Consider the following 110,845-nt stretch of genomic DNA (forward strand, 5'->3'; position numbering starts at 1 on the left):
CTTCAGTTTGGTAGTCAGTCTAATAGCTCTTCTCTCCTACACTTTCCTTTGGAGCCTCCCAAACAGTGAGCTAGCTCTGGCAATGCGTGCGTCAACCTCATTATCAATGTGTACATCCCTGGAAAGTACATTACCAAGGTAAGTGAACTTATTCACAGCATTCAGAATTTCTCCATTTGCTGTAACTTCTGGTTCAGTGGATGCATGATGTGGTGGTGGCTGATGGAGCATCTGTGTTTTTTTGGTGTTAATTATTAGGCCGAAATTAGCACAAGCAGCAGAGAAGTGACCCATACTTTGTTGCATCTCAGCTTCAGGGACTGCACTGAGTGCACAATCATCTGCAAACAGAAAATCATGCACCAACATTCCCTCCACTTTGGTCTTGGCTCATAGCCTTTTCAAGTTGAAGAATTTACCATCAGTGCGGTAGCTGACCTTGAAGCCGTGTTCATCCTCATTGAAAGCATTTGACAACATGGCTGAAAACATCATGCTAAAAAGCATGGGAGCAAGCACACAGACTTGTTTCACTCTACTGGTGACTGGGAGAGCATGAGAACATTGTCCATTATCCATTGTCCATTAACCCAGGCAAACATAACGTCATGAAACTGATGGACAATGCTGATGAACTTCTCTGGGCAACCAAATTTTGACATAATTTTCCATAAGCCCTCATGACTGATAGTATCAAAGGCCTTGGTCAGATCTACAAACGTTGTTTACAGACTTCCGTTCTGCTCCTGGCATTTCTCCTGGAATTGTCAGGTAACAAATATCATATTGACTGTTCCTTGGCCCTTTCTGAAGTCACACTGGCTCTTGGGTAGATGACCATCTTCCAGGTGAAGGATCAGCGTATTAAGGAGGACGCTGGCAAGAATCTTTTCAGCAATGACTAAGAGAGAGACCCCCCTATGATTGTCAGAGGACAATCTATTTCCTTTACCTTTATAGAGATGGATAATGGAGGCATCCTTGAACTCCTGGGGGTAACTGGGGGATAACTCCTTGTGGTATGTTGTGGTATTTGAATGTAGTGGAATACTGTCGTACTATAAGAAATAATGAGCAGGTGGACCTCAGAAAAACCTGGAAAGACTTATATGAACTGATGCTGAGTGAAGTGAGCAGAACCAGGAGAACATTGTACACAGTAATAGCCACAGTGTGTGAAGACTGATTTTGATAGACTTAGCCCTTCTCAGCAATGCAAGGACTTATAACTTTTCCAAAGGGCTCATGATGGAAAATGACATCCACATCCAGAGAAAGAACTATGGAGTCAGAATGCAGAGTGAAGCAGACTCTTTTCTCTTTTGTTTTGTTTTGTTTTTTTTTTCTCATGGTTTCTCCCATTTGTTATAATTCTTCTGTGCAACATGACTAATGTGAAAGTGTGCTTAATAGGAATGTATGTGTAGAGCCCATATCAGACTGCATGCCGTCTTGGGGATGGAAGGGGGAGGGACAGGGAGAAAATTTAAAACTTAAGGAAATGAATGTTGAAAACTGAACATAAATAAATTAAATATAAAAAGAAAAAAAGAAGAGAAATTAAATATAGATGAACAAATTTGGAATACAAAAATAATGGACTGGAGGAAAATCTAGCAAGAGGAAAGCAAATAGCGAAAGAGCACATATAGGCTAAGCTGATTGACCTTGAAGATAAGGGTTACACAAAGATAACTTAAGGATCATATTGCTCCCAGAAGAACGCGACAAATGAAAAACAAAACTGAACACCTCCATGCAGGAAATAATACAAAAAGACTGCCCAGAAATTTTGAATATAGAAAAGAAAGAACCCATAAATGAATTCCAAAGTGAGAGGAAAGGGGCAGCTAGGCCCTGGAGTCAGGAAGACCTGAGTTCAAATGTGGCCTCAGACATTTACTAGCTGTGTGATCCTGAACAACTCACTTTACCCTGTCTGCCTCAGTTTCCTCATCTGTAAAATGAGCTGGAGAAGGAAATGGAAAACCACTCCAGTATCTCTGCCAAGAAAACCCCAAATGGGGTCATAGTCAGACACAACTAAAATGACTGAACGACAAACAGTATGTTCCAAAAATCAAAGAAGCTCAAGGTGCATCACAAAATGACATACCTTACATACCTGAGCCAAATTATCAATGAAAAAATATCAATATTCAACAGAAAGAGAGGTATCTGAAGCATTTTGGCAAAAATAAAATCAGACATATATTTGGCTTGTAAATACCCCAAACGATATCATCACAGGAAAAGGAAATAAGTACAACTGCCAAGGAAATAATAAATAACAAATTCTTTTATCACATAACTTACCCTGTGTTTTGGCCTCAAAAGAGAAGAAAAGGGAATCAATCAAAGTCTTAATAACACAAAATGGGACAAAGATGCAAGTGGAGCTTAAAAGAAATAGGAAGGTAGAAGAGCAGCACTCAATTACTGTGGATGAAAGTGGGTGGCAGAGGAGGACGAGTGATGCCGTCCTGCCAAGTTGATGATTTAAAAAATTAAGAGAGGACATTTCCTTTTGTTGTTGTTGAGTCACGTCTGACTTTTTGTGACCCCATTTGGGGTTTTCTTGGCAAAGCTACTGGAGTGGTTTGCAATTTCCTTCTCCAGTTCATTCCACATTTCAGGAAACTGAGGCAAACAGAGTTAAGTGACTTGCCCTGGGTCACACAATTATTAAGTGTCTGAGGCCAGATTTCAATCAGGGAGACGAGTCTTCCTGACTCCAGACCTTGTGTTGTGTCCATTGGCCCACCTATAGACTCTCAATACAAAGTGGGGCTATAGGAATATAGTATAGACAAGTATATCAAGACAGTATAATAGAGGGAAGTCTGAGGGAATGAAACAGGGAGTCTCAACTCAGTGGGGAGGTTCAACTGAAGATTTGAAGATTACTTTCATGACTGAAGAGGTGTGTGCCTGTAGTGAGAGATAGGGACATCACAATGGGCTTAATCTTGGGTGAATTCTTATATTAGGAAGTCACTTTCTTTGAGAGTTTTGGGCCTCCATGGACAACGTCCTGAACCAGAAAAAAAAGGATATATGAGCTCTCTGACAGAAAATTCTTTATTGTGCTCTGCATTATTAGCACAAGTCTTCCAGAAACAGTTTTTATTAACTTAAAATTATTCTAATCTAAGCATTTTCTGCTTAGAGAAAGAAATGTCCAAATTGACAGAATTCCCTCATGCCCTTGAATAGCTCTCTGCAAGAAGTCATTCTGAAGTTACAATTTATTGGAATCTTGGATAAGGGACATTTTTCAGTATGATAAGACACAGTTACAAGAGTTCAGTGAAAGGTTCATTTTACAGTTTGCTTCATCACTAAACTCAACCCACCCTTAGGGAGTTATTTTCCTACAACCATTCCATCTCTCTTTGTCAATGCCTTTCAAGGATCTCCTGTCCAGCTGGCCAAAGAGGAACTTAAATGATCAAAGAGATTTTGTCCTTCTGATCATTACCCTAATCCCTTCAGGCCTAGAGGAAAGGCAATGACTTTAAATAGACAGAAAGCATCTCCCATTCTAAAACTGGTTGCCAACATGAATTCATTTCTTAAAGAAATGATTTTAGGGCTGTTACTGGTTAACCCTGAGCTCTGGTATTAAAGAAACCTGATGTAGGCAGAACTAAAGGAGGAAGAGAAAAACTAAAACAGGACAATAATAAGAAAAAAACCATATGACATTTAAAATAATAACTGCTAAAGGGGCAGCTAGGTGGCACAGTGGATAAAGTACTGGTGTTGGAGTCAGGAAGATCAGAGTTCAAATCTGGCCTCAGACACTAGCTATGTGGCCTTGGGCAAGTCATTTAACCCCAATTGCCACCAAAAAAATAGCTACTATATCAATTCAGGAAGTCTCTGGATAGAATCAAGATAGAGTAAATAAATACTGGAAAGAAAATATTAGTAATAATAAATGATGGGTAGATAAAGGAATAGCTTTTATACTTGTGTAGGAATTGAAGGTTGCACAGCCTGAAAACATAAAGCAAGCATATCTGCAAAAACTAAAGAAGCAGTTTCGTGGTGATCACTCAATAAGCATTTATGAAGTGCCCACTATGTGCTCAGTACATTGGACTCGGTGCTGGAGATACAAAGAAAGATAAGAGAGTCCTTGCTCTCAAGGAGCTCACAGTCTAACGTGAGAGACAGTATGAAAACAACTATATACACACACAAGATAAATGAGAGAGAATCAGCAGAGAGAAGGCACTAGCATTGAAAGGGATCAGAAAAGGCTCCTCATAGAAGATGAGATTTTAGCTGGAACTTGAAGGAAGCCTAGAGACAGAGATGAAGAGGGAGGTATTTTAGGCATGAGAAACAGCCAGGAAAACTGTCACAGGATGAAGAAGGGGAGGGGAAGGGCAGAGAGTAAGGTGTAAGAAGACCAGAAAGGTAGAGGCCAGGTTGTGAAGGACTTTGCCTCTTTCATGGGAGGCAGGGGTAAAAGGAGACAGTGGCAGAAGGCATCTGGGTAACATAAGATCAGGAGTGGGGAAGAAGGAGCTCTCAGTGTGTGAAACAACAATGTTACTTGCAGCTGCTGTGGCTGTGTAAGGCCAATAACACCAGCACACAGGAGGGCTGCTAGCACAGGTTCTTTGATCTGCTTTTCTAAGGAAAGCAACTTTAAGCGGTTAACAATCTTACTTTAATTAAACAAACATATATCATTCACTTAGTTCAGGGGAAAAAGTCAGCCCCTGAACTTTCAGAGAAAATACAGAAATTATAAACAGAGCAAAATGACACAAATCAACAGACAGGCTTCTATCTGTCTGACCAAATCACAATATATAGTTACCAAAGAAAGAAGCACCAACATCTGGGTTTTCAAAGCTGTCTGGCCAAACCACTCGACCACTCTTCCAATGAGTGAAAACCCAAAACAAAATGCCAACCTCAGATCATACATACACTTCTCAGGGCCCTGGGGCTTAGAACCTACGTAGCAAAAGGATATGGGGCCTGGGGCCTGGTGCTTTCTTGTTTCTTAAGCAGGTCATCAAAGACTCTTGATTCAATCAAAGACTCCTGATTGAAACAAAGGCAAGACTCCTCAAAGGCACTTGATTACCTCAGTGCTGAGAAACATTCCAGAACAAAAGACAACAAAAAGTCCCACTTTGCTTGCCATTACATTTGAAAGGCAAGACTCAACAAAGGTATTTGATTGCCTTAGTACTCACAAGCACTCCTAAAGAAAAAACAAAGGCAAAAAGTCCCACCCTGCTTGACATCACAGTGCATAGCCTCAATCTGTCAGTAAGTATGAGGAAAGCTTTTCAGCTAAAAGGGTAGGGGGTGGGGAAGCCAAGAAAAATTTGAGGAGAGATGAAAAAGTTTGGAAGAGCTGTATTGGCTAATGGTATAATTAGTTAATTAGAGACAAGTAAAAGGATTGCCTTGCAGTAGTGAGGGCCCAGTGAATATCAGGCCACTGGACCCAGATGGCTCTGGAGGAGAAAGTGAGGCTGGTGACCTTGCACAGCCCTCCCTCACTCAAATCAAAGTCATATCATCATTTCCCTGATGACATGGTCCTCTTCGAGAATGAAGGACAAACACAACCTGTGAATAGCCTCTTCCTTTCTCTCTTTCCCCTCCCCTTCCCCTCTCCCTTCCCCCCTCTCCTTCCTCTCCCTCTCTCTCTCTCTTTTCTCTTTCCTCTCCCTCCTCTGCCCAAAGGAAGGTACATAGGCACAAGTACCTTTAGAATGAGATACTTGTGGGAACGAGTTGAGATATGTACATACACACAGAAGGCAGCTAGGTGACCCAATGGATAAAGGGTTGGACATGGAGTCAGGAAGACCTGAGTTCAAATCCAGCCTCAGATACTTACTAGCTGTATGACTCTGGGAAAATCACTTAAACTCTGCCTCAGTTTCCTTAACTGTAAAATGACAATAATAACAGCACCTGTTGTTCAGTGACGTCCGGCTCTTAGCAGATATGCTTCTCTGTTCAAAGTGGCTTGTAGAGGTTCCTAGCTAATTCTGCTAAAATCTGCCAAGTACAAGACAATACGATTTAGTGGTTATTCAGTTGTATCTTACTCTTCCTGACCCCATGGACCATAGCTCACCAGGCCCTTTGACCCTCCACTGTCTCTCAAAGTCTGTCCAAGTTCATGTCCATTGTTTCCGTGATATACCATCTCTCCATCTCACCCTTGACCATCTGCTTTCCCTTTTGCCTTCAATCTTTCCCAGCATCAAAGTCTTTTCCAATGAGTCCCATCTTGTCATTATGTGGCCAAAGTACTTGAGCTTCAGCTTCAGTATTCAACCTACCAGGGAATAGCCTGATTTAATTGCTTTAAGTATTGACTGATTTGATCTCCTTGCTGTCCAAGGGACTCTCAAAAGTTTCCTCCAGCACCTACCTTCCAGCATTGTTGTGAGGTTCAAATGAGATACTCTTTGAGAAGTGCTTAGCACATAATAAGTGCTATATATAGGCTAGTTATCATCATCATTATTATGAAAATGGGAATAAGGGATAAGTCAGTGAGGGGATGGAGAATGGGGTTTGAATGATGATAACTAGGGGTTCAGAATCACGGGGATGGGGAGGGCATCATGAGGGGGGCATGTTAATCATTGAGTAATGAGTCCAGATAGGTTTTCATCATCTATAGGCTTTGGACTCAGGGTGGATTTCTCTTGGGATCTTAGGCAGTTCAGTGGTGAGACTCCCCAGGAAACGTATGATATATTATCCATCCTTTTACTCAGTACAAAGGACAGAAGCCCTCTGATTTTTTAATTCACGTGAATGCTCAGCCACACAATCTGATAGAAAAATGGGCAATACCACCTGATAATGTAAATATAGTTAGACTGGAGCAATCACATGAAGGTATAACATACAGTCATGATCTGCCATTGTCCCTCTTGGGTCTTTGGTCATGACAGAAGCTACCAAATCTCAGGCGCTTGCTGGACAGAGTAATAGAGATGTATGGCAGGCTTCCAGTTGCAAAGTGGGATTTAACCTGAGAAGCCCCAACTTTGCCTAGGTCTGTAATGTCCTCTCACTTGTGGATCACAAAGTATGGGGCAGAGGGATATTGAATAAGGCTAGAAAGATGGGTTGGGACTAGGTTGTGAAGGAATTTAAAAACTAAACAGAGGAGTTTGTATTTAATGAAGGTCTGGTGTATGCACAAACCCCATCAGCGTGCTCTACTGATGCAACCTTTCCACATGGAAGAGCCTAAGGGAATGATGATAATGTGTAAAAGAAGTATTTTGGAGAGACTGTGGAGCACAAAGAGACCTGATTTGTTCTGGTCAACTAACCACATAGTGAAAGGGAGGTTCTCTGATTGGTTTTGGAGCATCCAAAAAGGCCTATTGGCAGGCATCAGCCAACTTCTTTTCTCCCTTTTGCTTCAAACCCTCTTGAAAGATTTTGGTGACTCTTGCTCATGGAGTACAGTGAGATATACCACAAAATATGGACGCCCCAAGGAGCAAAGATGGAACTCTTTATTTTTATTTTTTGGAATAGTATTTTATTTTTTTCCAATTACATATATAGTTTTCAAATTCATTTTTTATAAGAGTTTGAGTTCCAAAATTTTCTCCCTCCCTCCCTTCCCTCTCCCCTCTGCAAGACAGCAAGCAATCTGATATAGGTTATACATATTCAATCATGTTAAACATATTTCCACATTACTCATATTGTGAAAGAAAAAAAAAACAGAACAAAAGAGAAAAGGCAGGGGAAAGAAAAAGACAACAAAAGTGAAAATAGTATATTTCTATCTGTGTTCAGACTCCATAGTTCTTTCTCTGGATGTGGATAGTATTTTCCATCATGAGTCTTTTGGAGTTGTCTTGGATCATTGTATTGCTGAAAAGATCTAAGTCAATCATAGTGGATCATCGAACAATGTGGTTACTGTGTGCAATGTTGTCCTGGTCCTGCTCACTTCACTCAGCATCAGTTCATTTAAGTCTTTCCAGGTTTTTCTGAAATTTGCTTGCTCATCATTTCTTATGGAACAATAATATTGCATCACATTCATATGCCACGACTTGTTCAGTCATTCCCCAATTGATGGGCATTCCCTCAATTTCCAATTCTTTTCCACCAAAAAGAGCTGCTATAAATATTTTTGCATATGTGGGTCTTTTCCCCTTTTTTATGATCTCTTTGGGATGCAGACCTAGTAGTGGTATTGCTGCATTAAAGGGTATGCACAGTTTGATTGTCCTTTGGATATAGTAAGAATGGAACTCTTGCATACCAGTCCAGACGTAGGCAGTCAGATGATTGGCTAAGTGGAAGAGAATGCCCCTAGAGGTAGTGGGGAAAATGCTTGTGCTTTTCTTCTTGTTATATCTTTAAAAGTGGTTAGGAGGCACAGTGGAAAACCTGAGTTCAAATCTGGCCTCAGATACTTGTTGTAACCCTGGGTAAGTCACTTCACCCTATTTGCCTCAGTTTCCTTATCTGTAAAATGAACTGGAAAAGGAAATGGCAAATCACTCCAGTATCTTCGCCAAGAAATGCCCAAATGGGGTCGTGAAGAGTCAGACACAACTGAAAAAATGACTGAGATATATTTGAAGGAAATATCCCTTTGTGAAAACTAACTGATGTTAAAGTGGTTAAATGGAACTGGGACATTAATAACTGGCCCTTAACATTAGATGGGGCAGAATATAGTCACTGAGAAGAAAAACATCTCATCTCTCAGGGTACCCCATGGCACCCTGATGAATAGAGGTAGCAGGTCTGGCTCTAGGAGACAGAGCCAGAACAATGTGCTACATATATTTTATCCTATAGCTAATAGGGAGCCACTGGAGTTAATTAAGTAGAGGGGTGACATGGTCTGGGTTAAGGTAAATCACTCTGGCAGCAGTGTGTAGGATGGAATGGAGTGGGGAGAAACTTGAGGCAGGGAGCCCAATAAGAATGCTCCTGCAATAATCCAGGTAAGAGGGAATGAGGAGGACCTGAAGTAAGGTAGTATCAGTGTTAGTAGAAAGAAGGGATGAGAGGATTTTATTATCAGGTAGATATATGGAGTGAGGGAGAATGAAGAGTTGAGGATGTCAACCTGAAAGTTTGGTTAAAAGAGGCAAACAGGCTAGGTGGTATAAAAATTCATATTGTCTGTTACCTTAAAGCTAGCAGAATATAGGTACATAGAGCCAGAATTTAAATTCTGATTGACTGATAAAAGAATGAGAAGTTTTTTATACATTTTAGAACAACTGCAACTCAGGATGTCTATGTCACTCAAATTTATGATCTCCATATGTGTTTAACCATGGCATGAGAAAGGAATTTTCTTAATTGAATAGGTTGTAAATACAATAAGATAAGAGAGTTGATGAAGCGTCAATTGAAAATACAACCCAAGATATCTGTGTTTCTTTTACCACTAACATGACATAACATAATATATATCAAAGATAAGAAAAGTCTCATTATTCAAGATAGTATCATCCTTAATGGCCATAAACACAGGATGCTCTTAGCTTCATCTGGCCTTGTAGCTGTTGACACAGTAAGAGGCATTCTCTGGGTTTACCTAGAGAACAAAGAAGGGCATGTCTGTTAGGCTCTGGGGTGCTTATTCTGGTTGATTAGTTCAGGCTTTGGCCCTTATTGGGTTTCAAACGATCTTAAATGATTATCAAGGATAATGCTGAGATTGCAAACCTGGGAGGCTAGGAGGAGGGTGATGCCTTTGGCAGAAATAGTGAAGTTTGGAAACAAGGAGGATTTGGGAGAAATAAGTTCAGTTTTGGACATGATCAGTTTGAAGTGTCTCCAAGGATATCCAGTTTGAAATGTCCAACAGGCAACTGGTGATTCAGGACTGAAGCCAAGGGGAGAGAGTCATCTCTAGGCCAAACAGACCAATTAAGAGGTATATTATCAGTGAGAAATTCAAACACAGTCCACGGTACCCTTCTTCTCTTCCTCCATCCTTGGCAGAGGAAGCCACCTACTTACCTGTCCAGCCATTAATTTTCTGTTTTCCCTCAGACCTGGTGGGAGGAAAGATATCCATTGGATTCCAGTTGTAGCTAATACAACCAATATTTGTAAACTTTGTTTAATTTTTTATTCATGTTACTATACTATTTGAAGCAGCTATTAAAACTATGTGACCATATACCCTTAGTTTTTCCAGAATGGTCAGAACAATTCATGGCTCTACCAGCATTGCCTTTCCCATATGTGTGCCTTTCTATTAATGTACTCAATGTGTGTGCCCACTCTTCCCAGCAATTTTGTGTATATTGTGAGACAGTGCACCCAAGATTTATGAGTAAGAATGTTGTGCTTGTCTTTCTGCAACTGGAGCAAGGTATGTTTCACCTCAAATCTCTGGTTGTTGCACGGACCATGGGTTCTGATGGCTTTCAATGTTGTTTTCCTTTATGTTATAGTATTTATTATGTAAATTGTTCTCTTTCTTCAGGACTTTGCTACCAGGGGGTGGAATGTGATAGGAATAGTATTTTTACATAGAGTTGATATGGTTTCTCTTTAAATCTTCAGGATTTGGTTAGTCTGGATGACTAGAGTCATCAGAAGTCTAGCCTGTGTATAGTTAGTATTCTTGAGGTTTGGTGGAATTCCCATTGCTTTCATCCAGCATTGTTGTCCTGGAGAATGAAGATGCAGAGGACAGCGGCATCTGATTTTGGCAAATTGTATACTTTTAATTTTATTGCATTTAAATTTATTTTTATTGCATTTTAAGGGACACAATACTGCATTCCAGTCCCAAGCTTGAATCACTCACTGGGCTGAACTAAGTTAAGGCTGACCCTGAAGAGGTGACATTTATTTAAAACACTGTTCTTCGATGTGTTTATATATATGTTATATCTAAGGGGTTGTGGACAACCATTCAGTCTGTAATGACACTCTGGTTCCACTACAGTTTATCTATTGATCTCTCAAGGATATTTCTTTTGGTAGCAGGGAATTTGTTCTCAGTTAGTTTTACAAGAACAAGTTTCTGGTACATAATTCTAGCCATTTGCTTATGTCTTTCTGGCTATCCAGAAAATGAATGAAAGAATCCATGAATGAAAAAGCATTTATTAAGCATTTACTATGTGCCAGGAATTGTGCCAAATGCTAAAGGTTCAATGAAACAAGATGATTCCTGCCCTCAAGGACCTGCTGTAAGAATTTTCAGTGGGCTTCCCAGCCACTTGAGGACTAAGCCAGCACAGTTTACAGACAGGTACACTGCAGTTTTTTTATCTACTCCACAATGTGACATAGTCCCTCAGTAGGTGATGGACATGTGCTTCTCACAATTCCACAGATGACATATATATATTATATGTGTGTGTGTATGTATACACACACACACACACACATACACACACACACACAGTATATGATATTAACTGTCGACCTGAAAATTTGGTTAAGGAAGGCAAACAGGCTAGGTGATATGTAAATTCATATTATTTATTCCCTTAAAGCAAGCAGAATACATACACGTATGGAGTATGACTCTCTGAAGAAAAGAATGAGAAGGCTTAAATACATTTTAGAACAGTCCTAACTCAGCATGTCTGTGTTACTCAAATTTATGTTCTCCATGTATGTTTAATCATGGTATTGATGAGGTCAAGGAAACCATGTTTTTAGGGGTCCTCGAGGCTCCAAAATACCAACACATCAGGTCCTGCTCAAATGAATTCGACTCAAGCCTTCTCAGCCAAAGAGAAAAACAAAGTTTGTTACAGATTCACCATAATGGGTAGTCTTAAGAAATCTCACCATTTGTGATGTGCTCATTTTGACACAGCCTGGCAGATTCAATCTACTGAACTCTACTGAACTAGATTGAATCTGAGCACTTTCATGGAGGCAGGATGGATCTTATATACAGAAAGGTTGTGGGAGGGGTCTAGGGTGGTTCTGGAGTGATGGGAGGAAGGGTTTAGGGAGGGTCTTGAGGAGGAGTCTAAGGAGGATCTTGATGGGACTGGGGTGAGGTTTGACTTTAGGAACCAAGGGAATAGGATTAAGGGTGGGAAGTAGCTGAAGGCTACCTGGAGATAACTGACAATATAGGTCTAAGCTAGTTTAAGGGTAACAGATTTGGGTGTAGACTCTAATTGAATCAAGGGTGGGAAGCAGTGGGACAGTGGAGGGCTAGGCTAGGTTAAGAGTAACCTAGAGATTTGGGCCTGGTGATAATGAAAGGCTTATGGCCTCAGGTAAACACCTCTTCAAGTGGGGAGATTCAAGGAGAGTTCAAGGGGGCTCCCACAGTCTGTACCCCATCAGTATGAGAAAGGAATTTTCTTAATTGAATAGGTGGTAATGAAGAGATTAAAAGAAAAATTATGATAGGTAAGGGAACCATAGGTTTTTAGGGGTGCTCGAGACCCCAAAATACCGACACACCGGGTCCTGCTGAAAGAATTCGACTCAAGCCTTCTTAGCCAAAGAAAAAGACAAAGTTTATTAGGGATTCACCATAATAGGTTGTCTTAAGAAATCCCACCCTTCATAATGCCTGTTTTCACAAGCGGGCCAGATTCAATCTGAGTGCCTTCATGGAGGCAAGATGGAGATTATATACATAAAGATTGTAGGAGGGATTGAGGGGTGATCTGGGATGACTAGAGGAAGGGTTTAGGGAGGGTCTTGAGGAGGAGTCTAAGGAGGACCAAGATGAGGTCAGACTCCAGGATGGGGAACTAGCTGAAGGCTACCTGGAGAGGAAAGACAACAGAAGGCTAGGGTAATAGGGCTAGGGTATAGATATTTTGATGAGGATTAAGGGCAGGAAGTGGCTGGACAATAGAGGGCTAGGCTAGATGGAGATTTGGGCCTAATGATAATGTAAGGCTTATGGCCTTAGGGGAAGGCCAGATCCAGTTGGAAGATTCAAGGAGAGTTCAAGGAGTTTCCCAGAGACTGTACTCCAGGTTCAAGGGGGTTCCCAGAGACCATGCCCTCATCAGTAAATATAATAAGATAAGAAAGTTGACAAAGTGTTAACTGAAATTACAATCCAGGATATCTGTATTTTGTTTACCATTAACATACCATAACATATTATATGTCCATAAGATATTAAGATAAGAAAAGGTCCCATTATTCAAGATAGTGTCTTGGTTTAAGGGTCCCATCCTTAATGGCCAGGAACAGAGGAAAGAAGGCTCTTAAAGCCCACCCCATCTGGCCTTGTTGACATAGGAAGAGGTATTCTCTGAGTTTACTCAGAGAATAAAGAAGCTGTTAGGTCCAGGCTCTCCTTCTGGTTGATTAGTTGAGGCTCTGGCCCTTATTGAGGTTATTAAACTGATATTAAATGATTATCAATACACACATAATATATGATATATTGTACTGACAGTGAGCAAGACACGTCACAGAGTATAAGTTTTAATTGGAGAATTTATTAGCCAGCAACCGTCCGGGGCACAAGCAACCCAAATTAGAACAGCCCCGAACAGAGCTCAAGGGGAGACATTTATACTGAACTTATTAACAATACAGAAGCCAAGGTGCAGTGGTTAATTATTTCTTGAAATCTATGGGCCATGTCACAAGGTACAGGGGAACAGGAACAAAGACCCCGACAGGTTATGTTTGGTGGGATAATTCTATCTATTGACATTCCTTGGAGCAGCCACGGGATGCCAGGGACATTTGCTAAATGTTAACTGGCAAGGTCTAAGTCCATTCTCCCTTCTGAAAACTGGGGGGTTTTATCAGGAGCTGAGGGGCAGGGGTCTTCTGTCAAGGGCTAGTAGTCAGCGATAACTGGTTTCTCAAGTATCACAATATACATACATTATATAGACATATGCGTGTGTGTGTGTGTGTGTGTGTGTGTGTGTGTGTGTGTGGTGTGTGTTGTTAAACCTGAATTTGGTTGAAGGGAACAACAGGCTAGGTGATAGAAAAATTCATATTGCTTATTTATTCATTCCCTTTAAACTTAGGGGATACATGCACGCATGGGGGCCAGACTAAGTCTGACTCCCCGAGCAAAGAAATGAGAAAACTTAAATACATTGTTTTGGTTCCAACACAGCAGCCTGCATTACATCACTTTTATGACCCCCATGTATGTTAATTATAATACAAGACAAGGATTTTCCTTAATGGAATAGATTGCAAATACAACAAATCAGATAGTTGTCAAGGTGCCAATTGAAATTACAACCCAGTATCTCTGTGTTTAATTTGCCATTAACATTCCACAACATAGTATATGCCCATAAATATTTAGATAAGGAAAAGTCACATAATTCAAGATGTGTGTGTGTGTGTGTGTGTGTGTGTGTGTGTGTGTATCTTCCTGATTTATGGAAAACACCTGGTAGTTCCCAAAGACAGAAAATAGAATGCTTTTTAGCAAAAGAAAACAATGTTTAAATTGTTACAAAGGCCACTTACACTAGTCCAAAGAAAACAGCACCTTCTTTATCAGTCAATTAATTAACATTTGTTAAGCTCCCACTATCACAACTCATTAATTATCTAGGATAAAGAGAAGTGGGTGAGTTCTGGGAGAACTGTTCAAAGTCGCATGAACTTTCTTTTGTAACTGTAAGGTGATTGGCAGAAGGGAGGTACTGAGGGAGACATTTTGTGCATTCAGTGTCACACGGAAAAATTTAAAAAATATATTACAAATATAACATAAAATGAAGTCACTTACATGCTCCAAAAAAGAATCCACTTTTGACAAAGCCCATATACTAATAGAGGAAGACAACGTTCTCTGCGCACTAGGAGCTTACTTTCTAACATAGGAAATAATGACAAATAAAGTAATATATAAAGTAATTTGGGGGTGGGGCATTAGCACCTACAGATATTCAGGAAAAGCCTCTGATAGGAAGCAGAAAGTCGAGCTTTGAAGGGAGCTGGGGATGCAGAGGTAAGGAATCAGTGTATCATATCTGTGGAGGAACAGCCAGGACACATCATCATAAGATGATAGAGTCAAAGCTGGAAGCCACCTTAGAGGTGGTTGGGTCCATTCCCCTCATACTGCACATGAGGAAACTGAGGACCGGAGAGGCAGGAGAGGACCCCACAATCCTCCTTATTCCAGGACCAGGAATCTACCTACTCTGCTAAAGCACAGAAGCAGGAGGAGGTCTGTTTAGCTGGACCAAAGCTTTGGTGAAAGAGAATTCTGAATCCTTCTGAGAAGATAAAATCAGTGGGTGACTGCCGCGTGATGTAACCACAAAGCTTGGCGTGCCAGTACTTTATGCTAGAACGAGGATTCTTAATCTGGGATCAGTAAACTTGGTTTAAAAAATATTTCGATAACTGCATTTCAACATAGTTGGTTTCCTTTGTAATCCTATGTATTTCACGCTTTTAAAACCTCTCTTCTGAGGAGTCCACGGGCTTCATCGGTGCTCCAAGTGTCCAGGTCGCACGCAAAAGGTTAAGAGAACTCTTTCTTCAACCCCACCCCATTCCTTGGCAGGAAAGTAAAGTCCTCGAGTGTGGTGCATAACATACGCTTTATGACTTTTTCAATGTATTGATTTTGCTTTTATTTTTGGGGGGAGGGGGCGGGGTAGGTAGTCTCATTTTTTTCTTTAAAAATATTATTTTATATGGATCCCTGGGGGTAGGGAAGGGGACAACCAATGGTTGAAATTCTGGTGATGTAAAAAATAATTTTTAAAAAACCCTGTTCTAGAAGAAACAAGGAACAACTTGAGATTTTTGGGCACGGGAGATGACAGAGTTTCCTCCCTAGGCCTCTCTTCTCGGGACTCAAAACTCCCAGTCCCTTCAAGCAGCCCTTCTAAACCAAGAACTCTAGGCCCTTCACCATTTTGGTGCTCCGGAAGTTCAACAGCTCCTTAAGTCAAGGGCGAGGCCGGAGCATTGCATGCTGGGAATTGTAGTTTTCAGACTTGTTTGTTATGAAACTCCTTACAAGCAGAGAAAGTCTAGGGGTAGAGGAAAGCAACAGAGGGCGGAAGAAGGGGGGAGGGGGAAAGAAACGAGAAGCAAGCGAGTTCACGTGACTCGAGGGTCAGGTGGTTGTTCTCCCCCCTTCCCCCACATACACACCCCGTGATTGGCTGGACCTTAATTCCAAACGACGACACGCGGGGCTGGGCCCAGAGCGCAGGCGCAGTATTCTCAGGGCTCTGGAGCTGGGCGTCTGTGCGGCACGGCCATGGCGCTCAACAGGAACCACTCGGAGAGCGGAGTGATTGTCAACAACACCGAGAAGTGAGCAGCGCCGCGAAGGGATCCGTCGGGGATTCTTGGAGGGCCGGAGGAGGGGGGAAGGTTGGGGTGGGGGCGAGTCGTCGAGGGTGGGGGTAAAGAGGAGGAAGAAAAATGAACACCCGGGAGGGGCGGGGAGAGTAACGGCGAGGGAAGGAGGAAGGGAGGGGGGGGCGGGAAATCCTAGGGCCCCTCCCCAACACATACCCCTCAGGGAGCTGCGAGAGGGACCCAGGACTGCCACAGCTCAGGAGAGGGGGAGGGAACTGAGCTTTCTGGGTGGGTGTTGTTGGGGAGGGATTAGGCACCAAGGACAGCATCAGGTTGGGGGGGAGGGTAGCCCCGAAGGAGATTGGGGTAGAAAGTTGGGCTGGGTCTTGTAGCCTCACGACCCTTAGGGTAGGACTTTCCGCATCTGGTGCTGTAATCCCCTTTAATCCTCACCTGCGGGCCCAGCTGAGCCAGCCTCCCGAGCTTCCCCACCCCCAAAGCCCGGTTGATGTAGCCGAGGGAGAGTGACGTTTGAGCTGAGAGCGATATTGGGGGTCATCTGGTCCAACTCCTTCAGTTTTTCAGATGGAGGATTATGAAGGCCAGAAAAGGGAACTTGATGAGAAAGAGAGACTGAGCCCTGGATTCCTACCTACCATCCTATTTAACACACACACACCCCTTTCTGCTCTAAAACCCACAACTTTTTGCGCTGCCAGGGAGAGGTAGCTAAGGCTTTACACCTCCCGCCCCCCCCCCCCCCCAATTCACCACGTTGATGGAGGCTCATTAAATTCATCGAGTACTCCCTCTTGTTTGGAGGAGGCTAGGGTGGTCAGGCAATAAATGATAGTGCAGTGCTCCCCCCCCCCCCATCAACCCCAGTACTATTTCTCCCCCTCCCCTCAACATAGGAAAGGATGCTACCCCTCGAGTACGTCTTGCTGCTCCTGCCTTTTACTAAGCCTCACGATCCCCACAAAGTCAAAAGGACCACTGTGCCAGTTAAGAGGGACCAGAACTCTTGGGAAGCAAATTTGCTCAAGTCTGAGCTTAGACCTCAAAAATAAGACCTCTTCAACTTCTTCCCTACACAGTACCTAACAGGCTCATCCTGTTTCTAGTCATTAATCTGTTTTCTCCACCTGCATTTGCTTCATGTTCTGTTCCACCCATCCTCTTTCAAGTTGAAAGGTTTTATTGATGTTTCTCATGCAGGACACTCCTTCTGTCTGCATGCTCCTGCGAAATCTGCCCCCCATGTCTAGAATTTCTCTTAGGATCATTTGTTTCCCTCAAAATAAAGTCTTCTGCATGAAACCTTTCCTGATTACGCTTTCCCCCATCTGTTCGTGTTCAAATTAGCTCAATGATTTTGTGAATGTACATGCATATATAAATACCTTGAGGGCAAGGACTTTCCCCCCCTTTTTGTCTGTATATACCTTGCATCTAGCACAGTGCCTGGCACTTAGTAAGTGCTTAATAAATGCATGTTGGGTGATTAATTAGTTGGAGTAGAAGGAAGACAGACCCTGCTGTGAATGTTGTTTGATTTTTATCTTGTAATCAGAGATATCCCATGATGCTCATTGGTTTGTGACCTTTTTGTGTCCAAACAGGCTCTTGGAACAAGGAAACACTGTTGCTGTCATTCAGTATCATCTCTTGTGACTATTTTTCATTCTTTCTCAGTGGGAGTTTCTGGGACAAGGACTGTCTCTAGCTTTGCCTCCCACACTTCTAAATGCTTTGTGACTGTTAAATAAGGATATGCCTTGCTTTACATAAATTCTTTAGCTTCATTCCAGGAAATTAGTGTATAAATTGAAGTTAAAATTTGAACCTCTTTTGTACTTTTCTCAGTTAAAGGACTCTTTAGTGAGTCCTTTAAGCATCATTTCATAATTTATGTGTTTTACATTTTCTTTTAGTGGTCATACCTGCAACTAGGCATTTCATAGAATTAGAGTTGGAAAGGACTTCATGTATCATCTAGTCCAGTGGTGAGGAACCTGTGGCCTCTGAGGCCACATGTGGCCCTCTAGGTCCTCAAATGTGGCCCTTTGACTGAATCCAAACTTCACAGAACAAATCCCCTTAATAAAAGGATTTGTTTCATAAAACTTGGACTCAGTCAAAAGCCCACACCCAAGGACCTAGAAGGCCACATGTGGCCTCAAGGCCACAGGTTCCCTACCCCTGGTCTAGTCCTATCCTTATTCTTACAAGCATGTTATAGTAAACGCAATAAGTTGCCATCCAGCCTGCCTTTGAAGATGAGGGTGAAAGAGTTGACTGTGAAGACATCAGCTTTAGCCTTGCAAACTGGAATTTCACTTCCTCATCTGGCACTTACTCTAGATGAAGCTGGTTGCAGTGTATTGGGGATTCTGTCGACCACTGCTTGTTGAGGGGTGGGGTGAAGGTGGGGGGAGTGGATGGAGAAGAGGAATATGAGAGACTGTGAAAATTACACAGCTTTCTATTCAGACTTCAAGCCAGATCTCCAGTCTCCCTTATCATAACATTTTTTCTCCCTTCCCATTGTAGCATTCTAATGACCTACGATCATGTGGAGCTCTCCTTCAGTGACATGGATCACATGACAGATGCCTTCAAAGGAACCAAGAAAGGCAGCCTCTATTTGACTCCTTACAGAGTAAGTCTTGGAGTCCTTACCTGTCATTTTGAGGCCTGACATTTTAGGAGAGTGACTCAGGTTTCTAGCAACACACACAGGTCAGTGAGTTGGTTGGCCCCTGAAACATTAATGACTTTTATTTTCCCATCTCCCATCTTCTTTTGTCACAAGCTCCTCCCAGGACTCTGGGAGTCTACAGTGTTTCCAGGTTGCTGACCTGACAGCTGTTGAGTAAGTTTCTACAAACTCGAACGCTGCCACCTTCCATTAGTATAGAGGTGACTAGAGCTGCTGGATTGACATAGACCTAGAATAGGCTGAGTATTTTTCATTACGATTTCAACAAAAGCAACTGTCAGCCTGAAGCTTCTCTGCAAAATGTACAAAATGATGAATATGGTGACAAAGCAGCCCCAGCCAGGAAAATAGGCCAGCAGTGCCTTGTAGAGTGAGAAATACCAGATTGCAAAAACAGGGCTTGCTTATTTCCCAAAGGCTTAATAAACTGGGCTTTATTAGCTCCAGAGAACAAAAGGTTTTCCCTGGAAAAGACTCCTTCCCTTTAGTTGCCAAAGGGCATATTTGTGTTGTCTCTTGGAAGGGACATCCTGTTATTCTTAATTGTTGTGGCTTAAAGGAGGAGGGAAGATTTCATATAAACTGGCCCTGTATCCATAGGTCAAAGTCACCATCTTGAATTTCGTCCAAACAAACAGGTAAATCAAGACAGAAGGATTTTAGACACATTTTGAAAACTGGCCTTCCCAAGTCATTTGCTCGGTTGCCCCAGAACAGTATGGAAGGGAGACTGTTGAGCTTGCAGCGGTTTGCCTCACTTTCAGGAGCTTAGGAAGTTCACCTCGGCCCCTAAGTGGCCCTTGTTCTTCCCCTTGCCTATAACATGCAAGATTTACTTCAGTTGTTCCTAAGAAGCCTTTTTCCATACCTACCCTATGCTGTTCCCCAAACACTTAGGTGCCACGGCATCATCATAACCTGGAAACTTACCTTAATTTCTACTTTTTACATGATTCATGTTGTCTTGTATTTATATCTGGTCTTCCACAGGCCCCTTCTCAGGATATGTTGCTTTGTTGTTTCATATATAACTGGCCCTCTTGCCTAAAGTTTCTCACTTTGTTACGTGGTCCTGAAGCACAGGTCTGACCATGTCACTCCCGTGCACAAGAATAACTCTTATTCCATGTTTGTCTTCCTTTACACGCTTGGTTTGGGCCAAACTGTGTTCCTTCTGTTCTTCACATATCATGTGCATGACCTTCCATCTCCTGTCCCTGGGCTTTTGCAGAGGCTGCTCCTAAGACCTGGCATGGCCTTTCCTCTCAGCTCCTACTCCTAGACCCCCTCGATTCCTTCAAAGCTCAGCCCAAGTGCCACATCCTGTGTGAGGCCTGTTGCCTTGCACATATTCACACAATTTCATCACATGTATTTTGCGTATATGTTTGTTTATATGATCATACATCTATCTACCTGTCTATGCTTTGTGTGTCCTCGGGTGTTCTGCCACAGAATATAAGCTCCTTGAAAACAGAGACTGTTGCATGGCTAGTTTTGGGTCCTTGTTGCTTAGTATAGTTTTTGCCTTATAGCAAGTATTTAAGAAATTCTTGTGAATTTAGCCTCCTCAGATAAGAATTCCTCGTCCTATGCATACATACACAGAACCACCACCACCACTGTCCTCCAGTGGCTCTACTATAGTACGGTGGAGATGACACTGTTTGGTTACTCTAGTATGATGGAGACCCTTTGAAACTGGGGGTACGTTTGCTGAACAAGAGAAAATCTTTGGAAAATTAGGAAATTCTAGTGAAACAGCCTCAGGTTTTCTCCAGCGATGCCAATCATTGTCTGTTCCCACAGGTTATTTTTCTGACCAAGGGAAGGGACTCCATGCAGTCATTCATGATGCCATTTTACCTAATGAAGGACTATGAGATCAAGCAGCCTGTGTTTGGTGCAAATTACATCAGAGGAACAGTGAAGGCTGAAGCAGGAGGTATGTGAGACTGAGAGAAGGCATGGACAAGGAAGGCTACCAGAGAGGAACTTTTAGTTACAATTGGCTGTTGCCTTGGGGACATATGTCTTGCCTGAGTATTGGGTCCTTCCTTCTACCTTCTCCTACTTAACCCCAGTGCATTTCCCAATTCTGTATTTAATTCCCAAATCAAAACTTGAGAAGTTAGCTGATCAATTAAGAGGTCTGTGGGCTAGAGAGGGATATTTGTTTTCTAGGACCTGTAAAATGTTAGTATTTTAAATGACAGCTTGGGTCTTTTTATGCCAGTGAAAACAACATTATCTTTGAAATTTCAGCTGTGAAAAGGAACTTTAAATACTCTTGGGAGAAGGGACCTTGTGTTCTAGCCTGGGTGCAAAGAGGAACCCTTTTTAGATGCAGAGATGTCTTCTGGGGGAGAGGGCTTTAAAGATCTCTCTCTTCTGCCTCTAGAGAACTGTGCTTTCATTTGGTCTTCCTCACCTAAGCAGGTCCTGCCACTCAGGAGCCTGTGGTTAGCCTCAGGGCACCTTGTGGCCTTCACTCAGGGTCTCTTTGGCTTGTAGAATACATTACTATTGACAGCTTTGCCCCGTACCTGAAGATTCCTGGCCTCATGGAGTCGCTGCTATTGTTGGCTTTGTTGAAGCTTAGACCTGAGGTGAGAGACCCCTTCTCTCGGCGTCAAAGCCAAAAGAGAGCTGTGTCCATTGTTGTTGGATCTTGGCATCTTGCCTCTCTCCACATTCCTCTGACCCGGCCTAGTGACAATGCATCCCCCATCTGCAAGGCCTGGTGGGCTCCAGTAAGGATCTTCGCACCTGGGGCTCTGCTGGTGCAGGAGAAGCTCTTTGTTCTGATGACAAGGAGGCAACCATGCAGCTAAGCCAGGGCCTGGCGTGGGCCAGAGTCCGGGCGCAGTCTTGGCAATGAGGGAGAGGCAAATGCTGATCAGATTGCACAGCTAAGCCAAAACCTTTCCCTGCAGGCTTCCAGGGAAGTTGGACAGGGTCCCAGAGAGGACAAAAAACCATCTCTTCAGATACAGCTCAGCTTTCTTTCCACCTAGTTATTTGTTCATAGTTTCTCCCCCTTTTCTTTCCCCAGGTGGCTGGGAAGGATCAGCTGTATACAGATTGACCTTTGCAGCAGGGGGTGCCATTGAGTTTGGACAGCGGATGCTACAGGTGGCTGCCCAAGGTATGAAGACTGTAAAAGCTGGGTACCAAAAAAAGAGTGCGTTTTAGGTCTGGCTGGGTTTGTATCGGCACCCCGGGCTGGGTCAGGTCTCAGAACCTCAAACATGGGAAACAGGTGCTCTGAACTACATTCTGAGAGGGAAGGAAAGAAAAGAATTGATTGAAAACTGTAAATTCTTAGGATGACATTTACCCCCTTCATCTGAACCTCAGGTCAACCTCTAGCCCTCACTGTCCTCCAATAGAGTAAGACTTCTATCCCTTTTATTCTGTGATTGCAGCCTCCAGAGGTGAAGTGCCCAATGGAGCCTATGGGTACTCTTACATGCCCAATGGAGCCTATGCTTTTCCTATGCCAGCTGCCAATGGAATGTACCCAAATCCTCCAAACTATCCCTATGCACCACCTCCACCTGGTGAGTCTATTTTGCTTCTGCTGGTCACTGAGTAAAAGGGAAGGGGGTCAGTGTGTGTATAAATGTGAAATTTGTTTAAGGCTTAACAGTGAAACTTCAAGTATATCTGGGTGTGTTGACATGATAGTTGAATTGTATTTGTGACTCAGTGGTCAGGTGTTTTACCATAGAGAGCCATCTGTCCAGAGTGGTTATTTGGCTCTTGTTTTGCCAAGCAGAGTTTTATCCAGGACCTCCCATGATGGATGGGGCCATAGGGTACATGCAGCCGCCACCACCTCCATATCCTGGACCCATGGAGCCACCTGTTGGTGGTCCTGATGTACCATCTACTCCTGCAGGTAAGGGACCTTTTGTGCCCTAGAAGCAGTTCATTCATGCTAGCATTGTTCAGGCATCTTTAGAGAACCCTAGAAAGTGGGAAGGAACCTGACAAAGTAAAAGTAGATGTTCGCCTCCCCTCTCTCTGTGATTGAGTGCAGCCTCTAGAGGATCAGTGGATTTCTCGAGTCAGTGATTCCCAGTGTCTCCAGCTTCAGCTTCAATGAGTCAGTTCAAGCTGGGTGGAGTGGAAGGGATACCAGCAGCTGCTTCCACGTTAGGATCAGTGAAGCTAGAGGAACTATTGGTTCCACTGTTTTAGGATCTCCTGTCACAGAAGGGAGAGGATGATAACCCAGTCATGCTTGGGATGTGTGTGTGTTTCTTTTTAGCTGAAGCAAAAGCTGCTGAAGCTGCTGCCAGCGCCTACTACAACCCTGTCAATCCCCATAATGTCTACATGCCCACGGTGAGTGTGCCAGGGGTGGGTTGGAGGGCAGCAGCCTAGCCGAGTAAACCACTAGCTAGAAATCATTGTGGGAGGGTTAGGGGAAGGAAATCATTTGGAAATTTCTTGTTTACCCTTGGAGTGGTGCCATTTCTTTTTTTCTTCTCTTTAGGACCAGCCTCCACCACCTCCGTACTACCCCCCAGAAGACAAGAAGACCCAGTAGATGCACCTGCAGTCTTCTCATCACTCAGGTGCTCCCTTGTTCCCCCAGAGCTGAGTTTGGAGTTGATGGGGAGGCTCTTGTCAGACCTGGCCTTTCCTCTAGGCCTGTGTGTAGATAGCAGTAACAGGCATGGAGAGAAGGGGAGTAGCCTGGGAGAGTTCCAGCTGGCCTAGAGACCTTGACATCTCTGCTTCACCTTCATGAGTGGGACTTTCCACTTGAGCCGCCATTTCCATTTTACTCCTATTGCATTAACACTGCTTCCCCATAAACGAGGGGACTGTTCCTGATCAGCTCCTACCCAGCACTCTTACTTTTTAATTCATTTTGGACTACACTTGTGGCTCTTCCCAGCCCAGATTAACAGAGGTGTCTGTCTCCCAGAGCTGGGAAGATGGCTTGAACTCGTCCCCCAAGGGTCCCTTTCTAGCCCCTACCCACATTCCGTCACCACCCTAATCTCTCTCCAGCTGTGAAGTCTAGTGTGGGTTTCCAGTGTGACCATAAGTTTGGGTGGTGGCATGCCCTCGAGAACCCCATCTTTTCCATTCCCATCCCTTTTGGAGCATCACACCTGTTCAAACTCCTATCTTTCCTTTTATATCCCCACCACTTTGTTGTGGTCTTTGATCGTGAGCCTGCAATGCCTAGGACTGGTGGAGGGAGAATAAAGGGAAGACTGTTCAGCTGGGGAGGAATCATAGAAGTGATTGCTTGGCTTTGCTCCCCTGTATTCCTAACTCATGCTTGTAGAAGGCCTTGAGGTTCCATCCTGTGCGCGGAGGGGCTGCCTAGGTCTGGAGCTGAAGATTGCACGTCTTATCTCCCGCTCCTTAGGGCTCCTCGATAGGCAGAAATCAGGTGTACCTGGGGCCAATGAACTTTGGGGCCTGGCTTAGTCCCGAGTAAAAAGGTGTCCATTGTCAGTCCCAAATCAGTTCTCATCCCTTCCTTTAAGCTTCATGCCCGATTGGTGACTCTCCCCTGGATGCACTAATTTCCTTTGATTTTCTCTTGGACTGGCCAGAGAGTGAGAAGATCATTATTTAAAAGAGAACTCCCTATTTATTTGAACAAAAATCCAGTTAATATATTAATGTGAAATAAAGCCTGTTGCACCTTGATTTGTTTGCCAAAACTTTGAAGTAGTAAAGATGAAGTAGCTTGACTTTTCTGTCTCCCTGTGTGTGTGATGCCTGAGCAAGGCTCCCTGACCTGCCTGGGGCCGTGTATTGGGGGCTCCAAGGAGTCTGGGTTGAATCTGGGTAGTCCTCAGTGGGAAGTACCAGTTCTCACTAGGCTTCATGCTCTCACCTTGAGCCCTACTTTTGATCCCAATATGCCCCAGCTCAGAAACTGCACCATGTGGAAGTCTGCCAGAGCCACGGGCTGAAGAATTTTGGGGTTGTTGCTGCTTTCTTTCTTTTGCAATCTAGTCCTAGGCTGAAAGCTGTTGATGAAAAAATGTTGAATGCAGTTGTGGGTGTGGTTTGGACTGGAAAAGACATTTTGCTTTTTCCTCATCTAATGTACCCTGGGGTTTATTAGTTACAGAGGGCTGTGCACTATAGCAGGACCATGGGGCTCTGGGCTGTTATGTGGCCACTTCAAATCTCTGTTGACCCATCTTAATGTCCAGCTCTCTGTGGACTGTAACTTTCCTACTCCCAGAGACTTAATTCCTTCTCTTTCAGCATAGGCCATGTCAAAAGTCTTGGACCAGAGTTGGACCCTAGCTGCCAGGTCTATGCTGCCCATGGTAACATCCCTGGGACATGGGGAATGGGGGGAAGGTAAACAGACTTGTAGTGCCCTCCTTCTGGATTCGCTAGTGCTTCCATTATCTTGTGGGTGGATATCTGGAAGGCTCTATCCCCCCAATTTGGATTAGAAGCCCAGCCTGGGGATTTGTGCCATGGGAGATGGTCCAGATTAGTCAGGACTGAGGAAAGAGCTGCCCTCCCCTGTGTTAAACAGGCCTGTCATTCTCCTGAATACACCATACCTCATCAGCCTTTTTTTTGTTTGTTTTTTTGGCAGGGTAATTGGGGTTAAGTGACTTGCCCAAGGTCACACAGCTAGTACGTGTCAAGTGTCTGAGGTTGCATTTGAACTCAGGTTCCCCTGACTCCGGGGCTGGTGCTCTACGCACTGCGCCACCTAGCTGCCCCCCTCACCAGCCTAATGAGACTAATGACCCCTGACACCTAGGGCCAGAAGGAGGAACTAGCACACTCCTTGCCACTTTCAGACCTCTGTCACCGTCATCAAGAATCCCTTCAATTTGTATGAACAGGCAGTTAGAAGAAATCAAAGCTACAAATAGTCATATGAAAAAGTGCTCTAAATCACTATTGCTTAAAGAAGTGCAGACTAAGGCAACAGGTACCCCCTCACACCTAGTAAACTTGGCTAATGTGACAGAAGGAAAATGACAAATGCTGGAGAGGATGTGGAAAAACAGGGACATGAAGTACACTGTCAGAGTTGTGAACTGATCCAGCCATTCTGGATGAGCAGTGCCCATCAACTGAATGGCTAAACAAATTGTATATGAATATAGTGGAATACTATTTTTTTATAAGAAATGATAAGTAGGCAAATTTCAGAAAAACTTGGAAAGACTTAAATGAACTTAGGCTGAGTGAAGTGAGCAGAACCAGGAGAATGTTGTACCCAGTAGCATTGTGTGATGATCACCTATGATAGACTTAGCTCTTCTCAGCAGTGCAGTGATCTAAGACAATTCCAAATGCCTCATGATGGAAAATGCTATCCACATGCATTAGAAAGAGCTACGGAGTCTGAATGCAGATTGAAGCAGACTATTTTCACTTTTTTCTTCTTTCTCATGGTTTTTCCCTTTTGTTCTGATACTTTCACAATGTGATTCATGTGGAAATATGTTTAACGTGATTGCACGTGTATACCCTATACCAGATTGCTGTCTTGGGGAGGGGGAGAGAGAAAAATTTGGAACTCAAAATCTTACAAAAATGAATATTGAAAACTATCTTTACATGTAATTAGAAAAAAAATACTATTAAGTGAAAAAAATAAAATGAACTACAAAAAGAAATGACAGAAAAGCTGATGCGAAGTGAAGTGAGCAGAACCGGGAGAACATTGTACACAGTAACAGCAACATTGTAACAATGATCAACTGTAAAAGACTAATCAATACGAAGATCCAAGACAATTCCAAAGGACTCATGAAAAATGCTGTCCAATGAGAGAGAGAGAACTGATGAACCGGGGGCTTTTTTCCCACTTTCTTCATTTGTTTTTTTGTTTGTTTTTGGGGAGGGTTGTTTGCTTTTTTGTAACATGCTAACATGGAAATATATTTTGCATGACTTCACATGTTAAAACCAAAAACCCTCCATCCTGTGCAAAGCCTTTGCAGCAGTTATCTATGGACCTCATGAACATCAGTGGCTAGTTCACTATTGGCTTCCCCGAAGCAATCACTATCCCCTCAAAATACTTAGGCTTCCCAATTCCTCTAACCCACCAACCCTTATGACCTGTCATCAGTTTACCTTACTCTCACAAACACATGGTCACATAAGCCTCCGTCAGCTCCAATCTATCTCCATACTAGACTTGGTTCTCGTATCTAGAAAGCTGGAAGAGGCAGACTGGGAGACACCCACTAGTGCATTTGAGAGGAGAAAGTTGGCTTTGGGTGAAACTGGGTTAAGAACAAAGAAGGTATCTCTCTGCTTTTCTGGGTGGAGCCAGGTATATCATCAGTGGAATGTCAACATTCCAGCTAGGCTAGGTATAAACCTCCCAGGTATGCTGTGCACGTGGTTGTTAGTAGAGGGAGACTTACCTATTCTGGTAAGGTGCAGAAGCTTAGCCCTCTCTCCTCCTGCAGTCCTGGGTCTTCTTGGAGCCTATGAGGCACTAGCTCCCAGAACACCGGAAGGTCAGATCTCTAGACCATCCTCCCCGGATGGTATGTCTGATGTCTAGGGAAAGAAGACAGGCTGGCCCAACACACCCAGACACCTACACTGTAGGGCAGTGGTGCTAGACCTTCCCAGTGTGCCTTGCAGCAGAGTACCTCCTACAAGGCCCAGCTTCTGACTCTCAGAAGGGGGAGGGACAGTCCAGAGGGAGGGATCCAGACAGGAGGAAGAAGAAAGGGACCTGGGGGCCCAACCTCTAGACCCCTGCATGGTGAAACCCAGTAAGGCCCTTTGACTTCCTTTCTTCTCTTCCCCCTTTCCCCGCCTCCCTCTCACTAAACACATCCAGCCTTACCTCACTGGGGTGGCTGTACCCTGAGCAGTTTTGCACAACCCAGTGGCTGGTCTTCCCTATCAGAGGGAAAGAGACGAACTGGCCACCATGGCGACACCCCTCTCTCAACCCTTAAGGCGTCTTCCTCTCTTGCGCCAGGCCATCAAGATAAGGCGCCAGAAGGCCAAAGGTCTTTTGCTTGAAACCCTCCCTCAAACTAACCAAGAGGTACGAAAAACTGTCGGGGGAGGAGGCTAGGCAGGGTTGAGAGGGAGGTGGGGCCTTGTGTTGGACTAGGGTGCTGTGCTCAGAAGTGGATGAAGCCCTGATATCAAAAACCATTAGCCGGCTCCACCCCCATGGGCTCAGGTTGAGGAGCCGAGGTCAGGGGATGAGAGGGGAGCCAGAGGAAGGGAAAGGTGGTCTGTGGTCCCAGTCCCCATCCCTCCCCGCCCTTGCCCCACAGGCTCCAGGAAATAGTACTGGGTAACGGCTGAGTTCTCTTTCAAGGTGACGGCCCATTAGCAGAAGGGGAGCTTTCTCCGGGACCCCTTAGTGAGGAAAGTTGGGAGAGAAAGGGCAGTGTTAGGAGCAGAGCTCTGCTCACGGGTTCTCTAGTGCTTGCTGGTGTTTTCTAAAACCTAGGACCCTAATTTCCCTAACTCGTGGCTGGAAGGGAGCCCTACAGTTCTGTAGCTGGACCAAGCAAAACCTGAGTAAATAGCCAGAGACTCCAACCTACTCCCTGCCCCATTTGAGAATGCCCTCCCTCCCCAGCACTTTCCACTGCCTCAGCTGAAGAGTGGGCAGTGCCCTGGAGAGGAAGACACTCAGGGGCCCCAGCTGGCTCATTCCCTCCCTCAGGACATCTATCTCCCCAACCTCCTCCCACCTAAGCTCCTGACAACTCCCATGTCTTACATTGTCCTCAGAAGGAGGCCTCACACTTCCGCTGCTGATGTATTAGTAGGGGAGTGCTTGAGGTTAGATAAGCAGTGTGGTTTCCTCTAGGGGTAGGCTGGGGATGGGGGGGGGGCGGGGTGGAGAAAGGGGACCCAAGCGGAACAAAGCAGGCATATATCTCTAGCTTCTATAGAGGAGAGCTGAGGGCAGGCACCCCTGAAGCCCCATGGACCCTCACAGTGAGCCTTCCAAAGGCCTCAGGCATGGCCAGGCTGGTGAAGAGGTAGCTGGGCTCCTCTACCCTGACCTAGGCTTTTGCCCCTTCCTGGGAGGGGAGGAGATGGTACCATTCAGGGAGGGTGGGGGAAGAAAAATCCGCAGTTGAGTTGGCGGATGAGTAGCACTAGGACCTCACGCTCCCTTTGAAAGGTTCTCACAGCCACTGCCTGGCAGGCTGTACTCTGGGCCAACCACTTCTCAGGGTGTATGGGAGGTGCTGACATCCTTCGGATAGCACTGTCTGATCCTTGTTATATCCAGCTCTGGCCCTAGCACAGAGCTCACATGGTGGGTCTTTCTGTCCCTCTTCCCTAGATGGAGACTCCATCTCATCACTTCTCCCCAGAGGAGGTAAGAGTCAGGGAGGGGGTGGAGAAAGAGGGGAGACCTGGAGGGGAGCCCCCACCTGCTATGGGTGTCTCAGGTAGAGTTGGACGGTACAGGTGGCATCGGGGAAAAGTCCATTTTGGGTGCTTAGCCCCTGGCTCCTGAACCCTTCCACTTTGCCTATGGGCACCCCATCCATGCTCTGGGCTATGGCTTCAGAGAGCTGGGACTCGGGGATGGGTTGGAGAAGCTAAGCTGGAAGTAATGCCCTGGGCTAGTTGGATTGGGGTCCTCGGGAACTGTAAGGGGCCACCAGGGACCTCAGCCCCTGGGGGAGGATCTGAACTAGATTTACCTGGTACTTTATAGCAGGCTCTCCTTTATGAGGAAGCCCTCTATACGGTCCTGCACCGGCTAGGCCAACCTGAGCCTAAACATGTAGCAGAAGCGTCTGAGCTATTGAGCTATCTACAGGAGGTAAGACACAGGACCCATTGTCCTTCCTTCTTCCCAGCTTCTCCCTCCATCACTCCTCCCACTTCCCACCCCGACCTTGGAGCTTGTACATCACATCACCATGCTGAAGTGATACAGACTCAAGGCCCTTCTTCCTCCTACTCTCCTAATTCCCCTGCCCCCACTATCCTCCTCCTCTCCCTCTCTCCATCTCCTCATCTCCCCTGGCCCCCTTCCCCTGACTCCCTAGGCCTTTCACATGAAGCCTGAGGTACATCAACAGCTGCTCCAAAAGGTTCAGGATCTTGAGGTAAGGGAGGCAAGGGGGTGGGAGAGGTGAAGCCTCTGGGGGTATGGGGGTGTTGCAGTTGGGTGACTCCAGCCATTTCATGGTCTCAGCGCCTCCCCCTCTGATTCCCTCCTTCCAGAAGCCCCTGTTTTGCCTGAAAGTGACGGTAAAGCGGGCCAAAGGCATTCTTGGAAAGGATGTCAGTGGTGAGTAGAGAAGTGGGGGTCCTTCCTATTTCTTTCTATAAGGTCTAGGATCCTCTCCAAATGAGACAGGAGGGGATTCTGTCCAAGCCCTTCTCCCAAAAGTGTGCAACCCCAAATTGGTTGCTTCTCCTTACCAGTTGCCAGGCCCCTATACGCCTGGTTTTCATCTCTCACTCCTTTTTGGCCCCCTTGGGTTTCCCCGCTCCCCACCCCCACCCCAGAAAGAAGCAGAGGGACCAGATGTGCCCTCCCTGGACAGATCTCTGTGACTTTAAATTAGGGTGAGGAAGGACTGAGATTGACTTTCTCTCCCTTCCTCCTCCTCCTCCTCCTCCTCTTCCTCCTCCTCCTCCTCCTCCTCCTCCTCCTCCTCCTCCTTTCTCCTTACCTGGTATCAGGGTACAGTGACCCCTACTGCCTTCTGGGCATTATCGAGCAGGGGGTGAACGTGTCAGAGGACAGCCCAGGGCATCGGCGACGGCAGAAGGCAGTCGTGAAGAACACAATCCCTGAAGACCAGACCCATCGGACTCAGGTCATCAGCCAGACCCTCAACCCTGAGTGGGATGAGACTTTTTTCCTGTAAGTCCCTCTCTGCCCCTTTCCAAATTCCCATGTTTGCCCTATCCTGCTATAAGCCTAGCTGGGGGCTTCATCTCTCCCCTCACCTTATTACTTACTGAGTGGGATGAAAGCAGCCTGGGGCTATACTTCAGAGGAAGCTAGGCAGACAGCAAGCTTGCACAGAGTCCACCAAGGGGACCAGTATTGTACTGAATGTTCCAAGTACACAGTCAAGGAAAAACCTAATCCCTGCCCCCAAGGAGCCTACGGTCTTACATGGGCAATAAATATTCAGACGAAGGACACGAATACCAAGTGCCTTAATGGGGGTGGGGGTGGGTGGGCAGTTCTTATCTAGGCGTCATGAGTGAAAATTGTGAAAGTAGATTTAGGTTCTATATAAGAAAAGAATTCCTAAGGTGGAGTAGGAGATCTCAGGAGATAGCGGGTCAGCCCTCACGGGAGCTCTTCAAGCAAAGCCTGCATTGTTAGGATTCATGCAGTCTTGTGTACTACCCACCCGGCTAGATGGCCTCTGAGATCTTATTTCAGCTGAAAGCCTATGATTCTGGGTCAGCAAAGTGAAGAATAGGTTGAGTGAATCCAGGAAGGCTTCCCACAGGGGGTAGACTTGAGCTTCAATTTTAGAGGAGGTGAAGGAGTTACAGCTTGGGCAAAGACTCAGAGATGGGAGAAAGAGAAGTGGGCTTTGGGGAATGGGCAAGAAGGCAGTTTTGCTTTGTTTTGTTTTCTTCTCAGAAAAAAAGGATATGAATTAGAGGAGGAAGAGAGATCAGAGAAGACAGGCAGAATGGGATCTATCACCCCACCTCCCCTTCAAACACAAAACTACCCTTTCTGTCTCACAGGGAATTTGAGGATATAACCACTGCCAGTTTCCATTTGGACATGTGGTACGTATGTGAGGGCTGAGCCATATTCTCATGGTTGCAAAGGGAGAGTTAATCTACCCCCAAATACTGTGGGTAGTATCTCAGATTTGGAAGGGACCTCAGAGGTCACCTGATCTAACCCACATCTGGCCAAGAATTCCTTCCATGACACGACTGACAAATTGGCATTTTTGTTGTTGCTGGTGAGTCGTTTTTCAGTCGTGTCCAACCCTTTGTGACCCCATTTGGGGTTTTCTTGGCAAAGATACCAGAGTGGTTTGCCATTTCCTTCTCCAACTCATTTTACAGATGAGGAAACTGAGGCAAATAGGGTTAAATGTCTTGCCCATAGTCACACAGCTACTAAATGTCTGAGGCTAGATAGATTTGAACTCAGGAAGAGGAGTCTTCCTAACTCCGTGCCTGGCGCTCTATCTACTACACCACCTAGCTGCCCCAAATTTAAAAAAAATCCTGTTTGGTTTTCAAGGCCTTTCCTAATTTCCCCCTCGCCCCTTCCAGGATTGTTACACCTCACACCCTCCCACATACTCTTCTATCCAAGGACACTGGCTTACTTGTTTCTCATATAAGACAATCCATTTCCCTACTCTGGGCATTTTCCCTGGCTGTCCCCCTCCCTGGAAAGTTCTCCCTCCTCATCTCTGCTTCCTGGCTTCCCTGGTTTCCTTCTAGCCCCAGCTAACACCCCACCTTCTACAAGAAGCCTTTCCTGATCCCCCCTTAATTCTAGGGCCTTCCCTTTGTGGATTATTTCCAGCTTATCCTGTATATATCCTCTTTGTACATGGTCGTTTGCATGCTGTCTCTTCCATTAGACTTAAGAACAAAGACTCTGTTACCTTTCTTTGTATCCCCAGCACTTGGTGCAATGCCTAGTATATAGTAGGCACTTAATAAATGCTTACGGACCAGTCGAAGATTCTATGAAAGGGAAACCCTTTCCCACAGAAGACAGCCCATTCTACTTTGGATAGCTTTAATTGTCAGGGAGACTTTCCTTAAATCAAGACAAAATCTTCCTGCGCAGCTTTTGTCTCTGGGTCTTAATTTCTTCATTTGTAAAATAAGGAGTTGGCCTCAATGACTTCTGAGTTTCGTTTCAGCTCTAGATCAACGATCTAGATTCCCCCTGGTTTCCCTCTTCTGGATGGTCTCCAACTTGTGCTTAAAATGCAGTGTACAGATTCAAACCTAGTACTTGAGACATGGGCAGGCAACTACTATCTCTCTAGTCATGGATACCTGAGTTTTGGGGGCTGCCGTATGTTTACTCTTACCAAGCTCGTAAGCCACTAAAATCCCCAGATCTTTTTCACAAGGACTGTTGTCTAACCGTGCCTTCCGCATCTTGTACTTGGGAGGTTGTTTTAAATTCTATTGTAGGACTTCATCTCTACCTTTAAACTTTAATCTTCACAGACGCAGACTGCTGTTCTTATCCATTGGGGTCTTTCTGAATGCTGACCCTGTCATTCACTGCTGCACCTATCCCTCACAGTTTCATGGCATCTGCAAATAAAGATAGGATGCTTTCACAAGAGAGGCCTCTCTGACCCCCACTCCCCACCCCAGCATAGCTGAGGTCCTTCCCAGCTCTCCACTGATTCTATGATCTTCCTCTTCCCATAAGGGATGCAGACCAGGTGGAGTCTGTGAGGCAGAAATTGGGGGAGCTGACGGATTTGCACGGCCTCCGGAGGTAAGGACCCCATGATATGTAAGAAGGAACGTAGGCAAGGTGCATGGGCATGGGGAACAGGGGCAGAGGCCTCTCAGGGCCGGGGGGGGGAACTGTCCGCCCCATCCTGGCACCAGGCTCAGCTAAGGACCTGTGAAGTGGCCACACTTGGGGTATCAGAGCCCAGCTTGAATGCCGCCTCACTCTCTTCTGGGCCTTCCTGGCCCAGCCTACCCAGCCCCCTCCTCACTGGGCCCCTCTCTCTGACTCAGGATCTTCAAGGAAGCACGAAAGGACAAGGGACAGGATGATTTCTTGGGGAATGTGGTCCTGAGGCTGCAGGTGAGGTAGAAAAGGGGGAGATGGATGGGGAGGTGGGGAAGAAGGGGATTGAAAGATCAGAGTGGTCCAGGTCTAGTCTGAAGGGTGGAGAAGATTCTGATACTTGAGGATGGGTGTGGGTAGCTAGTGGGAACCAGGAGAGATTCCCTCAGTGACTCAGCTTCCTCTAGAGGTTCAGAGACTTGGTCACATATCTGTACTTACATCCATGTCCCCTTTTCCACATGTATATCTTTGGGTCATCTGGCACCAGGTATCCATGCCAGGGTATTATTTATGTCCTAAGGGATAGGGTATGTGTTCACGTTCTCAGTATTCCAGTGCCTGTGTGCCATGTAGCTATCAGAATTCACACCTGTCCATATATTCCCACGTTCACCTGTGGAGTCATAACTAGGGTGGGACAACTGGAGATTTGCCTTAGGTTGCTGATATCCACACGTGTAATCCTTTCCCTAAGTCAATTCTCCAGCCAGTCATCCCAGAGTCACTTGTTTTCTGGGTTCCATCTACCCCCATTACCATATTCCCTGCCTGCTACTATCCCTTACTCCCCCCATCCCCAAGTGAATTTACCTTGGACACCAGCATTCCTAGTTAGCCATTTATCCATTTATGTTTCTTCATGTCTATCTATGTGCCCTTGCACAGGACCTACGCTGCCGGGAGGATCAATGGTACCCACTGGAACCACGAACAGAGACCTACCCGGATCGAGGGCAGTGCCACCTGCAATTTCTGCTCATTCATAAGCGGGTAAATGGGACAGAAGGGTAGGCATCCGAGGCCAGAGGTTGTTGGAGCCTGACCCAACACCTATCTTCCTTTCTCTCTCTGGTGACTCACCTACAATGACCCAATGGGGAGGATAAAGGCTTGGTCAGGGGAAGGTGCCCAGGCCCATGGGGCAGACCTCTCTGATGTCCATGGACCGTTCTGTATTGTAGAGAGCCACCACTACCAGCCGTACCCATCCCAGCTACACCGTGCACCGCCACCTTCTTCAGCAGTTGGTGTCTCACGAAGTCACTCAGCACCAGGTAACCATATAAGGGGAGAGGGAGGTGTTCAGGGACAGGGGAGGGAGCTGGGAAGCCAGGGGCGGAGAGGAACAGGTCTGAGGCATCCCGGGACATCCTTGTCTGCTGTCAAACATTCCCCAAGCAGCCTCAGAACCGGGTGCCTCAATGTACCTAAGCACAGAGCTCCCTCCTTCTTCCTTTACAGGCTGGTAGCACTTCTTGGGATGGAGAGCTGAGCCCCCAGGCCTCCACCATTCTCTTCCTCCATGCCACGCAGAAAGACCTATCTGAATTCCACCAGTCTATGGCGTGAGTATTCTAAGAGGACTGTTCCCCAATGCCACAGAAGTCTAGGCTGAGGTCACCCCTATCCGAGAGCCTAAAAGAAGGCACTGTCCCTTTGTACCCTGTACCTGGGCCTCTGGTTTTTGGGGAGGAGGGCAGGGGACATTAATGAAGACCAACATACCTGAGGACCAGTGCCCAGCTTTACGCAAGGCTGATGCTGGCCATACCCGATGTAGGCAGTGGCTGGCCTATAGCCGACTCTACCAGAGTCTGGAGTTTCCGGGGAGCTGCCTGCTACACCCCATCACTGCTATGGAGTATCAGTGGATACAGGGAAGGCTAAAACCAGAGCAGGTAGGACTCATGAGGGAGGAGGGGAGGAAGGAATATTGAGAAGACAAGGATCCCTTTGTAGTCATGCGGAAGAGGAGGTTCTTGGGCCTCCCAAATTGTGATGTCATATACTAGTGTCTCCCTCCCTTGGATTAACTCTTTCACCTCTCCACCCACCACAGCGGGAGGAACTGGCTGCCTCTTTCAACTCCCTATTGACCTATGGACTCTCCTTGATCCGGAGGTTCCGATCTGTATTCCCCCTCTCAGCCTCTGGCTCCCCGGCTCGTCTGCAGTCTGTCCTCAGGTAAAATGCCTCCCCATCTTTCTTATGCCCACTCTGGTCTCCAGGACCCAAAGCTCTGTGTCCCTAGATTTGGAGTGGGCAAGGGGATCCTCTTCTTGGGTTGAAGAGAGAGGTAGTGGATGGAGAACAAGAAGGAGTGAGATTGGGGGTGTTCTAAGTTAGCGAGAAAGGTAAGGACTTGAAGCACAAGTATCGTGCATAAAGATCTGGGCTAAGGGCCAGGTAGGAGGATGAGTCATTTGGGCGCAGGGTGGATGGGCATTTTGGACATAGGTCCTTCTCCTTCCCACGCCCAGGGTCCTGATACAAATGTGTAAGATGAAGGCATTTGCGGAGCTGTGCCCTAATGGGGCACCCTTGTCTTCTCTGGTGACTGAGGTGCTGCGGGTATGTCTCCTACTCTGTCCCCCATCTCCTGATAGTGAGGGTGGGATGCCCATGGCTATCCAGTCGCCGACCACTGGCCATGCTCCTACTTGGGCAGGCTGACTCCTGTGGCCCGACGAGTTTTGGGGTCCTCCTTCCAACTCCTAGCTTTCCCAGCTCACCCTTAGCACTTTGGCTTCTTTCTCTGGTGGGCTTCAGGGCTTGGTTTCCCAGGCTCCTGAGACAGATACTGATGAGTCCACCCCCCACAGACAGGCACCCTCGAGTGGTTCCATCTGAAGCAGCAGCACCATCAACCCATGGTCCAGGTGAAAGGCGGGGCGTGGGATCAGACGCTTGGGAGGGATGGATTGGAATGAAGAGGCTTCAGGTTTTTTCCCCATTAGTGATTTGCTCATTTTTCTTCTCTCAATCCACACTCCCTTCTAGGACATGCAAGAAATGTCTAAGTCTGTATTGAGCCTGGTTCTAGATGTCAGCGGGGATCTGCATCAGTGCCAGAGAACCTGGAACAAAATCTTTAACAAGTGAGAGATGGCCAGAAAGGGACCTTGGGGCCTGGGCTGAGAGAGACCTAGCTTCAGAGGATCTGAGCTGAGGGAGGGAGGCAGAAGGAGGGAAGGGGCACCTGGACTGAACAGACTGGGAGCTGGGGGCATTGGCTGTGAGAACTGGGAGCTAGAAGATGGGGTTCTGGACTATGAGCTGAGAAGTGGAAGCTAGAAATCTGGAGGTCCAGGGTGGGTCCAGGAATAGGGATCTGGGAGCCAGAGCCATCACTAGGGCAAGAAGGGATTTGACCCAGGACCCCGAAACTTAGAAAGTCTATGGCATTTCTGCAGTAGCCACAGTCCAAGTGAGTTGGTCTCATGCTGGCCTAACTCTGTTCCTTCTTTCCACAACCCACCTCAACCCTATCAACCCTATAGCGACTGTTTCCCAGAAACTTCCTGGGAGAAGGGACCAAGATTTCTGTGTCTTCCTCACCAGTGTTCTAGAATCCAACCCCGCCCTCCCTGCTGCCCACCATGAATTTGTCTTTGAAAATTGATTTGAGTCTGAATTTCCTGCTGCCCTCCCTCCTTCCTCTTCCCCATTCCCACGTATTTTGCAAAGCTTGCCCATGAACCTAAATTGCTAGTTATGGCTCTGTGGGGAGCCCAGGTTTGGGGGAAGTAGGAAGAATTGATCCTAGAACCCAGGCTTGGGACAGGGGAAAGAACATGGAGTAAGTGCACCTGGCCTAACCTTCTCCTCTTCTCATTCCTTCTCTCTAGCACACTGAAGATTGACTTTTTCTCCATGGCTTTCTTGGAGCTGCAGAAGCTTGTGAGGCCCTTCTTCTTTTCTCCCTTTTCCCTTCCAAAAGGGACTCTGGAGAAGGGGAACAAACGTTTATAAAGCGCTTACTGTATGCCAGGCACCGTGCTGAGCATTCAGTCCTCACAGCAACCCTGGGGGACAGGTGCTATGGCTATCCCCATTTTACAGTTGGGAAACTGAGCAGATGGAGGTTAGGTGACTTGCCCGAGACCACACAGGTCTGAGGTCACATTTGAACTCAGGTCTTCCTGACTCCAGGCCCAGTGTTCCGTCCACTGCACCAACTAGCTGCCTGGGGCCAGAGAGAGCATTATCACCCTGGGATGCTATTGCTGCCTGGTCTAACCCTGCACTGGGCACTGCCCCTGGGCGTTCCTGACCAACGGCTCTTTCTGTCTGCAGGTGGCCCAGAGGGTAAAGGAACACATGGCGATGGTGGGTAGCGTCGTGTCCCCAGAGATGGGGGAGAGCTTATTCCAGCTCTATCTTAGCCTCAAGGAGCTCTATCAGCTGGTCCCCCCTCCTTCTGAGAGGTACCTGTGCTGAGAGGGAAGAGGGGATAGAGGGAGGGATGTACTTAAAAGAGGTTACCCTGGGATAGCAGCTGGCATGCGTGAGGGGCACTAAGCTACTCAGCTGTCCAGGGTAGCCCGTTCTCCCCTGGACCTGCACCCACCTGTCACTTCTCACAGGGATGGGGCCCTGGATCTGGACGGCTTCCACAAATGGTTCCTCCCGGCCATTCCTGCCTGGCTGCTGAAGACCTACAGCGTGGCGTTGGCTCGGCTCCAGCGGGCAGTGCAGATGGACCAGGTAGGGTCTGAGAATGGGGACGGGTCACAGACAGCCTCCTCCTACAGTGACTCTCCTGCAATGAGGACAGTCTAAATGCTTACCCCCTGTCGCCAGCAGAGAAGAACTTTCAGACATGATTCCCATTTCTGTGCCAGATGTCACACCCATGGTAAATTTGGCGTCGACTGAGGCATCTCTCCCTAGACTGCATTCATAAATAATGCTGGCTCGTACTTACATGGCACTTGAATATATTATTTATTTTGATCTTCACAACAACCCTTTGAAGGAGGTGCTATTATACGCATTTAATAGATAGGGAAACTGAGATTTGTAGAGGCCTTGCTGAGGAGCCCACATCTAGTTTTCTGGAGAGGAATTTGAACCCAGGCCTCCCTGGTGCTACATTCATTTTCTCATACCATCTCCTTTCTTCTCTTTCTCCTCCCCAAGCTGGTCCCTCTGGGTGAGCTGATCAAACACAGCACGTCCGCTGTGGATCTGTCCACGTGCTTTGCCCAAATTAGCCACACTGCCCAACAGCTAGACTGGCCGGACCCCGAGGTGGCCTTCATGATCACAGTCAAGTTTGTCGAGGTATGTAGTGAGGGAGGGCCTCGTGCCATTGTTCCACTGCCCCGATGCCCACATAGTCCCCCAATATTCCTGACCCTCCCATCTCTTTTACATTACTCTCTGAGTATTCTCTTCAATACCTTCATTCCTTGAGCAAATCTTCAGAGATTCTTCTACTCCTCATAACATTCCGTCCCTGCTGTTCCTCCTAAGCATCCTCCCTCTGCTCCAAAGTCTCCAATGGCCTCTTGAGCCCCTTGGAATCAATCCCTCCTCCCATCCACTCCCCCATGGGACTGTCACGTTTCTTTATTCCCTTTCCCTTTCCCAATGACCATGATCCATCCCTAGGACACCTGTAAGCTGGCTCTGGTGTACTGTAGCCTAATCAAAGCTCGAGCCAAGGAACTCTCTGCCAACCAGAAAGACCAGGAACAGGCAGCTAATATGGTAAGAACCTGGCTTTGATGGGATGGTGCTGGGGAAATATGTGGGAGCTGAGGAAGGTGTCTAGAGGAGGAGGCAAGTGGAAGAATATCTGGCTTGCATGATCAGTTTGTTCCTGGGCATTACCACGGGGGCAGGGACAGGGCAGGGGGTAAGGGTGAGTGTCTTGGAACAAACTGAGTCAAGGCCTTGCCCTAGCTGTGCGTGGTGGTGAATAACATGGAACAGCTTCGGCTGGTGGTACTGAAACTCCCGACCCAACTGGCATGGAAAGACCTGGAACAGTGGGCAGGGGCCATCTTAGAGCCAGAACAGCTACAGCATACACTACACGCCCAGCTGCAGGGTGCCCTGGCTGGACTGGACCATGAGATCCGAAGTGGTGTTCGGACGCTGGCTGAGCAGGTACCTGCGACATCCACCCCGACACGGTCCCTTTAAACCTTCCCTTGCTCTTGACCTCGTTTTGACCGTGATCCTCAACCTGACTTGGTAACCTCATCCTTGATGACTCCTAACATGTTCCTGCCCTGCCTGGATCTCAGCCAACAACTCTGTCCCACCTATCTATCCCCTGTTCCCCTTACTGACTTCCTGATCTCTTTGTGGTTGGCAGTTGGAGGCTGGCATTTCTAGACACATTCAGAAAATTGTGGGTACCAGTAAAACCACCGTGCCTGAAGATGTGAGTGAGCCCTTTGGGCCAGGGCGTTTTTAAGGGAGCGTGGGGCATTGATAGAGTCTTTATAGGTATGTGAGTTTCAAAGAGTTATAGGATTGAAAACTAGAGGAGACCTTAGCGATCTAGTCCACCCCCTTCTCATTGTACAAGTAAGGGAACTAAGACCCAGAGAAGTTTAAATAACTTGCCCAGGGACAGTTAGGTGGCTCAGTGGATAGAGCACTGGCCCTAGAGTCAGGAAGACCTGAGTTCTAATCCGGCCTCAGACACTAGCTGTGCAACCCTGGGCAAGTCACTTAACCCTGATTGCCTCAAAAAACCCCAACCAAACTTGCCCAAAGTCACCTAGTAGCAAAGACCAGACTGAAACTCAGTTTGTCTTTTTTACTCCAAACCTAGTATGCTCAATAACCTTACTCAGGTTGTTGGGAGCGGGGATGTCTTCAACCATTCATCCATGCATGAATGACTTTCCCTTCCCTTCAGTCAAAGGAGAGAGTTGGTCTTGATGACCTCTGAGGTCCTGTCTAGCTGATATTCTGTGGCTTTGGGAAGATCAGGCCAGGGGCCGGGGGTAGATCTCAGCAGGGAAACAACTCTCTTATTTTTTTTTTCTCCCTAGGCCATCCTACCTCTGATGAAGTTCTTAGAGTCGGAGCTTCATTACATGAACAGGAACTTGGTGCAGGAAAACTTTAACAGGTTTGGATTTGTCCCCCAATCCCCACAGCAGCACTGAATGGACCTTATCCCTCTCTGACATGACAGGCCTTCAGATACCTGAGGATGTCCCCTCTCCCGAGTCTTACCCTCTCCAGGTTAAACTTTGCCAGTCTCCTCAACCGATCCTCCTAGGATGGGTCTTCGGAGCCCTCTCTGCCCTTCACAGGCACAAGCTTGTCAATATTCTTCCTGAAATGTGCCCTCTCTCCCCCGCAGCTAGCCCAGACAGAGAACCATGGAAAACATCCTGAGTCTGGCTGCTGTGTCTCTATTAATGTAGCTTAAGATGGCATGAGGGTTTTTGTTTGTTTTGTTTAGCTACCAGCTTGCTCTGTGGGCTTCTATCAAGCTTTTGGTCGGTGTGTATGGTTTCACATGTATTTCTGCCAAGACAGGAATTGCCACCCTATATTTATTCAACTGAGTTTTGGGACTTTCCATTCACCTTCATCAAATATCCCCTTATTAGTTTGGTTCATTGTTATCAGCTATCCAGCTCTCTGTCATCTGCAATTAAATTAACCTATCTTCTATGCCTTCATCCAAGGCACCGACAAAAATATTAAGTGAAGCCAGTCCCTAGGTTCCCTTCTGTTCTCCACCACCCCCCATCATATGGGCCTTCTTACCCACCCTAATATTAAACTATTTCCCAAGGGAATCCTATTCTCAGTCTCACACTTAAAGTAGGTGAGGGTTAAGGGAACAGAGAGCAGAAATAGGGATTGGGGTTGGAATTCATTCATTGAAAAGACAGTACCTACTATGTGTGCCCTGCTCTCAAGGAGCTTATGTTCTATTGAGGGAAACACACAAAAGACAAAATTGATTCAAAGTAGTTTAGTGAGGGTGGGGAGGGCACTGGCAACTCCGGGGATCAGAACAGGCTTCCTGTAGGAAGCAGCTCTTGAATTTCGAGGGAAGCTAGGGCTTCTAAGGGGAGCAGGGTGAGCATCCCAGGTAAAGCGCTGTTCAAAGGCCCTGAAAGAAGTGAATCGTTGTGTACAGAGAGTAGCAAGGGGGCTAACTTGGCTGAAATTAGGTGGTACCTGTAAAGGAGGTTAATGTTCAGTAAGCCTGGAAAGATAGGCAGGAACCAAACTGTGGAGGGCTCTAAATGCCAGCTGAGTTTGTATTTTATCTCCTAGGCAAGAGAGAACCACTGGGGTTTCTTGAGCAGAGGAGTGACATACTGAGACCTGTACTTATGTACCTCTATGTAGAGGATGGATTGGAGAGGGGATGGAGGTGGGGAGACCCATTAGGAGGCTCTTGCAATAGTCTAGGCAAGAGGCAACGTGTAGACCTGAACTAGGCAGAAGCAGTGTGACTAGAGACAAATGTGATACGAGAGATATCAGGGAGCAGCTGGGTGACGCAGTGGATAGAGTCAGGAGTTCAAATCCGACCTCAGACACTTACTAGCTATGTGACCCTAGGCAAGTCACTTAACCTTGATTGCCTCCAGAGAGAGAAACAGAGAGAGAGATTGTGATCCTTGGAAACTGACTGGAGGTGAGGGATGAAGGAGAAGGTAGAGTTGAAAATTGCTCTGAGGTTAAGAACCTGGAAGACTGGAAAGATGGTAACACCCTGAACAGAAATAGGGAAATTTGGAAGAAGAAATGTTTTTGGAGGAAAAATGGGTTCTGTTTTGGACATCTCTGTCTCTGTCTTTTGCTGTTCTCCGGGTGTCCAGTCTCCTGTCACTGCTCTGGACTCACACCCTCAGCGTGCTCACCCAGACAGCGGCGGCCCAGAAGAGTTCACTGCTTACCTCCCAGAAGCTGAAGACTGCCCTGCAGGTATGAGCTGTGGCTGAACAATATTATCATCGATGGGAAGGGAATTGGAGGGAAGGGAGGGAGGGAGAAAGGAGATTCTCAGGGGGTAATCATGGTTGTCTCAATGCCTAGAACCTAGAGCTATGTTTCTACGGTGAGGGTTGTGGCCTGTCCTCAGAAGCCCTTCACACACCTTCCTTGCAGGTAAGGGTCCCAGAGATTGAGGTGGTTGGGGCAGGTATCTGTGTCTGTGACTCTGTCTCTGATTTTACCCCTATTGACATCCCCTTTCTTACTGTGGCGCCCACCTGACCATGGCTGGTCTGCATCGCCTTCTGACTGTCCCAGCCTCCTGTGACTGTGCCCTCTGACTCTGCTCTGCTGTCATTTCCATTCCCCTCCTCTCTGACCAACAATATTTCTCTCTTCTCATGTCCTTCTCGCCTGTCAGATGAGGCCTTAGATGGCCTTTAAACTCTCTTCATTTCATGGTCTATTGTGACCTCCAGGATCTTCAGAGGAAGTTGGAACTGCAGGCATCCACCAGTCAGGAACTCATTCAAAGATATTTCAACAACCGCATCCAGCAACAGGTGAGGCTGTTTCTTTCTGCCTGCTTCAACCTTGTCTTCCCAGGAGAGGGAGCAGGGGCTGGTCAGGATGCAAGACTGTCCCATCTATTTTGAATGCATGGTCTTGGGGAGTACATGTGTTTGTTAGCATAAAATATCCCCCTCTTCCAAAATCCTAGTGCCTCTTCATCTCTCTCCAAAGGGAGCAGGTTTCTCTACCTTCCTCCTTGTGGAGTGCCACAGTGTACCCCCTAGCCATGCCCATTGGCCTGTTTGTACTCACATAACCCAGGATTGAGCCCCTGGAGTGGCCCATCTTCTTTATCACCTGTTCTGAACTTTCACCTGCTGCTGCTGCTCATACCCCCTCCCTCCCAAAGGTGGATACCACATCAGAGGAGTTTGGGGCCATCACCATCAAGGCCTCCTACAGACTCTCAGAACAGAAGCTCCGGATTGAGGTGCTCAGCGCCTCCAACCTGCTACCCCTGGATTCCAACGGTGAGCAGGGAGACAAGGCCAGGCACAGGGAGGGCAGCATGTTTCTTTGGGCCTCTCAAACAATAATGACAAAGATTTATTAAGTATTTGCTGTATTCAGAGATCTGTGCTAGTGCCTGGAAAAGATACAAAATTTCGATAAGACACAGCCTCCAACCATAGTAGGAAGATAAAATAAAAACATACTTCATAATGTCAAGGATCCATGGTTTCATCGGTATCAGTTTCATCAGCAAAAAAAAGAAATTTATTAAGGGTAAATGCAAAGTCTCATACTTCACATTTAAAAAAAAAATCAACTTTGTAAGGACCAAATAGATCATAGAATCCATAGATTCAGAGCTGGAAAGGACCTGGGTGGGGTAGAGAGGACATTGGGGAGGGCTCCTCCCCCCAAATGTCCAACCTCTTCATTTTACATACAAGGAAATTAAGGCCCACAGATAAACTCCATAATCAAGGTCACATAAGTGGTATTTGAACTCAGTTCCTGGATTAGCTATCAACTTGTCCAAAAAAGATAGGGAAATTTTAGTGGACTCCAAGCTCAGAGCCAGTATGATGTGGCAGCCAAAAAAATTAAAAGTAATCTCGAGCTAGGTTAATAAGGAAGGCATTTTGTGGTTGTTGGGTTATTTCAGTCATGTCCACCCTTCATGACCCGACTCTTCAAGAACCCCTGGAGTCTTCTTTAGCACAGGCAGATGTAATCTATAGAATTATATTCTATAGTTGCGTTAGAGAACTACAAACCAAAGTGCTATGTGGAGTCTGAGGAGAGAAGTCATTACTGCTCAGAGGGGAAAGGAGAAGGGGTGAAAATCAGGGGAGGCTTCTCAGGGGGGTGGCATTTGAATTGACCTTTAAAGGATAGTTTGAAGAGGAGGAAGGAGGACAGACAATTGAGGCATAGGGGATGTAGGACACAGAAGTGCAGAATTGTTTAATTTTTTAGCAGAGGAGGGGTTTCTCCTCCCTGGAGGGCCCAGGAATTCTGCTATGTGTGGAAGACAAGAGGGTACAATAAATTTAGGGTGGCCAGCTTTGGACACAATTCTCCATGGTCACTGGGGGAAGTCAGGCCTGCCCCAGGTAAATGAGGACAAGTGGGGGCAGCTAGGTGGGGGAGTGAGTAGAGCACCGGCTCTGGAGTCAAGAGGACCTGAGTTCAAATGTTATCTCAGATACTTGACACACTTACTAGCTGTGTGACCTTGGGCAAGTCACTTAACCCCAACTGCCTTGCCTTTCCCCCTCCAAAAGAAAAAAAAAGCCCAAAACAAATAAATGGTGGGGGCAGGGGGGAGTGTGCTGGGGTTGTGACAGGTTAGGGGAGATGGCAGAGGAGATCCTTTCCCAATCCCCTGCTTCCTTTCCCCCCAGGCACCAGTGATCCCTTTGTTCAGCTGACCCTGGAGCCACGACATGAGTTTGCAGAAGTGGCCCCTCGGGAGACACAGAAATTCAAAAAGGATCTGCACCCTCTGTTTGATGAAGCCTTTGAGTTGTGAGTCATGGCCCTTCTTTCACACTTTGAATCCCACCTGTGCTTCGGTGGGATCTCCCTCCTCAGGCCTAGATCAGCTCTCCAGCCTTCCTATCCTTCCCTAAGCCTAGTCCAGAGCCCAACCTGCTTTGGGATCCCTCTACTATTGGCCTCTCCCCAGGGAAACAAGCCCAAGGCTCCTGTCTCAGATGATTGGTAAGGACTTAGGAGGGAGGAGTGAAAAGAGAGAGAACTTGGGACAGGGTATGTGAGTCAAGTTTGTAGCCCTGTTTCAGCCCATTGCTGAAAGGAAAAAAAAATCTCACACCTTGAATTCGCTACAGCAAAGTCTACTGAATGAAGAGAATGGGAATCTCTGGCTTAAAAGTCTTGGAGATAAAGGGTCAAAACTTCTGCTAAACCCCCAGATGTCCTATTGATCCCATGACAAGCATCCCAGGTACACACACACCCTCTAGAGGTCCTTTTTCAGGCTTCAGGTTTCATTTGCATGAAAGGGCTGAACCCGTATTTCTCTGGTCCATGTGAGGAGAGAGAGGGTTTAGGGGTTCACTCACATGTGGCCGGTCTTCAGCTTGGTGTCTCCAGAGTCATGCCAGAAGGAAGGAAGTTGCCTCTTGTTCACTGTGCTAGACCATGACCGGCTGGGGACTGATGACCTGGAGGGAGAGGCCTTCCTCCCTCTCAACACTGTCCTGGGGCTCTCTGGGGACCATAATCCTGGCCAGGTGCCTCAGACACGTTTGCCTCTCACCTACCCTGCCTCTAATGGTATGCTATCTGCTGGGGAAAAGAGCTGGGGCTCCTGGTTAGTGGGGGTCTGTGGAGGATGGATAGGAGGAAGGCTGTGAGGAGGCGGGAGGGTATATGTGCTGCAGGATGGTCAGTACCTTAGCAGGGGGCAGTGAGGCCCTGACAGGAAATAAGAACAGGAAGCTTAGATTCTCCAGGTTTCTAACTCCTCCTATTTTTCCATCTTCTTTCCCAGGAGACCCTATCCTGCAGCTGCTGGACATCAGGAAGGGTGATCGGGAAGCTCAGGCTTTTGTTAAACTCCGAAGGCAGCGTGCCAAACAGGCTGAGCGTTTGGGGCAGTAAAAGTGGAAGGGATCTGCATGGGCCCAGGGGATGAATTAGGTCTGGGATCTTCCCTTCATCTCCTACCAGAACAAATACTCCTAACCTGCCCAGCCCAGCACCCCTAAGCTCCTCAGTGATTAAGGGTTGACCCTTTAAGGGTTCAGAATGGCACAGTCTAGAGTCCACTGTGGTAACGACTACAAGGGGTATGTATGTGTAGAACAAAAACCCCGCTGGGGATCCTCAGTCAGACCATTATGCCCCTACTACATCCTGGTTTTTTCCTCTAGGGTCCCTAGGAGGAAGGAGTAACAACTGTCCTCTGCTCTCCAGCTCAGACACATTCTTCAAAACCAGGGAAACACTCTGGGATGGACATGGGGAGGGGAAAGACACAAGTCTGTACTAGCTTCTTCCTTCTCACAGAAAATATCATTCTGTTTGAACAGTTCCAACAGTCATGGTCAGAGTCAAGGAATGTCAGAGCCAGGAGGTGCCTCAGGAACCCATCTAATCCAATCTCTTCATTTTATAGAGAAGGAAGCAGGCTCAGAAAAAGGTGACTGGCCCATAGTAAATGGCAGAGACCAAGCCTCCTCCTACCTGCTCAGTCCCTGAAGTACAGGAGACAGAGGCCTCATCAGTCTCAGGTTCCCTGGACCTCTGCTCCCTTGTGCCCAGTGGATTTGGAAGGGGGATTGACAGTTGGGGGGAGTAGGATGCTGCTTTGGTGACACACTGGGACCAACCCTGAGCAACAGAACAGGGAAGAGAGGGCTGGGACCCAAGCCCTATCTCTTGGGTTCAGTGAGTGGACGGGTCTCTGGTTGTGATGAGCTACCAGGGATTCCTAATCTCCTGAAAGCTCCTGAACCCTACAGCCAGAGTCAGGAGAGTAATGGGAACTCAGGAGCTGATTGACAGGCCATCAACTTAGGAGTCAAAGCCCTCCTTCCCTCCCCCAGCACTGATTTTTCTTTCTTAGTGAAACAATAGAAATATATTGTTCTCCTAGAAAATCCATTGTGTTCTCTGTAGTTTGACCCATTTGGCCACAGTTGGGCTCAGGCCACATGGTAAGGAGCCCAGCCTGGCCACCCACCTACCCTCCTCTGAGTTCATCACAAAGCTATTCTTCCCTCCCCACTGCTATGGTGGGCCTGTGGCTGGTTAGAGAATGGAGGTGGAGAAGAGTAGTTCTGTAGTCTCACTGTATTTGTCTGGGTAGGGCATTGTTTCTGTGATCATTTGCTTTTAGAAAAAACAAACTTTATCAGGTAATTTAATAGAAACATCTGTCTTACTGCTCCGGGATTTCTAGATGGAAACACTGTGCTTTGGGATGTCTGCCTTTATAGGCATGGGCTTAAAATTGTGGTCACTGGGTTTGAAGGCTGTGAGTGTGTTCAACATAAGTGGAGCGGGGCCTACTGCCCAGCTGGGTGTCTCTTGGCAGAGCTATGCCTCAGATTACCCAAGCGTAGGGCCCTTGCCACAAGAAAGCGTCCACATAAGTACTCCCATTAATAGCCACATGAAACCCAGGAGAGTCGTCCTGGCCTCAGCTGGGTTATTGGGTCTCAAAGATGTCTATGTCTAGTTGGGAGAAGGGAGGAAACGTGTCCCTTGCTCTGCTCTAACTCTAATCCCATGGAGTGCTGCATGCTGGACGCTGATGAACATGTGGCTCAAAGCTGAAGCAGTCATTGGCTGTGTTAGGGATTGGCCACTGAAGCCAGAAGTAACCCACTCAGTAGACCTTAAAGGGAATGACTTCACTCTCTGCCTTGGCCTCGGGCTGCCTCTTCCTTTCCCAAGTAGGAGCAATATCGAGTTAAACATTCCCATACTTGAAGGCAACCACGTGAGTTTTAAGAACTCCTGGGTCCTCAGCTGGTGAGAGCTGCACTTTGGTAGAAGTCCCTAGCAAATGTTCCAGGACTTTTTTGAAGGATGGCCATTACTTCAGTAGCCTAGCCCAGGCCTGGCTTGCCAGAAGGCAGGGACCTAGAGGGATTCACTTATTGGGGCAATGCAGAGTTGTGAAGAGGCAAAGCATTTCAGCATCCCACAAATGCCTCATATTTTGATGTTTTAAGTATCAGCCTCTGAGGAGAGTTTAACAGTAGATATAAGTTATTACTGCTGCTTAAGTCTTTGTTAATGAGTACTCGTGAATCTCTTGTGTTGTCTACCTTTTTTGTGGCAAAATAAATAACTGTCCCATACCTGCTTCTTACCCTGTACACTGAGCTTTCCTACTCTCCTTTTTTGGGAAGATAGGAACCAAACCTAGGATTTAAGTAAATTTCTGGGTTGGGAGAATAAAGAACCGGAGAGTACAAGAAAGGCTGATCCTTTTCTTTAGAGGCCAGGTTCCCTCAGGACTGATACGTGGGTCCAGAGTTGAAAGGGGTCCCTAAACAGTGAAGGAATAGGTGCCCCAGTCCATGGAGCCCAGTTGTTTGTGTAATGTGGCAGGGATGGTGTGGGGGGAGAATCTGGGAGTTTGGGAAAGGGATATCAGGGGCATTCTAGAATGGGGAGGTCCTCAATTAAAGTCACAGTGCCCTCACCACCTCCCAACTTGGGCTTTTCCCAATATCCCTTCTCTTTCCCTGAGACTGCAGGGTCTGGGACCCACATTCCCTCAGGCTTAGGTTGTGCTACTCTCAGATAGTCAGCCTATGGGAGACACTAGGCTGAGGCCTACTTTCTTGTACCAACTGCCTCTGACCCCTCCAGGGAGTGGCTTTCCTCTTGAGCTTCAGGTCTTAAGAGAGCAATACCTCCATGGTCTTCACCCCCCCCCACACACACAGACACACACACACCTTTTTTAGACTTTTCCCATACTTTCAATCTTCCAGGGAAAAATTATTCTGCATCATCCCCTTCTACAAAGTCAACAATCTATAAACAGCAGCCCTTGGATACAAAATCCTAAAAAAAAAGGCTTAGAGGTACCAGTGAAGTGTGAGGGTAATTGTGCCCAGGAATAAATGTTTGGTGTTAAAAGGGCCCTGCCTTCTTTGGAACCACACTTGGAAAAGAGACACCTGGGAGAGAGCCTAAGGAGGCTGCCTTTTTAGGCCTTTCTAGACTGGTTTAGAGTTGGAACTCCTGAAGGACCCAGGGTTGGTGCTGGGTGCTCTGCTCTTAGGCCTGGACCTAGGAAGTTTGGGGAGAGCTCTTCCTATGACAAACGGCAAAGGCCCATCGAGAGCCCTGGCAGGTCTGGGGAAGGAGGTGCTGGTTGGCCCCTGCTCAGGCCTTGTGGAGGCTATACTGATGCCCAGCTATTGTCCCACCCACCCCCACTCCAGCATGGTCGGAAGACCCCATTCCCAACATCTGAATTCACTATAACTTCAATTTCATACTTTATTTCCAATGGCTGGGAGGGTTTTTTTTTGTTTGTTTCAGTATCTTTTTAAAAAAAGAGAAAAATTTCATCTATTTCATCAAAAGCCCTTTTCTTGTTGAGCCCATGGGGGCTTGAAGAGGAAGAGAGGAGCGCTTGGTTCAGCGCTCTTCCTCCACCCCCACCACATGGTACAGACACCCAGCTGCTATGCCAGGGTTGCCACCATCTTCAACCATCTCCCCCCACCCCAAGCCCCAGTATCTCTCTGTACAAAAGAATTTTTAAAATGGAAGCTAAGACAATAATATACATTAGACACACACGCGCACACACACACACATGCACACACATCCTCACTGAAAACAGTGACTGAAAAACAGCTGCACTTGGAAAGCACCTGGGAATGCATCTTCACCCCCTTCCTGGCGGGGAAAGCAGAGCACCGCGGCTGTGTGCTCCGGCTGCCCTTGGTCCTCAGCTCATGCCACACAAGGGCAGTTCACCCTCCTCCAGTTCGGGGGTTTCCCCAAGTAGCTGCCTGAGGCCTGGGAGGAGGGTGGAGCGTATGAAGGGGCAACAGAAGGCAAAGCTGGGGGGCACAGAAAGATCAGTACCAGCCTGGGTAGCAATCTTAGGGACAAGTTTCCTGGGCCAGTCCCCAATCCACCCCATGCCACCAGAATGCAAAAAAATACAGAGCTGGAGCCCGAACAAAGGCCTAGCCAAAGTTTGTTAACACCCTGCCAACACCACACACGTGAAGACCCACAAATTTACACCTAAGTGTGAGTGTAGGCTCTCACACAAGCACTCCTACACCTGTGCCCACTGGACACTTGTCAATGTGGTTTTCTGGAAGGGGGCCCCGATTTTGGGGATGCTGTGTTGGTACGGGTGTCCCCAATTCCTGGTTACTACATTACTGGCGGCCTGTACATGGATTAGAACTTGTGAAGGCCCTGGGCTGAGAAGGGCCCCAAGAAAGGTGCTAGTGAGGAGGGAAGATTACAGAAGACAGCACCGCTGACCCTAATTCTGCTACATTCTCCACCCCTGATCCTTCAACAACACACAGGGAAGGAGCCATTCAGGGCAGCAGGCTTTCTCTCCCCTGACACCCTCTTAATTTCTAACATTTAGTGAGAGGCAAAAGTTTCTTAACCTTCTGCCAGAACAAGGGAATACTGAGATACTTCTGAGTTCTGGGCAACCCACCCAGGGTTTGTAGGTGGGAGGCCAGCCAGCTCTTCAGCTGATTAGAATGCAAATTGGCTTTTTAAAAAATACAATACCCTTTAGTGGAGGTTTCTCAGCCTCATCCCGCCCCCACCCCCACCCCAACAACTCAGAATCCCCTCAGGATTCCAAGGGTTTCCTAATTTAAAAAGGTCATGGTACCAGGATTGGCATCTATGGTCCCTCAGGTCAAGGGGGCATGGGGATAGGACCACTTCTTCAGGGCTTCTGCTTCCCCGGGGCCTAGACCTCATTCCTCCAAATAAGAGCCCCCCTCAATTTTCCCATCTGTTTTTTTTCTGTTCCAATAAAGATTTTAAAAAAGTTATTTCCTAAATTTAAAAAAGAGACATAAAGAGACTCTGCCACAGGGGCCTGGGGCTGGGGTGAGGGGACAGATTTGTTTCTGAAGCAGGGAAGGGAGGGGAGTGGGCAAGGATAGGGCTGCAAAATCTTTTTTTAAAAGTGCTTGGTAACTCAGCTCTGTTTTAAGTGTGTGTCTATATCTACATACAGATATACACACAGACACCCTTCACACATCTGTCCTCGCACACACGCATACACACACATATATATGTGTGTGTGTGCCTGTGTGTGTATGTACACATACACACACGTATATATATGTACTTTAAAAAGTTCTATGTGCTGTAATCTGGCCCGGGGGGTCATGACTGGAGGGGAGGGCGGGCACAACTCGGGTGGCAGACCGGGCACTCGCTGTCCTCTGCACACAGCTCACAAAGCACGGTGTGTTGGCACTGTAGCACCACCCGATGCTGCTCTTGACACTTGAGACACTTTGCAGGTGACTGCATCTGGAATACCACCTGAGGGCGAAGAAGAGCCAGTGTTCACAAAGGACAGAGGGAAAGGTGGCCTGCTCTTCATCATCTCTCCAAGGAGTGTCTTCTCCAATATCTATCAGTAATGGGCTTTGATCATAGAGCACTTTAGGATTTACAAAGTGCTTTATTAACACCGTTTTGAGACGGTCCTGTGAGGAGGGTCCTACGGGTGCCCACAGTCACGTGGCTAATAAGCACTAGAGGCGAGATTCAATCCCATCACTGTGTTGACTCGAGGTCTAGCACCCTATCCACTAAACCACAAAGACTCATCCTCCCTGCAAGGAAACAACAGCCAGGTTCAGGAGCCACAGCTTAGATCAGGGCGCTCCTTCCCCACAGAGCAGTTTGTTCCAAATGGGGGCAAAAGTGTGTGCGTTTTCTTTTCCTCCAATAGAAGGCCATCTCCTGGAGGACAAGGCTGATTCCCTTTTGTCCAGCACAGTGCTGAATCCACACCAATGAATACATGAAGGATGAATGAATGAATGAGGAGGGAAGGGGTGCCTGCCCACCACCCCAAGCACGGCAGTAGGCAGTAGGGAACAGCCTGACTCCTTAGGCATTCTGCCCAATACTCGGACCCCTCGAGGGGATTTTCACAGGTCTTGGCTTTGAAGGACTTGCCCTTGCCCCCCTCTTTTACCAGGATACCCCAAGAATGCTGAGCTTCTTTTTGGTGAAGAATCCAGCTTAGTTACTCACATGGAGGTGGGCTGATCTGAGGAGGTTGGCCAACAGCTTGGCCCAGAACCTCCTGTGAGGACTCAGAATGGGACTACTGGAGAGCAAACCTGAGCCCCAGGTTATTAGGTCCCTTAGGGACCCTGAGTCCTGGGGAGGACCCTGGCAGTGTTTGGGTCAGGTGGGTCCAAAAGCTCTTGAAGACTGATAGGATCTGTTCTGTTTTCTGGGCATGGAATCCCAGGGATGAGGCGAGGGTGGGTTCTCTCCCAGAACTGGCACTTCATTCTAAGCCTATAGGGGAAGAAACATGGACTTTTCTGGGGTGGAACAGGCTAGAATAGGGGATACAGAGGCAGCCAGTTAACTATGAATCACACAGTTGTGACAAGAAACAGTGTATATACTGGCTTTGACAGTCCTAAAAGGCCTATCTAAATGCCAGTTATTATTAGGAAGGTGTGAATAAACACTAGACCTGGAATCAAGACACAGGTTCAAATCCTGGCTGTGACATTTACAAGCTGTGTCACCTCAGGCATGGGATAACTGCTCTTTGCCTCAGTCTCCCCATTTGTAAAATGAGGATAATAATGCTTACACAGGGGTGTTGTGAGAAGAGCACTTTGTAAGTCTTAAAGCCTTATGTAAATATGAGTTGTTTATTATTCTGTCCTGCTCTGGGCTTCCTTGACTGCACCCACAAACGATCACCAACACTTTACTGGACTTGATGCTACGCCCAGTGGTTTAGTATTGCAAGCCCTTGGCAGCCTGCTGGGCAAACGGAGGCCATCTGATAAAGCAAGAGACACCCTGCCTAAGCTAGACAGGTGTGTTACTGCCAGGCTGCCAGGCAGGGTTTCCAAGGCTCGTGGCTTCGGCCCCAGGGAGGTGTCAGCCACGAAAGTTCCTCTGAGGTCCCAAGGAAAGCCTTGCCACTATGGCCCTCTTCCCCATCCTTTGTCTCAGGCCAAGCCTGGCTCCTCCTGCCTCCATACCCACGTCCTGCCCCAGGGGCTCCCCTACCTTTTCCACTCTCTCCAGGTTGGCCCTGAGCTGCTTCTGCAGGGAGTACAAGGTGGAGAGCGAGAGGGCCTCGAGGTCGGAGAAGGAGCACAGGGTCTGGGGGTCCTGCCCAGAGTGCAGTCTCTCCAGCTCTTCTTGAAGTTTCTTCACCTGCACCTCCAGGGCATCCCGCTGTTCCCGGGCCAGCTCACATTCCATGCCAGCAGCACTAGCTCGCTCACTGGCCTCCTCGGCCTCTTTCTTCCAGGCATCACAGGCCTGTGGGGTTCAGCACAGAGCCCAACCCATTAGGCATCACCACAACACAAACAGACAGCCTGCCCTCTAGCCTCTTGCCAGGGCACACCTGGGTAGTAAATTTTCTGGCTGGAGGCCATACTTCCCACTTCCTACCCTTGTCTAAAAGGAGGAAGATGCTCATTCTGCCTGTGGAAGCTTCAGGTTGCTCCGACAGAAACTCAGCTCCCACCCAGCTGGCATCTCTAGGTGGCATGTGGATAGAGCCCTAGCCCCGGAGGGTACCCAAAAGTTTGTATAAAGAAGGCTCAGAGCCGTAATCAGACCTAAAAGGGGCTTTAGAGGTGGAGTCCAAATCCTTGCACCATGAAAACAGGAAAGAGGTTCAATACCCATGACCCAGAGACCCGCGGGACACAAGCGGGGGTTGGTGGCCCTGGATCTCCTGGGCCTCTGCTGCATTCCCATACCTGCTTGGCCTGCTTCCATGACTCCTCCCACTGCTTGATGGTACCGTTGGCCTCATCCAGCTCTTGTCGGAGTCTGGCCAGCTCAGCAGCCCCTGGGCCTGACAGAAATGCTGGCGATGTGCCTGGGGAGAAGTTCCCAGAGGCAAAGTGCTCCCAGATACTGCTGTTCATTCCATTTAAACCTGCTTTAGGGGGAGAGGGTGTCTTGAGGGCAGTTCTCTCCCACCCGCCTAACAGTGAGGGCTCTAGGGGCACTACTGTGCTTCCTGATCTTTAATCGGCAGGTCTAACCATCAGGCAAGAACACTGACTAAACAACTCCTTCATGCAGTCTCATACTGAACCCTGGTAGGATTCCCACGGAAGAGACACACAGTCCCTGTCCTCAAGGGCCTCTCAGACTTATGGGTGGTGCCCACTCTGATGGGAGTTCCCACTCTTGGGAAGATCTAAATTTGCCATGGAAGCCGAAAACCCCACCCAAGGGTGGGGGAATTCCCTCATGAGGGAATTCGTTCCGGCCTTCCTCGTACTTCCAGCAAAGGGAGCAGGAGGAGAACAGGATTCCTTGGATAGTTAGTTCCCAGTTGGACGAGGGAGACATGACCCTCACTCTTTGGGTATGCTCGGTCTGCTTAGGGAGCCACAATCCCCAACCTCAGAGAGCCGTCCATTTCAAGGGGCCACCAGAATCCCCCATGAAAGAAGTCAGCCCCTCCCTCTGCAGGAGACACTGGACACCCACTCGGGGACTGTTATGGAGCAGAAGGCATCTACTCGGACACAGGCTCCATGAAGGAAGGGACTAGATTTAATCTGGTGAGGGAGAACCCAATAACTGCACTACTGCTGGAGGTGTGAGGGATTGAGCACATTTTCAGTATCACCGACCTTCCTCCCCAGTCCCACTCTGTTCAAACCCCAAATTCTAGTGCTTTCCCTCTATTGTCTACCCCTCTAATGACACATCTGTGTACTTGTATAGGCCTGACTGCAGATGAGCCACTAGGTTCTGCCCAAATACAGAGAACTCATGTAGAGAAAGACCAAACCATTAGTATTATTCTGCAAGTAAGTTCTCCCTTTAGGGCCCTTCCTTTGTTCCGGTCGGTTGCTCCTAGGGCCCTGGGCACAGGCTGCCTTGTGTCATTAGTTCTCCTTCTAAGCGCGTCTTTCCATCTGGACTCTAGCACCTTAAGGGCAGACACTCTTTGTGTATCCATAGTGCCTCTCGAGTGTGTGTCAATGCTGGGCTCTTCCTGGCTGACAGTGGAGCAGGGTGATCTGCTAGCTGTTGTGACTGGCCCTGAATATTTCCCTGTTTGAGTGGAAGGACAATTAGGCATGCCCCTCTGCATACAGATGTTTGGGCCAGAAACATGGATTTCATGGATTTCAGTTTCATCAATGTGGATAGTCCTCCCACCAGTGAACCCCTCCATAATTTATTAGATGGTCTTCCAGAACCGCCATGAACGAAACCTATTTCTCATCCCGTAGTCAACCCTAGGTAAAAGACATAGTCTTTCAGTGGGCCAGAAGACAGCACAAATTGCCTGGCTTATCTCATTCTGTCCTCTCAGGGTTGATTATTCACCACAGGGCTTGTCAAACTGAAAACCTACAGAGGACAGGGCCCATGCTAGTGTGACTTATTCTGTACAGTACTGAGCAGAAAACTCTAGCATTTATTATAGGCTTCCTTCAGGACACGTCTTAGAGCTGTTCCTCGCCCCCTCTTACCTAATGATCCGTGTGATGCTGATGTCCCCAGGAAAGTGTTTTCTGATTGGCTCAGGTGGCCCTGGGACTGCTGGAGGAAGTGTGAGGAAAGGCTGACGGGAGGGGACGGGGAGGCAGAATGAAAGGAAGCCGAGCTGCCTAGAGAGCCAGGGATGTTCACAGGGGCAGAGCTCTGTAACAAACTGCCACCTGTAAGAGAGGCCAAGGAAAGGAGAGGGGGGTGGTAACATTGAGAAAAGGCAAGGAATCACCTCATCCCACCCTGGGCCTGCTCGAAGCTGGAGAACTTCCAGGAGGAGGCACGGCACCCACCCTCAGGGAGGTCTCAGAGGACTAAGGCACTCCTAGGCAGAGGGCCATGGACAGAGGGCCTGTGGAGAGATGCTGTCCTCCCTCCCCCAGTTCTAAGAGGAGCGATCAGGGCCCAGCAGAGTCCACTGAAAGATGAACTTGAGAGCTGGAAGGCAGCTTAAGGTGAGAGGGGACAAACCTCCCTAGAGCAGGCTTGGACACATTCCTGGAGATGGGACATTCGGGAAGAATGCCAGACTCAGGTCACTGCTCCTCTGTGCCTGGCTGAGGGGGTACACGCCACGCGTGTCCTCCTGGGCTCCTGGGCACATGCCCCACTGCCCTGCCCCAGAGCTCAGCCCTGCTCTCTGGCGGTCAGCACATGCTCAGTGGCCTGGTGCCAGCATTCCCCTTGCCCCTTGTAAAGATATTTATTCCCCAAGTACCAATCATGATGCCACCTGGGTGAGGCACTGTGCTGCTGTCGAATGACTTTTCCAGGGCAGCTACTCCAAACTCATTCAGGTCCAAGTCATCAAGGGCAGACTCTGTTGGACAGAGTGACTCAGATTGCATGTTGTCCTCCTGCCATCTTTTGGGTGTCAGCCATCCTTGGCCCTGCCACCTCTGGTCTTGGGTGCTGACCTCCGAGCTAGGATACTAGGGGCTCCTCGCTGCCTGATCTGTACCCTCTATCATGTTCCCCTTTTAGCTCCTGGAGGGCCGAGCCAGGGAAACAAAAAGAGCTCAGCCTCGGGGGTCTCCTGGAAGAAGCTGCCTACAAATTGGGGGCAACAGCTGTACTGCCTGCTACACTGGCTCACTGTGAGGAAAGTGCTATGTAACCCTCAGAAGCACTATAGACATGCGAAATATCAATATCGCTATTATTTCAATAATTGTTTTGGAGGCGGCCTGTGATGAAGGGAGGAAAGCCAGCCTTGAGGTCAGGAAGGCCCGGATTCAAGTCCTCCCTCTAGCCCTACCTACAACATGACAATGGGCCATAAATTACAGATGAGTTGACCTAAGGTTTCCATGCTGGGAGGTTCCCATAGTGATGAAATCCCAGATCCGGACTAACAATTATAATGATAATAACGCTATAGGACAGGTAGCGGGTCTATCTGTGCCAAGGCCATGGCCAGGTCTCTGTTTTGGTCCAGGGTAAGGAGTTAAGAACTGAGCTGTGCATGCATGTCTTCCCAGAAGCCTAGATGCCATCTCATCCAGCCCCCACCTCCACCCTAGCCATGGTCCTAGAAAAGAAGGCATTACCTATGACCGATTCCACTGTGTCGCTAGTAGGGTAGAAGGGCAGGGCATTTGCATTCATGCCAGGGATGCTGCTGGGGCCTGCAGGGCTGGGGGGCGTGGCGGCCAAGCTGGAAGTGATGCTAGAAGAGATGCTGGAAGTCAGGGGGCTGCCCACTGGGAGGATGCCCAGTATGTCCTGCAAGGAGAGAGTGAGGGATTGAAGAAGAGCCTGAAGGTAGGAGGTGCACAGAGCTCTGCAGTCAGGAGCTAGGGCAAAGAGAATTCCACTGTCCTCCCAGGCCTTAGAGAGGCTCCTGCCCCCTCAGGATTTACTGAACATCACTTCGGAGGCTGCAAAGATCTTAGCCCCTTAGATGATCCCAGTTGCCACTGGGACAAGAACAAAGTATGAGGGTGAGGGGTAAGACCTCTCCTTCCCATTCTTTCATCTAAACTTGGGTCTCTGGGTCACACAACATAAGCTTACATCTGTCCTTGACCCTGCTTTGTCATTTTTCATTCTCTACTGTCCATCTGTTGGGAAATACACCTGGCTGGAACACAGGTGTTACCTGTTTGGGCTGCATCAGAGGCTGCTCCTGGCTCCTATGCTCCAGAGAGTGGGGCTTTATTTTGGCCTATTGGGAGGAGAAGAGCAACAGCAAAGAGAGTGAGCCAAGTCTGTAATAGACAAGTGCTCGTCCCCTGAACCCTTGCTGACCTCTACTGACCCATCATTTATTTGCCCAGCGATCTTGAGGAAACCACTTACTTTAGGACATAAGAGGGAGTAACTGCCATCATGTTGTCTAAATGTGGTCTTTTTTTGTTTGTTTCTTCTGTTAATTATAAATGTGAATTTGATGGGTTTTTCTCTATTGTTCAAAGTGAACAATAAACTGCTTATTTGAAAAAATTAAATGATGATAATATCTGCCTTACGGAATCAAAGGATGACTATGGAAGTGTTTTGTGAACACTACAAGTGTGCCAAATGGCCAAAAGTTAGGGACTGTATTACTAGCATTTCCCTCTTCTCTCAGGCTTTAGTCCTCCTCGAGAGAGGGAACAGGATAGGATTCTCTCTAACCATGCTTAGACAGCTGTTCAATTCAGCTGTTATTCAGGCCTAGATGTTCTAACTCTCTAATGCACGATCATAGATCATTCATCAAATGGAAGCTCCATGAGGGCAGGGCCTTGGTATCACCCAAACTCATCTACCCCTGACTAACAAAAAAGTCATTTGATAAGGGTATACCCTTATTATGTATACATTATTATATAGAGGGTACACCCAGGAGGAGCCAGAGCAAGGCCGACCTGCTACTAAGGTTAAGGGGTAAGGCCTCTGTCCCAGCACTGAAGCTGCCGTGTCAGCTCGGTTCCATCATTCCAGTAGCTTCCTGGTGGGCCTTCTTGCAGGCAGTCTCTTCCATGACCTAACAGTGCCAGATTTCTATTCCTGGCACATAGGTTTTAATTGTGTCACATCACTTCTCAAAAATCCTCAATTGCTCCCCATTGCCCATCAAATAAATACCAGATGCCATATCCTGACACTGAAGGCCCTTCAAAATCCGGCTCCAGTCTAGCTTAGCTGCTAGCTAAGCTGACTAGCTCCTAGTCCAGGCTTAGCTGACACTACTGCCTTTCGAGTGATCTGGACTCTTGCCAAACTGGATTACTCTTAGATCCCCAGTCTCCCAAACTCGCCAGTCTCTACACTTTGCTTTTTTTGCTCATTATTTCTCCTATGTTTGGAAGACACCTTACCCTTCCTCTCCCTAATCCCTCCATCCATCCCCAACATAGGTACCTGCTAACAAACTACCCATTCTTCAAGACCCAACTCAAGTGCCAATTCCTCCTTGCAACTTTCCCTACTTCCTCCAGTTCGAATTGGTTTCCCCCTCATTTGATCTCACATAGGCCTGATTCTATTTTTGAATTTATCTGTGTGCCTCTTATCTTCCCCTACCAAACCCTGAACTCCTTGAGGGAAGAGATCCTATCTTATTTACGTATTTGTGCTTACACCCAAGCATAGGACATGGTACACACAGGTGCTTAAATGGCTATGGAATATATGCTGGATTCAGACAAATCTGGAGAACACATACTCAGTTTTAAACAACAGCTCAGATTCCCAGCCACCTTCCTCTGCACAAGAGACAGCAATTCTCTCGGTAATTATCAGGCATTGTCCTTCTGTCCCATCAGTCCTTACCTGGCATTTGAAGCTTTTCAGATATTCAGCTCCAACTTGGTCCTCCCTCTCAAAGCCAGGTGCCTTCTTGTAGCTACCAGGTGCTGGGCTTGCCTCCCCAGGGAAGCTGATACTTTCTAGGTTCTGTGGCTTTCGGACAGTACCGGGGGGAGAGCCACAGAGGTTAGACGGGCTACCCAAACTGCTGTTCCTACAAAGTATCTATAGGGAAAAGATGAGAAGGGTAAGGGAACAGATCATACAGACATGACCATAACTCTAGAGCAAAGGGTCCCTGCTTAGATGGAGGGAGCAAGATGGGGTCTTCTAGGCTGGAAGGGTGGGTAGACTCTTCCTTTGCTCAGAGCTCTTGCTCACTGGCTGGGCACAGCCTGTCCCCTCTCCAGGTTTCCACATCACAGACCTTCCACCTGTCTAGGACGGCCATTTCCTCTTCCTGCCCCTATCTTGAAGGTTCTGGCTCTGTTTAGTAAGGGGCGAGTGGGAGGGGAGACTCTTGGTGAGGACCAGTCAGGTGCAATGGAATGAAATGTCTCATCAAAACAAAACCACACTGACTTGGGGTTTGGGGAGACTGCTGATAATCATCTGTTTAAGTGTATATCGAAGCCTCCTCCATCTCTCATCCTCCCTCCCCTCAAGTCCCTCTAGGGAAGGTAAAATTCTAGTTCTATTTGTCAATTGCTACTGGGTACTAGTATCCCTCACTCTCCCTGACCCCATTCCCCCAACTCTTCAGCCTGTTCAAGGCCATGGCACATACATTACTAAGGTCTGGGGCATGAGGGCTGGAGGGGCTCACGGGCACCGAGTCCCCTGCTGCTGATGGCATGTACATCACGGTGCCAGCCTGTGTGGGACTGGGCACAGCAGAAGAAGACTGAAAGTCATCACCAAGGGGGGGCTCTGTAAAAGATGTGAAAGACAGAGGTGTTACCCAGACCTCCCTACCCACCCAGAGGCTGTAGGGGATGGGGCCTCCCCAAGGATGACAGAATATCCAACCCAGGCCTTGATTCATATATCTCAATCTGTGACCAGGAGGCTACATTTCTATCCATTCCTAACACTTACACCTGGAGGGTGAGGAAGGGTTAGTCTCTATGTCATGAAATTTTCCCTTCCTCTTATAGAGGTATCTTGTGCCATGCTGTTGGCTCCAACAGGGAAGGCACCCTAGATCCTGGGAGAAGGCTCCAATTGCTTAAACTTCTCCAGTTGGGGTAGAAGCAGCAGCCCAAGCCCCAGGATGTATTGCCCAATGGCTTTGTATTGTCAGGATGTGAAATCTTCCTAGGGGAGAAGATACCACCCTAACCACCACTGGCTAAGAGGTCAGGGGAGATATGGTTCTGATTCTTTGTCCTGCTGAGTTTACATGACTGCCATCCAGCTTGGGTTAGCTAGGGCTGAGCCTGGAGAAGCCCAGGAGGTCCCCAATGGCCCTAAGCCAAACGAAACCAGGGTGTATGCAGCACATGGGATGCTGCTGGGACCATTCTCCCCTGGCTGCGGTGTTTGTAATTAAAGAGGATGGGAACAGGGAGAGAGGAGCAAATCTCAAGAAACAGTTGGCATAGCATACGTTCAACATGGGCAAAGGCGCAGAAAGGACCTCGGGGACAGCTGCCCGACTGCTGCATGTCGTTACACTTGGTGGACTTGTAGATCTAGAGAAGGCAAAATGGAAGCAGGGTTAGGGGTCTGGGGAGAGGGAGAGGCAAAGAGAGAGAAAGGGCAAAGGTTGGGTGGGGTCAGGGTAAAGGAGGAGATGGGTCTTACATTCTGCCCACTGGTCTCCCAGACAAAGGAATCAGGCCAGGAGTCATCCCTCTGTGCAAGCCTGGCCTCACTAGGCTTGGGCATCGCGATCTTTCGCTATTTCCATCCTTATCCCCTCCATCTCTTCTGAACCTCCTAAAGGCCTCTTCTGCCACGTCTGTCCCACTTCTTACAAACACAGCTTTGGAACCACAGAGCAGCCCACACATTACCCTCACTACCTGAAATGCTCTACTCAGGGCAGTATGCCTACGAGGTGGGGGTGGGTCCCCTCAGGAAGGCTTGGTCCAAAAGACTGATTCCTTCCTTCCTCTTCTGGATTTGTCAACAGAGTGGCTGCTACCTTGACTATTCCCAAAGGTTGGCCCTGGCTCAGTCATTCTGATGGAACAACCCCTCTAAGTTGGGAGGCAAAATCATCAAATTTCATAGTTAGAAAGGACCTCAGAGGTAATGGAGTCCAACTAGAACCTGTAGCACTCACGACAAGGGGCCATGGAAGCTTTTTGTCATGTATCTTTTGTTACAGGGAATTCTCCAACCTAGAGAGCAGGCCGTTGGACCTTTACTGACAGCTCTGATTACTAGAATGCTTCCTTGTACAGGCCTTAGTATGTCCCACAGAAACTTCCATCTATTGTTATTAGTTCTGCCCTCAGGATCCAAGCAAAATAAATCTCTTCTCTACCCCTCTAACTATCTGAAGGTAGTTACTGTGCTCTCCTCCTTCCCCCTCCAGGCTAAATGTACCCCCATCACAGACAGACAGACAGACAAACGCACCCTGCCCCACTTCTTTAATCACATTATCCCCAAGATCCCCATATGTCATAATGGTGGTTTCTAAATCTCTTCACCAACCTGATCACTTTCTCTGGACAACTTGTCAATGTCCTTCCTAAAACATGGCACCCAAGACTGAAAACAACACTCCGTTTTCCTTTTTTTTGGGATCTCTTTGGGATACAGATCTAGTAGTGGTATTGCTGGATCAAAGGGTATGCATAGTTTCATAGCCCTTAGGTCGTAGTTCTAAATTGTTCTCCAGAATGCCTAGTGATCAGTTCACAACTCCAGCAACAGTGTATTAGTGTCCCAGTTTTCCCACATCCCCTCCAACATTTCTCATTTTTCTTTTGTCATATTAGCCAATCTGATAGGTATGAAGTGGTACCTCAGAGTCAAAACAACATTCCAGATATGTCAGACTATAGAAACCATAACTCTGAGCTGGACATAACCCTTTCATACATGAAGCCTAAGACTGCAATCACTTTTCTGGCTACCATGTCAGTGCTTACATAAAGCTTGTGAGACAGTGAATCGTGAAGGCCTTTTTCACGTGAACTTTTGTCTGGCCAGGCCTTCTGCCTATTTGAGCTCCAATTAGGGCTTTACATTTGTCCCTATTAAACCACATCTAATCAAATTTAGCCCACAATTTCAGCAAGTCATATTCTTAAAAATCCAAATTCTGTCACCCAAAGCACCCAACTACTATCCTTCTCAGCTTTTATGAAAGGCAAGCTTCATATCTAGGTCTTTGGTGAGACCCCTATAAGAATACTGAACAGAATAGAGCCCAAGAAGGAGCACTGTGGCCTTCCATAGCTCTTTCTAAGAAGCTACCCATCCCATCCATTCAATATAGATTGTTGGGGCCTGGGGCTCAACAAATTCTGTATCCATCTAAGTGGAGAACACCTAGCCCACTTCTATCCATCTTGCACAGGAAGAGAATCACTTCGTTCACAAAGGTCAAGTGAATGGTTGAAATGAATTTAGCCAGTCATTTGACCAGTACAGATAATCCTTCTGGATAATTCAGGTCTGAGATAAAATCATAGAAACTTCTCCTGTCTTTAATTAAGCCTAATAATGTACTTCCTTCCATCCAAGTACCCCTCCCTTTGAGATGCATGATTTTTGACTGCCTAACTTATATTTCACTCTCTAAAGGTCCTCCCTGAGTCAGTGTGTCAGTCTTAGAATGTAAGTTCCTTGAAGGCAGGAGCAGCATTTATCTCGTTGTATGGTACCCAGCCCCATGCTGTGCACCATTAAAAGCTCAATAAAGGTTTTGGGATACTAATAATGATGATGATGAAAACCAGGAGGAGTTTGGTGTCTTTAACTTTGGGAGAAAAATATAGCCCAAGAGGGGGACATTTTATGGTATCCAAAACCAGCATATTCCTCCCCACCAAAGTATCCTGGCCTTGAGACCCCACAGAACCCTCCCTAAAACCAGTGAGGAGGTTCTAGGAGGGAGAAAGGGAGGGAGATGTGCCGCCCTCATACCTCCGGGTGGAACTGTTGCTCCGTTCGAGTATGACAGTACTGGCAGGCATCTCCATTTTCACATTTGCCAGGGTCGCCCCACTCATCCCCGTGTTTCACACTTGGGCAAGGGGAGGACCTGGGCCAACGAGAAGGAGACAGTGGGGACAATGAGCCTCTCTTTGGGGTGTGTGTGTGTGTGTGTGTGTGTGTGTGTGTGTGTGTGTGTGTGCTCACGTAAGCAATGGTAACAGAGAAGAAAGGGTGTGATGCCTAGGAAACTCATCCACAATTTGGCCCCCTTTGCCCCACCTTTAAAAGGAGTCATGCAAAGGAACAGTGGCCCACAGGCCCACAGAAAAGAACCGTGTGAGTGTGAGAACTACTTTTTTGCTCTTATTGTTGGAGGAAAATGTCTGTTATTCTTATCATATGCTTAAGAAATTTCAGATATTGGAAAATTATAAAAGGCCGTTTGAAAAACCACTCTCCTGGGGAGCTAGTGAGCAAGTTAGCAGAGAAAAGCTGGGGAAAGAAGCAGTTAGTCACCTAAGTGGGGAAAAGAGGGGTCCAACAATGAGGCTCGGAGTGTGGGAATGTCCTCAACTGTAAAAAGGATCAAGGAATTGGAGGAATTGGGGGGGGGGGTGACCCAGAGGGCTGAAGCACTGAAACAAGTCATATGAACAGGCTCCAGGAATAACAGTGCCCCACAAGTAGGCCATTCTGCTGGGAGGGGAGCTAGGGCAAGATGCTGAGCCTCAGCCCAGATTATTATGGCTGGCTGGTGAATAAATATCCTTAGGGATGAACTGGCCCAGACAGGGGAACAGGCTAGACGTGAGATACAACTTCCAGGACAGAGAGTTACTTCATGTTCAGTGCAAGTTGGCCTGAAGTTCAGGGACAGAATCTCCGGGGCCAAATTGAGAAATATCTTCCTCAATCAGGGTTCCTCAGTTCAGGATGATGGGAGGAGTAGGAATAGGACCTAGGTACTCTGGAAACTGTGCCAGCCTAGACAATCTGTGGCCACACTGTATTTACTGTGTTACCTGTCACATTTGCTGTGTTACTCAGCTCCTTTCAAAAAACCCCAACCTTGGCTTGGCTAAATTAAAGGGAAAAGAGATTCTGTCCACACGTCAGTCAGAATAACTATGGGGAAATCAGAAAGAAGGAAGGCCAGAGCTGATATAAAGGTGAAAATTCCGGACAGGGAGACTAGAACAAGTTGCCACTACTGATTGCTTCCCATCTGGAGTTTTCCCTCATAGTGGGCTTAAAAAATCAGACTATCAGAAAATAAGCTTTTGAAAATAAAAATACAGAACCACTCATTTTGGGTATGCATGGTAACAATATCACTAAGAAAGACAGTGTTAAATGCAAAAAGATAGGAAATGTTCTCTAGGCTGATTGCACCCTGGGCCTAGGAAAGCGAAGTAGCTTAAAGAGACAGTAAAGGAGGACGGTGGAGGTCCTGGGGCTCAGCAGCTCCCACACAGTACAGATAGAGATGATCTTTCCTCTTCTTCCTCCTGCAGTTGGGCCACTTCGCTCAGGGCGGTATGTATTCTATAGGAAAGGCCCCCTGCCCTACCACCACTTTACCCAGTAACATCCTGCCTTCTATATCCAATCCCAACCTTGACCTCATGGGGAGAGCTAACATGTGGTCTGCCTGGCTCTGGCCACTGAAAGGTCTTCCCCAATGAGGCCTCCCTCTCATTGGTAGCCTTTCCCAGTCCTCATTCCTCCTGCACCAGGTCTCTGATGTCTGCCCTTGGCTTGGTGCTCCCCAAGGCCCCGACCCTCCCACAGAGGAGACAGCTGCAGTCTCAGCAGCTTGGCTTAGCCAACCCCTGCTGGGTTTCTCCCTAGATGGTGAGACCTGTATTTATGTTTCCTGGGGCTCCGCCGTCTGTCTTTGCTGTTATGGTAGTACGGGCAGGCGTATCCCTGGCGACAGAGCCGAGGAGGCTTCTTGCACTGCTCAGTCTTGTAATTCCCTAAGACATAGGTTGTGTCTGCAAAGGAACAGAGGGCGGGGCTCAGTCAACCACGGGGACTGGGTCAAGAGTCTCACACTAGTAGCTGCAGTGAAAAGGGTGGGACAGCTTCCCCAGAGGTGGCCTAGCAGATCCCTGGGAGACTGGCCTACTGAGCAATTTTGATTCAAGGGCTCAGGCACTGCAGTTTCTACTCCCTGGGATTAATGTGAGAAGTGCAGGCCACTGGACAAATGTCTCACTGTCCTCTGAAGTCATGCCACCCTGCTGGAGGAATACAGCACCTGCCTTTGAGGAGTTTAGAGCTTAAAGAAGGAGACAAGACATAAGGAAACATATAAGAGAAACATGTAAAAGACTGTAAGTTATGGAAGGGGGACAGAGCCAGATGTGTGTCTGTCTGAATGCCCATCCACACACTGGGCAATCCAGGAAGTCATCAGAATGAATTAGACCAGCCAGGGTCCCTCGAGGTGTGCTCCAAATACTTTTAACAATGGGAAGGGGTATGCCCTGGCAGAAAGAGGAAGGAAACATTCTGGAATGGGGAAATGGCCTGTGTGAAGACACAGACATGGCCATGGACAGGTCAGGCACTGGGAAAGAGTTCACAACTAGGAGGGAGGGCCACGGAGAGGCACAGCCACACCTTGGCTCTTCTGGCTCTTACCTTGCCACCGTGGCTCCTCACTGAGGATTTTCTCTATCATGGCGTGGCTTGCGGCCACAGCCGACTGACCCTCGATACTTCCCTCAGATGCAGTCTGACCATTCTGTAAGGCCTCCATTGCCTGGAGCTCCCTTGGAAGAGAACACAAAGGAGACAGAATGGGAGGTGTGTTGAGTATAAGATGTTGCAAAGACAGGTAAGAGCATGGTCACCACAGAGGGACACTGGATGAATGACAAAGTCTACCCCCCCCTTTCTAACTCTCCCTTCACCTGCCCTCCACTGCAGGAAGGCATCCAGCTCCTTCTGCAGAGTCACCCTCCCTGCCCACCTCTGCTTGCCCAATTCAGTTAAGCCTTGTGCCTGCCCCACCTGATGTCATAGACAGGAGAGCGGAGGTCATGGGGCCCATGAGCAAAGGCGCAATGCAGGCCATTTTTGGTGCAATTTCCTTTAGAATCAGTCTCATGGATGCAGATTCCAGTTTTGTAGTAGCGTAAATGGTACCGTCGCTCGGTGTCCCCTGTGGTTCTGTGCAGGAATGGGCACCTGAAAACCAAGAAGAATGTGGTCAACTGCTTTTAACAGACTCTGTCCTACTTTACCAGACACCTTTTCTTAAACTGTCAAGGTGTCCCATTGACCCAGAGAGATTAAGTCTTTTTTCCCCTATGATTCCACAGTAGAATGTGGTAGCCCAGGGCTCTGTCTCACAAATCAACCTGTTCTTCTTCCACCCCCTTTCTTGGTGGTAATGTTGCCTTGCTTCCCAAGTTTTGCAAAAGAATCAGAAATTAAAAGGCAGAAAGGGAGCACAACAAAGCTCCTGCCTAATTTTATACTGGTCCATGGTTTCTATTTGGCCATCTGTTTTGTTACAAGACTGTCTGGATTAGCACCAGTCTCAGAATATAAGTTTCCTGTCTCTTCCATGGTCCCCAGCCTCTTGCCATGCACCATCAAGAGGACAATAAATGCTCTGGGGCAATGATGATCATGAAAACTAGGATCACTTTGTGCCTTTCAGCCTGCTCAGCAAATCCCACTAAGTTTACCTGGTCCAGCAGGCCACTTACCCCTTGGCCTAGGTGGTGGGGGTGGAACTCTAAATATGTGTGTGTCTGTGGGGGGGGGTTGTAAAGCCAAAGCAACAGGACATATACCCAGGGCCCTGTGAGGCCTCTTCCCATTAGGAAGGAGCAGAAACAGTCCTATGACCTTGGAAACACTGATCCTCGGTCTGCTATCCCAGGGATCTAGCTGGATGGCTTTGAGAATATCTGAACACAAGTCCTAGTTAAAATCTGGCTCCTCTGTGAGTCATTCCCAAGATTGCACAGGACACTTACTCGTCTCCCTCTGGGCAGAGGCCTGTGGTCTCATCATACTTGGTGCAGTAGATATCAGGGCTATAGTTGAAGGTGCCATCTCGGCGGCGGATGGACCTACGGCGACGCTGGTTAACAAAGTGCCAATGGAAGCAGGTGTAGGGCCGGTGCTGGGTACATTTGTGTTGCACAAAGAGCGGGCACTGTTCTGTGCGAAACTCCTTTAGGTACCTGGAGAGAGGGCACACAAGAGGTGGGGGAAGGGGAGAGAGTTTTGGGGATGGAGACCCACAGGCTTTAGCCTCTTATGCTCTTTCTGTCCCCAAATTAAGCTCCACTTTACATTTAGGAGTCAAATATCAAACTCCTAGAACTTTTCAACCTCTGGCTTCAGCCCTGACAAGAAAGAGTCAGAGACCTGTGTCCAGACCTTTGTCCCAGACTTCTTGCCAGACTTCCAAGGCCCGGAGACTGGAGGGACACAAAATGTATCCTCTCCTCGGGTCAAAGGGGAATAATTATTATAATAATGATAACATAGCGATTAAAGATTATGCAAAGTACTTTACACATAATATCTCATTTGACACTTACAACAACCCTTTGAGGTAGGTGCTTTCTCCCCACTTTTACACCTGATGAAATAGGCTGAGAGAGAAGTTAAATGACTTGCCCAAGGTCACACAGCTAGTAAGTAGTTGAGGCAAGATTGGAACTCAGGTTATCCTGCCAGGGCTTTCTCCACTTGCTGTCTCAGCAGCCAAGGGCTAACATTCCCAGCAGCAGATGGAGGCCGGCAAACTGACTTTGACTTGGCCCGTGATCCTATCGATCTTCCCTGCTACAAAAAAGGGAAGGGGTGATTTAAAGCTACTAACATCCCACCAAAGAAGTTAATTCTAGGGTCCAGACGGATGCTAGGATCACAAAAGAGCCTAGGAGCCAGGAGCCCAGGCTGGGCCCAGGCTGAGCCCAGGAGCCTCAGATTCTATGCCTAGCATTCAAGTAATTCCATGGAGGGAAGGAGGTAGACTCTTACCTGATTTCCCTGTACATGAATGGAGTATCAGGGTGAGCTGCTTGGCCTCATTTGTATTTCAAAGTATACTTTATGAGGATGCTCTGACAATGCCTGAATATGGTCCTTTCCCAATCTCCCTGGGAGCTTAACCACTCCAGAACTACCTATTCCAAAGGCTTCTCCCAGCCCCTGTCCCATATTCAGTCATCAGACTAAGGGAACCCAGGACTGGGAGAAAGGATGCTTAGATCTGCCCTTGACTTTTCTAGACAAAGGAAAATGCAGTCAAGGGCTTCTGAAAGGGAAACTTTCTGGTCTCCAAAAACACTACGAGGAGCTGTGACCACAGAGTATGTGCTCTTCCTTTGGACTGCTAACTGCTGTTAATTACAGGCTTGCCTGGCAGGACTCCCTGAAGAGATATAAAAGACACGTAATTATCCAGGTAAGAGACCTGTAGGAGGAAAGTTGTACATCTGACTGCCTTGCTTAACTTCCCTCTCGGACAGGGAGGGTGCTCTCCTTGCTGGCATCCATCTCATGCACATCTATACAGGTACTTGGATATTGCTGATGCTCTCCACCAGCCCCCACTTCTTTTTTGGCCTCCTCCCACATTTTATTTGGACACCTGCCTCAGTTCCTGCTGCCCTTGCTGCCCCAGCTAAATTAGGAAGTATCATGGCTCGCTCCTTCTCAACTCCTCCCCCTTGTGACGCACTCCCTCTTTTTCATGTCATCCCTTTCCACAGTCTCCCTCAAACACACTTACCCCCATGGAGAAGGAGAACACCTAGTCTGTTTATGTGTAGTGTTTTTATTTTGCTGAGAGTACATCCAACAAATGTGTGTCCATATCAGGGCCTCTCTGAGATCATAAGCTCCTAGAGGGAACAACCTCCTAGAGGGCTATGGAATTCTCTTAGCACAGCACCACATGCAGCATAATAGTCATGGAATGGTAAAGGCTCTTAATGACGATGACTGCCAAAAGCTCTGTTTCCCTTCTCCTTGACAGGCCTTATAGAGCACTAGACTCTCATAAAAGCTCCAAAGAAAGGTTTGACAGAATACCGAGTCTTATAGCTGCTGGAGAGCTTAGAGATCATCCAGTCTGAATCCCCTACTTTATGGGTAAGGAAACCGAGGCTCACTTGCCCAAGACACCACAGCTAGTTAAGGGAAGAGCTAGGAATAGATTCCAGCTCTGATGACGCCTCCTTCAAGGCTCCTTCCACTACGCTCTCTGCACCATCAACTCTCCTCTCAGAAGTTTTGTGGGAAAAAAGGCCTTCAGGAAAAATTAAAGTCTGTTTCAGAAGATGATGTGGAACAGAGCAACTCTGACTTCTCTGCTTTGATTATCATGGGGGCTCAAGAAGAAGCTGGGAATTAGTCCCAGATGGAGACTCTGGACCCAGCTGAGGATATGACCCATGTGGCAAGACCACACCAGCTTTGAGGCTTGGGACTTTTCATAAAATCACAATAGAATGCTGGAATTGGAACGCCAAAGGTCATCCAGTCCAATCAGAATCTGAAGCACAAGTCCCCAACTACAACACTGCCAACAAATGGTCATCCAGCCTATGCTTGAATACCTTCACAGACAGGGAATTCATCTCCTGGAAAAGCCCATTTCACCTTTGGCCTAATTATTAGGAAGTTCTTCTTTATATCCAGCTTAAATACGTTTCTCTTAGTTCTGCCCTCTGGGGCCAAAATGAGCAAGTCTAATCCACCTTCTAGGTGCCAACTTTCAAATATTTCAACTTCATTCCACCCAAGTCTTTTCTAGGCAAAAAATCCTAAATTTATTCAACTAATACTCATTTAGGACACTTTCAAGGAACCTGACTCAGTTGTCTCCCTCTGGCTCAGCTCTAACTTAAAATGTGTTTCATGACTGCCTACTAGAAAGCATCTTTTAAATTCCTCATCCTGTAAGTACCAAGAGGAAGGTATGGGCCAAACTTTGTGAATGAGGAATTAAATGCTAAGGCTGGAGGCTATGAATGCTAGTTTCAGGAATACCTATACCTGGCCTTAAATGACCTGATCTTTTAAAGAAACTACACGAGTCTGACATAGTTTCTAGAATCAAATATTTTTCCTATATACTCTTGAATTTGTTATAGCTATAAGGAATATTAAAGTCCACTGAGGTCGACCTCCTTATTTTATCATTGAGGAAACTGAGGCAAAGGAAAAATGATTCATCTGAGGTGTTTCTAGGCATGTTGGTTCTTCTGCTGTATGCTCCATTAAACTATACATATAAACATTAGGGTAGGGCTCTGTATGTAGGGATCAGGCCTTGATGCAATATAGCTGGAAGTATGTATCTGAAATAGTAGGACAAAATTCAATTTAAGACACTTTCGTTAAGTGCCTACTATGCATAAGGTGGAAGCAGTTCAGTGTAGTTGACAGAGCATTGGCCAGAGGGTCAGAAGACTTGAGCATGAATCATCTAACCCCATCAGCAATTCTTGAAGACCATCTGCTAATCTCCATCAGTAGAGAAAGTCTCCACACCAGGAGTTCTCCACCCAGGTGAATCATAGGGTCCAAGTTGGATATGCTTGGGCAGTCAGTAATTCTTATACTGGTAAAGCAGCAGAACCACTGGCAAAATCATTCCGGTGCCAGGCTCCTACATTCTGAAGTTGTTACCTTGGACCCCAATCTCTGGTCCTTCTATTTCTCTCACCACCTTAGTCTGCCTGAATCTCCTTCTTTGCCCTTCATCACCCTCTCTTCTCCCATTCCATCAGCCCTGTAGTAGTTTTACCTCCCTCCTCCATCATCCTTACGCCTTTTTCAAGAAGGCGCTATATTCATATACCAGTCCTACCCACCTCTGTTCCCAGCCCTAAATGCCCAATTCACTTTGCCTTGTCAGCTCTGACTCTGGAGGTGCCAGGCTATCCTGGAGGGCGTAATGACATCATGCTGAAGCCACTACACATTCATGCTGTTGATCCTTAATTGGACCGCAGCCTTTGTACAATTCATATATTAGTTTTTGGTTGTGACTCCTTGTTAGACAGAAGCTGCTCCCAAACTCTTCCTGCCTCCACCTCGCAGATAACCTGATATCCTAACATACTTAAAGGCCTGAGGCCATCCATCCTGTCGTCCCCCCTCATCCACACCTCAAGTCTAGATCCTCTCACCCTTGCCTCTAATCTTGAGCGTCAGATGGCCTACCTTCTTGTTGAGACTAACCCCGCCCCCCACTTGTGCCCAGGATCTCATCCTCTGGGATGTTATTCCATCACTAATTCCCTGCCCTACCTCCTCTCTCTTCAGTCCTTCCCTCTCTGACTCCTTTCCCTGTATTTACAAACACGCTCAGGTCTACCAGGCCTTACAAAAGCCTCTTCCTGACCCTGTTGTTCCCTCTAGCTATCATTCTAAATCTCTTCTCAACACTGATGAATTTCCATATAGTTAATATAATCCTCTATAGTTAATGGCTCCATTTCTTCTTTGCAATGTGATTCCATTACTAATTTAAAGAACTACCCTTCCCAAAACCTTCATTAATAAATTCAAAGGCCTTTTGTCAATCCTTTCCTCTTCCCGTAGCATTCGACACCCTGACTACACGCTACCTTTTCATTCTCTCCTCCTTTCTTTATAGGATGCTACTGTCTCCTCTTTCTCCTCCTATTTGATTGACCTCTCATCCTTTCTTGGTTCATCTACACTTCTCGTACCAAATCTGAATGTTCCCCAAGGCTCTTCTCCTTTTTCTACATTCTCTCCCTTGAAAATCTCATCTGCTTCTAAGGCTTCAACTCTCACCTAGATGCAGATGATCCCCAAATGTACATATTCTGGCCAGAACTCTAGTCTTGGATTCTTAATTGCTTCTTTTCTCTATTCTAGGCATCCTTAAACCCATCCTCACTCAGCAAATTGGATGTACCACTTGAATCTCAAATTCAGTATGTTCAAAACACAATTAAATCTTCCTTCTAAAACCTGCCCTATCTCCCAAATTCCTTACTGCTATTAATAACATCCTCTTCCTCTCAGCTCAGTCATCCAGCCTCAAAAATTCATTCTTTGATTCTTCTCTCTTCCTCGCCCCTCCCATCCATCCAATCAGCTGCCAATCTCTGTTGATGCTACCTGGACAATACCTCTTGCATTCATCCCTTCCTCTCCTCTCATGCAGCCTCCCACTACCATAGCTCACTTCTCAATCCCTAATAATTTGGTTTACAATCTCACTATTCAACAAAAACTACTCTCTTGAAGATTACTAATAATCTCAACTGCTGAATACAATGGTTTTTTCTCAGGCCTCACCCTTCTTGACACTCTGCAGGATTTGATAGAGGAAACTATTCCCTACTCCTAAACACATTTCTCCCTACTACCTATCTGGCCACTCCTCCTCAGTGTCCTTGGTTAGATCACAGCCCATGGAATATCCCTTTGCCTAGGTGTTTTGAGCCTGTCCTGATCTCCTTCCTTCCTTTCTCTCTCTCTCTTCCCCCTCCTTCTTGATCTCCATCTCTCTCTTTCTCACATGGGCTCCCAAGGGTTCAATCACCATCTTTATGCAGATGACACCAAACTCTCTTCTGAATTGTAATCCCTCTTCATCAGCCTCCTAGACATCACCACCTGGATGTTCCATAGGTAACTCAAAGTCAGTATGTCAAAAATAGTCCTTATTATTTTCTCTGCCTTTTCCTAACTTCTCTGTGTTGAGGACAACACCATCCTTGCAGGCTCTAAGAGTCACGCCTGACTTGACTTTCCCTGTCATCCTCTATATAATCAGTTGCCAAGTTCTACTTATTTTAGTTCTGTGCAGCTCTCATATCCATCCTGTCTTCTCCACTCAAATAGGAACTGCCTAAATTCAAGCCCTCTAGGATTACTGTAATAATCTCCAAGATAGTCTCCCTGACTTCAGCTTGCCTGTCTCCAAACCACCGTCTGTACCACAGAGCTGCAAAATTAATATTCCTAAAGTGCAGTTGTGACCATGCCATTCCCCTACCCTAAGAAGCTTCAATGGGTCCTTCTTACCTACAGGATAAAAGACAACACTTCTCTTTTTGACACTGGAAGCCCTTCACAACCTGATTCTAACCCATCTTTCCAGACTGATCTTATATTACTAACCTATATAATCTCAACATTGCAGCCAAATATGCCAACTTGCCATTCTCCTTATAAATCATCCCATCTCAATGCCTTCCTTATCTGCTTCTTTCTTTTCAAAGCATTACCTACCTGATCTTCCCAAGTGTTCTCCCTAACCCTACCCTTGCCCCTGAAATTATTTTTATTTACTCCATATCTAATTTGAATTTACTCTGCATATATCTGTGTGTATGTGGCTTTTCTCCCAAAATTAAACTCCTTCAGGTCGGGGAGTATTTTTTTGTCTCTTCATTCCCAGTGCTTGGTATATAGTAGGCACTCAATAAATGCTGTTCAACTGAATTGAATATTATGCTATATCTCCTCCTCTTCCTTTTCACTGCCATGCTCCTAGAAAATGGTTATCTCTGCTAACTGCCTGCACGTCTTCATAATCCACTTAAAAAAAAAACAACTTTGAAATCTGGATTTAAATCAGAAAAGATTGCTGAACTGTGAATACCCATTGACCCCATGATACCTCTATGAGGTCTATGCCCCAAAAAGATCAAAGAAAGAGCAAAAGGACCTATATGTACACTTATTTATAGCAGCTCTTTATGGAGGCAAAGAACTGGAAATTGATGGGGTGCCCAGATTACTGAGGAATGGCTAAATAAATCATGCTATAAGAATATGTCAAATTCATATTGTTGTGCTATACAAGAAGTGATGAAGGGGATGGTTTTAGAGAAACCTGGTAAAACTAACATGAACTGATGCAGAGTAAAGCAAGCAGAACCAGGAGAACAATTTCTACAATAACAAGAAGGCTATAAAAACCAACAATTTTGAAGGACTTAAGAACTACGATCAACCCAGTGATCAGACATGATTCCAGAGGACTCAAGATGAAACACGTTACCCAGAGAGGTGACAGACCAAGAGTGCAGATTAAGAAATATATTTCCTGGACACGGCCAATGCAGAAATTTGTTTTGCCTGAATATGTATATTTGTTACAAGAGTTTTGTTTTCCTCCCACCCCAGTGGGGGTGGAAGAGGAGGCAGGAGAGAAAGAAAATAGATGTTGGACAGTTGAAAAAAAATTAAATGTTTTTTAAAAAGGAAAAAATAGTTGCTGAAATTGTTCCTCCTCCAACATCCTATTATGGTATGGAGGCGACCCTCAAAAGGCCATGCCAACAGAAGACAAATGCTGACAGGGTCTTTTGTGCAGGAAAGGCTTTCAGTGTAGGTCTGGTAATGCCTCACATCCAAAGCGGCAGAGTGATAAAAAAAATTTTCAGCAACTCTTAAGAGGTAGTGTCCCAAGTAGGAATAGCACTAGATTTAGAGACAAAAGACCTATGTGCCTAGGCAACTCATTTCATCTATGTAGGCCAGTTTCCTTATCTATAAAATGAGGGGGTTGCCCTGGATGGCCTCTAAGATCTCTTTAATCTCTAATGCCTATGATTTTAAATGTTTTACTTTAATTACCCATAAACATAGCATGCTGAAAACAACTTGGCAATTTTTTCAGAGGATAGATTAAATACCACTACTCTCATCATTTACTATACGTCATACTTTAATAGCTTATACTTATAGAATATTTCAATATATTTTCATTTCTATCCTAACAATAAACCTCTGAGATAAGTAGTACAATTATTAGCCCTGTTTTACAGATGAGGCTCAGACATTACTAAACTTGCTTAAATTCACACAGCTATTATGAGGTTTTAATCCAAGTTTTATGACTTTAAGGCTGGTGTTCTTTCTACTCTACCTCTGAAATTAATCTGGAAAAGCCCTTCACACTTTACGTAGTAGTCCAAGAGGAATCCCCTCTATAATATCCTGACCAGTGGACATACCCTAGTAAAACGTAAGCTCCTTGGGGGCAGAGACTCTTTCGTGGTTTATCTTTGTACTTCGAGTTTCTAGCACAGTATCTAACAAATACTAGGGGAAATGAAACGAATTGAATCTCTTAAATGCTGCACTCAATTGTTTTTTCACAATCTTTGGCCTCTCTACCCTTTCTGCAGGTTTCAGCACTGTTGATAGCCAATCCTCCTGGATCCTCTCTCCTATCTTCACTTTCCAGGCCCTGTTCACTCTGGGTTCTCCTCATATCTATCTGACCACTCCTCAGTCACCCAATTCTACATAACCAGCTTTAATTTTTCTCCTGAACTCCAATTCTGCATTATCAATTAACTGTCTACTGGACACCTCCTGGTTAACCTGTTGGAATCTCATATTCAAAAATTTCAAAACAGAATTGATCCATTTTCTAAGTCGTCTTTCCACTAAACTTCTCTGTTTCTCTTAAGGATGATGCCCCAGTTCACAACCTCTCTCCCCCCTTCATTCTTCCAAGCTTGATCAGTTACCAAATCTTGTCTACTCTATCTCCATGGCATCTCCTGCATCTGTCCCCTTCTTCCACTCATAGGACTTAACCACTGTACACGTCAGACCTCCATCACTTATTGCTTGACTGTTGCAACAACCTTCAAACTCGACTACCTGCTTTCTAATCCATCTTCCATAGAGCTGCCTAAATAATTATCATGGGCAGAGGTTTAACCATGTTGCTCCCTTGGTCAAAGACCTTTGGCTCTGAGATAAAATACAACTCAGCTCTAGCCTTTAGGCCCTCCATAATTTGACTCTTACATACTTTTCTAATCTTACTTCATACTTGTATCTTTTGAGAATTCCAGCCAAGGTGGACTAATGATACCTGAATTCAACACTCCTTATCCTCTCTCCAGACATTAAGATAGGATGTCTTCCAGGGCTGTAACCTACTCCCTCTTCACCTCCGCCTCTCAGAATCTTGTCTTTCAGGTTCAGCTTAGCTACCACCTCCACTGTGAATCCTTCCTTGATCCGATCCCCCTTTTCCCCAATTTATTCAGAGTTTTTCTCCTTCCTTAAATTACCTGGTATCATTCTTACTTACATAAACCTCCTATAACCCCAAGGGCAGGAACTGCTTTGTCTCTGTATCCTGCCTAGCAGAGTATCTTGCATATAACATGGTTAAATGAATATTTGTTGGACTGAACTGGGATACTCGGAGAGGATACTGATGTCTCTCCCAGACGAACAAATATAAGATTGCCCAATCTTTTTTGTATCTCTAGTCAGAGGAGAGAAAATTCTAAGCTTTCACTTAAAACTACAAATAAACCTTTCACTAAAGACCGTAACTAGGAATGAAATTGGCTGGGCTTCTTTCTCTCCTCTCCCTAATGATCTTGGGCATGTGCATGGGGAAAGGGGGACATGAAAGGAACATTCCCCTCCCCCCCCAAAAAAAAGCAGGCTAGGGGAAAAGCAAAGCCCATGATAATTTGGTCTGGATAATCAATTCCTCATCCACCAGAGATGGCTGTTTATTTTAACATGTCAACAAGAAATTCTCTACTGGGAAATGCTGAAATCCACTTTAGAAACCAGAGCTTTTCAGGAACTGTAGCAAAACCCCAGGCTGGGTTTCAACAAGAGACATTAACCATTCAATAATTTTTACTGTTCCAAAGGCCCTAAACCCCTGGGCCTGAGAAGCCATAGATGATATCCACTTACCATTTCAAACAACTACTCCAAAAAATCCTAGTCCCTAAAAAGTCCTAGAAATCACATCTTGAAGACAGTCTTCCTTCCCCCTCTCCCCAATTCTCCACACATTATTATTTCTTGGGAATATCAGTGCTCTACAGCAAAGGCCATTAAGGCCCAAAAGAGGTTTAATACTGTTATGCTGACAAACCCTCACCAATTTAGCAAGGTTAGGATAACATATGGTTGATGGCCAAGAGGGAAAGACTTCCACCCAAAAGAGGTGGGAAAAAATGGACCAGGCAGAGGGAGCAATTCTAGATCCTAGTTACAGCTAGTGACAAAATTACAGTGGGAAGAGGAATGGTGCTTTTCTGCTGGCAGCTAATTGTCAAGCCAAAACAAAGCAGTTCTCCACACCTTTTTAGCGCAAAATTATTCACTTGCTCTTCATTTTCTCCACATTGGTAAACTTTATTTTAGCAGGCTACAATAATCTCCATTCTGGCCTCTCCTAAATCTAGCTTCAACTTGAAAGTCAGATTTATGTTTTAAGTTAATAGCAATCATCCTAAATAGGTCTCAATTACCCATGAAGTGTCAGGTTTTTCCTTTCTAATATCATCAGTGAGGTGACTTGAACTATCCTCAAGTGCAAGTTAAATCAAGGGAATTTCCTAGTTTAATATACAGTGTTAATTAACTATGCTGATTGTGTTGTAGTTGTACTGTCAATTAGCTTTTAAATTGCAGAATCAGTTTGAGAGATGAAAAGGATCTCAAACCTCTATCTTACTAGGTCTTCCAGAATCCTGTGTTGTTGGATTAGAGAATAGGAGGCAGGAAAGGGGATATTTGCTAAAAGCAGAGAAACAGAAAAGTTTGAACAATGATAATTAGAAACGGTTTCAGATATGGCGGAAAGTTTTAGGGTGTATGTTAGTGTACACTCACCCATTCTTGTGCCTCCTCCATCCTTCACTACGATGTGCCTTGTATACAGATCTAGTCATATAATTCTTCTGTCAAAAAATCTTCAATGGCTCCCTACTGCTCCTGAGTAAAGTCTGATTTTTGGCATTCAAAGTCTTCCCCAATCTGCCAACTCCACTTTTCCAGGTTTCTCTTTTATATGTGCTCTAGAGCATTGGTCTCCAAACTTTTTGGATCATATAACCCATCAGTAAAAAGAAAACATTTCTTTTAGCATGAACCACCAATATATGTATATTTATAAGTTATATACATATACTACTGTTTTACCATTTTTTACATTATAAAACATACAGAAAATTAGAAACTTTAAGATGAGATAATGAAATCAGTATTTTTTTTAAATTTCCAGTTTATTAATGTCACAAAAACTTTTTGGTCTCACTAAAAATATTTTTAGTGGTAGCGATGTGACTGAATATGCTTCATTATTTTGGAAAATCTTGTTCTAAGCTTTTGTGATACAGCAATTTGAAGGTCTGGTTCCAAGTTTAATTTTTTTTTCCTGATACTTGGCTTTATTAACGGTTGTAGATGAAAAAAACTGCCACAGAGATACAGAGGTCCAAATGGAGATGTGAGTTATTGGCTACACTTACTAAATCATGGTACTCATTTTTCAGTCCCATCCACCAATTATACAAAGGTTTTTGTTGAAATTTGGCTAATAAAATTTCCATCTTCCACATATTAGTCTTTGAAGGTCAGATCCCAGGTCCAGAATGTAGCTGTAGAGGGGAAGAAAGGAGTAGCGGCAAGGCAGACGCCAAGATGCCCAAGTAGATGGTTCACTTCATTTGTTTCCATTCAGTCCAGCGGGGTGGACTCTAAACTGGATTCTAGTCTCCTAATACACCCTGTACTTTCCTGCCTCTGTCTTTACTTATACTATTGTTTCATGTCTGGGAACTATCTTCTTTCACTGTACCTATTAAATATACCCTTTACAATCCAACCCAAAAGCTAACTCCTACATCCTTCCCTGATGCCAAAGTTCGGTAATGACTTTCCCCTCAAATTTCACAGAACACTTTTCATCTTCCTGATCATGTAATACTGTGTTTTAAATTTAACTGCTGCTGAATCTAAATTTTATCTAAATTTATCTAAATTTTTATCTCCAGCATCTAACAGAGCACTCTTATAAGAGGGACTTGATATCTGTTAATTTTTATTTGGAGTGGGGAAAGACAGCCAGCTATCTGAGGGCTCAAGCATATAGTAGATACTTAGGAGTTTTTTTAAGTTCAATTTGTTTCCTAAAGTTTAAAGTCTTTTATAATCAGTGATGCCAAAGTGAATCACTGACCTAGCAGAAAAAAAGAATACAATTTTTAAATGTCCATATTTTGGGGGGTAGGAAATAACACATATACATTCCCTTTTAGTAAAAAAAAACCAAACTTTTAGCAGCAACATTCTCTTAAAGTGCTTCCTTCGCAGTGCTTAAAGTAACTCTTCTAACCGTATGTCATTATCTATTCCCAACCTTGTTTTAAGACTGAGGTCCTACTGCTTCAGGCTTGGTACAAACAATGGGAAGCCAACAAAAAGTACCATTTCTGTCTGGTTCCACTTCTCCCAGGTAATTACTCCTGGAGCTATATGGAAGACCATTAGGTGCACTACATCTTTTCTTTTGCTTGGCCTCATTACAAAAATAATCTAGGCATATTACTGAAAACTTAATAGAGAGCCTACCCTAGATGTGTTGCTAAAGGACGAATTGTTCCTTTAGAGACAAGGAAATATAACTCACCTTGCAGATACAAAAAATTACATTAAGTATAATCCTTAAATACATTGGAAAATCCTTTTGCAGTAGTTTAAAACAATCATTAAAACAGGCACACCTTTATTGAAAAGGTCTTAAAGCTATATTATCACAATAGTGGTGAAATTGGAAGTGATTCTTCAAGAGCCAACTACCAGGGAGAAGTATTTGATCTTTGAAGAGCTGATATAATACAACAAGGACTACTAGGAAGTCAGACTGGCTCTATGCTGGATGAAGCAAAAAAGTAATATGTGAAGCCCAAACATAAAGGCAAGGGCTTAGGAGAGATGTGCATTTAAATCTAACATTTTCTGGAACCTACCAATAACTAGAGAATTCCTAACCAGGAACATGGACAGCGAATAAGACCTTCTACTCAGAGCAATCAATTAGAAATGAGAAAGCACGTTCTTATTTTCCAGAGTAGCTGAAGATGGACAAGAGGCTTTTATCACAGCTGGCCAGAGGTTACTGCACAGTCTTGCATAAGTGCTTTGAAAGAAGACTCCAAATGGAAAGCACAAGTATATTGTATGAGATAAGATAATTCCCAATACACTGTCCCTATTAAACAACTGTTATTTAGCTTTATTACTACTATTCTTGAAAAAACTGAATTCTTTTTTTATTAAGGTATATATACTCTATGATGAAACTGGAATCTTAAAAGATAAAGATTTGGCCCTACTCTCAAAAATTTCTTATTGAATTTGTGATGACATGATCCTGTAATTAGCATCAAAGGCAGGAATGCAAGTAGATAACTATCATTAAGTAAAGAGAGTGTACTGGCATAGTTTATAACCCTGCAGTGTTTATTATTGAATATTCATTTTATTCAATGAGCCTTCTTTCTACATCAAAATCTCCTCCTGAAAAGAAATTTAGGACAAGAGCTTATTGCACATTTATTGGGGGGCAAGGAGGATAGGAATTTAAAAGTATTGTCACAGACCCCTTAATATCCAAGAACCATGAAAAGTTTACCTCTGAAAATACCTTGAAAAAAATACAAAACAGTGACCCAAAAATCAGAATAATTCACTGTTTCTTACTAGATGTTTTTGCTTTATGGCTAAATAGACTTTTGTTTTAAAACACTGCTGAAAATCATTCCTTACTTTTGAGTAGTTAGTTGAGAAAAGACTTTTCCTTAATTTTCCCTACCTATCAGTACTACATTTACAACAAATTCTATGTATATACTTTAAAAGTCATATACATACTTACATATTTATATATACATATATACAAATATAAAAGAATAGAAATAACTTATGATCCACTAAAAATGAGTCAAGAACCAATTCTTAACTCATCAATTCAATTTAGAATGCTAAATGGTGGCAATTGTTAAGCATTCCAATGAAAGGATTTCTGAATTAAGAGTAGAGATATATTATTTAGGTAAGCCATTCCAATTTGATGTCTAATAATAGTCTCAGAGATTTGGAACAATGAAACAACATTAGAACTAGAAAGGACCTTAGGAATCATCTAGTCCAGGGGTGGGGAACCTGCAGCCTCAAGGCCAAACTCAGCTCAGAATCCAAACTTCACAGAACAAATCTCCTTAATAAAAGGATTTGTTCTGCAAAACTTGGACTCAGTCAAAAGGCTGCACTTGAGGACCTAGAAGGCCACACGTGGCCTCGAGACCACAGGTTTCCAACCCCCTGATCCTAGTCCAACTCTTAAACCCCAAGAGTACAATGACTTGTCCCAAGTGGCACAGCTTAAATTATTGGTAGAGCCCAGGCTGGAGCACAGAGGTCTACTGGGCTGATCAGGAAGCTAAAATGGGTTCAACATTACTCAGTACAGTGAATGTCTAATCACCTTATCGATGTAGATGATCTCAAGTGCATTCTTTAAACATGAGAGTTGAAGATGGAGTATAACGAAAGCTTAGGACTAGAGAGAGCTTTTTTAGAAGCACCAAACCGTCCTGGGATTTTACAGCATAGCTGTTCTACCATTATAAGATAGAGGAAGATGATTTGTCTCTTTTCTTGGATGCTAGGTGAACCTAATGTTAATATAGCCCAATGGCACCCATGGGCTGCTCTGGTCCCAAGACTAGAAGTAGGAGTGAAAAGTATACACTCTGGCAGTTTCTAAAGTCGAGTCCGCTCTTATTAGCCCTTCATTTCCAACAGGTCGTTACCACATCCATGACAATGGAGAATATATCGAGAGTGTGAAAATCAATTATCTATTTGCCCTCAAACTTACACATCATTAGCAACTTGATTCAAACTAAGGAGCAGGTTTTTTTTTTCTAAAATCACTAAGGGATAGCTGGCTTGCCAGAACTGTCTATTTCAGTCCATGCAAGGTGTGACCAAATTCCAACTTTGTGTCTATTTTACTATAGTTGGTTAGATACATTGTGTGTGTGTATATATATATATATATATATATATATTTTCTTTTTTCCACATGCTCTGTTGAAGGAAGATGTGTTTGGTCCAGTAAGGCAAACATCAATTTAAAATTCACTTCCAGCTTCTCAAGAATAGTCAGCAAATCTGATAAATACTATGAGGAGAAAGGGAAGCTGCAGAGACAGAGCAGTTCTGGTAAGACCTGTAAGTGAAGTGTCCATATAAGCAAAAAGGACACAACTCTGATTTGAATATGCCCATTTTTGAGGGGCTACATTTCTAAAGCAATTCACTTAATGGAGCATTAGCCTAGGGAATTGTTTTCGTATTGAGTTCCAATAAAGATAATATTTTGACTGAAGCTTTTCAAAGTTTCAATGGATTCAGGTATTTTTATACCTGCATATTCACAGCAAAATTAGAGTATGGACAATTCCGGGCTAGAGGCAGATTACAGGTGAAAAAGATAAAATTACCCTAGTTAATAAACTCTTGGCTACAACACAGTGTTGAAAGGCAAAGAGTGATAATGAGCATCAGTGACATTCTGGAAGCTCTCTAGAGTTCAGGTTAGGACAGGCCAAAATTACATATACCTGTACGCTAAAAGACCTCTATAAAGTATCTTTTTGGGGATGACAGCAGAAACATTTTAAGTATTATTTTGCATAATATGCTTGAATGAGTATTTAATATTCATTTCACATACTAATTGCTACGCATTATTGACTTACAAATAATTTACTTTTGTTTACAAAGTGTAAATATTTAGTCTTGTTTACATCATCTCTGCGCACCTGCTTCACGGCAATCCTGAAATACTGAAAGTTGTTAAGTCACAGCTACCACACACCTGGTACTTGTTAGCACCTGGCAGCAATGAAAGCAAATGTATATTTTAAGCTAGATTTAGAAAACTTTACAAAACCCTCAAATCAATAAAATTACACCCAAAGAGAGTCTATCAAACTCATCCTCCCTAACTATCTCCTTGAGCTTGATGATGCAAGCCAATAGCAAGATAAAAACATGGTCCTTTTTCTCTCTGGCTCCACTCTTTAGGAGTCATTTTTAACAATTTATGATGATCACATGTGTTTAAACTACTAATAGAAAATAACTGGTCTTCATTTTCATAAAGTGATCCAAAGTAAGGTGAAGAATAGGAGGAAGGGGAGCAACACTTCAATAAGCTCAAATCTGACTTGATGACAGGTCTCCCAGGCCTCAGTATCTTCTTTATCTCTTAAATAAATGGAGACACCAACTGGAAAAGGGCCACATTACAGAAAATGCTATGAGATTTTTAAGATGCTAGACTCCTTTCCATCTTCTCCTCCTCATCAGCTCGACTGCTGTCAAACTCTATAAACTGGCAAAGAAAAAAGGGGTGAAAATTGACGGATCTTAGAGACAGTTATTCAATGGTTCTGATTAGTTTTTTAAAACTTTAAATACTATAGCCACTGACTTAATATTAAACAAATAATACACATGGACTGTCCTTAATGAAGTGCCCAAATGTGCCTTTAAAAAAACAACTGAAAAACAGAGGAGTGTGCTGAGTATTTGTAGGACTGCAAACTCCCCACCCCCAACTTCCCCCATGCACTATTCATTTACAGACAAATATGGAGAAAAGACTAGATTTCTCTCTTTTAAGAAAAAGGACCAGAGACAATTTAGATTTCAAATACAGGTTTGTTGTTCTCAGTCTTCTTGTGAACTGACATTTTATAATCAAAGAAAATCATGCAAATTTGGCACAAGGGAGGCATTTTTCTAGAAAAGTGGGGGGTACCATTGGTGAAAGGGGTAAAGAAGGAGAAAGGGCACAAAAAAACTAGTATTTGCTACCCTCCTAATATAAAGTCGATGCTACTGACTCAGCAGCAGTATAGTGAAACTTTGTCTGGTCTCTACTAAGGCCAAGGGCAGATACTTAGAAGATGACTGGCTAGGGGTTAGGGATAGCTTCTGTAGTAGACGCAAAGCTAAGTGGCCCACATGGGGACTGAACCCATGACATTTGGGCAGAGATCAGTCTTTACCTGATGGTTACTACATGCACAAAATTAACCCAGTATCAAAAACAAAAGGAAAAATTTTGAAAGGATTAGCTCTAACTGTCTAAGGCTATGATTTCAAAATACAAATGACCACCTGTTTGAGGAAATGACTTTATCTCTGGAACAGTCCATAGCTCAAAGTTATGTATCCTTACATTAACCATCTTCAGACCTAGATTCTCTCTTGACAAAAAAAAAAAAAAACAACCTTTACCTAAGACGCTGGGTGGAAAGACTGCAACTGTGGTTCACCCAGGCTCTCCCTATGGCTTTAATTCTCAAAGTGTGCTCATGGCTTCTAAGACACACAGGAAGGAGACCTCACCTTCAGGCATCAGGGTGTTGAAAGCGGGAGGAAGTAGGTCCACGAGGGTGTCTTGCTTTTGTGCACTTATCTGGGGCGCTACTTTCCAGAGAAGGAGCTCCTTTATAGAGTGTGCCCATGGTGGATTTCTCTAAGTTGTTCTGAGAGTTGTCCAGCTGCCCTCACCAATAAGTCACAGTCTTTTGAAGGTTGATAGAAACCATCAGTCAAAGCAGATGCATATGGATTGTGGGGAAGCCTTCTTTAGTATCTAACATAGCTGGATTAAAACAAAAAAACTTAACCATTAAGCAAATCTTGACTTTAACCATTAATTTAGATTATACCAGATAAGTACTATTCTTAAGAGCCTGTTTTTCCTTGATATGGGCATTTAACTCCTATTAATAGACACTGTGGGTACCTGACTAAAGATCAAACTGAACTCTTAATTTACATGAGTTGCTTTCAAACTTGACTCATCACCACTAAGGTGGTTAAATACTGGTTCTAAGATGACAAGTTATTCTGTATGCAGCAAGTTCCTCTCAAGAGGACAAACTTAGAATACTGCTGTAGTTTGCAATAACATTTTAAAAGATATTTCCCAAGAAAAGTGGATTTTCCAAAACATGATCAGATGCAATTAAGCAGAATTCATGACATTAATATAATATGCACATGCTAGCAAATCTGATTCAAAGCATCTATCTTACAGAATTACTGCTACACTATCCTCTTTAAAAAAGTGCCTGGGTGACATTCTTAAATGAAAATGGAGTCTGACTAGATGGGACTGTTGACAACATTTATTTTCTGGGTCCAATATGAAAATATATCCACTGGCCAAAAGTCACATCGCACTAGATTTCATTTTTCTTTGCAGTTCAAGAGTACAATCAGTCTAACTTGGGCTAGACTTAGGAAAAATGAAAAGTTCTCTGCATTAAAAATACATGAAAGAATCCATCACGAAGCATAGTTTTCACCACTTTTGAACGCCAAGATGACATATAAGAAGACCAGAAACTTAAATTGTTTTTCCTTTTACGGCCTTCCTAATTAAAACAACAACAACAAACTTTTAACCATATAATTAAAATACAAAATCTTTCATGGGAGAAATAAAAATAAACTTATAGTAAATGCTACAATTCCAAAAAACATTTCAATTACTTCACATTTTATCTTACTCTTACCCCAATCCTCTAATATATTGTATCACCACAAGATGGATTTGTTTTGAATGAGCTGAAACTGTTTTACAGACCTGTCTGCACTTGCCCAATAAAAGACCAACTTTACAGTCAATCTACCAAATCAGGTGGTGGGGGCACAGCTTCTGGTTGTGAAAGAGCATTATCACTGTTGGTGTTCTTGATGCTGTATTAAAAACTTACTCTAAAACAGGAGTGAATGCTTATTAAAAACAGAAAACCAACATCCTCCAAACTATCTCGTTGTAACTGAACCTCTAGCCAGGCTTATGAAGAAAGCACCTTAGCACAAGAATGGACAAACCCTAGCAGCGAGCCAAAAAAAAAAAAAAAAAGTCAACTCTAGGCAATTTTACTTCTGCTAACATAAAGGGGACGTGACACTGGTGTTCCTTGAGGTAGCCTACACTTAGGAAGAACGAGAGGTAATTTAATAGCAAGTTCTTCCTTCCCCAGACACAGAGAAGACCGTATCACCGCAAATAGAATTTTTAAAAAAATGAACTAGAAAATTAAGTTTGGTCCACAACCAAAATGGGAATGGGCAAGCCTTGGGGGCGGGACTAATCCAAATTCTCCAAGAAAATCCAAACAATCAACTGAGACTGATATTGGAAACAAATCTGGAATTCGTGATGTGAGGGATACAGTAAAAGCAGTCTCCAGCTTGAAATGTCAATACCGTATGTACATCAAAGCCATTCTTAGTTTTCTCTTCCCCCTCACAGAGCACACAGACACCCACAAATGATGCTCTGCCGTGCCCAGTTTCACAGGGCCAGAACCGTAAAGACTGGAAGTCTGAAACATTGTTACACCTCATTCTGAGCTCACGTCTCAAGGCAGACTTTTGAAAGCGGCCGCTGGGACATCCTTGACTCCCGAATACCAACCAAGGACAGGACGGGGTCCTGTCTCCTCCGGGTGATTTAAGGACACACCACTAAAGCACCGGATGCTCCGTTTTCAAAGACAATTGCTCGTCCGCTTTCAATGACTGATTCGGACACATGGGCTTTTAAAATAAGCCGCAAAATGACAAACGGATCCAACCAGCCGTCAGCAAACACTTCAGCACCCTCTCGTATTCACATGGACAGCGATGTATAGCTGATTGCTTCTGTTTCAGGAGACAACCCCAAAAGCAACTCTCTGCCCCAATGAGTTTAGAAAGCACGCTAGTAACACAAACGACACAGACTGCGGTCCCTCGGACTACCCAAAACACATTCTGGGGGTCACTGCAAGACTAAAGGTCATTTTCAAAAGTCTGCCAGCTTCCCAAGCTAAAGAATCTGCCCTGGGATTCATCACAGGCAGACCACCAGCGCTGGTGCTGGAGGGAGTCAGAGACTGTAAAAACAGGCCTCCCTTAGAATGCCCGGGTAAACAAAGGTGGCTCCGATCTAACGCCAGTCTGGCCCTGCCTGCCATCGAAGCGGCACCAATGGCGCGGACCAAAGCGCACAACTCCCCAACAAAGAAACAGCCACCGCGCTCCACAGACGGCTCCCCTCGGTCCCTCCAACACACTGCCTTCCAACAGGCCTCCTCTCTGCGCTCCGGGAGCGGCCCAGCGCCCCTCCTGCCTCCGCTCCGCTTCCTTCCAGTCCGAAAGGCGCCCGCCCCTGCGGTGCAGCTGTGCACGGCCCGGCTCCAAAGGCACCGAGCCCGGAGTCCTGCTAAACTCGGCTGCCCGTGGGGACGGATGGCTTTGGGACGGCCGCCGCGGCCTTAGGCCAGGGGAGGGCGGACCAGGGTCCTGTCCGTAAAACCAAACCCTTCCCGGAGGCTTCTAGAACCTCGGGTTTCTTTCCCCGATCCCAGCTGACGCTTCCCACCTCCCACGATGCTAACTGCGGGGCCCCTTCTGTATGCATGGCGTGGCACGGCCCCCCCCCCCCCCCCCCCGGCTCTTTGGCATGCCCCCAGGTCTGCAGGAGTAGCCGGGGAAGGCTATGTTTTGGGTACCCTGCTGTGCATGTGCTTCACGTGGGTGTTGAGGCCACCTAAGGCCCCCACCTTGTGTCACTGGCACTTGGGGGGAGGGGCGATGCTCCACGAGGGTTTGTTTGCTTATGCAAATACTAGGTGGCGGCGGGGCGAGGTCAATGCCACCGGGCGTGCATGCAATTGGACCTAGACCCTCCTGAACGTGACCGAAGGGCACACAAGCTACTAATGGTTTCCGGGGGGTCGGGCTCCCTTAGCGCATCTCCGGGCGTCGTGTTGCACATAAGTCAAGAACCAGGACTGGGGGGAGGGGGAGATCTGAAGGGCCGAGGGGGGGCGGGGGGGACAGTTGGGCTTCGATAGTAGGGCCGGGTTCAAGCTGTGCGTGTGTCACCGCGTCCCCGCGCCCCGGCCAACCCCGCGGGGACTGCACCCGACTTTCCCGCCCTCTGGCCCGGGTGGCGGTTGGTGGCGGTTGGGACCGGCCCCATCAGGTTGGAACCGGTCTAGGCCCGGCCAGAAAAAGAGGGGGAGGGGGGAGAAGGAGAAGAGGAGGGTTGGGTAGAGGCCGCCTCGCGCTCTCCCTGCGCGCGTGACTCACGCTAGCCGCTGACGTCAAGCGTGCGCGCGCGGCGGGGGGGCTCTACGTACGTGTAGTGCTGCGGTTTCTCGGGCTGCGCCTGCAGCACCTGGGCGGTGGCGGCCGGGGGCGCCGAGGAAGCCGCGGAGCCGCCAGGCCCGGGGCCCTTCGACATGGTCCTGTCTTCCTCCCTCTTCGCCGCTCCCCTTTTATTATTCAGTCTGCGCGGTCCGCGCCGAGGACCGAGTGCGCCTGCGTCGCGCCATGAGAACGTGAAGCACCCCCGTGAAGCTGGACGGACTGCTGGGAGTTGTGGTCGGTTACGCCTGCCTAATCCTAGCGTGGATGGGGACTTCCAAAGAAGGAAAGGACCACAGCTCCCAGGCATCCCGTGCGGCGACTACCCCGGATGCTGAGGCGCCCTAGGTGGCTTCTGGGGATTGTAGTCCTGACCAGTCTCGAGTTCTTGCTGGTGCAGTTGAAGTTCTGGAGGGAACTTTTACCCCTGAACCAGAGCCCCCAGAAGCAGGAGGAGAGGCCAGGAGCGGGTCATCGCTGAGGACACCTGTTAACTAGACTGTGTGATAGGTTCCCTATATCCCTGAGCACTCTACTTGTGATAGAGAGTAGACAGGGCACCAATGCTCAGTTCATTGAAAGGATGAATCATTGTGGTATTTAATATAATACATTATTAAGTATAAAGTTTTTTTCTTTCTATTCTGGACCATCGTCCTGAAAATTTTAGTCATCTGGAAAGTACCATTTTGGTCACCCCAACCAAAAAGAGAACTTGATAGAGGTGGTCTGTTTTCCTCTAAACAGCTGCTTCATTCCAGCTTATTTTTTTTCTTAAGGTTTCACTGATGCTCTTTTTTAGACAGCCTTGTTGATTTCCACAGATGCTCTCCTAGAGCCCTCTCTGTGCTGACAAATAAGTGATGAGACCGGAAAATGTATGTGCCTCAGCCCTTGTCTGGGGCTCATCACCTCCGTGCTGAGAAGCAGGAGGCGTGTTTCCCCAGGTGTCTTCTGAAGGCAATTACTCGTCCTTTCAGGTGGCTGGGGCAGAGCAGGAGCCAAGAGAAATGTATTCTCCTTTTAGGCTGCTCTTTCTGAGTGAGATGCAATACCAAATACCAAGTTATAGTGGCAGGAAGCAAGCAGGAAAATGTCCAGTTAGGTTAGAGTCTTGTGTTTCTGGTCTAAACCAATCAATTAACAAGCCTACTGTGTGTCCTAGAAGATACTGTGCTAAACTACCAACTCTCTTTTCAGGGGCCCGATGTCTGTGAAAGAGAGGAATATTCCCTTGCTGATTGTTAAATTATCTTTAATATAGAGAATGCTTGAAGTTCTTGATTTTATTATGGTTCATGCCCAGATTAAACTCATTTATGACCTTAAGAAAGTACTACAGATAGTTTTCAATACTTAACAACTAACTTGCTTTCCATCTTAAAGGTTTTACAAACATTTTTCTTGTTGAGTACTGAAAGATTTATTTTTGCCATGTTTTTATTAGATGTGATTAACATTTTTTTACATTGAATATATAATGATTGTCAATAGGGGAACAAAGGTCCTTAATAACTTTAAGGTAACACAAAATTGGTGCCTTAAATGATGCATATGTTTTCTTTATAACCCAACGTAAACCCACAGGAGTCTGCGCTTATTACTTGAGAGAACCCAAAACAGATCCGAAGCCAAACCACTTACCTACACAGTTGAAAAATTTCAATATCTTGCAGGAAATCCATAGTTAACTTTATCTACTAAGGAACATTTGAGGATGGAAAGTTCAAAAAGAACAAAACATGATGCTTTACCTCCATTATTTTTAAATTAAAAGTATTTGATAGTTACTTGACCTATAATAATGAGATTGCCTTAGGTGATCTTAAAGGGCCCTTCCAGATCTAAGTTTGTTCTGATTATATAGTGTAGTGACAGTCTTACTAGCAGCTACTGTGGTTGTGTAAAACCAACAACAACCAGTACACAGAAGGCCACTAACACAGGTTCTTTGATCTGCTTTACTAAGGAAAGCAATATTAAGGGGTTAACGATCTTCCTTTAATCCAACATATATATACTTATTTAGTTCAGGAGGAAAAGCCAGCAACCTGAACTTCAGAGCAAATACAAACAAATTACAAACATACACAATATAAACAGACCAAATCATAATTCATAGTTTTCAGGAAAGCACCAACATCTGGGTTTGTGAGCTGGGGGGTCTTAAGGCAGCTGCCCAGAGTCCCATGACACTCTTCCAGTGACTGAGAGCCCCAAAAGTCAGAGACCAATGATATACCCATGTCAGGGCCCAAAGGATTCACACCTAATCAGCAAAAGGGTGTGGATCTGGGGTTTAGCACCTAGTTAGCAAAAGGGTGTGGGCCTGAGGGTGTGAATCTAGGGTTTAGTACCTGGTTAGCAAAAGGGTGTGGGCCTGGGGCTTAATCAAAGGCATTTGATTACTTTAGCATTTCTAAAAGAGAAAACAGTAAAAAAAAAAAAGTCCCGCCTTAATTACCAATACATGTAATGACCCAAAGTCCCCAATCTAGTCTTTCTGTTGGCAGAAGGAATAGCATGAGACAAGTCCATTCAATTTGAAATTTGTTAACTGTATACCATAAACTTCCAAAGCAGTGTTCCAAAGCTATTTAGATAGAGCTATTGGTGCTGATCCAGATCCTCATTTACATTTTTTTTCTTTTTATTGTAAACTTAGCAAACATTAAACAAATTTGAATATCTAAATGTTCAAAGAACAGAAAAAGATGATTATGTATGAAATTGTGAATTTCCATTGTATAGTTTGTTTTTCTTAAAGTGTATATTAAAAACATACTTGGTTAAATATATGTGGGTTTTTAAAGCACATATTTAACACTATAGTAACAAAACTGTCCAGCTTGTGTTCCATTCTGAATTTCCTTATGCTACCTTCTATGTATTTTGTTAATTTTATTTCCCTTTTTTGCACCTTTCTTACTATCCACCAACTCTCCATCAGTCTCCTCTCCTGCAAATAGACCGAAGTCTACCTTCTAACAAAATGGTGTGGTCAAGCAAAACAAATTCACACATTGACCATGTGTGAAAATGTGTCTCATTCTGCACCTCTAACTTACCACCTTTCTGCCCAGAGGCATCAGTGACCTTCCTCGTTTCCTATGTCACTTTCCCCCTTGTTTTTCTCCTCTTAAGAATGTTTTTTAAAAAAACACTGAATGAATAGTTATTAGGTAAAAGTGCTAATCTGCCTCAAATGGTTGCTTGTACAATATTTTGCTTGGTTGCAATACCTGGTGATAATTATTTTTAAATTGGTCTCATAAGTCATTAATTCCTTTTCAGTGACTAGCTGAACTGGAAGAAAAAAATGACGAGGGCATTCCTACCACTAAAGGTATGGGAATAATAGCATGATTAAATCATCTAGAAAAAGCCTTGGACACAAAGGAGACCTTTAACTCAAGAGGCCTAGTCCAACTTATCCACATAAAAAGGGATTGCCAAGGTATTTCTCCAGTTACATCCCAAAGTGTTTTAACTATTGAGTCCAAAGAATCACAAATAACCACCCAGATCTACCTTGTCTTATATGGACACTGAGACTAAGCAAATAGGCTTTTCTTCCTCTATGGGTCTGACTGTGAATGAAGGAGAAATGTTAACATGTCACTTGTTTTGAAACTGAAGCTTTGCTTATGGCAACATTAATTTTTATTACATTGTGGGAGGCAGTGAGGTGTAGTAGAGAACTGGCTTTGGAGCCAGCAGTCTCCGAGTCCAAGTCCTGAAACTGGCACATACAGGCATTGTGACTGTTGGCAAGCCATTAACCCTCTCTGCTTTAGGCAAACCCTTTAAGACTATGTAAGTTGCAGAGAAGGTTTTGACCAGAGTTGGCTGAGGAAGGTTCCTCTTTTTACAGCTCTCCTCACTAATGAGATTCCAGGTTCAGTCTTTATCCCTATTACACTATAATTCCAGGTATATTGTTTGAGGGTCTTTGGTAATGAAACATTTATTTCGGGATAAGTATCTAAGTAAGCGAAGAAGAATGGACTTTAAAAAAGGAGATTGTAGCTTGGGAGATGTTGATAATGGCAGTGATATGTTTCTGCCACACCAAATAGTTATAGGGCCTTTCCTGTGTGTCAAAGGGTGAAATAATTTTGTGAATGTACAATAATTCTCCTTTGATATCAGATCACAGTCATCCCATTTTTTTTATTTTTTTGGAGGCAGTTGAGCAGTTGGACAAAAGTCACTTGCCCAGGGTCACACAGCTAGTATGCGTCTGAGGCTGGATTTGACTTGAGGGCCAGTGCTTTCTCCACTGTACCACCTATCCCTAGGTGCTGCCCCATCCCACTTTTTAAAATATTTTTTATCTAGCAGCAACAGAAAGCCCTGAACAGAAACTATAGATTAGAACATTCAGTGGTTCTGTGTTTCAGTTTCCTTGCCTGACTGACTGTAGGGGAATAACTGTTAGTCACATTTTGACATTTTGTACCATTAAGTTTTATTCTTAAGGAGGATTGAATATCACAATTCATCCAAGATATTTATTTAGACAAAGGGAAGGACCAATAATGAACTTTTTTTCTTTTGTCAGTCAGGTAGCATTTAAGGACATACTGAATAATGTGCTAAATGTTATTGTAGGCATTGGAGATATGAAGATTAAGAAGAAAATGTTTCCTTTCATGAAAGATCTTACATTCTAATAGGGAAAACAACATGTAAGTGTAACAGATCTGCTGATCCGGGGGATTGGAGTATCCTCTTCCACTAAGGGATATGGACTGACAAGGTTCAGTCCTAGAGGGAGTCTGAAGAACTCTGAAGGAGAGGAGTCAGGCTGTTTCTCATTTGGCTCTGGCTAGGGCATAGTTGGGCTCATAATCCCACTAACAGTCATCCTTTCTTCTCACCTCACCGCCGCCCCCCCCCCCCACTTCTGAAGTAGTCATCAGTCTAGAAAAATCCATTTTTCAAGATCAGTCACCTGTGCTCAAGGAAAGATACAGTGCAGAAGCTGCTGAGACCTTGAAAGCTGGTCTTCAACTTACCTAAAACACATGGTCATAGTGCCAAAGCTGCCAGGGGGAGGAAATGAAGAAATCCTCCCCACCCTCATTATGAAAAGCCCAAAAGAAGTCTCATACCACACATTCATAAAAGAATGAGAACAGAAGCTGTCTCCTTTTGAAGTCTACTGAGTGGGTGGCCCTTGCAGCTGCCTGTGGAGACCAACTAGAAACACTGCCTCTATTAGGAGACTAAAGCATTATCTTCCCTCCTCCCCCCAACAAAAGTGGCCAGGAGGCAGGCACAGTCCTCAATGGGAAGTTCGCTAGCCAGAATACTTGTCCCTGAAAGTGTTTGTGTACTAGAGAAGAAGCAGAGCAGGTTGATGAGTAAGCCAGGGTTAGGGTGTGACAAGGCATGAGTGTCAACAGAGGGTAGCATAAAGTTTAACTGCTTAACTACAAGGTAAAATTGGGAAAGTAGAAAAGTGAAGGCAGAACCAGGGTGATGGCCTGGGAGAACATTGAGGTACGGAGAATGAAGAACAGGTTTAGGAGGGTGAGGCATAGGGAGAGATAACAGAAGAGGAAGTGATAGTTGCATAGAGACGTTTCACAATTCTTGAAAATGAAAGTAGAACACTTGCGGGTGATGATGAGAGCAAGGATGTCACCATTCCTGTGTCTGACTCGAGCAGAGTCTTAAATAGGTGTATAGGTGAGGAGGTTTAAAAGAAATTAATGAATTGGATGTTTGAGAATAAAGCTCGTGTTAATACCTTCCAGTATTGCTGCCAGGACTGGCTTGGAGAGGAAGGCTGAGCTAGGAACTGAACTCCTTGAGAAAGGAGAAACAATAACCTGTTCTCAGGGATCTGGATAGGGTGACATCTGTATAGAGCTCACTCATCAGAAGAGGAGTGGTTGCTAAGAGACTCTAGCAAAGGGAGAGTGTGAAGTGTTATTGGGGAGAGTAAAGAAGGTATTAAGGAGTTTACCTACAACCTGATTACAAGGTGTGTAGAGAAGTTCCTCCATCAGCCCAATGGGCACAACCGTGAATGTGTTGGGCACGAAGGTACTTTTAGCAATTAGCTAGGAGCATCAGCCACTGATGCTTGAGACTATATTAAAAAGTAAGCTGCCACAAAAGAGATCAAAGGAAGAGGGAAAAGGTCTCGGATATGCACAAAAATAGCAGCTCTTTTTGTAGTGGCAAACAGAACTGGAAACTGATGGGGTATCCATCAGCTGGAGAAGAGCTAAACAGATTGTAGTGTATGAATGTAAGGGGAATACTACATGCTATAAGAAGTAATGAAGAGAATGGTTTCAGGGAAACCTAGGTATGAACTGATGCTGACTGAAGTGAGCAGAACAGGAAGAATTTCTACTCTAACAACATTGAAAAATTGAACAATTATGAAAAACCTAAGAACTTTGATCAACCCAATAACCAACTATTCCTTGGTACCAATGATGAAGAATACCACCCACCCCATGACAGAGAAGTGATGGACCAACTATATAGAATGAGACACATTTTTTGTTAACATGGCCAATACATGGTTTTGCTTTACTTGGGCTTTGTGGCGGTGAGGGTGGGGAGGCGGAAGCTAGTCCTGCTCTGGCAATGAACTAAATCCAGAGGAGTAAGGAGGGGTGGGGAGTGTTGGTGGGATGGGTGGGTTCCTGAGCTATATCTTTAGAAATTATCTTCCATCTAAGGTAGTCATTCTGCAGGGACCCCCAAACTGCAGGTACAAATTGGCAGCCCAGAGAGGTGCTACAGAAGAATAGGATATGAAAGCCATGTGGCAAAGTGGAAAGACTGCTGGGGTCAGGAGTCAGGAAGGCCCACTGGGTTCAAATCCCATTTCTAATACTTATGTGACCATGGGCAAGTAATTTCTATTTCCTTGTCTATAAAGTGAGGGGGCAGAATTTGATGACCTCTGAGATTTCTTCTACTTCTAAATTAATGATTCTATGACTAGTATTCCTCCTGGACTAAGGTTCCATGGTCACGAAGTAAGATGTCTGTCTCTAGTACTGAAAAGGAAGGCCAGGGATACAGTAAAGGGGGAAGGGAGGAGCCCTTTTTATCAAAAGATAAAAGGAATATGAGAGGAAGAGGCCTAAGATGAAGGGAAGTTTGTTAATAGTAGAACGGGGGCTCCGTAGGGCATTTGGAAGGGGCAAGAAGTGTTGGATTGAAACAGAAGAGAAGGAGGGCTGAGGTGAATTGGGGATGAGAAAATGGGAAGTGGTGACAAGGGGAGAGGATTAGTTTTCATTTAGGTAGTACCCAGAGATTTAGCAGCTAGGTAGCTCGATGGATAGAGAACCAAGCCTGGACTCAGACTCCAGCCAGTTCAAATCTGGCCTCAGATTTTCACTATCTAGGTGACTCTGGACTAGTCACTTCACCCTGTTTACCTTAGTTTCCTCTTCTGTAAAATGAACTGGAGAAGGAAATGCGAAACCACTCCAGTACCTCTGCCAAGAAAACCCCAAATGGGGTCACTAAATTTGACATGACTGAAAAACAACAGCAAAAGAGATTTAGTGTCACTGGGATTAGGAGAGGAAGACATTGTTTGCTCCTTAGGTTGGAGATATGGTATCATTTGACTGGGGCACTTGACACCCCAGAGTGAACTGCAAAAAGTATCATTATTATTTCTTAAGTACCAGGGATTTTTCAAGTACAGTGCTAGGAAAGAAGAGAGATTGAGGCTATTATTGGTGGCCATTCCAGTGCATGAGGTCCCAAATGTTTAATCTTGTAAGGCTGGGTGTAAATCCATCGTCATTCAACAAGTATTTATTAAGTACTTACTATGTGCTAAGTACTGTATTAAACTAGTCCCTATCATTAAGGTATGGGGTGACCCCAGTTCAAACACATGGAGCCAGGAGATGTAATGTTTGGTTAGAGGAACATGCCAGTGAAACATACTCACAGGAGAGGGGAAGAAGTAAAGTATAAGAAATAAAAAGTTAAGAAGGGACCTGGTTGTGAATAGCTTTTTTTTTTAATTTTGTTTTTATTTTCAGTTTTACATTTTCTCCCTTATCCCTCCCCATGAGAAAACTGGAAATATGATACATATACATAATGCAAAACATATTACTGCATTAGCCATGGTCTACAAAAAAAAGCAAGAAAAATAAAGGAAAAAATGTGCTTCAGTTTGCACTCTGAATCCATCAGTTCTCTGTCTGGAGAAGGATAGCATTTTATATCAAAAGTCCTTTGGAGCTGTGACTGATTATAGGATTGGTAGAAGTTACTGAATCTTTGTGAATAGCTTTAAATAACAAACAGAGGACTTTATATCTGATCTTGGAAATAATAGGGAGCCACTGGAGTTTATTGAGTAGGGAAGAAATATGGTCAGACCCTGTAAAACAAGCATTTTATTTGGAGGATGGATAGAAGCAAGAAGAAACTTGAGTCAAGGAGGCCAATTAGAAGGCTATTATAGTGGTCTAGGGGCAGCTAGGTGGTAAAGTTAGGAAGATCTGAGTTCAAATCCAGTCTCAGATACTAGCTATGTGACCTAGCCAAGTCACTTAACTTCATTTGCCTCAGGTCCTCGTCTGTAAAATAGGGACATGCTGGAGAAGGAAATGGCAAACCACTCCAGTATCTTTGCCAAGAAATATAGAGTTGGACAGACTGAACACCAGAAACAATGGTGGTCTAGGAAAGAGGTCATCGAAGGCAGGGGGATTGTGCTAGGCTGGTAGCTAGGCGGGTGGAAAGAAGGAGACTTATATGAGAGATGTTGTGAAGGCAGAAATGACTAGATTTGATAACAGGTTAGATTTGTGAGATGGTTGTGAGGTCCCAAGCCTGCATGACTGAGAGATCAATGGTACCTTTGGTTGTAACTGGGAGGTTTGGGGGCAGAAGATAATGAGCTCTGGTTCAGACACGTTGGATTTGAGATGTCCAAGAGGCAGGACTAGAACTCAGGAAAGCTACTAGGACTGGCTATAGAGACCTGGGAATCATCTGTTTGAGAAGAGGATTTGGGATTGATGCACTGGTCCTAGATATCAGTGGCCTGGTGCCTCAGGCTCATGTCCTGGGGTGGATCCTTGAAATGAGGGCCCAATCTCAGAGTCCCAGGTTACCGGAGGTGAGAGACAAAGTAAGTCAGGTGAGGTATGTTGTCAGGTTGCTTCAGAGGTAGTCATGGTCAGGGTGTAGCATTAAAAAACACTAGGGTACATATTTAGCTTGGCTCTCGTTAATTTCCCAGGTACACTCATGTACCATGTTATGATTTCTCCCTCTCTGGCTGTCATTGTATTTAACTATTACATAATCGAGGAAATATGTTAGCTCACAAATTCTTGTTTAATCTTTTTGCTAAAATCATTGCTTAAGGTATTTTGACAGAAGTTGCTCTAAAAATATAATATGCAAAGTAGCACATTTACAAAAGTGTCATCAGTTGCCACTGTTTCTTTTGTGTACCCCTTTCCACATTATATTTTGTTATAAATGGCTATAAGTGTATAGAATAACATGATTTGTCCAACTCTGTAACTATAATTGACCACTCTGGATGAAATCATTTTTTTAACGTATGAACTATTGTGAACAGCCACATTTACAAATTTAATTTTACATTGGGCCATATTTGTGTGTTGACATTTTAAAGTAGCAATTGGTTTTACTAATTTAGAAAGTCTCTCCTACAGATGCACTGCGAACACTGCAGTACATTACCTCAAGGTAAATAGGCTTAGGCTCTCCCAGAGAAGACTCTAAGTTGCCTGAGCCTGACACAAATACAATTCATTTGCATTGACTTTCTATTGTAGAGCTTTGCAACAAAGGGAAGGATCCAAACATAGCTCTATTTCGTCCAATCAGAGTGGCTAACTAGAGGAAAATTCTGATTCGTTCTTTCTTCTTTCCAAACATCCAATCACCATGCTACTTTAACAGCCAATCAGTGGCCTGCATTTTCACCAATCAGGAAGCAGGGCTGGAGCACGGCCTTTGTGTCGGGGGATGTCAGCGCGTCGGCGAATGCGCTGGCCAATGGAAGGAGTCGTTGGTGTATGCAAATAAGATGCTTATGACGCAGAGACGCAGCGTGAGGCGTGAGTATAAAAAAGAAGGTGTCGAGGGGAGGTGTCGAGCGCAGAGCGGTTTGGTCGTTGATCGGAGCGGGAGTATTCCCGGACTTTGGTTACTCGGAGCGAGGCGGAGTCAACGGCATCGCCGAGCGGACGGAAGCGGCGGCATCAGCAGCGAATCCAGCTGAGGAAACATCGACTGTTCGTTCGGTGGGTGTCCGCTTTTGACTGGGTTTAAGCCTCGATCACGGCCTTTGGCACCTCTGGTCGCCGCGGTTACTGTCAGCCACCGGCGCCGGGCAGGATTGGTTCGGCGGTTGTCTGGTGGCAGCGCGGAGTACGCAGCTTAAACCTCCCGGCTTTTTCTCTCTCAGCGTCGCGCTTCAGTTTTTTTCTCCCGGCCGGGGTTTCGGAGGCCCCAGCGTTGAGTTGTCGCGGGCAGCCGGGCCTCCGCCTGTCGAGGAGGGGAAGTGACTCCTCCCCGCCCTCCAGGGGAGGCCGCCTCTGCTGGCAGCCTGAGTCATGGGAGGAGGGGGGGGGAGGCGGCAACGGCGCCCGCCCGGCCATCTGCTGCCATCCGGCTGAGATGTCGGGAGGCCCTGCGGGGCCGGCCCCTGCCGAGGGAGGGAGAGAAAGAGAGGTCCGCTCGTCTCGAGGTCTTGAAGTCGACTTTGTTTCTCTTTAGGTAAGACAAGATGGCCCGTACAAAGCAGACTGCTCGTAAGTCCACTGGTGGGAAAGCTCCACGCAAACAGCTGGCCACAAAGGCTGCCAGGAAAAGCGCCCCCTCTACTGGCGGGGTCAAGAAGCCTCACCGTTACCGGTACGGCTGGTTTTTGTTTGTTTTGTTTCTTTTGACGTTTCAGTGGCTCTTCTAGGCTCGAAGGGGGTGGGGGGATGGGGCCGGGAGGAGAATAACAGGGTCATTTACGCCGTTATTCCGATTCCCAGCCTTTGATCGTTAGTAGAGTTGTTGGAATGAATTTGAACTTGGGCTTGTTTTTGGATTTTTTTTCCTCCCAGACCTGGTACCGTGGCCCTTCGTGAGATTCGCCGTTACCAGAAGTCAACAGAGCTTTTGATCAGGAAACTTCCTTTCCAGCGGTTGGTGAGGGAAATCGCTCAGGACTTCAAAACAGACTTGAGGTTCCAGAGTGCAGCTATTGGTGCCCTTCAGGTAAAAGCCAAGCCAACCCTTTGCTATGAGGGGGTAGTGGGGAAAATTGGGCACCTGATTTGAAAGGAGCCTAATGGTGTGATTTTTATTTTTTAACAGGAGGCTAGTGAAGCGTATTTGGTGGGTCTCTTTGAAGATACTAACCTGTGTGCCATCCATGCCAAGAGAGTGACTATCATGCCCAAAGACATCCAGTTGGCTCGCAGGATACGGGGAGAAAGAGCTTAAGTGAAGGCAGTTTTATGGTGTTTTGTAGTAAATTCTGTAAAATACTTTGGTTTTAATTTGTGACCTTTTTTGTAAGAAATTGTTTATAATATGTTGCATTTGTACTTACGTCATTCCATCTTTCACTCAGGATGAATGCGAAAAGTGACTGTTCACAGACCTCAGTGATGTGAGTGAGCACTGTTGCTCAGGAGTGACAAGTTGCTAATATGCAGAAGGGATGGGTGATATTTCTTGCTTCTCATGATGCATGTTTCTGTATGTTAATGACTTGTTGGGTAGCTAAAATCGTAAGGTACTAGAATCGATATAAATGTGTACAGGGTCCTTTTGCAATAAAACTGGTTATGACTTGATCCAAGTGTTTAACAATTGGGGCTGTTAAGTCTGACCATACATCACTGTGATAGAATGTGGGCTTTTCAGAGGGTGATAATATACAAGTCTTAACCACAGTGTAACTTACAGTTTCCTAAAAAAAAAAAGAAAAAAAAAACCATAAACCTGGCAGCTATAGAATACACTATGTGCATTTATAATAGCTATTTTATATATTGTAGTGTCAACGTTTTTAAATTAAATGTTTTACATTCACCTGTGGGGAGTCTTGTCATTGAGATGTAATTAAAAGTCCAGTTGGCTTTCTCCTGGCTAAACTTCACTTGTTCTCCTACATCAGAGTAGAACCACTCTACTCGGCATCGTACCTTGCATAAGTCCTCATTCTACCACATGTTAAGCAACCTTCTAGCTGATAGTGCAAACAATAACCTAGGATTTTATTTATAAGGGCTCTTTTTAAACAACAAACTTTTCCACCAGCATCCTCTCCCTGATACTTGCAAATTATCTAGTGCAGTTCTTAATAGTGATATATGGTTGGTCTTAATAGATTTGGTTTTTTTCCTTTTAATCAAAGGGAAGCTGAATCAGTTAAGTTTACTAGATTGGATGCAAGGGATAGAGGAGATAGAAATTACCTGCCGGGTGAAGTATGTATTATAACCCTTAGAGTAACTTGCCTGGGGACGGGGAGGGCAATACATTTTCAAACTTTTCATGGAAATATTGCGATGGTTGTGGGGTTAGGGTCCATCTGGTATGACCATCCAGAAAAAAAAAATCACTTAGAGGCACTTCAAAGTGGTTTTAAACTTTATCCTTCTATTGAAGTTTTTAGGTCGATTATGTATGTTGACTAAAATAATTTACAAATAAACTTGTTTATCCCAACTCGTGTCAAAAACCTAAATTTTATGTTTTATAAAAGTTTTAATTCTAGCCCAGTAGGCTTGAATAGAGTAGGCCTCCCTCCTGGGTTAAGTAACACCTGACAGGGAGGAGAGACCCTGGGCAAGTCATTTGACTAGGTGACCCAGTCAGTTCTCAACACAAAATTAGAGGCAGTTGTCCATCTGCATTGGTAAAGGAGAATTTCCTTAGCAGAATTGCCTGTATCAATCAAATTTTACGTTGTGAATCCTGCATTTGATTTACTTTTTTTGGTTTTTGTGTAGTATTTAGATGAAGTTAAATGGGCTGTCATTAAAAGGTCTATGGAGGTGAATTGAGATCTTGTTTTTGTAGGTAGACAAAATTGGAAACTTTCTAGTAATTTATACTGCAGCCAGAAGTTGGCAGTTAAGGGCTATGCAGAGGTGTCTTACCAAATTGATCTTTGCTGTTCAAGTGTCATAGTTGGACAGTAGTTTTCTGCATATGCTTGATGTTTTTTCTGTATTATGCTAGAGGCTAGCTACCAATAGAAGGATTAAAGATTTTTTGAGCCTATTCAGAAATTAACATAGCTGATACTAAACTAACACTTGATTTCTTGGTCATTTTAGACATTACACGGAAGATGGAAAATCCATCAAATTCTAGAAAATTGAGGGGGAGGGGACGAAACCTGGAAATAAGTAAGATTTATAGTGTATTCTGATGTTTGCCATTTGAAGAATTTTGAGGTCTCTTCACAAAAGTTTAGTCCAGGGACCATTCCATTGAAGAATGGCTTTGATAATCTATCCTAAAAATGAGAAAATTAAGTTTTGATGAGTAAATTCTTAGAATTCTTAGAATGCTTGATCCTATAAAATGAAATTCATAGAAAGAAACTATCACTAATGGTGGCTTAGTAGTTAATTTTTTTAGGGCACTATTTCCTTTAGATGGAAATACGTGACATGATTGTGCAGCGTTCTGAAGTTTTTCATCTGTCCCTGAGTAAACAGTGTAATAAATATAAAGCTAATTAGTCACAAAGGATAATGTTTGATTCGGTGGAGTGCAGCTCCTTATTCTGGAGTACTCTATTTTAGCTTTTCCTAATTCTTGTCCCAAGATACTCTGAAGCCCACTTTTGCCACTAGCAGCTACTTTAATACTGGGATATTTGGAGTTAGGTTCAAATTACATACTTAAGTCACTCCAAACTTAAATTCTATGAATTGTGTAATTATGTATTTTATCCTCAAATGGTAGTATGGCATTAATTTGGGTAAGGTGAGGCTACAGAACGTAAAAATACCATCCGTGAGTTCGCCAGCATTTATTTCTGGATGAGGCAAAAAAAGAAAAAGCACTTGTATCTACTATGATGACAGGGTACTTAGTTACGCGAAACTTGACAACTCTCAATTCTGAAAGGTAGGTGCTATTAATGATCCTCATTTGAAACTCAGGCAAATGGGGTAGGTGATTTGCTGGCTTCATACAGCTTGTATCTTGAACCTGGTTTTGATCTTGAGTCTTCCTACCTAGGACCAGCGTTCTATCCACTATGCCATCTAGCTGCCTGAAAGATAATGAAAAAACTTGTCGGGACATGAGAAATATGTAGGGACAAAGTAATTTTAAGCCATCCTCTTTGGGTTAAGGTGAGACAAAAGCAAAGGAATTGAAAATATGTTGAAGAAAATTCACTTTATTAATGCATCTGAAGTTGAAACCACAGGAGAATAAAAACTAGGTTGTAGAAAGGCTATGAAACTGCTAATTTTATCCCCTTATTGGCATTTTGACACTTTGTTTACTGAACAAATTAGCTACAACCCAGAGCCAGTGGAAGTGGCACACTCTGGGCGAGAGATTTCCCAGTAAACTGTCAGGATAAAGGTTTCATTTAGAAAGTGCTGTATTTTGCTTATCTTTTAGCATGGCATAATTCTCAATTCATCCCCCTCCCAATTCTCTAAATAGGACACAGCTTCCCAATTTAGAGATTTGCTTTGTCACTGGTTTTCTTCGAAGGATCTGATTCTAAATAATCAACTTAGTAATCATTTGGTGCATGATTTTCTTTAGAACGGGTATTAGTCTTTTATCCTCAAGTCACCTGAGACATGTACTCAGAGGACCTCTGAAGAAGGAAAGGCTCCCAAACCCATTTTCAGGGAACAACTGAACAGTAAAGAAGTGAATCCAAGTATCCAGGCTCTCCGGCAAGTCTTTCCAGCAGGCCTGTATTTCCCAGAGTAACTTGCCCACGAAATAGTTGGACCCAATGGAACCCACAAATACTGATCAAGGGAGTCAGGGATATGGACTTAGCAATGGAAAACAGATAAACATACATTCAGTTGCTGGACTGCCAGAAGCTCTTTTGGCATAGCATTTAATTGCTGTTTTATGTGTATACTTTCATAGCTCATCAGATTTTTCCTGTAGAAAACCATGTTGTCACAACATCCAGAACACAGTTTGGGAAATGTCTTGCCAAATAGATTTTTGAAACTTCAAATAAAAATCCTGACAACATGACACGTACAACAGTGAAAGCTGACGACTCTTCTCCTAGGTAACTGCTGGAGTTGTGAGCTGCCTCAAGTGGTATGTGGGATGGCCAGGCCCTGCTGCACAGAGGACGAGCTTTTAGCAGCAGGGGCTCCTCCAGAGATGACAAAAACAGACTAGTCCTGGCCCTGCTCTTTTGCACTTCATGGGAACCCCCCTGGAGTTTGGGAATGAATTGGGCAGGGCAACTCCTAGTTGGCCAGCATTGGCTAACTCACCATGGCCTCTGAAAGTTGAAGTTAACATAAAGAATAAATGGCATGAAAAAAATTTCACATCTGCCCCAGGTCTTTGCTGTCTTCTGCCTGGACCATCTGAGTTGTTCCAGTGCTGGGGTTCTGTGAAGTTTGGATTGAGTCAAAGGACCTAACTAGAGGGCCACAAAACACCAACCTCAGATCATATATGCACTTCAGGGTCAGCCTACAGAAAGTGTCACAACCATGTGACTCAAACTCGTGTGACTTAGGCTTTCTTGTGACTTAAGCAGGTCATCAAAGACTTGATTCAAACAAAGGCAAAACTCAATCAAAAGCACTTGATTACTTTAGTGCTGAGAAGAACTAGAACTCCAAAAGAAAAAAGCAAAACAAAAGTCCCACTTTGCTTGCCATTACAGTAGTAAATGAGTCTAGCCTGCCTCATAGGTGCTTGTTCTCAGGTACCATTCCCAGTAAGGTGGGCCCACAGTGATACTTTTGTCAGGTAAATCTCTTTTCTGCCTTGGTTTTTCCTAATCTCAGTCCTAGAGTTAGGTCAACCCTGAAATGCTGAAGTAAAAGAGAAGAGGGATGGCGTGAGAAAACAGAGGAAGAGAAATGGAAAAAAATCATGAAGGGTGAAAAAATTAAGAATGGGAGGTGGAGAGCGAGATAGGGAAGAGAAGAGACGGAAGAGGAAGGGATGAAGAAAGGAGAAAGACATTAGAGACTTTCCTCACCTGGGGTAGGCAATGTTTCTGAAGGACAAATGAGATGACTTAGTTTAGAATCTTCTTGCTTCCACGCTGTATGCCAGAGAAGGGCACCATGAAAACCCTTGGGCATTGTCAGTCAGAAACCACTTTTATCTGCCCCACATTGATTTCAGGAAAGAAAGAAGCCTGGAAAGAGAGAGAAAGGAAACTCAAGACTTTAGGGCTACTAGAGAACCAGGAGGCTGTCCTGCTTCTGCTCATCCTGTGCTGCAGTTGGGTCTCAGGACACCAGACTGAAGGCCTTTCATCCTAGCAAGGCCCCACATCCAGAAATGTTCTCTCTCCATGATGCACTGATGTATTCATTCAAATATCTCCAGCTCTATTTCGCTCCAGTAAGGGTCCAGTGACCCCCTCTACATGATGAATGTTTTTGGAGGGCAGTCGGAGTGGAGAATGGACTATGATACTCCCTCTGGGATTACCATCCCCTACCCACACTCTCCCCTTCCCTCCCCTTCCCATCCAACAGGTGCCTTCCCAAGGTACTTCCAAGCCTGTTTGGCATTTAAAGCTATTCCCAACCTGGCCCCAACCTACCTTTTCAGCATTATTGCACATTGCTCCCCTATAGTCTGGCCAAACTGGCTTTCATGCTCTTCCTTACACACAACACTCCATTATACCTTTGCATTGTCCCTTTCCTTACCTCCATATTTTAAAATACCTAATTTTCTTCAAGGCTCAGCTCAGGTGCCACCTACATGAAACTCTGTCTGACTCAGCTGCTACTGCTTTCCCAAAACCAAAACTACCTTGCTTTTATTTCGTTTATACTTATGTAATACCCCTTCTGAAGTCACCTCCCCAACTCCCACTCATGTTGGTAGGCTGAGTTCTCAGTAGCTAGCTAACTACTACTCTCCTTGGGATTCTAAGAGGAGCCCTGAGGGACTGAGTTGCTGTTGCCCAAAAGCCCCCACCAGTGTGCTTCACATTAACTTTAGTCAGTCAGTAGATATTAATTAGATTTTAGAAAGGGTATTTAGTAAAATGGTGTAACAGTTGATGCAAAAACATTCACCCCCAATCAGGAGTGCACTTTCCTCTTGCTTATACAAGGTCCCTCAGAGAGATGGCTGAAACTTAAAGTAGAAATGTCCTGAGACACATGAAAAGGGTACATATGTGGCAAAGGGATGCTTTGCAAGTCCTGTCACTGGGAGACATTTTCTCCCTTTGTGGAATCCTAATAAAATTCCTTTAAGGATTAGCTTTCTGCTAGGTTCTAGATCTGCTAGATTTGATGCCTTTCCAGAGACTATAGCCAGCATTCTCTCTGCCACATACGTCACACAGCTAGGCAGTGCAGTGTATACAAGCCCTGAACGTTGAGTTCAAACTCATCCCCAGATGTTTACTAGATGTATGACCCTAGGGAAGTCACTTAAACCTCTGTTTGCTTCAGTTTCTTTATCTGTAAGACAGGGATAACAGTACTTACCTCCCAGGGTTGTGGTGAGGATAATATTTGTGAAGTGCTTTGCACTTACACTGCAAACCTTAAAGCATTGTATAAATGTTAGCAATGTTAGTGGTGGTGGTGATGAAGATGATGGATCCTACTTGCTGAAGCTGCTTCTTGCATCTTTCTGTGTCCTGTCGAGGTCCGTGGGTGCCTATTTTTGTCCTTGATTTTTCCTCTGGATGCATTACTACTTCCTATTGGTCCAGTATCTCCGGTAATGTGATTGATGGTTTTCGTTTTTTCTAATGGTTTTTGGTTTTTCAGGGGGAGGAATCTTTTCTTTTTTTCTTTTTTTTAGGGAGGAAGTAGGGCAATTGGGGTTAAGTGACTTGCCCAAGGTCACACAGCTAGTGTGTCAAGTGTCTGAGGTCACATTTGAACTCAGGTACTCCTGACTCCAGGGCCCGTGCTCTACTCACTGCCCCACCTAGCTGCCCCCTACAGGTACCATTTCAAGGTGCTCCCAAGCCTCTAATCATCCATCCACTGACTGGCCTACTGGTGAAATGACTCCACTGCTGAATTAATTTCTCTTTCCAGTCCCCCAGTTTCCCAACCTTGGTGTTATCTTTGCTTCCTCACTATCTCTCCCTCCAATATCCAATCTGTTTCTAAGGCTCTTTGATGTCACCTTTGCAACATCTCTGAAATATGTGCTCTTCTCCTCTGATGCTGCTACCACCCTGGTGTAGACCCTCATCACTTTGAGCTTGAATATTGCAATAACCACAGTGGGTCTGTTGCCTCAAGTCTCTCCCCACTCCAATGCATCCTCCATTCTGCTCTGTTATTTTCTTAAAGCATAGGTCTGATCATGTCATCCCCCAACTCAATAAACTCCAGTGACTCCCTACTACCTCCAGGATAAATACAAAAATCCTCTGTTTGGCAGCCAAAGTCCTTCATAACCTAGCCCCCTCCCCCACCTTTCTAGTCTGGTGCCCAAACACTCCAATTCATTGGTTTATCCATTCGTTCAACTCTCATCAGAATCACTTCTTATTCAATAGGGATCTCAGAATCTCTAGGTAAGGGGGTAGGGGTACGGTGAGGCAGGAGGGGCTATGTTGGCTTTAGACATGTTCTGGCTACATTAGCTCTTGTCTTTGTCACTGCAGAGTGACAAAAGAATTTCTGACTCACACTCACCCTCCAGAATTTACACATGGCTGCTTCTGAACCTATAATTGCCTCAATCATTATCAAAGGTCATTTACAATCCTCATTTTGCACCGAGACAAATTGAGTTTGAGAGAACCACTTAATAAATAATTACATAGTACTGGGTACATTTTGAGAGATTACAATCTTATCTGGGAGACAACACATCGATCAATTAACTGAGTAAACTAGCTGTTAAGGAGTTGGAATTGAATCCACTCCTTCATTTTACAAGTGAGAAAACTAAGGTTAAGTGACTTGCCCAAGGTCACAAAGCCGTTAAGTATCAGAGGCAGGATCCGAAGCCAGATTTTCCTGACTCCAGTGTTTCACTCACTATCCCACGGCAATTTTACAGATGTGTATGTGTTGTCTGCTCTCATGGAGGCCATAAATAAAGTGAATGGAACAGGTCTTGTCCTTGCATGGTAGGAGCTAAATGTGCTCCTTCCTACATCCCCCTATTCCTGTTCCCCCAGACCCTTTTCTATTCACTTCTTCCTAGTAGGAGCCCTAGGACCTCTCCCATACATCCTAGGATGCTGGTGATGATCAAGATAGACTTCTCTATGAAGCTACAAGTACCTGACTTAACTGTTGTCTGCCTCAGTTTCCTCAAATGTAAAATAGGGATCATAATAGTATCGACCTCCCAGAGTAGTTGTGAGGATCAAATGAGATTTTTTAAAGCATTTAGCACAGGGTCTGGTGCTTGGTAAATGTTTATTCTGCTCCCTCTGAATGAATGGAGGAACAGAGAGAAGATAGCATTTGGAAGGGAGGGGTCATACACTACACTATAAACAGTATGAGGGAAGTAGGGAAGAGACCTCTTCTACTAAAAGATCTTGCAACTGGCAAAACCCCGGGGTGAATCTAGGTGATGTACCTGCCCACCTCCAACAGTTTGGGGCAGGGTGTGCCAGTCATCACATTGCATTCACAACAACCTCTTTAAATTATTCCCATTTTTTTTGTTTTTTGGCAGGGCAGTTGGGGTTAAGTGACTTGCCCAAGGTCACACAGCTAGTAAGTGTGTCAAGTGTCTGAGGCTGGATTTGAACTGAGGTCCTCCAAACTCTAGGACCAGTGCTCTACTCACTGTGCCACCTAGCTGCCCCATAATTTTTCCCATTTTAAAAAAAACCTTTTTTCATCTTTGCCAATTTTCACAGTGGGAGATGAAAACTCAGAGTTATTTGAATCTGCATTTCTCTCACTATAAGTGATTTTCATACGATCATTTATAGTTTGCAATTCTTTTGAAAATGATTTGCCCATATCCTTTGACCGACTATTTATCTATTGAGAGATATTAGCATCTTCTTGAAAGTAGAATCTCTTGCCAAGACAATAGATAGGAGCAAACCTAAAGGGCAGGAACCATGGGAGAAGGCATTAACTTTGTAGGAATGGGACACTAAAGAGGCTAGATCCCACAGCTTTTGTCTCTGAGTCTACTATCCCCATCTTTTGTGGAGAGTTATGTTAGTAATCCCCGGAAAGTAGGCATGTAACTACTGGCACCACAACAATGTGGTGATGTGAAAATACCACTGGATACGGAATCAGAGGACCTGAGATGGAGTCCCGGCTCAGCTATTTGCTGCCTGTGGAACAATGCTTCCACACTTGGTACCATTCAAAGCCTGAGAAATAAGATATATAATTTCTTTAGTAAAAACATTGTAACCACAATGTGGCTAGTAGCTGCTGCTGAGGTGTAGGACCCAACAAGACCAGCAACAAGAGCACACAGAAGGGCTGCTAGCACAGGTTCTTTGACCTGCTTTTCTAAGGAAAGCAACCTTAAGGGGTTAACAATCATCAAACATACATATATCATTCACTTAGTTCAGGGGGAAAAGCCAGCACCCTGAACTTCAGAGCAAATACAAATAGAAATTGCAAACAGAAAATGTGAACAGATCAAATAACACAATTCAACAGACAGGCTTTATCTGATCAAGACATCACATACATAGTTATCAAAAAGAAAAGCACCAACATCTGGGTTTTCTTCAAAGCCAGGGGGTTCCGGCAGCTACCCAGAGCCTCCACATCAACTCACTCTTCGTGAGTGAGAGCCCCAAACAAAATGCTGACATCTGAGTTTGCTTCATACCTAATCAGCAAAATGGTGTGGGCCTGGGGCTTAGCGCCTAGTTAGCAAAAGAGTGTGGGCTTTGCACCTAGTAAGACTTAATAAAAGGTACTTGATTACTTTAATATTCTAAAAGAGAAAACAGTAAAAAAAAAAAAAAAGTCCCACCTTAATTACCAATACAAACATTTTGAGTAAATGCATTTCGGAGATACAATCAGTCTTCAAGGAAGCTCCCTGGGACCTTAGGAGCTCTAAGTCAAAGTCCTAGAGCTAACTACTCCTTGTCCAGCTCAAAGCTGAGTTCCAGATCAATCTACTTGGAGACCAAGTTCACTCAATCTATCCCAGGTCTGCTCTACAATATCTTCAATCAACAAGCATTTAATAAGTTCTTAGTATGGGGCAGGTAAGGGGCAAAGTGGATGGAGTGCATGGCCTGAAGTCGAGAAGACTCATTTTCCTCAGTTCTTAGGCCTTAGATACCTACTAGCTGTGTGACCCTGGGCAAGTCACTTAACCCTGTTTGCCTCTGTTTCCTCATCTCTAACATAAGCTGGACAAGGAAATGGCAAACCATTTCAGGTTCTTTGCCAAGAAAACTCCAAATGGGGTCATGAAGAGTGAGGACATGACTGAAATGACTCAACGACACATGCTAGATACTTTGGGGATATGACAAAAGGCAAAAATGTGGTTCCTACCCTTAAGGAACTCACATCCTAAGGGGGAAGACAACATGCAAACAACTGTAACAGCACTGGCCAATGAGCCCAGTCCTCATGAGATTGATTGTAGTACATGAGCAGGCTTGGCTGATACAATTCCCCATGTGGAAGAGCCTGGGGAACCTGCTTCCAGGAGGATCGTAATAATGGGTTGTTGTTGTTGTTCAGGAAATAGCAAGTAGGCCAGTGTGGCTGAATCAGAGTAGGTGGGGGAAAGTAAAGTGTAAAGAAAGCAGTGATTGGAAAGGTAAGAAAGGCCAGGTTGTCTCACTCTACCATCTTGACTCTGTACCCTGTGAAGGGCTTTAGAAGCCAAACAGATGATTTTATATTGGATCCTGGGGATACTAGAGAACCACTGTAGTTTCTGGAGTAGGGCAGTTCACATGGTCAGAACTGTGCTCTAGGAAGATCACTTTAGCAGCTGCCTGGCAGGTAGACGGATCAGAAAGAGACCTGAGGCAGGAGGATCAAGCCCCAAGCTACTGCAACAGTCTAGCAATGAGATAA

General features: G+C 45.3%; 4 protein-coding genes across 10 annotated transcripts; 3 read left to right on the forward strand and 1 right to left on the reverse strand.

The window, feature by feature from the left end:
- Window positions 1-16,143: 16,143 nt before the first annotated feature.
- WBP2 (WW domain binding protein 2) lies at window positions 16,144-24,705 on the forward strand. The gene is made up of 8 exons (XM_036755878.1): window positions 16,144-16,269; window positions 18,811-18,919; window positions 20,789-20,924; window positions 22,035-22,127; window positions 22,408-22,542; window positions 22,761-22,883; window positions 23,256-23,332; window positions 23,484-24,705. The coding sequence occupies exons 1-8, from the start codon at window positions 16,214-16,216 to the stop codon at window positions 23,535-23,537; spliced, it is 783 nt and encodes a 260-aa protein (XP_036611773.1). The 5' UTR covers window positions 16,144-16,213; the 3' UTR covers window positions 23,538-24,705.
- A 3,114-nt stretch (window positions 24,706-27,819) lies between these two features.
- On the forward strand, window positions 27,820-48,431 carry UNC13D (unc-13 homolog D). Its single transcript, XM_036753384.1, has 32 exons — window positions 27,820-28,016; window positions 29,286-29,321; window positions 29,667-29,774; window positions 30,004-30,063; window positions 30,182-30,248; window positions 30,647-30,830; window positions 31,682-31,726; window positions 33,360-33,428; window positions 33,680-33,749; window positions 34,401-34,505; window positions 34,697-34,789; window positions 34,977-35,080; window positions 35,296-35,413; window positions 35,575-35,699; window positions 35,996-36,086; window positions 36,338-36,394; window positions 36,516-36,613; window positions 37,364-37,415; window positions 37,812-37,942; window positions 38,102-38,222; window positions 38,658-38,801; window positions 39,132-39,230; window positions 39,426-39,632; window positions 39,844-39,912; window positions 40,532-40,611; window positions 42,332-42,437; window positions 42,549-42,620; window positions 42,926-43,009; window positions 43,369-43,489; window positions 44,873-44,996; window positions 45,571-45,767; window positions 45,985-48,431. The coding sequence occupies exons 1-32, from the start codon at window positions 27,897-27,899 to the stop codon at window positions 46,092-46,094; spliced, it is 3,267 nt and encodes a 1,088-aa protein (XP_036609279.1). The 5' UTR covers window positions 27,820-27,896; the 3' UTR covers window positions 46,095-48,431.
- Window positions 48,432-49,438: 1,007 nt separating this feature from the next.
- Window positions 49,439-88,743, reverse strand: UNK (unk zinc finger). 7 transcript variants are annotated; one of them, XM_036757489.1, is made up of 16 exons: window positions 88,610-88,743; window positions 67,565-67,774; window positions 66,588-66,764; window positions 66,216-66,346; window positions 65,428-65,563; window positions 63,555-63,672; window positions 61,057-61,141; window positions 60,235-60,377; window positions 59,472-59,672; window positions 57,814-57,879; window positions 57,263-57,437; window positions 56,446-56,532; window positions 55,694-55,882; window positions 53,951-54,135; window positions 53,244-53,501; window positions 49,439-51,512 (listed from the first exon to the last, which is right to left on the reverse strand). In XM_036757489.1, the coding sequence occupies exons 1-16, from the start codon at window positions 88,711-88,713 to the stop codon at window positions 51,351-51,353; spliced, it is 2,427 nt and encodes an 808-aa protein (XP_036613384.1). In that variant the 5' UTR covers window positions 88,714-88,743; the 3' UTR covers window positions 49,439-51,350. The 7 variants fall into 7 exon arrangements, with proteins under 7 accessions (XP_036613384.1, XP_036613386.1, XP_036613389.1 ...); XM_036757494.1 differs by having other exon boundaries at window positions 50,824-51,512; window positions 53,951-54,132; window positions 56,431-56,532; window positions 88,610-88,731; XM_036757488.1 differs by having other exon boundaries at window positions 50,824-51,512; window positions 56,431-56,532; window positions 88,610-88,730.
- A 9,982-nt stretch (window positions 88,744-98,725) lies between these two features.
- Window positions 98,726-101,336, forward strand: LOC118846356 (histone H3.3A). Its single transcript, XM_036754797.1, has 4 exons — window positions 98,726-98,908; window positions 99,384-99,521; window positions 99,722-99,875; window positions 99,975-101,336. The coding sequence occupies exons 2-4, from the start codon at window positions 99,394-99,396 to the stop codon at window positions 100,101-100,103; spliced, it is 411 nt and encodes a 136-aa protein (XP_036610692.1). The 5' UTR covers window positions 98,726-98,908; window positions 99,384-99,393; the 3' UTR covers window positions 100,104-101,336.
- Window positions 101,337-110,845: the final 9,509 nt, after the last annotated feature.

This window comes from Trichosurus vulpecula, chromosome 4 (assembly GCF_011100635.1).
Source record: "Trichosurus vulpecula isolate mTriVul1 chromosome 4, mTriVul1.pri, whole genome shotgun sequence".
NCBI lineage: Eukaryota > Metazoa > Chordata > Mammalia > Diprotodontia > Phalangeridae > Trichosurus > Trichosurus vulpecula.

Bases quoted from the DNA above. Each gene is read 5' to 3' on its own strand.
- WBP2 (XM_036755878.1), top strand. From the start codon at position 16,214: ATGGCGCTCAACAGGAACCACTCGGAGAGCGGAGTGATTGTCAACAAC. The intron at 22,543-22,760 runs GTGAGTCTATTT...TTTGCCAAGCAG, and splicing joins CTATGCACCACCTCCACCTG to AGTTTTATCCAGGACCTCCC. The intron at 22,884-23,255 runs GTAAGGGACCTT...GTTTCTTTTTAG, and splicing joins TGTACCATCTACTCCTGCAG to CTGAAGCAAAAGCTGCTGAA.
- UNC13D (XM_036753384.1), top strand. From the start codon at position 27,897: ATGGCGACACCCCTCTCTCAACCCTTAAGGCGTCTTCCTCTCTTGCGC. The intron at 30,064-30,181 runs GTAAGGGAGGCA...CCCTCCTTCCAG, and splicing joins AAAAGGTTCAGGATCTTGAG to AAGCCCCTGTTTTGCCTGAA. The intron at 34,790-34,976 runs GTAACCATATAA...CTTCCTTTACAG, and splicing joins ACGAAGTCACTCAGCACCAG to GCTGGTAGCACTTCTTGGGA.
- UNK (XM_036757488.1), bottom strand. From the start codon at position 88,713: ATGTCGAAGGGCCCCGGGCCTGGCGGCTCCGCGGCTTCCTCGGCGCCC. The intron at 60,378-61,056 runs GTATGCTATGCC...CATCTTTTACAG, and splicing joins CGCCTTTGCCCATGTTGAAC to AGCCCCCCCTTGGTGATGAC. The intron at 57,438-57,813 runs GTAACACCTGTG...CTCTCCTTGCAG, and splicing joins CTCTGATGCAGCCCAAACAG to GACATACTGGGCATCCTCCC.
- LOC118846356 (XM_036754797.1), top strand. From the start codon at position 99,394: ATGGCCCGTACAAAGCAGACTGCTCGTAAGTCCACTGGTGGGAAAGCT. The intron at 99,522-99,721 runs GTACGGCTGGTT...TTTTCCTCCCAG, and splicing joins AAGAAGCCTCACCGTTACCG to ACCTGGTACCGTGGCCCTTC. The intron at 99,876-99,974 runs GTAAAAGCCAAG...ATTTTTTAACAG, and splicing joins CAGCTATTGGTGCCCTTCAG to GAGGCTAGTGAAGCGTATTT.